The sequence below is a fragment of the Lepeophtheirus salmonis genome, chromosome 2 (genome assembly GCF_016086655.4).
Source record: "Lepeophtheirus salmonis chromosome 2, UVic_Lsal_1.4, whole genome shotgun sequence".
Lineage (NCBI taxonomy): Eukaryota > Metazoa > Arthropoda > Copepoda > Siphonostomatoida > Caligidae > Lepeophtheirus > Lepeophtheirus salmonis.
In genome coordinates, this window is record NC_052132.2 from 11763041 (window position 1) to 11907219 (window position 144179).

At 30.4% G+C, this 144179-nt stretch overlaps 1 protein-coding gene and 1 long non-coding RNA gene across 2 annotated transcripts; both read left to right on the forward strand.

The window, feature by feature from the left end:
* Positions 1–6615: 6615 nt before the first annotated feature.
* Positions 6616–8027, forward strand: LOC139907653 (uncharacterized). Its single transcript, XR_011784378.1, has 4 exons — positions 6616–7221; positions 7273–7412; positions 7475–7622; positions 7824–8027. It is a non-coding gene; the product is annotated as an uncharacterized lncRNA (long non-coding RNA).
* A 29994-nt stretch (positions 8028–38021) lies between these two features.
* Positions 38022–106132, forward strand: LOC121132470 (FMRFamide receptor). The gene is made up of 6 exons (XM_071886603.1): positions 38022–38132; positions 43511–43621; positions 43705–43750; positions 87436–88131; positions 102855–103441; positions 104428–106132. Exons 2-6 carry the CDS (start codon positions 43552–43554, stop codon positions 104472–104474), a joined length of 1446 nt encoding a protein of 481 aa, XP_071742704.1. The 5' UTR covers positions 38022–38132; positions 43511–43551; the 3' UTR covers positions 104475–106132.
* Positions 106133–144179: the final 38047 nt, after the last annotated feature.

Sequence of the window (144179 nt, forward strand, 5' to 3'; positions counted from 1 at the left end):
CTTAACTCCGAGACGTGGTGCCAATACTTGAAGAACAAAGTGTTCCCTTGAGCCAGGGATACTTACGGGGAAAGGTGGTGGTGGCAGCAGGACGGTGCCAGCTGCCATACTAGCAAATTTACCCAAGAGTTCCATCAGATCGAGACTCCAGCCTTCTCCGATTGGAATTATTGACCGCCTCACTCGCCTGATTGTTCGCCACTTGACTTCGCAGTGTTTGGGCGTTTAAAGGGGATACTATCGGGAGTCCAATACAAGTCCAACGACCAGCTGAAGTCTTCCTCCAAGAATGCCTGAGCCAATTTCGACCAGAGCTTCATCCCCAAGTCATGCAGCAAGTTCCGGTACAGGGTGGAATTGGTAGTGGAGAATATGGGCGGACATATTGAATAGACATGTGTCTAAGATTCTCATCATTCATGTTAAATAAATTAATTTTTCGACCACATTAAAAATTACAGAATTATTTATCTATTTGAAAAAAATTCAGAGTGTTCAGTTTTAGAATCGCACACATGTAATTTAATATAAGTATTTTGAAAAGATGGGCAAGTCGGTATCAAAAGCTACTTCCGTACCGGTATAGGTTTCAAAAAATGATACGGACATTCAAATATAGAACCCTCTGAAAAATTGTACAGACATACGGTAAGGACTTCTTCCAAATCTAGTACGTACTGCAAATATTTTTTAGATAAGAAACTTTGTAGCTCAGAATTTTTTTCTGTTGATGGATTTATTCATTTCTGACTGGACCTGGAAAACTTAGAAGCAAAGAGGAAAAAATGTATCTTCTGTTGACATCAGAAAATCTTGTCTTTATGGTGGGAAACTTGGACTTGCTTTTGAAAAAGGAGTAGGAAGGGGAAGAGTAAATTGACTGATTTTTTATTTTTCATTTCTCACTATAATATATTTATTTAATGTTATATTTTATCTAATATTTAATACTAGGATGCACCTGTATTAAATATTTAATTTCAAATATTTTTTAATTTGAAATATAATAATTTGAACGTTCTGCCTTTCTCGATTTTTAATTTTTTTGGTGCATTTTTGATCTACACCCCATACCTTCAATAAACTTTGAAACATAGGAAATCAATATTATCTTCAGAAAAAAAATCAACTTATGAGTGAAAAAAAACAAACAAAGAAAACTTATCCTCCAGACTCCAGGAATCAGGTCTGATCAGAATAAAAAATAGCTGTAGTTATGTAACTCAGAACTATCAACAACATTTATTTTATCTCTAAAATATGTATCTGTCTCTGTTTGGGAAATAAAACCCCTGATTACACATTTTTATTAGTGGACACACAAACATATATATTATGCATTGTTATACATTCATAATTTTATGTATTAAAAGATAAAAATGTAATTTGTATCATTATGATTGTTGTTTGAGGTCTTTTTGAATATTTATTACTTTAATATCTTTGACTCGTAATAAATAACTTCGTATGGTACGGAGGTTTTGTCAGTCTACAGCCTAGTCTAATGATACAGAGAACCAAAAGTTTCCTTAAGCTGACCAGCTCTAATTTTTCGTACTCATAATGATACTAGGAATCTACAGGTATAATAATTATATCATTCAAATTTCTTATCATTTTTGAAATATTTCATCTATTTTGCACTCGTAAATATCAATAAAAATGCTAAATATATCTATAAATATTAGACATTGATTTAGATGTGTATAAAATATTCGTTACTTTATGTTCATTTTATGAATGAAATGAGTTCCTATCAGATTTTGTTGAGTCTGCATGTATTACCAGGTGTAGAAAAAGTGAGGATTACTTCAGTTTTGATTAAATCTTAAAGTTCCGATTATTTTTGAATTGCTTGGAAGCCTTTGATTAATGTACATGATGTATACAAAAATTATGTATATGTTGCGATGGAGGCAAGAAAAGCCATCCTAAGCAATTTAATCTGCATTTAAACGTCAGTAAGGCCAAAGTCTGTCGGGTCAGAAATCATTCGGCAATGAGGACAACCTTAAGGACAAATCCAAGAGTGGAATACCCGCCAAAGTGAAACCTTTAAGCGAGGCCTTTAAGGTCAACCCAACAATGAAAATGTTAGATTACGCCGAGATGAAAGAGGTACATCGTTCTACTATGGGCAAGGCTAGCCAAAAGGCTGGGTAAAGGTCCCTTACAATAATTGAGAGGCCACCCCTGTCCCAACGTCAAAAATAACTCTGTTTTCAGTGATGTAAACAACTCTTGAAGGATTTGGAGCACAACAGCAACCGTGTAATTTTTTTTTGATGAAAATAACTTTACTGTTGTATCCGTCTACAACAATATGATATGAAGTATACTGTAGCAAGGCTGACAACATCATCTGTACAGTCACCAAGACCAAACATCCAGCCTCTCTTAGGGGATTATTAGGAGTTGGAGAAAGAATGTCTCCAATTTGTTTTCATGATGAATACTGGTTAAGTATGCCTGACTAAGATTACCAAGACCATGAATAAGTCCAACAAGACAGCACCAGTGCTCTAGCCCATACTACTAATATTGTACAAAAGTGGATGGTTAGCAAAATGAACTTCTGGTCCAAGAACCTTTGGTACCCTCAGATCCCAGATTATGTGAATGCCGTCTTAAAAAGCAACTGTACAAATAAACACGTTTTCTTAATAAAAAGAAGTTATGTACATAAAAAGAAATCGGTGAAAACTACGCTCTCATTTTTTGCCACGTAAAAAAAAAAATGAATTTCTTATAAATATTGGACTCGTAGATAAAATATAGTATGTAGAAATTTGTTCGGAGATTCGTTTTCCTATAAATTGGACACAAAAAATTGATGTTTAACTAAAATGTCTATTACTTTATGAACAATTTTTTTAATTTTTTTCTTTTATTTTTCATCAAACGTCAACTTTCGATTTTTAAGAATGCTAAAAACTGATGCCTTTGGATATAAAATTCTAAACTCAAAGTATTAAATAGAGTATTTCCAAAACATTTTATTCCATAATTTTTGCAATATTTGCGAAAATGAACCAGTTATCCAGTGTTATTTTTTAGACAATATTATTTTAAAAACTTATTTTTTATCAAGTACGAAAAAAATCTGGGTAGATTCGTGCTTATTTTTACAATTTAAAAAAAATACTATTTCACACTTCTTGTGTTCAAAATTTAAAAATATTTTTTTTTTTTTTTTTGCTAGTAGCAAATTAGTTGATAGGTTCTTAGCGGTTCCATTTGGGGCAATTTTTTCATAAACATCAAAGATGGACTTAGTTATTTATACAGATTTTTTTTTGCATATATGTTGGTATGTTATTGAAGTTTATAACACAATTTTATTTTTAAATTAATAAAAATCCGTGATAAAAGTGCAGGTCCGTTATTATGAAATCGGTAATATTCAAAATAAATTTTCTCTCCTTAGCAGTTGACATTATTATTCAATTACTGAGTATTGAACATCTTTTCCAAAATAGATTCAATCATATTCAAAACCTGATTGAACATTTTGTGTGTGCTTATAAAAACGGAACGTAACCATGATAATTTGATGTGGAGTTGTAATTGTAGTCCTTTTTGGACTTAAAGTAAAATTTGAGATTGACATGGGAGTAGTTCCAGTAAATATCCTTTTCTCCTTCCTCCCTTGAGACAGCCTTCTTTTTTTAACATACAGGACTTTAATGAGTCAAATCATTAATAAGGATCTAAGATGGCTTATCTCAACTTTCGTTACAGTGAGAATGTCACTGATAATGCACGGGTGAAGTGTTATGAAGAATATAACACTTTATTAGAATTTTGCAAGTGAAAAGGGTCTATTGTCGTTTTGGATAAAAATAAATTGGACCTAAATCAAAAACTCAATCGACAAAACGACCAGATCTTTGCCTTCTCATCAAAAGAGGGTCTCCGTATACCTCTGAACTATTCCAATGCAGTCCCTGGGGGTTTGGGCAGGGTTAAAAGTAAATGAGAAATGCATTCCTCTGGTTTATATCTCGGAGGGTCTCCGTGTGAAGACGGGTGATTAATAATAGTAATATGCTTGGAGCCTGGGATCTTTCCATGAATTTGAGGCCAACTCATCGAAAACTAAAAGTGACCTTCCAGCAAGACATACCAGCATCCAAGGCCAAGAGGGGCTTAAAACAAAAAAAAAATATTTTGACATAAGTCTATGTGGCTTCCTTTGAGTCCAGATCTTAAGTTTTTTGACTACTTTGTGAAGAGTTATCTCGATTTGAAAGTAAAAAAAGCCAATATTTGAATTTGAATGATCTCCGTGCTAGAATCGAGACAGAAGCAGCTTAACTTCCTTAAGATGTTGTGTGTGAAGCGTGAGTGACAGTTCAATTGATAAATGAAGGGAATAATTTGAATAAATTTATAAAATATAAATTAAAATTTAACTAATTTTATGAAATATATCCTTAAAGTGTTTTACTCTATGATCAAATTCTCACTGAATTAATATAAAATAAAGAGATTTACAACTTATGGTTAACCTTGTACAGGTGTGCGCGTCTAAAACTGAACACTCTGAAATTTTTAAAAATAGTTAAATAATTCTGTAATTTTAAAAATAGTTAAATAACTCTGTAATTTTAAAAATAGTTAAATAATTCTGTAATTTTAAAAATACTTAAATAATTCTGTAATTTTAAAAATAGTTAAATAATTCTGTAATTTTAAAAATACTTAAATAATTCTGTAATTTTAAAAATAGTTAAATAATTCTGTAATTTTTAAAGTGGTCGACAAATGCATTTATTTAACATGAATGATGAGAATCTTAGACACATGTCTATTCAATATGGCCGCCTATGTTCTCCACTACCAGCTCCAGCCTGGAACGGAACTTGCTGCATGACTTGGCGATGAAGCTCTGGGCGAGGTTGGCTCAGACATTTTTGAGGGCAGACTTCAGGTTATCCTTGGACTTGTATTGGACTCCTGACAGTATCTCCTTTAAACGCCCAAACACTGCAAAGTCAAGCGGCGAACAATCAGGCATGTGAGGCGGCCAATAATTCCAATCGAAGAAGGCTGGAGTCTCGATCTGATGGAACTCTTGGGTAAAGTTGCTAGTGTGGCAGCTGGCACCGTCCTGCTGCCACCACCACCCAACCCATACCTTTAAAAAAATTGAGACACGGGGAGTCAATCTTGTTTGATAAAAAATCACCTAATTTGCGAATAAAAAACTTACCCTCCAGAGCCCAGGAATCTGGTTCCATCATAATAAAATATAGCCTTATGTATGTCACTTAGATTTCTGAACAACTTTTATTTTTAATAATGTCTAAATTCTGTATCTGACTCCGTTTTTGAAATATATGCGTTTTCATTGTTAATACCTACATTACACAAATACAAATATTATATTAATGCTATGTAGGATATACAGTCAAATCTGGATATAAGAATCTAGGACAAAGAAAATTACCCTTATAGTCGACATTCTTCCAGATACCATTTTTTATTACTTACTAAATAATAAACATAGAGTAAAAAATCCACATATAGTCTAATGTTGCTTCTCTTTTTTGGTATTAACTTAATAGGAATTTATGAGAATGAAGAAGTCCCAAGAGGATTTTTACTTTTTTTTGGCTACAAATCATTAAATTGTATCAACACTTTTTTTTACTGTATTTTCTTATAAAATTTATTTCACATTATTTTCAATAAATAAGGATATACATGTATCATGGGTACCTCTCTATATACACTTTTGCTGAAAGATAAGCTGAAAGTGCTTAATAATCTGTCAAGAACAAAAGTTAATCAAAATGAAAAGTGTCAAAATTATTTATTTACATAAGATCCAAAGGTGGTGGTTTTTATATACTTTTGATATAAAAAATAAAATAGTCAACTTTTCATTTGAAAAAGAACATTTTATCTTTATCTTTGTTTGACTGTATAAAGGGGGGGAGAGAGAAATTTTAGACACTTTCATTGGGGAGGCGATGCCACTGAGGTGATATATAGAATATGAACAATACCTATTTACCCAAATATTATTTTAAATTGAATTAAACTGTGTAATTGCATATTAAATCTCATTTATCTGGCAAATGCCCCAAATGATCCTTTGGAAAAATAAAATTGCGGCCAATAGTCTGCTGATCTTTATAAAATCTAGATTTAGGAAGATCCCAAAAATTAAAATGGACCCGGTATAAAATAAAGTATAAATTGTCTGTAATATATATTTAAAATATATTAATTGTAAAGATAATTAAACATTGAAAGGTTTTGATCAAAATGTTTCATATTTTGATGAAAGTTATCGAATTACTCAAAGAAAAAGAGATATTGCTAAAGTGGAGCTGAATTTATGATACTTACTTTTAAAAAACCAATTAGCATGCTAGGTAGATTTGAAAATATAAAAGGACAACTAAATATTGATGAGGGGATTTTACAAAAAATAAATGGTTTGGAACATCTTAGAACATCTCAAAATCCAATGTATGTAATAGTTAAAAATGTCGCTGACAAAGAGTGACGTCTCTAAATGAAGTTATGGTTAAGGGTGATAATTTTGCTAAGAATAGAAAAGCGTGTGAGGAGAAGAGAAGAACTACTTATGGTATCATTGATTAAATAATATACATCTTCTTCTATCAATCATGAACGTTATCATTCCCGCCTTTATTATTCAATATTAATATTAGATGGGGATAGTCGATAGAGAACTGAATAAAATGCAAAAAATAACGTCGCCTTCTGTCTGGATTTCTGAAAATGGAGGCCTAGGAATTTGGAAAATACTTACCGGATGAGAAACAGATGGTTTGTCGGATTTGTCGATATAAATGTGCCTTTAGTGCCCTGTCTAGAATTACACGCCACTCATTATCCTCATCTCATAATAAGAGTATCGATATTCATCTATAAAATCAATTTAACGATGAATACATCAAGTCAGACTTTAACTCTGATCTCACAACGATGCTTATTGCATGTAATATAACCTTATCCATTGCTAATCATCTACGTTCAAAAAGTTTATGGAGAAATACAAGGGTAAACATATCCCTTCCCGAGGAACCATCATTAAATTAATGGAGGATGTTGTTACTGATGTCATTTATAGAAATACATATAAAAATGTTTTGTGTCATCCACACCAAATGAAGATCAAGTTATCAGTAAAAAGTATTTACGAATATCGAAATGGAACTCTGAATTTTGTACTATCTCACAGTAAGTATTCAATTTTTTTAAATCTAACCATAAAATATGATTCTATTTTAGCTAAACATATCAAGAATTATGATACACAACTCAGTAAAGGGCCAAAACAACTGCTTAAATGGTCACAACAATGGGGGTAGTAGCTTTGGATGGTTTGCAACTAGTTTGTCTGAGACTACTTACTTCGCTTTAAGACTTGGGTATGATAATTAGGTTTTCCAATATTACATAGTCAATAAATATTACTTTTTTATCACTTAAGGCTTAGCTATGGTTGATGGGCTCCAAGAAGTGGTGTTCAGAAAACTCATAAAAGGCAAAAACAACTGTTTAAATGGTCACAACAACGAGGGTAGTTACATTGGGTGTTGCATTATAATTAACAATTGTGTATATCCTTCATGATAATAGTATGTTGTTATATAATCCTACCTAAATAACGGGGAAAATCTTTTTAGATGATCTTAATAGGGAATAATATCGCCGGACATTACTACATAATTAGCTTTTGCTCTAAATCTTTACGATTAATTTATTTCTAACATTGTTTTATTAATATATTTATTGTCTAATTTTATGATTTTGACATTTACTTTATTATTAATAATTAGTTAGATCTCATCGGTAGAGATATATCTATCCTGTGCACAATTGTACATAGCAACTTCCACATGAAGAAGATGGGTGATTATCTTTTTGATTAAACTCCACGTCTCGCTTGTGTATTGCAACCTAAAGTTATGACATATTTAACTGAATTCCGATGTTAAAACAAGAAAAAATTATCTGGATCAATCTATTATTTCAATATTCTGTATTTATAATTTATTATTATTGATAGTTATATGATTTTAATTGTTTATTTTTATATATTTAACTTAAATGTTTAATGGTTTATTTTTTAGTATGTAGATTATATTTAATTAAAGCCTTCTTTTTTAAACTTTGAGCTTCAAATATATTTCAAATACTCTACTTTGTCGTTTCATTAACTATTATTTTGAGAATAAGGTTCATAATTAATTACAATTTAATGAAGTATGACGTTTTCAAATCTACTGTAACGGATAAAAAACGTCGAAGTCAATTATACCTAGTATATCTTCATTAAACATTTTGCTAATAAATACATTCGTTATACCCTCAAAAATCATAATAAAGCAGGCATATGATAATCACATCAGTATTTTAAACAATGATACCATATGTCTTTTTTTCCCCTCCTCCTTGCACGCGTTTTTTCTCTACAATATTATCAACTATAGTTATGGTGTAGTTTAGAACTTAACCAGCATAGTAGAATTGATATTATACTCTTTAGCCCCAGAAAAATGGGAAGTAATTCAAGTTTTTGAAAAAATTGAAAAATATAAGTTCTGTAACACTAAAATTTACAATAAAACCAAAAGGAGGATACTTATGACGATAGATTTCAATAAGGCATTTGGCAACATATGCCGTGAGCATATAATAAGCATACTCAAAAGATATAGCTTTTGTGATAACTTCCAAAGAATGTTGGTGGCAGTGAATTTATCTAATCTACATACAGTGTATCACAGATACGCCTTAGTGTAATGACAAGGCCATCCAGTTGCTATCAGCTTTCTTATTCTTGTAATTCATCCATTGATCCAATAAATAAACTTACATTTATTAACATGGGGAATTTTGTGGATAGAATTGAAGTGATTGCAGCATTTATTTTATGGGGCGTGCAGCCACTTTGCGGAAAATTTTATTGCTAAAGGCCACTTTTGATAATTGTCATTTTGCCGAATGACAACTATGCCAAATTAAAACATTTCCAAACGGGCACTTAGCCAAAAAAAAAGTAATATATACATATATATAAATATTCGGTGATTTTATTGTGCAATGCTATGTAATTGTATTCCCATACAGGCTACATCAACTTTAAAAGACAAAATTTTTAACTATTGGCCACGAATTGTGTTGATTAATTAATAATTTATTCATTTTGTTGTACGCATGATTCAACAGTTGACTCCAACTGCTTTAAGAACAAAAATCAAGGCAACTGTCCAATAATTCATCAAACAAATAAATTAGAAAGATAATAAATGGTTATAGAAACATCGAAGAAGTTAATAAATCAATCAATGTTTAATGCAAATGAATTTATATGGAGTCTATTACTGGTCATATGTATCTTGTCAAGCTTTAATTGACACTTCTCTATCCCAATGTTGCCTCTGAACTTAAAATTGTCAATATTTGTTTGTCATTGGAGTAGTCTCATAGATAATTTTAATAGTATTGCAACATAAATCATCATCAAATACATTTAATAGTTTTTTTGGCAACATGTCCTAGAACTACAAAACAAAGAAACCGATAAATTTATATTATAAATACCTAAAGAAACAGATGAAATCTGTTCCTTGGATTAAAATAATTGTTCCTTTTATGTGCCTTTACGAATAAAAACGAAAATCTGATCGAAGATAAAATAAAAAAAACTAGCATCTAGATACCCGTACATAATAAATAACAATTTATCAACTAGGATACATATGCCGACTACCTGTATACTTCCTTGGATGATCAGCTATCTACTAAGGACAACTAACACATAAATATATGGCATAAGCGAGAACTTTTATTTTCCAGAGATAATATAAAATAATAAAGGATGTGCAAACTAAAAAAATGTGTATTATCTGCAAGGTGAAGTGACAGTCCATTCTTTGTTGTTTAAAAATGGTCTATGCTCAGTAGAACTTCGACAGTGCCATCTATGTCAGAAACATCCGTATGTTATTAAATAATATTCTCATTCAGGGAGTTTTATTGTTTTGTCCCAAGACGGTGTGGCGTGACTGTTTGTCACTTTATTTACAAATGTATAAGTGAACAACGGTCATGCCCATGACATGGAAACAAACAACGTTTCCAAAGGAAAATGGTGGTATCGGATTACTTTACAGGGAATTTTTTGGAAGATTACTCTACTATCATCCCTCAAAATAATTTTCTGAGATGATTCAAACCGTTTAGGAATGTTTCTCTAAGGACGAGGTATTGTTGACAGGATTTCAATGCGGTATATCAAGAGTCAAGGCCCTGTCAAATAATTTGTAGGCATTACACAAATTAACAAATTTTGAAGAATGGCATACACAATACTAAAGGAGATTTTCTTCAAGGATGATAAAAACAATGAGCTGGTATTAAATTTAATAAAAATCTAAGGGTACTGAAGGGAGTGTCCGATATATTGCATAAAATTTTTAGAGTTACATTAAAAGAAATTCATTAATGGGTCTCCATTATGAAAACATTAATCTAAACATTATAAAAAAAATAATTATGAGCAAATGAAAAAACTATTAATGCGGTATCAATTTAGAAATACGAGAGATCCCTTATCTGGTGATATTTTGGGATTTTTAAATACACAAGATTTGTGGTATCCATTACATTTAAAATTAAATAATTAAAAAAATTGGAATTTGTCTGAATTATTCAAAATGTGTCATAAAACTTTTTCAATGTTTTTTCCATGATTTTCCAACCACAATCAAACCAAAGGCAAAAGAACGTTAAAAGGCAACCATGGCATAGATGTTTTTTTTTACTTCAAAGGAATGAGCATCGTGTCTATATAGTAACCTTGAATTAACTATAGGCATATATATTAAATGAAACATTTATGGTATTTATACAGCGGATTTAGCTGATCCGCCGGATCTAACCCTCCCATAGACTTGCTATATTTACAAGGTACTTCTAGACCAGTCTTCTTTACTTTATCGATTCGTTTGACATTACTAACTGAATAAGCATTGGCTAACGTAGAAACTAAATTAACAACTTCATTTTGAAACCATCAAACCAAAGTTACTTATGTTTGGTTTTTGATTTTTAATTCTTTTAACGATCCCATCGATTGTTTTTGAAGACTTTTATCTTTCTTGACATTTTTTGGGAGTCCTGACCAGCGAAACATTCTTACATTTCTACAATACCAAATTCTAATAGAGGCTAAATGTTGCAATTTAGGTAATTATGTGAAATAATTGTTTTAACGTCATATTTGAATTTATAATTCAAACATATCCTCTTGGCATCAATCAACAGGGAACAAGAATCATAATTGTCTATGATTCAAAATAATCCAGAGGTAGCCAACGTGTATTTTTGAAGCACTTGCAAATGTATGATGATTTTCCCTTTTTTTTTTTTTTCATTGACTAACAACATGAAACCAATAAACATCTTTGCTATATTTCATACTAATAATTTCCATCGATGTGGAATGATAACAAATACTTATATATTCTGTAACAAACTTATTTACCTAACATTCGATTAAAAAAACTAGACGTAAAAAAAATTAAAATCTTCCTTTTTTATATTACAGAAATAATATTTCATGGAAAATCGATTAATAAATATGAAGAAGTAACTGTAGAAAACTTCATTACGAAAAATATATCACGGTATTATACTATATAATTATTATAATCATTGTACATTAGAACATTTAGTGATGAAGGAAGTTTCTTATTTGGCTCCTGAACAAATATCATTTATATCTAGATAGATATTTGGATTTCCACATTTATATATTTTTTCCCCTCCATTTTTCGTTTGGTCATGGCAAGGACCAATATCACTCCATTTTTTCCAAACATTTTGACATAAAGGTCTTTAAATCCCATAAATATAACTTGACGAAGTGTTTGAGTAGGTGGAGTTATTTTTGGACTAAAAAAACTGAATTATTGGTATGGTAGGATGACTATTAACATTAAATACTCCGACATACAAAATCAAACCATTGAGACCACACTTTAATATAAATAGTAGACTGGATCTTCTACAACGCTATGTTCATCACTTGTCTCACGTCATTATTATGCATGAAATTTTTGTTACGAATAATTACATTTTTATTATCTTTGCAATCTACAAATGTTCCATCTCTATTTTTTGAGGTCATGCGAATAAGTGAACATATGCTAATAATGAAGTTGAATGGAGTTTATATTTTTGCCTCTGTTTGTTTGTTTTAATATTTGTTTACTAGTCACTCGGAATTCACAAAAAGCTGCAGATCGAATTTGATCAGACTTTTTACGAAGATTCATATGGTTGCAGTAAGAGCCTTTTGAATTTACAAGGGAATGTTTCAAGGTAGTATTAAACGTTAAAAATGCATAAAAAAACCTTAACTTTTATAATAAATTAAGCTATATAACTCAATTTGATTTTAGATGGAGGTTTTGCACTCTATCGTGCGCCCATTGTAGCTTATTTTTTGTTTGTTGTTAGTATTACGGAAAAATTTACAGAATGGTTTTGATCAAACCTGCTACGAAGATTAAATATGGTCACAGTAAGAGCCCATTGAATTTTCAGAGGTCAGGGTCAAGGTAGCACAAAACGATAAAAATGCATAATTGACCTTAACTTTAGAACATATTAAGATACATAACTCAATTTGTGTTTTGTTAGGTATTTATTTAGGACTGAAGACTGCAGTCCCATCTAGTTCTGTCTCGGTACGATCACGTTCAGTACTAAAAAATTAAAAAGTTTGGTCCTAGATTACTCCAATCAACTTTGTACTGACAGTCCTAAGGACAGGCAATCTAAAGGACCAGTATTAAGACTGGACTAGACCGAATAAGTATGTAAGGAACAGCACAACACTACCTTTTTATAATAAATCTATTACTTTTTTCAGGAATTGTATAAATCATATTGTTTTAACTCAATTTTACGACTTTTGCAGAGCTTCAAAGATTAATTAAAAAATAAAATCTTATATTTGTAGGATTACTCTAATTGAAAATTAAATCATTATTTATTTAAATGGATGAGCGGTTTGCTAACCTATTTCCTTTATACTTGTCCATTAATCTGTATGACACTTTAAATCTTTTGAATCTATGCCATCAAGTTTAATAGGCTGTATGTAATGGTTCTAAGACAATTTATTCAAGGCCATTTCAAGGCCCAATGTTAAACGTAAGAATGTGACTTGTGATGAATACATTAAATGGAGTATTATCTATATATAATTTTTAAATATATGTATATTATAAATAATTATTACGTATATGTACATCCAAGTATTTTGTATCCGAAAACAACGACAACTGGACCTTGATCAGAATACTAGTCAAATATAGTTTAATCCTAAGAAACTCTAGGGAAAGAGCATTTTAAACACTCATGAAAAAAAAACTCTGCCAAAAATCAAAATGAGTTAGTTGAACCTGACCTCTGAAAATTCAATGTCCTCTTACTACAACCATATTTAATCTTTGTAGCAAGTTTGATCAAAACCAATATGCAACTTTTGCCCTAATTATGGAGAAAAAAAACGAATAAACTGGAAGGTGCACTCGATCGAGGGTAAATCCTCCATCATTGTTCATGTTGGCCACTGCCTTGTAAATGGAAGCCCGCAAGGATTCAAAAATGTTAGATACAAGTTTATTGTACTCTCTGTACAAAACATTCATGCGTAATAGTTCAAAAGGTTTCCGTTTTTGGTGGTTTAGAGGGTACAATTTCTTTACAGAAAATATAACAACTTTAAAAATGTTTTCTGGAATACATCTGGTTCAAAATTACTCGATTTCGACAAAAAAAAAAAAAAAAAAAGGTATTTTAACATCAATTTAAGCTCTCCAGCATCATCATCTATGGGGTTATTTGCGTCCTTGGGCGTGTGTCCAGTACGGAAGCATACAGTAATTACCAGAAAGGTTCGTATTCGGAGGGCATCTCTAATATTTTCTATTCTCATGTTACAGTTTTGTCATCTGAATCTGATGAGCACCCTTTCATATATATAGATATCAGAGTGGAAAGATATTGAATTCTAAACTAGTTTCAGATTTAAAAAGCACAAATGATTCGAAAAAACTTCCTCACATTCATTTAATCTGTGAAAAATCCAGTACTCAATGTACTGAATGAAAATTTCACAAGAAGAATAATTATTCATTATTAAACTTGATGATTTTAAAGGGTTTTTGTGTAATAAATTTAATTATTTATTCGAAGTGTATTTCTTGTAATAATCCAATGAAACTTTATTTTTTTTTTAAATATTCAATAAATAAGAAGGAAGATAATAATTTAATATTAGAGAAGATGTATTCTTCATATAAAAAAATATAGACTTTAAAATTATAACAATTATTCCCGCTGTACATACCAACATGCAGTGAGAATTATTCATAAAATTTCACTGTCTTTATTCTTTGTTTTATATGAAGTAATCATTTTTTGTCAAACAATTTCTTCTTATGAAAATGTTATTTTCATTTCAATGGAAAAATGAGGAAAAAAATATATTTTTTTAAGGATTTTTTTTCAAAAAAAAAGATTCAATTTTTTTTCCAAAAATTCCAAAACAAATCAACCCCCCACCGAAGTATAAACCTTAAGAGATGTCCTTGTTACCAGAAACATATCTTAATAACTTACACATAAAATTTCAAAAAAATCCATTTTTTATTTTAGTCGTGATTACCAAACACCCACAGACATTCACATTTAATATAAAGATTTTTTAATGCTTGTACTATTATGTTGGCTGTAAATTTTTAACAATATTTTTTAACAATTGTTTATGTTTCACATATAATTTTAAAGGATTGACGATTATTAATAAACCTTACTAACAATTAAATTCAAATAAATTGTAAACTTTCTTATTTCGTAAAAACTAAAATAATAGTTATATTTACTTAATTAATTACGTTGTAAAAAGGGTCATTTTTTTTATCGAAGATGTTGAAGAGAGAAAATTGTAAATCCTTATTTGATTTAGAGTAGAATTGAGGATGGACATCCGAGTGTTGCTTGCTAGAAAAAGATTGGGATTTGTGTTTATTTTCTTCATTGCTCTCTCATAGCTGTTTGTAGCTAATATAATAATGTGTTATGCCAACTGAGATTCTCTCCTCTCAATCATTCTTTAAATTGTCTAGGTTACTCCATTTCAAAATGCTCTTTTTAATTTATTTGTAATAATTAATTTAAATTGGCTTGTTAATGTTTAGTTATTTGTTTTTATACGGTTAGCATATCATATATTGTACAATTTTAGTTAGTATACTGAAATGGCACATCTTTTCAATGAAGTTAAGAGAAGTTGCAAAAGGAAAAACTACAAATTCACGAACAAAAAAACTGGTAAAGTAAATCACCCCTCTGAGAGAAAATCCCATCCAAACGTGATACTCCACATAAGACAATATTAAATTAGTAAAAGATTTCAATAAATTTAAGTGTTTAAACTCATATTCTTTTGAGCTTTTATCTAGCATATTTCTTAAATTATTTAAAGGCGTCTTTATTAAACATTTTTCAATCCAAACACATTTCAATCCCGTATGAAATTTCAAGGCACACCTTGTTAAAATGTTTAACACCTTGTTAATGTTTAAAAGCTATAAATGAAAAATAAATAGCAAATGTATTCTCTATTTTAGCAGGACTGTAATGGATAATATGGAGAGCATAATACAATCTGACAAAAATAATAATACCTTTAAAATATAACAACATGCACATTATGGGATATCACAGTGATATCCCATAATGTGCATATAAATAGCTTTATAATTATATTTTAAAGGTACAATATGACACAAACATTTAGTTATTAAGACTTAAGCATCACAAAAGTGGCTGTTTGTTAATAAATAACCGTGTACTGAATGAAGTATTTTCGGGATCTCCACCTTCATTCGACCCAGCAATGTTTCTGTTGGAAGGAAACTTTTTTGTTGCATTCAATACTTAAAAAAATTAAGAATATAATTTTGTGGAAATAAAATTCAAAATATAGTTTAACAAAAAATGTTAAAATTTTTGAAAAAATTTCAGAAATGGAATTGCAAAAATTAAATTAAAAAAAAATATAACTATTCACAAAATTCTACATTTTTTCCAATAAAATATTTATAAGACTATGGTTATTCACAAATAATCTAATTTTAAATAGTATAACTCAAAATTTATAGCTATTGACCGATAATTTTATTTAAAAAAACAAACAAGGTACTTTAAAAAAATTTAAAAGTCTACAAATACTTTCAAAAATTAAATTTTTCGGAAATACATTTCAAAATCTATAGATATTCAGGGAAAATTAAATTTTAGTAATTTTTTTTTGAAGAATTACATTTTTTGTATATTGGGATGGGGGAGGGGGGAATTGAGTACAGGCCCTCCAGCCCACTCCCTGCAGACGCCCTTGAGCTTTATACCCTCCATGAATTCACCCTTTTAACCGAATTAATTCAACGAAAGATGTAAAAGTTGCATAAGCCTTGTGATTAGAGAAAATAACAAGTAAATTATTTATTGAGGTTATCTGTGGCATTGTAAAAAAACGACATTTTGTTGAAATTTTTTTTCAAATAATCCATAAAAAAAAATTTTTTCTAATTTTTTTTTCAAAAATTCACAGCTATCTACAAAAAGATATTTTTTTTGGAAAAAAATGCTAATTGTACATTTTTTGTTCTGCTGTATAATTTGCCCGATTGAAAAAAAAAAATCAACATGGTAATAGGCAAAAATCCCTAATTTGGGGGAGGGACTACAGGTCCTCAAGCCCATCCCCTACAGATGCCCCGATGATAGAAATTAACTCTACGTTTGGCGTGATGTTGCAAAATAAGGTTTTGATTATTATTTTTCTAACGTCCATACGAAAGATATTCCGTATTTTCCCTGCATTTTGTATTAATATTTCATTTTTCTTTGCTTATAGAAATATTTTATTAAGCTTTAACTCTTAAACATCGGATCTTTCATACAACCATTTGATTTAATTGAACACTTAGAACAATTCTGCAATATTGTGTTAAGCACTCATGCTTGAAAATGTGATATTTTCCATGAGTTTTTTCAATTTTGATATTTTCCACTTTTAATTTTTTAATAAATCATTCGCATAAAGTTATTCTGTTTGACTTGTATTCTTGCTATTGATGTATTTGTTGGACCCAAGAGATTATTCATGTCTGTCCCCAGCCGGTTAGTCCATACCGTATGTAAAATTTTTATCAGGCTTCGGCTGCCATACGGAGCTATTTGTGTTATAAGATCTCTTTCAGACGTCTGATAATGAAATCTCTTGAATTTAATTCATTTTCTAACTACATTTAAGATCATTGGATATATTTAGCCAAAATAAAGAGCTTTCCTATAAGAGGTCTTACTTTGATATTAAAAAAATGGACTTTTTTTGAGATACATAATTGGATGTTTATTTCAATGTAAAAAGAAAGGTATGTCATTAAGAAAATGTCAGCCAAATGGACGCCATAGCTACGGTAACAGGACCGTATTATTTTTATAAAAATTTCCATCACCCAATCGCAAAGTGTCTGGTTTATACCCTCAATACCTTCACGAATTCAATATTTGAGCTCTTGAATCGACGTTGGACTGCTGGTGTATACCTTATTTTTCACGTGGCCCAAAAGAAAAAAGTTGCAAGGTGTTAAATCACAAGATCTAGGTGGCCAATTGCGATCATATTTTCGAGAGATAACACGGTACAGAAACTTTTCCCGTAAAAGAACAATGGTTTCGTTGTTGTTGTTTTTTTTTGGTCCGTAGCGCCATCTTGTTAAAAGTACATGGTGTCCAGATCAATACCTTCCAATTACGGCCATAAAAAATCATTAATCATCTCTCGACAGCACAGTCCATTCACTGTTACTGTTACGAAAGGCTCATTTTCGAAACAGTAAGGTACAATGACCAAAAACCACCTCAAACAGTTACACGATGAGGATGGAGAGGTTTTTTAATAATAAATATTGGGTTCTATGAGCCTCAGATGGAACAGATTTGCTTGTTTACGTAGCCATCGAGGTCGAAATGGGCCTCATCCGTCAAGTTGATTTTATGATGAAATTCTGAATCCTTTTCATACATTTCAAAGAGTCAGTCACCAAAGATACACCATTGTTAATGATTGTCCGGCTTGAGTTCTTGTATTAAACAAAATGTATAAGCCTTAACCCTGTATAAGTCTTAATGCAAAATACAGTGTAATGACGTATGTAGAATTCCCCATTCCAAAGAACGACAAGTAATGGACAAAAGTGGTGTATGTTGGGCTACAGTAGCAATATTTTCAGTTGTTCTTGAGCGACGTGCACGGGTTTATTCTTCACATCACTAACTTGTCCCAACAGCTTCAATTTTTTTTACCAAGTTCTGTATGGGGGTCTGACAAGGTGCTTCACGACGACCCAAAAATGTTTTAGTTTTACAAACCGTCTCTCGCAGGTTTTTTCCATTTTTACAGTGAGTTTTCATAATTTCATTGTGTTATTGAAGCGTGTATCGTTCCATTTTTATTAATGACGTAGTTTTACCTGTCAAATGTAAACAAATTAGAGCTTCAAAAGTGACATCTACTGAAATAGCGGGCTATTCAATATAACAGCTCTTATTGGAAAACCCTGTAGTTTGGTATTATCTTTTTCTGTGACCAAAACCTTTCCCACATTATCACAACTGGATCCTTTCGAGGCTTGTGATTCCTTCGGAACTCTATATTATGCGGTTTGATGACCAATTTATCTACTACCATGAAGTCTAAGATTTGTTCAGACTCTTTCTCCAATTGAAATATGTTTAATACCAAATGCATTTTATATATATGTATAACATATTAAGTCATATAACCAGCTCATTTATATTTCATTTCAAAACTCTTCGTTCTATCTTTTATTATTTATTTATTAAATAAGAAGGTAAAAATTTAACAAAAAAATCAATCGTATTTTTATTATCAAATCCTTTGAAGTTGTACCATAAAATTAATTCGTTCGTTTTAGATATAATATAAAGTAATTGTAAAATATATAAGCTTCCATATATAATCCTTCATTTTATTTGGTTTTGTATGATTATACGTATTTTTTATATATTGTAATGAAAATACCTTCTAATATAATTTATCTTTTGAATGCTTCAATATGTTGTATCTATTGTTATTACCTTAACTTTTCATCTAAATAGTTAGTTCACGTCGAAATATGACATTGAATCGTAACTATAATTTAAAAACGTGGTTTTAAAAAAAGTATTTAAAGCCTAATCCGATTCCGGTTGATGGTTTTAATGGTCATTTTGTTGTTTTAAAGGATTAAATAATGATAATGAATGTAGGTTTTTGACCGACTGGCATTCCGAGGTCCTAAATTTTGTTGCATAGCGTAATTTAATATATACAATAGATAAATTTTTGATGGAGCAGCAGGAAAAAACAGGAAAGAGCTGTTTATATAAAAGGTCTAAAAAAGGAAATTACCTGAAAACTATAATGTTTGCTTATGTAATATATCAATGCGAACTTCTGTTTTGCTTTATTTACTTATTTTTGTATGTTTGTATAAGTGTAATGTGAATGAATAAAGACTTTGAAAAAAAAAAATATATCTAATTTTTATGTTTTAAATAATTTTTTTGAATTTAACCATAATAATTAACATGTCTATAGTTTAAATCTTTAATTAGTTTTCTATATTTTTTTAAGTAAAAAAATTTATAAAGTCAAATTTATGGAATTTTACATAGTATTCATTAAAAAATACTTGAAACTTACTGGTTTTTATGCTTTTTGAAGGAATGCATCCATTCGATCTATTTATCTTACAAATTAGCTCTTTCTTATAAGTAAGATACTGTAGTACCCGGCATTCTCCAAAGTAATTATAAAAATATTTTTTTTAATTATAATAAAAAAAAAAAGGGAATTTTGATTGAGTTTTGGCCAATTTATATTTTTTAAGAAATTTTAATATTATAAGCGGGTTATGCTACGTAAATATAGATTACAATAATAACTGCTGAAAAAAATTGAATGGTTTATTAAACTAATTAATAGTTTCGATGTAAGGGGATTAAAACAAGTTTGTAGATGATTTATATTCAAAATAATTGATTTATTGAAAGTTACAAACTCATAAGCGATTAATTCCCCTCTCCTCTGGAATATTATTATAATTACACAACCTAACCTAATTTTTTAAAATAATTAATAAGTAAATTGACCAAAAATCAATCGAAATCGATCTTTTTTTAATTGAAATATAAGATGTATTTTATAACTTCAGGTAGGATATAAATCATATAGAAAAATATTAACTTCGAAGTAAGGTCCTTCATTTTATTCGACCATTTGGTGTTTCCACACATTTTTTATTAATTTTAATCAATAAAAAGTAATGAATAATTCATTTTTCAAATGCTGAAATGTTTGAATTGATTTGTAATTTACTTTGATTGTCATCTATATAGTTCTTTCATGTCGAAATATAGCACTGAATTGTAGTAATATCGTAGTTTTCCTTGCCCAGCTGTCAATAAATTACATGAAATTGAAAATTCTAGCAAGCCCGATTACATAAAGGTCTAGCTTTGTATTTCTATTAACTTTCGTTATACCCTCAGAACTTGATCTTTTTAAAAAAAAGGTTTAAGTCCAAACCTGAATCAAATGAAAGTTAAATGGTCATTTTTGTGTTCTACAACTTAAATAATAATAATAAATGTAGGTTTAAGGCTGCAAACCAAAAGGCTGTTGCATAGCAAAATCATTCAAAGACGACAAAATGGAAGCAGCTGAAAATTATATCGTTCCATAATATCCTAACCATGATTGCCAATGACCTTAAGATCAACGGGACATCCACGTATGACATTAAAATCCCTCTCCATTCGTGATGCATGGCGCACAAAGGGGCCATATATGGTCGTCATGGTGGGACGAATTCAATATTTACGTGTCCTTGTTTGGGGAAATGTCCCCAGAACGTAAGAAGTCTCTCCTGTTTCACTGTGCTGGGACAGAGGTCCAACAATGGTTCAACACCATACAGATTGTTGCTTTGCCTGAGGAGGATGTCTTCACCTCGACGGTAAGGGCAATTCGGGATTCTTTCTCCCCAACGTAAAGTCTGTTGTTTGAACGCTTCCGGCTGTCTGAGATAAAACAGGGAGTCGGGGAGCCTGTGGATGATTACGTGACTCGGTTGTGTGGCCAGGAAAAGTTTGGTCGCTTTGCGTGTGGGAGCTGCTAAGTTTTGTTCGAAGACGAAATTATTCTCGACGTGGTGGTTAAGAACACGTAGTCCCCACTACTCTGCCAAACTGTCTTCGAGAGAAGCAGCACCAAATTGTCTGACATGTTGCCATTAGCCAGAGCATTGGAAACCTCCATCAGCCACTCCAAAGAAATGGGATCGAGTGAAACTGTAATGGCATCAGAGTATAAGGACCAAAAGATATCCGTCGCTCCACAGGGACGTGGTCGACGCAAAAAGCTAATCCAAAGATGGACAGAGAGAACTGCAAGGTTTGTGGAAGAAGCCATGTCTTCCAGAAGTCAAAATGCCCTGCGTTTGGCACGGAGTGTTCCCAGTGTGGGAGATGAGTCATTTTGAGTATGCTGTCCGTCATCTGCGCCGTCTAGTTCTTCGATCTCTTTCCAGTTGAATGATGGCGTAGGGGATAGGTCCTATGCCTTCCTGAGGATAAATGGGAGAAGAGTTAAACTGTTACTGGACCTCGGATCGAACGTTCAGTGTCACTCGCACTCTGTGAGAAGGTTGCGACGGAGATACGAAAGATGGAGAAGAGTGGTACCATTTCCAAGATTGATTCGTCAGAATGGGCCTCTTCAACCGTTTCAGTCCTCAAACCAGATGAAAGTGTTTGGGTTTGTGCCTACTTTCATCAAACCATCTCTCCAGTAGTGAACAAGATGTTGCACCTACTCCCTCATCCTGATGAATTGTTTGCAGACCTTGCTCAGGCCTGGTTCTTCTCCAAATTGGATTTCTCGAAGTGTTATGAACAATATGAATTCGAAGAAAAATCAAAAGAGTTTTTGGTTATAAATACACCATTAGGACTTTATAGATATACCGTCTTACCTTATGGTCTGGCGTTGGCTCCTGCTATTGTGCAGGCAGCTCAAAAGAGGCTATTAAGTGGTATTCGGGGTGTCAAGATTTATATATTTGATGTCCTTATATTCTCCAGAAGTAAGGAGGAACACTTTCGTATTTTAAATGAAGTGTTCAGTCGAATCTCGAATGCTGGAGGTCGTCTGAAGCCCGGCAAGTGTATCCTGATGGGTAAGGAGTTAACTTATTTAGGGTTTCGCATATCCCAAAGTGGCCGATCCCTGGATCCAGAGTTGATTCGACCAGTTATGGACTTTCCTGTTCCTGCATCGTGTCCTGAGGTGAAATCATTCTTGGGACTTATACAATACTATAGTAATTTTATACCACATCTATCAGAGGAAGCTTCTCCCCTCCACGAACTGATGAAGAAGGACAATGTCTTCTCGTGGTCTGAAAAAATACAGGTGAGTTTTCAAAATATCAAGTCTGCTATAGCTAACTCACCCGTTCTCACTCATGATGATCCGTCTCTGCCGTTGGTTTTGTCGACTGATGCCTCACCTATTGGTCTTGGGGCCATTCTAGCACAGTTGGAAAATGGTATGGAGCAGCCGGTGGCGTTAGCTTCAAGAAAGCTATCAAAGAGCGAAGCTTACTACCCGCAAATTGACAAAAAAGGAACGGGAATTATTTATGGATGGAAGAAATTTGAAAGATATTTGATTGGTCGTCATTTCAAGATCAAGACAGACCACAAAACACTCCAATATATTCTCAACCGATGTAAAGACTTGGCAAGTGTCGTCTCCGCCCGACTCGCTAGATTTTCAATGTTGTTGTAGACGTTGGATTATTCAATCGAACATGTGAGAGGCATCGACCATTCCCACGCAGATGCTTTTTCCCGCGTACCAGTCGACAATCCTCCGTGTCTGGATGATCTCACAGAATTATTACAATGTAGAGCTATCTCTAGCTCATGCTCTTCTGAATCGTCTCTCCTGTCCGCGTTACAGGAGGATCAAGAGCTTTGCAGCGCTGTGGAGGCTGCTAGAACGGGTGTATGGGATAGTCCATTAGTATTAAAAAAATCTTTGCCCTTTATCATGCCATAATCCACGTGGACTCTCTCTCATACATTCGCAGGCAAGAAGGGAGTGAAGTTGTCTAGATCCATGCTTCTTTTGAATGTGTCCAATAATATATTGCCTCCTAGCTCAGCCTATTTAATCCTTTGGATAGTTCCATGTAGCCAAAGGGCAAGGGAGCTGCCTGAAACAAGCCTCGCAGATCTTTGAGACCTTTGGAGTCAGCCTTCAAGGTGTCATGGTCATCTTGCCAGAAGACTACATGTTTAAGGTTCGTGTGTCCTTCAGGAAGAGGATGCAGGTTGTCTCGAACCTGAGGGAGGCAATATTGAATATAAAATGTTTTTGTCGACTTCAGTTATTATTTTTCTTGAAATATTTCATTTTTTTCAAAGTGTCTTAAGGAACTAGTTTTTAATAAAGTTTGAATAAGAACCTTCCGTGTAAACTTAAATATCACGTATCCGGTAAATCAAGGTTTATTGGTTTTATATGAATGAAATGCTACTCTCTGACAACAACATCAAAAATTTATATTATTACAAACTTTAGTTCTGCTCGAGATAAAATAATAAAGTGAACAACATCTTAATCCAAGAGTAACGATTTTTTGACTAGTTTAATTTAACATTTATGATAAAAATTATATACATTAAAACATTTATAATAATAAAAATTATATACATTAAAACATTTATAATAATAAAAATCAGCAAAATGTGAAAATAATACAACTAATGTGATAAATGCTGCTGTTTGTATGAAAGAGCTTTTTAGTATCTGGAAGATTATTTGTAGAGTTATAAATTCTAATACATATATTTTAGCGTATTATTTGATTTGTAGTCAACCATTTAAAAAGCAGGGTGGTTAGAAAAAACTTTCTGGTAAGGTAATTAGCTTTTTACGTCTAAAACCATTTATAATCTTATAATTGATTGACATAATTGGAACTCTTAGATTTCAAGCTTTCAATAAAGGTGTGACATGTAGCAGTTGCACTAAAGATTTTGAAGCAACTACCTAATAGTATAATTTTAAAACATAAAAATCACAATATTAATATAGTACACATTAATTGAAAGTTTTCGCAGTCAAAAAGAAAACCAAATAATTTGAGGTTAGTTATGGTGGAAGGTGTGTTAAATACAAGAGGAATTCATCCTCTATTGGTGATGCGGAAGAATAAACTCCAGCAGTACTCATTGAATCCCTTCAAAGTGGCCACATCGACTATTAGGGACAACATCTCTTGGCACACCACCCATACGAATTTAAAAAGGCTGAAAGTGAAACAAAAAGAGTTCAAGACTTCATCAAGTGTCTTTGGGATCCTATCCTTACACAAAAACAGATGTACTTGAAAAACCGTATATCGTCTCACGTCTTTTTCACAGAAAGGCAGTTCAGATGGACAAGGTTGGCCGAGGGGAGAGAAGATTGATGAGAGAGAGAGGAGAGAAAAATTAAGAAACTTTGAGGAACTCTTCTTTTGTTATTGTCGTTTTTTAAATATATTTCCTAGGGTAATATGTAGATGTATGATAGTAAGTACTTTTGAAAAAGATATTTTATGATTGAGGGGTGGGGAATTGTCTAACTAATCTTATGCTATTATATATTTATGTTACACACACAAGCGAGTATTGTTGTGCTTGCCAGCAGTTTTTTCTCTAGTTCTAAATTGTTTTCTTTTAATAATTTAAAAGAAGTTTAAAATGTAGTGATTGATATCATACTAAAAAAAACGTTGTGTACGTCACTTTCATTTAATTATAATTTAAAATTGTTATTACTGGCTGTATTTTATATGTTTGTAGATAAAAAAAAAAGTCGATAATCGATTTGGTTTTAGACTTTCCTGCAATTTTTGAGAGGTTAAGTACCTAGTTCCAGGAATGTGATATCCCAGCCATTAAAAGGCCTAAAAGTATCTTAACTAGAGTCTCAATAATTATTCTTAATATATACGTTACAATTTTTTAAATACAAAAAAGAAATCCTTGTATGGAATAGAGAAGGGCAGTAGCTTTTAACACATCATTAAAAGCTACATGACATATTCTAGGCTCGGATTTAAATAATGGTACCACTTCAAATATTATGTCTCTAGTCTGGGCAACGGTTCAGATGATAATTTGGAGATCTGTTCCCTTTTTTGAAGATGCCCCCAACCTTGAAAAGATATATATTTTTTTCAAAATGAGTGAAACTGTAAGGATTTTTAAATCAAATTCAAGAGTAGTTCTCTATGTTTGATAAATGTGTGCCAAATTCAATGAGAATGAAAATAAATATAAGAAATTGTGGATTTGTTTAAGTTTTTGACTTACTTAGACACTGTGAGAAATCTCTTATGTTAAGAGAGGGGATACCTGTCTATCTCAGTCGTTCTGTTTAGCTATAGAAAGTCTCAGCACAGCCTATGACCTCGTGAGGTCTTTCGACGGTGAAGAAGGGAAAGAAACGTGTCGAATATCTTCTAAATCCAAGAGATTCTTACTTTTGTTGTTCAAGAACACTAACTTGGACACACTAAGCCTCCTAGCTCTAGCAAAACATGGAGTCTCGAACAGATAATGGAGATGTATCATAGTGCTTGACCGAGATTTGCAAGTCATGACTGGTAAAGAGAGAAGGTAAAACTTCATAAACTCCTTCCCATTGAAGGTGGAGAAGAAGAACGAAGGGAGGAACAAGAAGAGGTTTGGAGAAGAGTGGAATCTGCAAAAAAGTCTCAAAAGCAAATTTCTTACGTAGTTATTAAAAACAAGCCGATAAAGCCTACCCTAGGACCTACCTACCTCACCCCCTTCAGAGTTTTGTCAAAGAACAGTCAGATTTTTAAACTGGATTTGGGACATCAGTTTGTATCGGTTGTTTGAAAATAGACTTTGGAATTGAAGACCTCCTACCAAATTTTAAAAATAGTAAAAAATAGTTTTTGGTTACAATCTTTATCTAAAAGTTTTATTTATATGACTCATTTACATTTCAAAAATTTTAACCAATATATTACATTCCCTGAGACTGTCATTCTAGGGTGAATATTGTGGGATCTAATGTATTACCATGACCTATCAGGACTGGATAGGTCATGTTATATGAAGTCAAGCTAGACAAGGCCCTTCATATACATATATATAAAGCTTGATATTGTTTTGTAACGTCTATAAAGACTATTATTACAACCTTTCTCCATTCTCTCTATTAATGAAAGCTCAATGATAGGGAAATTATTCTTAGTATAATATGTTTATAGTTGGTATGTTATGTAATAAGACCTTTGGTTTGCTCTATAATGTTGTAAAGTGTACTTTTCTATCTTGTTAGAAACATTATAGTATTACAATTACTCCATCTGGTCTAGGAATCGTCTTTGAAGTCTATCTACATTAGGGTAGTTTGATTTTGGAATAAGGTCATTGGACAGGCTTACATAGTAGGATATCGATGTCTTAGAAATTACAGTCCACTTTTCTTGTTTCCTTATTTGAGGATAATCAAAAGATATAGACCAGAGTAATCCTTTTAATAATATAAGCTCTAGGAACTTAAAAAAAACTCAATACTCGAAACTTCCATTTTTAAATAACATAAGAATATTAAAAAATGAATAATAAAAAAATGCAGATGTAGTGAGGTAGCCGAATGCAAGAGATTATTAGAATGCTACACTAATTTATAAAGATATTATTGAATTCTGGAGACCAGTTAACCCACGTTTGTCAACATACAATTATTAGTATGTCGTAAATTACTTGATAAAGCTTACATTAAGGGAGCCAAATAAATCAATAGAAGGTCAATGTAAACCGTTCAGGATCATAATTTAGAAGAATAACTGGTCACACTTTTCCACACCTCACATGTACATGCAATCTACCATGTCATGATTTTTATGCAACATGCAAAAAAGTAAATTGCTTTATAAAATCTATTGTCTGTATTTTCCCCCTTAAAATTTTTGTGTTTTAAAGACTCCAAATATCTTTGTGGTTAAAGAACAAAAATAGGAAAAGAGGAAACTTTCAATCAGGAGCTGTAGAAAAAAAAATCATTAAAAGGGTCCAAAGAATTAAGACTAGATTCAAAGGTTACCTAAAGGTTGTTCGGATACATTTGAGGGTACTTCATTAAAAAATACTCCATATGCAGATGATTTTTTTAGTTATTATAAGTTTATTAAAAGTCCAAGTGCAGCGTATAGCCTGTTAAAGTTACCTAGGTATTCAATGGAGCTAATCAGGGAAGATGTCTCCTCCAATCTGGGACAAAGTCGGGTCCATGCTTTTTGACTAGATCTTAACGTTAGTGGTTTAGTGATGATGTTAAATATTTTTTGTTAGCCAAATTAAAAATTGACCGAGAAAAGAGCAATGTAAAAACCAAAAGTGATATCTAAAAAAATAAATATATTAAAAAGTAGAAGGAAAGGTTGACAAATACACTTTATTATAGGATGAGGTTATGACTGGCGGGGTTAAGCTAAAAACTGTAGGAGGCCTGAACACCATTTTACATATATTGTAGAGTCTGGAAGCAAAAATAGAAAGTATTTGACTCACATTTCTATTTTTTTTTTTCAGATCAGAAAATCTATAAAAAAAATTGGCAACACAGTAACTGACAACCAGCTCTTACTGAGAGTTTGATTGATAAAGAAATTAGAGATGCTCTTTAAAAGGGTCAATACTTAAACTGGCGGACCGGCCCACACATTCTCAGTCTATTGAAAGGGGAGTCAAAAGGACAAATGGAGCACCTCATTCTGTGTATGGCTAAATTTGGATATAAGCATATACTCGTCAAACAACTAAGCCGTCAGATGATAAATCATTTTACTTCTAAGGGCAGCAACAAGGGAAGTTATAGAATTTTAAATGTTTTATTAATTATCTTAAAATAATATAAAAATATATTAGTATTGTAAGCTTTTTTACATGAGAACTTTCTAATAACATAAATTTAAGTAAAGTATTAGAAACTTATTATGAGCTTAAAATCTTGTCACAAATTTTCTCAAAAAAGATTTTTTTAATTCAGATGATAGTATAAAAGTTTAAATATATTATTTGTACATTGTTATTTATACTTTCTTCGAGGTTTCAAAAATGGATGGATGCCAATAAACTATTATATATATACCTTGAATAGTGGAAGATTTTTTTTTAGAAGAAGATGATCGTAGGATTCCTTTCTTAATGACTTCGCTGATTTCGTCTCGTACAAAATTTATCTTCTCTCAATCCAACTTGCATAATTTCGTAAAGCAAAGAGGGCCTTTCGTTTCGACATTGTGTTCGACTCCGTGAGCTGGATAAGTTTCAGTGAAACTTTTGTTATCAAAGACAACATTCTATTTGCATTTGATTTCTTGAGTCTTTGATAGCTCTGTAATGGAGCATGGTTAATCTCGGAATAACATCTTATTAAAGATATCAATTCTAAATCTTACATTATATACGCTATTCGCGTGAGGTATTTTTCGTAGTTGCAATCTGAATAGTATTTTATAATTTCTTGGAGATGATGTTATTATTCTTAATTAATTCGTGAAGAGAGAACATCTTAATATAAAGTAATCACTAGGGCATTTGCTTAAGAAATATAGATTTTAAATCGGAATATTTCTTGTGGAGTTATAAGGTGTAAGCCCTCTTAGGACTCAGAGACGAATTGAGGACTAAAGTCAATTCTGGCAATGTCTTTGCTAGGTATGGAACGGAAATAATCCTTATTCCAATAGCTGCTTATTCTTAATCCCATCAAAATTTATGACAGCTGATCTGTTCTCCTTTTAAACGTTCTTCAAATTGACAGTATTAATATGTCACTTTTGGTTTCTTCGTTTAACATACCGGGAGGTCCTATTGTTTACAACTCTGAGCATGCAAGTTTACCTAAAGAAAAATAACAGTCAATTATTTTCAATGTACATTTATACAAAATCGGTGGCAAAAAAAAAAAAGAATAATAATTAATACGTTCTTATTGATTTGGAAAAACTGTTGTCAAACTACATATGTCTTATTTTTGCCTCATTTTCTTAGATATGACTTAGTATATCAATTCTTCTATATGTACAATTGGATATTCACACTCAAGAGAGCAATTAATAAATTAAACCTAACTTTTGAGATAATTATTGAAGGGTTGGAAATCATATAATGGAGTTGAACGCATATAAAACATATTATATAGATACTCAACAAAATGCTACGGGTTCCCTGGGGGTAATACATCTCTTATATTTACATAAGCAGGGATAAGGTATCTTTCTGAAACGTAATTGAAACGTAAAGTGTGTACATATCGCTAATCGTACAGATGTATATTTTTTTTGTTAACATTTATTATAACCATGGTAATGTTTTGTATAAATGAACATCATCATCCTAATAGTTTTGAAGATATAGGTATGTCTCCACATACATAGTTACTAGACTATACATTTTTTTTTGTTGAGGATTCTCATATTTCACAGAACAAAGGAATTACTTAAGTTAATGAATAAAAGATTGAGCATTTGAAAAGAAACAATACATAGCAAATTAATACAAAAAGAAAACAACATAATATTTTTAATTATCCGTTGATTTCATCTAAATTGGTAAGAAAATATTATGAAAATAACGTATACTATGAATTTGGTTTATCAGACAAAAATATACTGCACAATGTATTTAAACATTCAAAGCGTGCTCAATTATATGTATTTTCCCTGTTGCATAGACAAGAACATTATTTATTTATACCTAGTTACAACTTTATTCTAGATTAACTTTCCTTAATTACAGAATGTATATCTTTCTTCTTATATAAAATTATTAACTTTCAAACATCATGGAATTGTTAATTTAATATACTTATACCAGAGATCATATATGCAAAATCTTAGATGTATGCTGGTAAGGAAGTTCTCGTATTTCTAAATCATGCATGCTATTTTTATTATGATAAAATAAATATCCTCTTGATGGAAGCATATCTAGATAACACGAAAATGATTTGCTCTTAATTTAACTATATATCTCTCATACAATATCCCCGACACTCGATTCCTTATCCCTTCTGTATACTTACATTTTGAGATAAAATGCTCCAGGGTCTCATTTTCAATTTTACAGAAAAAAACAAATTGTCTTTTTCCGCTATTTTCCAAATAGGTATCTATATAAGGGGTAGATAATTTTTTATGGTTCTGTAAATGGACCAATGCAAAGAAAAGTCTAGTTTTTTACAATTGATGACATGCAATATTTCCTTAACAAAGAGTTTTTAGCCCATAGATTCCTGTTTGGTGTTTATTGATCTCATATATATTTTTTTTTTAGATTAAAAGAATATGACAATTTACCAAACCCGTTATCCAATTAAAAAAATATCACTCTGTCTAACCCCCTTCATGTACTTTTAAGTTTTTATGCACTTTCTTTATCTCCAATTCCTTGAGCTGTATCGAATTATGTTTTCCTTGAAAATCTCAGATTTACATAATCTTTGGTAAAACAAAGCATCTTAGGTCCCTTAAATAATTCAAGAATAGTCGCATAATATTATTACCAGCCAAAATACTTAAATATTGAAGGAATACATTTTTGTACTCATAACCTCAAATTATGGAAAATTATAAAAGGCATAAAAATAACCAATTTCGGCCCAAAAATACCATTATTTTTCAAATTCAAATGGCCTGTATCACGCCCAAAAATGGGTTGAGAACCTTCAAATATGTGCTAGTCAAGTTTTTTTAATTTCTAGCAGGGACAACCTTTATGTAGTTGAAAAAATGCCAATCTAAAACTAAAACAGTCAACTTTTACAAAACTTTGCCTCAACCAGAACAATAAGTTGAATAAAATTAAGTATGCAAATATATTATTTCAAGAGAAATATAAATAAATTTTCAGATACGATTCAGTAATTACATTTCCTTTAATTTTGTTCTTTTTTGAGAGGTTTAAATAAATTCCATTTAATTTCAGACTCATCAAATTTTTAAATTGTTTCAAAATACCATGTTTATCAAGAGTCTTTTAAAATTATCTCAATTCCCTACCTACTCCAAAATAACTTATTTTAGGGGCTAAAAAATGTATCGGTCATCTTTTATCAGTTTGTTGAAATTATTAATTAACTTCTGTTGAGTCTCTTAATTGTAAATAGTTTCAGACTTTAAAATTGTATCATATTTCATATTGCTGATTATCTTTTGCTAGGAACTCCAGTCACCCGAGAAAAATGAGTTATAAATTCTTTTTCCAAACCATTCTCATAAATCAAACTTGTTTATGCGTTTATATAAAATAACAATAGTCAATATTGAATATTATTAGATTATGTGCATATGTTTTGATAGACAATTTATAATAAGGTGACAAAAAGAATAAAGTTTTTATTTCATGAATAAAATCTTTATACTCCATATAGTTGCCATGCTGCGTACAAATAATTTAAAGACTAATAATAAAAAAAGAAGAAATATCATTCATCAATCACATAGAAATGGGAAATTTTTAAAAGCAGAAAAATTATCGGTAGGTTTATGCAGCTATGATGCCCTGCGAGTAATCCATAGCTTTGTTATCATTATTTGTGTTCCATAAAAAAAGTTATCTTGCAAAAGTTTTCATATTTTTTCATAAACTTATTAAGTTCACTAATCTATATGTTTCCGAATAATAAGGAAACATATAGAAAAAATCAATAATGATCTTTAAATGATTAATATCAACCTGGATCAAACTCGTTTCTCCAAATTTTACAAGATAGAAGAAGTTTAGTTAATGTTGAGTCAAAACATCTATATTGTATTAATATCTTTTTTATTAAATAAATTCTGTATAAATTTAAAATATTCCTTTTAACTCATTTATACTTTTTTCAGAAAACTTTCTACATCAATAAGAGCTAGATAATTTAATGAACTTCTCCTTAAAGTTAGGGATAACTTAATTTTAATTTACTTTATTTCATTTACAAGAAACACGCCTTACTCTTTAACATTACATAGCAATAAATATAATAACAAGGATGGAAGTTGATGTGAACAGATGAGAACGACTAAAATCCCTTTCTAAATAGTCCTATTTGCCAGAATACTAAGTTATATATATATATTTTAATTTTTTTCATGAGAAGTATAAATATATTATCAGATAGGATTCAGTAATTATATTTAGTTTAATTCTGTTCTTTTCTTAAGAAATTTCAATATTTTCCATTTGAAGGCCAGACTTATCAAATTTTTAAACCGTTTCATTTGACCATGTCTCACCAAGAGTCTTTTCAAATTGCCTCAATCCTCTACACACTCCAAAACAAGAGGATAAAGGATTTTTGAGGATAAAGTAGGTATCTGCTGTTTTTTAGAAGTATACTGATGTATATGATAAACATATTTTGATCTAAGAAATATTAATATAGTCGCATTAATGAAATATTGCAGGTGTGTGCATTTAGTATCGAACATGTATACATGATGCAATGTATAAAGTACTCCCTAATGATAACTTTATAAATATTTTTGAGATAAGAAATAACAATGTAGTCGTATTAATGAATTATTGCAGGCGTGTGCATTGTAGCATCCAGCGTGTATACAAGGAAAACTGTTCTTGTTTCTTTTTGTTAAGATTAGAATAATATATAGGGCTGGACCTATGAGCGAGTGATAGGAAAGGGCAGGAGGGAGACATATGGTACTATTGATTAAAGTTAATTTAAAAAAAATAAGCTACCTTTGATGTTATGGTTTTGGAGTACAGAAAAAAACACCAAAAGAGTGAATATAAAAATAAATTGAAATTTTCAAACTCCGGAATACTTGATTTACTTTTTGAAAATCATAGATGAACTTTCATATTTATATATTATAGATCTATTAACACTGAAATCTTTTAAACTTCCTTCTTTCAGGTCACTAATATGATGTGTTATAGAATGAGTAATCAAAACTAATGGCTAACACTTTAGCCGTAGTAATTGATTACTAGAAAATTGATAAGTTATAGTATTTTAACGTATATTTGTGATATTAAGTGTAAGAAGTATGTGTAAAATAAAATGACACAACTTAAAAAACAATAAACTATTACTAAAAATATTAATTAGAAATTTTAATAGAAGCTATACAAGAAAATCAAACAAATTAATTATAAGAAATGGTACGATAAATAAATAAGTTAAATCATTTTTTTTTCCAAAAATTATGTATATAATATATTCACTACGAACATCCACTACCTCCAAAATAGGTTGTTTTAATTTCAGTTAATACATAGTTATAAATATAAAAATATTGCATTGATGGCTTAAGGGAGCCAAGTGAAAGAAATTGTATCCCTTTAGTGGAACTTAAAACTTTTGGGTGCTGGGGTACATTAAACCTAAAAGATTTTAAAATGTTTTTATTTTGTTATGGTGGCTATGAAAATTTTCCTTTCATTTAGCAACACCAGTAAATTCCGAGTTTAGCTCTACACCTCTTTTTGCACAGTCACTAATTACGTCAATGGAATTGATATTTCATTTGGAAGACATATAGGACTACAAGTTTATCTACTCTGTGACTTTTTTGGTCAGGAAATTAGTCTCTAATCCAAGTAACTTAATCTACAAGTGTCGAAGACTGTGTTATGTAAATTGAAAAACGTGGTTTCCCTAAGCCTATATCAATACCATATGTATGTATGTTCTCTAGACCGGCTCAATAAATTTTTTAAAACCTTTTAATGTTTGACCTTTTACCGTTCTCCAAGGTCTACAGAAACTAAATATAACAGTCATTTGGATTTTGGACTGCGGCCTTTGCCTTTGTCTTGAAAGTGGTTCTAAAAAAAAGGAAAAAAAAAAAACCATTATCTTTTTTATTCTTTTGACTAACGCATTGACATGGATTATTTATAGTATTGATATGAGTATCAAATCAAAGCTACAGTTGATTAACTGTGCTATAATTTGTTTAAATATGTTAATAACCTTGTATTTTTTCATGGTTAAACTTTACATGATATATTAGAGATGGTTTTTTCTTAATATTTTTTCTATTTTTTTCTTTTGTATTTTTAGGTATTCTCCTAAATGTTTACAAAAATAGAATAAATACGAAAATATATTTTTTCCTTGATCATAGCTAATAACACTATCCTAAAAAAACAATACCATATAACATACTAGACGTACATTGATTACTAATGGTTTAAATAAGATTTCTTGAAAATAATATATATTTATTTCTGTGGGTTTCCAACCCTTAGAGTAGACAGTTTATCTAACCTTGGTCGTTGGTAATCCTTGTTGAAAAGTCACTCACGAGATTTACGCCTCTTCAGAAACATCATTGATCATTTTTACTGACTTCACAAATTTATTTCTATGCCCATTTTATAGTTTTCATTATTATCACAGGTATCAACTTGTGTAATAAGCTAGACACTTTTCGATCGGGGCATCAGTGGTAGATTTAGCTGTTATCCAGTCCTTTGTATAAAATAAAGCCAAAATAATATTTATTCTCTCTAGTTTATTGATAGTGTCCTTTTCGTATTTTAGTCCGTTTGAAAACATTAACACTTTCATTACATATATATTCTTGGCCATCCAACAGGCCGACGAATTACACCGGGCTTGGCCCAAAGATTACCTCGACTAGTTTTCTTACCGAGAATAATGAGCCATAGCTACTTCTTTGAAGTCTGCCCATGTAAATGTCTTTTCTAGAAAATTGTTTATGTCATTATTTGATTTTTTTCCATGGGGAATAAATCTTTTTTAACATTGGCTAAAATTCTTAGATTGTCCTTTTCTAACATGGAGTAAATTTCCTTTAATTTACAAAACATTGTCTTGTCTACACCATGACTTTTGCCAAAAATAGCCACCCATACTCCTTCGATTGTCACCTCTAATATATGATTTCTGCAAGCGAAAAAAGTTTCCCTTAAGTTTGTCTCCAATCAGTTTTGATGCACCACTGTTGATACCACTACGACTATCTGTTGCATCAAATTCTATACCAACAAGGTTTGTTTTTTATGTTCCATGTTTCCAAGAGGTTTAATGTAACCTTATTGAAGTCCAGTGGAACCTGTTATGAAAGGAACACCGAGCAATTTCAAATGCATTAAGGAATGTGAATGCAAATAATGATATCGGATTCTCGCTCGTGCAAGTTGCTTATTTATTTATGTTTTATAAAAAAGGTGTTCACTAATAGGAGAAAAGAAAATGGAACAAAAATACTAACAAAAAATGAAACGTAATATTTTTCAACTACAAAATAAAAAATATCATTATTTTTTTTTGTAGTAGGCAGTTTATATAATTTTTTTTAGTCAAAATATATTCATTATTTCTCCAATAAATGGCTTTAGTAATGTGTATCTTAGGTTAAGCTGGACTGCGTTAGAAAGGTAAGATTTTGTACCAACATTTTGTTTAGTCAAATCTGTGATTATTTTACTTTAGTTTGTATGAGTCAAAGATTGACATCAGCAGAGAGGAAAGTTGGCATATTTTCCTGTTTTCGTCGAAACAGGGTAAAATGTAAGCCAATCAGCTGAAAATGTGAACAGTGCTTATTGTCCTGATACTCTAACAGGCAATTACATGCAGTTTTGGTTTCCTAAATTCCGTTCTGGTAATTTTTATGCCAATTATGCACCATGCTCAAGAAGACAAAATCTTATAATATGTGTATAAAATAATGGAAACTGTCCAGCCCCACTGTTATTTTTAGCACTTTTTTGATTTTGAAGGAGATACCATGAACGGAAAAAATATAAAAATCTATTAAGTGTAATTGATTTCGTTTTACTACACCTTATATCATTGACGGAATTTTGTAAGTTTGGCGTCACCTTTAATTTATCTTGGAAGTCGAAAAAAAGCCCAATTAACAATCAAAATAATCCTATAAAACTCTAAAATGCATAAATACAATTTGAAACAAAGTTAAGGGAAAAACCTTTGATTGTACAAAAGTCTTAAGCACGATAGAAAAATTATTTACTGTGTTATTTTTATTTTCAAACAGCAATCATTATAATCCAGATTTCAATAAGTCATGAAATACTTCTCATTTTAACTCTATGATAAAGACCTGCATCTGAATAAAGATGACCTAACATATACTTGATCATTTTCAGCTATTACTTTTTTATATTTCATAAAAATAACACAATAAATAATTTTTCTAATAATCACAGGTCCGACTAAATAAAATGTTCGTACGAAATTTTACTCTTCTAACGCCGTTCAGTGTCACCTAAGATACACATTACTAAAGCCATTTATTAGAGAAATAATGGATACATTTTGTCTTTTTTTCTAGAAAAAATTATATAAACTGCCTACTACTAAAAAAATAATAATAGAAGGAATACTTTTTATTTTGTAGTTGAAAAATATTATATTTCATTTTTTGTTAGTATTTATGTTCCATTTTCTTTTAATCTTGTATTAGTGAACTCCTTTTTTATAAAGCGGAAAATGAGTTGGATCAACTACATCATTCAAATGTTGTATCATTTTTTAAGATGCTCTATCTATTGGCTATTTTGCACTCGTAAATATAGATTAAAGTGCTACAATTTTTTTAATAGTGACAACATTACATTTTACTTCTATGATACATCTTTTATAAAATATACATTACTTTATGCATATTTTGGCATTTAATCATGTTTTGACGAGGTTGTATGTATTAAATAAAACCATTGCAGTCCTCTGTCCTTGCATTGATAAATCTAAGAAATTAAATAGTAAAAAAAAAAAAAAAACAGGAACCATTTTAAAGCAGGTTTAGTTAATTTAATTCACTGAACCTCAATTCAAACGGCATTGTTAACATAAATAAATAATTGCAAATATTATAACTATGCTTTTTAAGGGCATACTCATAAGTATGTGCGATAAAATGTAGATTTTGAGAATGATGAACATTTTTATTAAATCTCGGAGTGTGTAATATCCCTACTTACTAAAAGAGGAGTAAATAATTGGTGAACGAGGCCAGTCTTAAAAGTTTCTGAGATCAACATTAGCATGGTAGCAACTGTAACTAAAAGCTAGTCACATCTATTTAGCATCTGTTATTCAACAAATGTTCTTCCTATTTGGATGCAGAGTTGTTATGTAATAGTATTTTAAGTTTCATATTTTTGGCTCAATTAATAAGTGTTGGATTGATAATTTTAACAAAACAAGTCTTTATATGTCTGCTACTATTTTTATCAATTTAAATGTTACAATTTCAAAAACAAATATTTAATGACAGCTCTATTTGTTTCATTTTCACAAAAACAATGATATCAACTCCCTCATACTACTGTTAAATAATAGTCGCGTGTCCAAAATGGCTAAAACTGGGTTGAGTAACTGTCAAGAGATGATCAATTTATGCAACTAGCTTTTATTTACATGTGCTGTCCACTTCATATTGAGGTTGGAAACTTTTCAGACCCCCCTCGTACATAAATGAATTTCGAGGTTCTATTATTATTTATCAAAGATGTAACTTAACACTATGACAATAATTTTTGCCCCCTCCCCAAAATAAATGGAATTATTGTATTTTCAATTAAGTTATATTTACGTTCTATGTTATTTCAAATAAAAAAAAACATATATACTTGAAGCTTTATATGTTTAGTATATGTATTGCCTCTCTTATATTGCATGGATCCATCTATGTATGCATAACAGTAAGAGAAGTACTCGCTAAAAGGCTTTCTCCACAGATTATCTTTCCCTAAAAATTATTTTACGTAGGCTCAGTATTTCTTTAGATGCTCATTCAGGAAGTTTGATTCGAAAAATTTCCCAACATTTCCTCCACTAAGAGTCTGCTTTTCAATTTCTTTGTATTGTTTGAAAGTTTTTTTGGAATCAGGTAAAGGATTTTAATATAAATATATATTTTTTTTTTGTAAAAGTTTGTTAATAAAAGTATATTCACTTTATGTTATTGTTCAATAGTCAGTTTACATTGTTTATTATTAAAAAATATTTTATAGTAACTAATAGATTGAAATATCATTAATGAACTTTAAAATAGACTTGTATATTTTTTAATCCTTTGTGAATGAACTTTTATTTTTTTTAACTTTTTCTGTAACCCAAATTTGACATCATTTTATCGCGAGTCCTTTTTAGTATGTTCTTCAAGTATATTAGGCATTATTTGTATATTTTGTAATTCTTAATCAAGGGTTGGAGAATTTTATTCCTTTATTAACATCTAACAGATTCTTAAGCGTTCCTTTTGTTAAATTTGAGAGACGTAGCCATTGATAATTTGTAAAATTGGCTGAGGTTTTATACATTTATAATATATATAAACTTGTCCAAAATTGTTTCAAAATAATAAATATTTCATCTTAATTTGTAGTTAATATTTTCCCCATATTTTATTTTCTTAATTGTTTTATATTGCCCATAGCCAGAACTAAAGAATAAACTTTTAGTTTTGGGAGGGAATATTTAATAAATGTGTAATGTCAGAATGCATAAAAAATTTTCAAAATTGTAAATGCTTAAGGAGATTATTTGACTAATTATAATTAATAATTAATACTTTAGAGAGAAAGAAATTATCTTTAATTTTAACATGCGTTACGTCCGATGTATTTGATTTGTATTCATAAACAATTTAGTCCTCCAATTTACTAATTTCAATTTAATTTTGGAACTTTTATCAAGCAAGTTTGCATTGATTATTTTTATATTAAAATGTAAGGTAAACTTATAAAAAAACAATCAAAATCACCCTTTTTTTAACAAATATTCTTAAATGCAGCATCGTCTTAAAACTTTTTATTAGGATACTTCAGAATATGTGTTTATTTTTATTTATTTCGTATGATTATATACACTGTATTTGCAAAAGAGAGAAATACTTATTCAATTAAGTTTCTTCTCTCATCCTCTGAGTATGTGTCAAAATCTAAAAAATAACTTTAATAACCCGGAACAACAGGAAAAAGGGGAAAAGACATTAGCTTTTTGCATATAAACAAAAAAAAACAAAAAAAAACAGCAAACCTGGAATAAAAAGAGGCCAGGGATGTCACCTCCATTATCACCATTCATTAAATATAACATAATATAGAGAACTTCGAACCATATTTTAGGGTTGAAGATATCAAACATGAAAGCAAGAAAATTAGCTCAAACTCCATATTTTGCTCGATACAGTACGCAGAAATATTCCCTGGTGGACTGGATAAGTGAACAAAAGAAGCGAAAACAATTAATCATTGAGATTATAACACAACATTCGAACAGAATGAGACCAGCATCACACTAGAGAAGATTAAACTCGTATGTCATTAGAGAAGATTAAACTCGTATGTAATTAGAAAAGATGATGGTGAAATAGTAATAAGAAGCGCAATGCACCTCCAAAGTATATTTTACATAACTAAAGACAGATTTTAAATTAATATATCCCAAGAAATTGAATTTGGCGAAGAAGTACCATTCAGACCTGGATTCATAAAAAAAAGAAGATAAATGCATTACCAAAAGTAATAGGAGGGTAACGAAAAAAAAAATCAGTTCCATCATAGATTCCAAGAACTTATACGAACCAAAATCATTGAAGATTAAATTAATAAATGATGTTAGTGTCCTCCATCTTAAATTTGAAAAAAAATATTTTCAAAAAATTCTTCCCAAAAATAACTAAAATGGGAAAAACTCCAAGGTACACAATACATACAAAAACTTATATGAATAAGAAGATAAATTCATATATTTGAAGAATTGCTAAGACATTTTTTCTAAGAGTGAAAAGTTCAGACCTGGAAATAAGAGCTGCAATTGCAAATTTTCTAATATATGAATAATTAGGTAATAGGCCATTTAAATTGGAATAATACAACTAAATGAAGCAATGCTCAAATTCCTCTAAGTTTGAACTTATTTAAAAGATTTCAAGATTTAAAAAAAAAATGATAACCAAATATAAATAAGGCTGACTTGGACAAGGATACACAAATAATAGTTATATATAGAACTGAATCATACATTACAGAGTAAACAGTGAATAAGACAGATTATGTAGTAATCCTGAAAGATGATATTGCAGTGTTAGTGCAGAATGCAAATAAATAAAAGAAGATATTGATACTTTGGAAGAGGAAGAATCTTGAAATACTTTCTTTAAAAAAATTGAAAACAACAGTAAAATCTATAACAACCGAAGGAGAAAATAAAGAAAAAACGGACGAAATATTGGTATCTCAAAAAATGATACTAACGGTATTATTTATAAAAAATACAATTGAGCAAAGATTATCAGAGTAACAAGTAAAAATAATAATGGAATTAGATTATTTAAAAAGTGTTCCTTACTAGGATAACAGAATGATAAATGGTGTAGATTACTAAATATCCTTTCTAATAGATAATAAATTAAATTCTCAAGAAATTAAATAATCCAATGACGAAAATTTAAGAGAGATATCACTCGACGTTTTTTAATCCCAAATATTGATTTAATGAGTTTATGTACCATCACGAAAGACATATGAATATATTGATGAAAATGAAAATCCAAAAGCAGAAACTTCCAAATTAACACTCAAGTACTTGAATGTTTCAAGATTTGAAAAGTAAGAAAAAAACCATCGTAAATTCACATTCCAACATAGACATATTTGAGGCTAAGATTCTTGAAAAATAACATACTTTATATATCACAACTGGATAACTATTTAAGTAATACAACCTCACACTTTAGAAACTCAAAAACCCAACCCACTTCAAGCAGAATATACTGCAACGGAGAGGGAAAAAAACAAAAAGTTAGTCATAAAAATTAATATTCCTTTATAAGTACATATATATAGTAGTTGGAATTTTAATGTCAAAGCTGCAAAAAATTAAAAAACCCATTAAAAATGAATTTCCGTTGTATTTCCTTAGAACAACACTTTATACATTGAGAAATTTCATAGCCAATGTTTATAAAAGGTGAGTAAAGATAAAATAATAAGAAAGACTCCTTGTTACTTATTGTACGTCCTTTGTGTTTTGTTTCGGTAAAAGAACAAGAAACAAACTAAAAATAACTAAAATAGTGACAATATTCATAAAGGCGTTCTGCCATCCCAGTTGAAATGATCTTTTTCTTTTAAACTTTTTATGCCAGGTGTTACAGGAAAATTAAAAAGTTTTGTATAATCGTAGTGTGTATTGAAAACCAAAGTTCTTTGTTAAAATAATTGAATGACAGCATGAACACAAGACAATTCTTTAGTAGATCTATGGGCTTTCTTCCTTCATTCATTTTACAACCCATAATACTTATTTTCATGGGGATCAAAATATTTCTTCTGATAGCGGCCCCTTTGCCTACTTCAACCCATCCAAAAAGAAAAGTGCACGACTTTTTTTGCAAATTCAAGCCCCCTAAAATATTTGTTCTCAGCTTTCTAAAATCAATTTTTTCACACAATCAGTGAAAATATGTAATTGTGTGCTCTGTTTTCCGCATTTAAAAGAGCATAAATTTTCCTCCGTCAATTTCCCGATAGACTTACTCTTGATATAAGTTTGTAAATTTCTACACACACCATCCTCTAACAATAAGGGGAGGGGGCTCGGGGATGTTTATCGAATAGATACACAAGAACGACAAGAGAGGTAAATATCCTTTCGAATAATAAAAAAAAAACCATCCAAGTAATATTAAAATAAAATTTACCATTTGTGAATCCTTAAACTGCTGTCCAAAAATATTTTATTAATTTGAAATACATTGGCGTGGTTTTCCAACTGCGAGTTGAACATTATGTGTTAGAAATTACACTTATATAAAAATAGAATCGAAAGTTTGTGATAAATGCTTTTTCATCACCCCTTTATGTAATGAATGGGTATTGTGTACTAGTGAAAAATCGTTTTAGAACGTTCTCATCAGAATAGTTGTCTCATTTAAGTAATGAAATTCATTTGTTGTATCAAATTTCTTAAATCACTTGCAACTATAACAAATATTCACTCTTTCAAAAAGTTAATTATGATAAAAAATAAACTAAATTTATGGAAATGAATGCATTTTTTTTTGTAAAGTATCCTTCCATTTTCCTTGATTAGTTATATTTTGAGGGTTCATCGGTTTAAAATAGATTGTGTTTGGTAGTTTATTGAGTTAGAGAAAAATTGTGTCAATGTTTATTGAGTATAGTAATGGTTTTTTAGGATTCTTAAGTTATTTTTTATTGGAAACTTCTAAACTAATCATTCAATTCAATAAAAATCATACATCCCGGACATCAAATTAAATTTTGTGTTTCTGTAGAATTTTTTGATGTGTTGCTCAACTGTGCCACACACAAAAAAAGTCATGGGGTTGAGGTCTGGTGATCCCAGAGCCTGAACACTTTGTCCAACAAATTAAAAAAAAATATATATATATATGACAACCAGGGCAACGTTTTCATAATCACCTGTGGTCTTCTTGTTTCTTTCTGACTATCTAGGAAAAGGACCTGTCCGGAGTTAAGAAATTTGCAATTTCAACATTGCCTTGTGTGGCGTGGATCGTAACAACAAAACTCTACCTTTTCCATGATTTTGCCATAAACACTTTGTTGATCAATGGCATCTTTTTTAACTGACACCTAAAACAGCATTCAACGGTACCTAGGTATGCGCTCACAGTTTGTTGGGAAATAATGCTGACAGCTATATATAAGAGACAGCTGGGTTATTTGCTACAAAATAAGCTTTTTTTACATATTACTCTGCTAATATAAGTGATGTTAAGATTTCATTTTTTTTTTTTTTTCAAAGTTAAGAACAATTTCCAACTTTCGACACTAATTTCTAAACCTTTTAATGTTAGCAATTTTTATAGAAAATTTGAATTAAGAACAGTAGTGATAATCGATAAATATGTTTTTTAAAAAAACTATGTCCCTTGGTATAATTTAATTTAAACAAAAATATTATATATATTTCATATAATCTAGTAAACTATTAAACATTTTCCATACCTATATATGCATTTAAAAAATATATTGATCCGTGGAGAATACATCATTTTTTTAATACAAATAATAGTAGCTGCACTAATCGGCGTTTCCACAAAATTTTCTATATGATTTTAAAATATCTTAAAGTTCTGTTTGAAAAACAGTGTTGTACCATAGAAATATACTACAGCCTTTTATTTTCAACTTTGTTATCTACTGTGAATCCATCCGTGTAAACTTTGAGAACTTTTGAACTAATTTATCCTCCTGTTCTTTCTATTTCCAGTGCAAGATTATGCCGTTTTATCTTTTGAGTTAACTTCATTAATGTTTCAAGGATATTTAAGTTTGACTGCACTCTTTTTGCATCAGCTGAGCCCCTTCTTTGGATTTTTTTGTTGGTTATCCTTTATATTTTTTCCTTTGCTAATTTGGATTGATATTGCGCGTCGTTTTATAGTTAGATGAAAATATGTATAGGTGGGACATATAACAAGTGGTGTAGATGTCATCACTCTACAAAACAGTAATCATGCTCACCTGTTTATTCTTCTCAACTTCTATGTATGAAATTCCTTTATTATTATACGTGGTCACGAAATTCTTCCACTGTAAATTAAAATCGATTCAAAATAGGCCTTACGTATCCATTTAGCAAGTAATAGTCTTAAACACTACTAAAACCTTATCATTTCATGTTCAAGGAATAAAACTTTGTTGCCTTCTTAGCAATGGAATCCAAATGCATTTTCCAAAGCCATCTACTATTGATACCTAAGCCAAGATACTTGTATTGGCTAACCCATACTATAATTGTAATATTTATATATAGTATTTACGAATGAACCTTGTAAGACCTTCTATATAACATTGGTTTTGTTTTACTAGGCATAAGATCAATCTTTCCCACACATCTCATTTCATTTACACGTTATTGTATGATAAAACATAATTATATGCTGAGTAGAAGAGTTCCAAACAAATAGGGATAAAATTTACCTTGCAACATTATTTTGTTGCCTTAAATAATACTTTATATTCAGAACATAACACCCTTTTACTTTTAAAAAAGTATTATTTGTTTTTTTAAACTCATCAATGCCGAAAACTTTTTCTATAGTTTCAAACAGAAGATCAAAAAAATGTCAAAAAATACAAATATGCTATGTTTATTATGAATTACTGCACTTTGAGCCTTATGTACCACTTTTCCGATCTAAGTTTGTGGACTTTCCTTTTCAAAATCCCCTATACGGCATTCAACTTCCGGGACGCAATAAATTACTCTGTTTAGTCATTTTAATTTGGCATATTTAGTGTGATTGGTCTATTGACTTTTAGAACACTGTAGTTAAACTTATGAGGAATCGTTTAAAGTAATACTTGAGTACTACTCCAGATTATTGGTACATAGGAAATCTGAATAAATAACTTTTTTAAATAAATCAGTACTATTTCAATCATTTAAAAAAAAAGATTATATCTTAAGAGTCAACGACTGCTGTAAGAGTGACACAGGACTCCTTATCATTACTCTAAAAGGGATGATAAATCTCATATTTAGATTCGAGTTCATAAAATAACCAACTAAATTGAAGGAGATATATTCTTTAATATTAGAGTATATAATAAATTACGTGCAATTCGAGATTCAATCGTAGTCATAATCAAAAAGGGATCAGTAACCAACATTGGTAAAATAAAAGAAATTATGGAAAAATTTGGAACTCCAGTTTCTCTAGTTCATCTGTTTCTCCATCTATCGCTGTAACTCTTGCAGAACTCAGAGAACTATTGGAATACCTTTCAGACCTATCTCCCCTCTATCTCTCTTTCAATTACTCTAGTAGTACTTACAAGTCAAGTTAGAAATCGAATGTATCTTTCTTAGAGGATGCATCGACTCGTTTAGACATTTAAATTATCGTGATTTTATGGAAAAAAAATGAGTCGTTTTCAATATCCATATTGAATAAATAAATGAATTTATGCAGCAGTAGTCATAACACAAGTTTAAAAATAACTAAAAATCTTAAAAGAGACGCGAAAGACCTATGATATCAGTGTCGAAGATGAATTGAATTATATATTATAAAATAAAGCAAGAGGCTATCTCATCAGAATTTGTAGCAAACTCATGGATGTAAATTAAGGAAAACTTCAAATCAAACAACTCGAAAGCTCTAAATAAATAAAAAAACTTTAAAAGCTTTAGTCTTAATTTTTGCAGTACCAAACACTGATCCTGTACGAATTGCGCAAGGAACACATTCATTTTATACTGCTCTGTTTAAGTGCAACAAATGCATTCTTTTTTCGAAATGTATCTTTTGTACGTAAGGGAGACAAGCCAAGAACAATGTAGTGACAGGTAGAAGAACAAAGGCAAGCCCTATTTCAACTTAACCGCATAATCTCATAACATGAAATAAATAAATATATTGTGTATTAGAAGAAAAAGTTTAAATATCCTGTATCATAGGGTCTCCCTTTTAGATTTTATCAAACCTTCAATAAGCCAATACCCGAAGTCAAAGAAAAAGTCTACGACGAAATTTTTCAAACTGGAGTCGTGCCTCAGTTCATGAATACTGGTATAATGCCCCTTATTCCCAAAAAAGGGAAGGATCCTCCCAACCTCATCAATTACAGACCTATCACTAAATTCATTTAATCGAAAGACACCTCTAATATTTAAGGTCCATTACTCTTACAATGAGAAAGGAAAACTAATTTAAATTAGACGCGATAATAGAAAAGACTCATACGATAAAAAGTATTAGTTCATACTCTTCCAGTTTTTTAAACAATAACCTACCGTGACATTTTGTTTAATTTAATTTATCCCCTCTTAATCATACATCTCTCAATATCCTCTTAATATTGTAAAATTGTATATTTTGTATTTTGTGTCATGGTTCAAATATAACTATACATTGAAAACAAATACTGCAACTTTAGACTTTTTGAAATTTTTGAGCATGTGACGTTTATATATATTATATAAGCGTGCTTTTTTGGTTTCCCTTTTTCTTAGGCTTCTACCTCCTTTTGTAAAACTGTATATATCACAAACAAAGAAAAATGCAACATAATTTAAATCAACAAAATCCATATGATTTTGTCGAAAATGTTTGAGCCCTTTCATACGTCGGAATGATAATAAGATATCACATTTATAATCAGTATTTAGTCAATTCCTTCAAGAGAAGAAAGAAAGAAAAACAAGCTAATCTGCAGGGGTGATTTTTCATTGTTTCTTGATTCCATGATAAGGACTTACACCCGATACGGTAGATACAAGTACTCTTAACTTGATAATCATTGACGCATAATATATATGCTATCAGTATGTAAAAATAAAAAAACAGAAAATGAGGGTGATCACGCGGACAATTGGAATAATGTTAGGGACGAGAACAACATAACTAGAATGACATTATATTATATCAGCTGGAAGCAGCCGTGAGAGGAAGGAAATGAGAACAAATCCACTCCACTTATAGCAAGAACATATATTCTAGAATACTCCGATACCTATCTTCAATTCTACACCGAGTCCAACCAATAAATACACTTAAGTACATATATCCCCGTGCAAACACTCATTGTTTCTTTCCGTCATTCTTGAGCACACAGCCTAGTTATTACTTAAATGTTTTCTATTCAAGAATTAAATAACTATGACAACAGCTTTGAAAAATATAAAATTGCTATTCAGATTACTAACTAGAAAGAACCGCTCCCACTTTTTGGAACATTTAAAATCGATACTAATGTAAATCGTTTCTATTTTTTAGCAATCCAGTTTTTTTTTGGAATGGGAAATTAAAGCATACATTTTCTGTTCCTAAATTCTGTCATTATTATTTAACTCCTGAGTAGTGAACTTATTTTCCTACTACATTCAATTATATACAAAAGCTGATTAAACATTTGGGGTCGCTCATTAAAGACGGAGAATAACCTTGAAAATTTGTTGCAGAGTTATGAATCTAAGTCCTTGAGGGACTCAGAGTAGAATTGAGGATCTTGCCAATGCCCTTCTTCATTTCCTCCTCCTCCCATGTCACAGTTGATTATAGGTAATCTAATGAAACATTATAACTTTCAGTTTTTTTTAACATGCCCAAATACAAAGGATTTCAATCTCTAACTTCTCACTTCTCCTGATAATACTCCTAGGTCAGTGAAAGGGAGATAAAGGAGAGGAAGAGAAGAAATCATTCTGTAGGACTAGTCTCTGTGGAAATTTCCTGATTAATCTATTAATGCAGAAGGAACTTTTAAATAAGTCCGCCACAACAATTGTAGAAACTCTATTTATTTAAACCAATTTTTGCCCAGAATTTTTTTTGATCTTTACTTTTGAGGACTTTTTAATATGATATCAAGTTTAAGGTCTTACATGAGGTTATGAACTTTTTTTAAATTACACTACTTTTTTTTGCCAATTAGAGCCAAAACATTAATGATGCACGTACCTAACTTTAGGCACACCTCCCCATAAATTACTACTTTGATATTACTTATACTTTCTTAATTTGTTTAATTTTTGTCAAATCTATACATACATATCTCATAAAATGAAATAAAAAAATCAATAAAAGGCTATGATGATATGAATTCATACATTTTACGTGTAAAGGTACACTACATTGTGAATAAATGTATATTGTTCGGGTATTATATACTTAAAATTTTCCACTTCTTTTATTCTCATCTTTAATTGTGAAATGATTTTTTTATCAAATCGATTTATTGGTGTATTCAAAGTCATATTACAACTCTTGCCTTGATTTTTTTTTTGGTGGTTGTTCATAAGTTGAAAGATACTGATTTACAATACAAAGTGTGAATTCCAATAAATCTTCATGATATCTACCTAGACAGGCAAATAACCAGAACTTATTGACACTTACATTCAGTAAATTGCATATAATAGGAAAGTACTATTTCTTCCCACGTAATGCTACTCTATAGTGTCAGGTGTTTTCATCCATTCTTTCTACACCCTAATATGATTATTTTATTCTTTAATTACAGATAGAATTCTTATATTATTTCTCTTTTTATCTTTAGCGAAAATCTTTCAGCCTTTTTGATTAGTATAATTCCGTGTTGATTAGATCCAACATGAACAACGCCATTGTCATTCCAACTTACAAGTGAAATATTTTTGTAACTATCAATGAAGTATCCATATTCCCCCGCTTAGACTTTTGAAACTGTTTTATTCATGTGAATGAGCAATTATCAATTCCATTTTTGTCAATGGTTCCGGTACCTTCTTGTCCCTGTTCATTAATTTCTTCTAATGGTTTATAAGTGGTAAATAAGTTATAAAGAAATCAAAACCTAATCCCGATATATTCTTCTTCAAAGTCATCAATGAGTTTTAAAACAACAATATTTCACTCGATAACAACAAACTCTAAGATGCATATTTATTTTTACCTATGTCAAAACGTGGCGTGCGAACCTCTTGTAAGAGGGAAATCCGGAGTAGAAGCGATTCATCGAGATGAACTTTTTCTCCTAGCATGACATGAACTCAAGATCCTTCTTTAAATTGTGCCCTCGAATTCCTGCATTCATGGTGAGGATTACCTTCATCATTCTTCATCTTGGTCACCTTGAAAACTCGGCTCCTGGAGCACTTCACAATTTCAATAATCCTCGCCGCCTCAACCTTAGAATCTAGGATATGCTGCCCTTTGGCTCTTTGATCACTCACGATGACGAAATGTTTATAAGAATTTGTTGATGCACAATGGCTGAACCATAATGTCAGCAAATAATAACTAAACCTTCCTGTAGTAATGAAAAAATTATCATTAATTAACATATCACTTTTCACTGCACATCCCTTTAAAGTAGACCGGTTGGATCTTCAACTTATTTCGAATTTTGATTACAGATTGGGCGGAAAAGTTTTGCATTGAGTTATGAAAATAAGGGTTACCAAATTTCATGGCTCTACGATTTCATTTTCAGTTGGCACATTTTGTTCAAAATTTTTGAAAAAATGATAATTTTCATCTATTTTTGCTATAATTTTTGATAAACGCATTTATCAAATTTTTGCTAAAGATATGATTCTTTGATGTCAGTACATTCCACATATAGAATTTGATAAACTTTTTCTAAAAGGACAGTTTATTCTGCAAAAATGGAAAATTCATTGTAATTTTTTGATGACTCGCGTATAAGGCACATCTGTTTTAATGCATTTCAATGAATAATTTGAATAGTAAGACATTAAAAAGATAATTTCGTTACATTCACTCTGGAAATTTAATAGAATGATAGCATAATATATAATTTTGGTAAAAATCTTTTAAATGAATTGCACCTATTTTGTTTATGAATTTCATATAAATGTAAGTTTTTATTATCATATCTTTAATAACCTAAACAATTGAATTAAGACATAGAACATAGAAACTGCGATATATACTTTTATTTTCATTTCTAAACTGAAGTGCAGTTAATTTTAAAAGTGACAATTTTTACAATGTCAGAAAAAAGGTATCACCTTACAAGGGATAAAACTGATTGTCCTCTGGTAGGTCAGCCGGAAGATTTGTCATCAGATCTGCTTTTAACCATCGGGGATATATTAGGAAGTTATTTGTGGTCTCGAATGCAACTAAAGACAACGCCGTAGAATCTGTCACATAAACTCAGTTTTAAAACACTTATTTTCAAACTTACCAGTATATGGGAATCATTGTCGATACCTATCGTCTCTTAAACAAGAATATTTCAAAAGATTGACAACATCCATGATCAATATAAACGCCTACTTAAAGTGAGCCAGGACATAAGAAATTCGCTAAACTTTAAAAAAAAAGTTTATTCTATTTAAAAATGTATTAAACCAATTATTCAAAATTATCTAATGCAAATGTAATGATTTTGAAAAATGTGAATGTGATAAAACAATAAAAGTACCGATGAAAGAAAGGAGTTCTTTAGTAGATCAACATGGACTATGATTATGTTTATTGGTGGAGTGAATAAAAAGAATTCTTGATCGATTCTAAATAGAACAAAAAAGTTACAAAATATAAGAAAAAGAATATAATTAAGTGAAAAACTCATTGAGCCAATTAATCTTTAGAAACCTCAAGTTGTACAAGTACACGCATATCTGATAATGAAGAAAGTATGCCAAATAGATATGTAAGGAATTATATAAATAATAATTCATAAAACTACCAGCATGAAGCGAAATTTGTGACCGACCAGCAATTTCTAATCGTGCAGCGGCTATGGTTGCTAATGCAGTACTTCAAAATTTTACGAATAATTGATCATCAAAGCAAAACAGACGTAATTGATCGTCAAAAGGTTTAAAGACAAAGATTTCAAAATCTTGAAGCTCAGATGAACTTAAGTTTACATAAAACTATAGGAACATTATATTTTGACGGATGGATAGAGTAAACATTAACTTTGATTGATGGTACTAATACAAAAATATTAAAATTAATTACAGAGGAACACATAAAGATTATAAAATAACCTGGATCAGACTATCTAGAATATATTGCTCCCGTATCTGGATCTGCATTATCTATTATTTCTTCCATTCTTAGTTGTCTAGAAAATGAAGATGTCAATATTAAAGACTTACATGTAGTCAAGTGTGATGAAACTGTGATCAACCCTGTGTTCAAAAATGGGATTATTTCTTTTCTGGAAATAAGTCCTGTAAGGCCTATTCAATAGGTAATTTGCCTTTTAAACAAAAATGAGCTTACGCTTAGGCCCTTCGTTACAACTTTGGATGGTAAAACTTCAAGACCTACAGGTTTAAGTGAAGAAAAAAGAAACAGCGTAGACAAGTTCAAAACTGTACAATACAAACCCATCATTTCCAACTTTTTTAATAACTTCCTTCATATTAATTACTTAAGTAATGACCAAAAATACATATTAGATATTTGCAAATAACTATGTACCAACTGACTGTTCAATAGAAATCCATGGAAAGTTACACATTCTAGATGGATGCTACTGCCAATAAAATTTTAAGGCTTTATGTTTCTACAAAAAATCCATCTAAAAACCTGAAATTTTTTTGTTATTTTTATAATTAATGTATATGGTCCAATGAGGTTCAAAATAAAAAATAAACCATCTGTTATTAACGGATCCAAACACCTATTTAAGTCGATAAAATGACTAAGAAATTTGTGTCCTTAACCCCAAAAATAGTCAAGCCAATTGTAATACAAAATGGCTACTTTTGTCATCTTCAAAACATTAAATTTGAAAAAGCAACTTTATCATCTAGAAAAAAAATGCATGTGTTTGAAACTAATACTCAATATAATTTTTAAAATTATGTATTACTAACTTTATATGTATGTTTTTTTTTTTAAAAGTTTATAAGAATATAATTAGGAATAATAAATAAATCATTTGTTATCTGTTATGGTAAATAATTAAATTTTTAAGGCTATTGAAGATATGATGATAAAAACTCATATTTATATTAAATTTATTTCATGTTACGTGCAAGTGATATATATTTATCAAAATTATATACTTACTATATCCGTCTATTTTAATTTCAAGAGTGAATGTAAAGAAATTAACTTTTTAATGTATTACTTTTTAAATTATTCATTTGAAATGTATTAAAGCAGATGCGCGTTATATGCGAATCATAAAAAAATTGGTTCGCATTTTCCCTTTTTGCGGAATAAAATATATTTTTATCCAAATATACTCAAAACCTCTAACGGAGAACAGAAATGTTATATTTAGTCAATGATATTTGGAAAAATATTGATCTCGTGGTCTTTTTTTTTTCTTTTAGTTTATAATTTTAGCCAAAAGATCAGTTTACGCTGAGACGTACCAAATTCCCGGGAATCAAATCACAAACTATATTGAAAGTTGAAGTAATGGAGTTTTCAAAAATTAAGTTTCTCGTCAGTCCATCAATATCAAAAAAGTTTTATGATTATATTATATAAGATTTATTAAAAATAACTCATCTTTCTTTCATGTTTATTATATACATGTATATTATAAATGTGAAAATCCCACATGTCGGATAAAAAAGAATGAAAAATTAAAGTAATGTTTTTTTCTTAGACATTTTATGTCAATCATTGACGTTAAAATATATTATTAAGAAAACAAAAACAAGAACGAAGAATATTATATTTGGCCACAATCAATAATAGATTGAGTCAGATGTCACTTTTTGTCATTTAAAATTTTTGATGAAATATTTGCATTTGTTGCTATTTTTGAATGTTTAGTCTTTGGATCACTATTTGTAAAATGCTGCTTATTTAGTTTTTTTGTGGCTTAGCTTCTTCTGGTTAGGGATTTATGCCTTAATATTTTTTTATAAATTATAATAAAATATAAATCATTGTGAATAATTTGTTTAATTGAAGTGTTGGCTAAGTAACAGGGATTTTATTCCCACTTCTTCTACAATATAATATGACAGTAGATCAACAACAATCATATTGTAGTTGATAATCTCCACAAATGTTTTATTTTCATGGGCTGTTGTCATGCTTATTTAATTTTTGGAGACAAAAATGGATTTTTAAAGCAATGTGTAGTTCGTATGCTCATAACCGATGGAGAGTAACAATGAGGGTTTGTTTGGGAATTATATGAGTAATTCTTTGTTGGACTTGCACCATAATTAAGGATAAACATCAGAATAACTCAAGCATATCCATATTTTGTCTATTTTCTTCCTATCAGAGCTGCTAGCAGCTGATCTAATATAACACCAAGAAATCCAAGCTGCTTTCCTTGCACACATTTTTTTTACATACCAGCAGGACCTTGCACAGAATATTGCAATTGAGAAAATTGCTTTATGAGAAATTTCTCGGCATAAGCCAACAAAATCACAACACATTGGCCCAAAATATGATTTGTGCAATGCAAGGACCATGAGCAGGTATGTATGCTTTAATAAAGCTGAAAAATAAGCCCTAGACCCATGGGTTAATGAAGACCACAGGAAAGCCATCCAGTACGTTAAAAAATATTTTTTCCACTTTATAAAGGTATGAACCCCCCCAATACTCAAAATCAACCCCAAGGCCATGGGCTTTTTAAAAATACAACAAAGACACCGTAAAGGTGTAAAAATTTAGGACCAACACTTTGCAAAACATGTAGTACCTCTTTAAATACTTGAAAATGAACCCTGGGTCCATCGATTGTTTAAAAATACGACAACGACGCCATGGAAGGTTAAAAATTAGGCCCAACACTTTCCATGCATTTAGTTTCCCTTTAAATACTTCAAAATGAACCACGGGTCCATGATTTTTAGAAGGCTTGGTGTCTTTTCCGTAGCTTTTATCTAACCATGGGCCATTGGTTCATTTTGAAGTATTTGGAGGGAACCTAAATGAGTTGTGAAGCAACAGCAGTGGGTTTAACCTGCTAGTGTCTCCATGCTATTGTACAAAAATATGTTTTGGGACGAAGTATTCTGATTTTGTCAGTAAATGACGGAAAATTTTACATATGGCAATCTTCCACAATAGGAATTTTCTCCAAGGCAATTTTCCCAGTAACCAGCAAACCATATATTTTGCATAGAGATGGGTCTTTTGTAGGAACACGAAGAGAAGGCGATAACAAGACTACTGGTATTATTGAATTAAGACCAGTGTTTATATAAGTATGACTGTTTTATTATTTTGAAGTGAGAAAATACTGAAATTTAAAATCCTCGAAGATGATATTTTTACTACATAAATTGGAGATATTTAAATATAAAATGATTAAGCTCCAACAAAAAAAAACTTAATAAATGCATTGACCTTTACTCAATGATATTTGAAATAAATCTATGTAAATATGTACAAAAAAACCCTAAAATTGGCTAGATTTGGACTTTTTTTGATTAATTAGAGAAGAGAAAAGTAAAATGTGCTGGAATATTCAGAACATTAGGTGTCTTTCACGGCATCATCCTGGAACCTACTGTAAACCCTTGATTTATTCATATCAAATTGACCAAAATTAAGTACATCGAGTAGAAAGTGAAGAAAAATTTAATGAAAAACATATTGTGCATTTAACATCACAATGAAAATACCCTTAAAATAAAACGTATTTAATCAGATGATAAACAGTAGAACATTTTTTTTTATCAATTAAAATATTTTTAGAAATATAAAGCAACGGTAAATAATAAACTGATGAAGAATATATATTAAAATATTCTAACATTATAATTTTGCGTTGTCAACAAGATAAAAAAAAATGTCTTGTAATTATAAAAAAAAAACGTTTAATTGAAAAAGTTTGAAAATAATATGAATCCCAAAAATTAAAAGGAAAAGCAAAGATTGACATAAAAGCAAAACAGTTTATTAAATTCGTTAAATCTTAATGAATAATTTGCTGAATATTCAAATAACTCCTGAAGAAGGTATTATCAAAATAATTAAAGATTTGCATAAAATCAAATTTAATGTTGTAGAGTATACTGAAAAAGGATGGCTATAAAATGTAGATTCAAAGGAAAAAGAAGTATTTTTGTCAATTTTGGAGTATCAAATTTCCCAGTTCACTAATTAAGACTACAAAATAATCAAAAATGTTCCTTTAAAGGTACAAGTTGTTTCAATTGGGACTAAAATTTAAAATATGAGTAAAAGGTATTCTTATAAAATATTTATAATGAAAATATTATTGAGCAAACGTTTGAAGAAATAATCCATTTGTATGCAATATTTTGCAAAGAAATTATGTTGAGAGTATTTACCAGAATTTATAATATGGAATAAGCATAGTTTAAAAAATTTATTGTACATAGAGGTGTTCTAACACACTGTATCAAATGCTTAATATGGGAATTGCCTATCTATTCACGAATGCCTTAAAATATTTACAAAGATATTTAGCGATATATAATATAATCCATAAAGTAAATTAATACTAAGAGTATTATGTTTTATTATACGACATACATAGGTCGGAGGGTTGTAACTAGTAATGAAAATTGTGTGTATTTTGGGCATGTAAAAAAAGATCGAAAATCTACATGCTAACCCTGAAAAATATTTTTTTTATCATTATAGAGAGGCGCTTAGCTGTCACGACGTCTCATTAAGTCAGCTAAAATTAACATTGACAAGAGAGAAGGGGTTAAAGGAACTAAAGAAGGACATTGGCAAGAATGACTACTATGTCGATCGTCAATTCGTCCCTGATTCCAACTAGGACGTACAGTTATAACTTACGTAAAAATTCTCAGGATTACTCTCTGTCTTTTTATAAGCATACAGGAATGTTCAATACGACTTTGAATATAATTGAGACTAGTAGAAAAGAGAGGAGTTAAATTATAATTACTGCATCTGATGAAAAGATAATTTATTCTTCAGATTACCAATTCCGAATAAGCGGCCCAGATATAAAATATATACGATTTACATCACTAGTTATAGTTAGAATTTGATGGTCTTTATATTTTGGACTAAGGTCTCGTCCAGTTCAGTCTCAGTCGTATCCAGCTCTAAAATTTATTAAATTTGGTGTTTGATCACGTCACTAAACTTTATTTATTATTTTCTAATCAGCTCTAGTAATATAGGTAAAACAATTAGTGTTTATTATTAAGATGGCCTGTTTTTTTGGAATTATCCGACTTTGGTCAGTTATGCAAAGTTCAAGAAGTTTAAACTGCACTAATTTATAATTGCAGCATAAATATTGGATCTATTAACATCAATTTCAGGTCTTTAGCATAATGATCTACAGAGACATTTGCTTTGCTTGGCGTGTACCTGGTACTGACGCACACAATAATGGAGGCACGGCGTTTGTATTTGGAAGACGTCTATAGAATTTTCTATTTATCCTTATACAGTTTTTGATTTGATGAACAAACTCTTATAAACATAAAACTCAGATCACGTGACTTCCTGAAAGGTTTTGTATGAAGTAAAAGTTTTTTTATGAAGAAAACCTTTTTTTATTATAAATACGAAATAAAATTTAATAAAATAATAATAATTTTTTTTGGTATTATATTCATAAACATGGCACGTCCCTGTATTTGGTACGAAAATAGACAAAAACTATAGAACTCAATTATAAAAAAGAAAAAAATTAGTACATGTGATAAGAACCTACAAATGCATATTTATAACATGCTTGTATACTTTTGATCTCTTCGAGGAACCCACAGACAATACATTTTGCAAATTATCTACATGAATTTTTTATGAGGTTTTTTTTTCTCCATGATCTAGATAATATCTTATAAATATTTGTTGCTATATTCATAAGAGCAGAACAAAGATGGCGCACTTAATATTCTTAAAGTAGTGCTACCACATTTTTTACTTATATTTTTTCGACGTACCTTTATTTTTTTAAGACGATATAACCCTCGTATATTAAAAAAATAAATCAAGAAAATTTAAGAAAAAATATATCCGAAAAAAAATCTGGTTCCAAGCACCCAATTTGAACAAACTGCATTAATTTAAAATTCTAGCATGACACCAGATTGGTTAACATCAATTTAAGCTCTCTATAGGTATATTGGAGTTATTTGTGTCCTTGGTCGTGTGCTAGGCAGTGAGGTGCGCAATAATGGGGATACGTCGTTCGTTTTTGGATGATATCTAAAGGATTTTTATATTTTTCTTTTACAGTTTGTTTGCTAATTTCTTTCATATCAATAGATTTTAGGGTAACAAGATATTCAGATTGAAACTTTGACCAGACGAATCACAGTTCTATGATTGATTACTTAGATTACAAATAATGTTTTCAATCAGTCTCTGCGTTACTAATTAAACTGTTCTGAATTCATTCTTTTCTTCTACAATTGTTATTAAATGAAAAAATTATTTATTTTCAAGGTTCTATTGCATAGCTAGTGTCTAATCAGATGTTGAGCAATCTTTGGATGATATATAAATAAATTTGGAGATTTATAGATCAAATTGTATTTAAAAAAATTATACTTTTAATGTAAGGAGGTGTTTAAAACTTTCTGTGATAACCGGTATAGAGAATTAAGGCTGATTCTTTATCGAAATCAAACTTCATAATTCCAAAAGATTGTTTCCTATGATTCACCAGACTGCTCGTTCCTGAACATTTTTTGGGTGGTTCTGAGATCGTAGAAGGAACATTATTTTACTGATTTTTATTTAAAATCCTGATATTTTTACCTGAATCAGGGAAATACACTCTTGTAGCTAAGCCTATGATGGACCGTGATTCCCAAAGTCAAAGTGTAGTGTTGTATTGGTCCTTATTTAGGACCAATGACTGCAGTTGAGTCCTCATTCAGTCCAATCCCACTTTTCGGTCCTAAAAAGAAGGTAAAATCGATCATTCGTAACGTCATTGATGGGTTGTTCTTTTCTTTAATTATTATATTACAATTTAGTATAAATTATATCAACAAGTGAAATATAATATATTCTAGTGGTGGGTTTCAGTCTGAAATCCTAGACCCGTCTCAGACCGTTATATTTTTTGTTAACCCGAATTAATTCAGTCCAATAAAAAATATAACGGTTTAGATTGGTCTAAATCGGTTTAGACCGATTTTACAGATAAATTGCTTAAAACATGACATCATATGTATTTTTAAGTACAATAACGTCATACAAAGTTTAAACAGATATAGCTTGGATGATTTTTAATCCAGTAGTCTGTTATACGTTGCCCTTTTTGTTGTTACTCCGACATGTTTACACTAAGAGATAGAAGTGTGTCAGTCCTTATTTATTCAGTCCAGTGCAGTCTTGGGACTTGTACACTGTCTGCCCTTTGGACTGTTAGTACTGAACTTGATTAAGAAAAGAAAACTTAAAGTTGACAGACGTCATCAAGGATCCAATTTTATAAGGTTTTAGGACTCATATGCACAACTGAACTGGACCGGGGAGAGAGTGAACTGGACAGGATTCCAGGCTTCAAGCCTAAATAAAGACTGCCAGTACTTAGAGACAGTGGATACAAACAAAACTTTTTAATTTTTGCTACAGTTGAGGTTTGGTTGCGTAATGAAACCTCGCCATTAAAAATAACGAGGATACAGCCGTGATTAAATGCTACTTCAGTCTCTGGGTCATCAGCTAAAGTTTGTTAAGAAATATTGCCAAATGTTGTATAATGTTTTGAATAAAAAACATTCAAATCTCAAATTCACTTTATGTTACATTCTGAATTATTTGCTATAATGTGATATACCCGCCAGCTAACAAAGAACCATTTTCTTCTTCAATCTGCGTGTGTAGATTTAAGTACAAAAATATTTTTTTTATGAAAATAATATACCTCCGTAATCCTTGATATAAATATGATTTCTCTGATGCTAATTATATGTGCGTTTGTTAGATTCATTAAAACGCTATATTACGATTTTAATTTATAAATTATTATTTATTTTTATAATAATTGCCCATCCCTATATATCTTTTAAAAATAGATAGATGTAAAATGGAGGACTTGAGGGCATCCAAATTTTGGTATAATATATATATATATATTCAAAAAACTCTTTTGTCTCCCCTAACTAAATAAAATTTATATTTATTAGTTTTTCAATGAATAATTAATACTTTTACTTTTTTAAAAGTTTGTTAGAAAGAATAGTGACAAATATCATAAATTTGAGTTATAGAAGGAGAGACATTTAATAAAAAAACGTTTATTTGTTATTGAAAATTGTCATTCGTATATTGAAGGAAGTATTATATCATATGAATTTGGCAATTCCTAAGTAATAAAGCAATTTCAAACTTATTTTCAAAACTATATCCTGTATTTATTTTGAGGTTATAATAATAAACAACTGTAAGGCAATATAAGTTTCTAAATTAATTTAATGTATAGGTAAATTGGATGTTTGAAAAAAAGTTCTGGAAATGTAAATATCAAGTTTGTATGAATTTATTTTTTCCGAAATAAATAAATTAGGTAGAACTATGCCTCATTGCCGTTTGGACTTTTCCATATTGATTGTATCGTTTTTTGGGAGTCTTTAAGGAAATGGTGGAGCTCTTTAAGACAAAAGGGAAGAGATGCAAGATAGAAAGAAATGCTTTTAGCTTATTTTCTCTGCCTTTTCATTTGATTGATTAAGAAAATTAAAGAGGGGGTAGAAAATTAATTGAAGATCTGTTTAACTCAATGTTATGGAAAAGTAATTATACTGTATGCCAATGAACATATTTTTGAAGTCCAGCTCGAGTCCTCAAAGAAAAAAAATACTCTAAAAAATTACCTTAAGTTATATCCAGTGAAATTATTGAAATCATTTTTGATTCCAAGCCAATTTTTTTTATTTCATAATCAAGTTGCAAGTCTTGAAAATACAGAATCTAGTACAAGTACCCACCTTTGGTTTGAGGTGTACAGTATGAAAAAAACATCCTCAAGACATTCAAAAATGAATGGTAAAAATTCAAATTCAATCTGATGTCGAAAATATGAACTTAATGTTTCTGGTTTCTATATTAGTTGAAGAGGATGGAGATATACCATATAATAACTTGATACTTTATTCTAATGTTTCAGAGGTTGCTTTTTGTCTGTATTTATTTTAAACTCCAATATGGAAATAAACGATCGACTTATTTAGGATTTAAATATATCTATGTATACATAATTTTGATTAAAAGAAAAATTATCTATGATATATATGGTAAAGAACAAAAAGCTAACTATTTTATATTTTTATAGATATTTAAATCATATTATAATATGTAGTTTGACATGTAATATCCCAAGTCAAATATATGTACCTAGTAAATATATTTTTTTGAAAAGTAATAAAACATAATGTTCTCTCTAAATAAAGTTTTTTTTAAATATATGAACAGAGTCACGATCATTCGAAAACATCTGTATATATATCAATTACTTCACAAATGATATGCATAAAATAAATAAGACTAGGGAAATACAAGATAACGCTGAATCCAAATTGTCAGTCCCTAATTCTAAGGAGCTGAGCATTTCTTCGTCTGAGCTTTATTTATTCTGAGTTATCGAGATGGACATCCATTCTTTGGAGGAGCCAAATATCATAGATGGCTCCCGATCTAATGAATCCGTTTCTCAACAATGGAAATAAATTGTACGTATATTTATAGAATGATGATGTAATTGACTGCGGCTAAAAACACCCCATAAATACTTCTAGAGATAATGACTAATGTGAAAACCTTGGAACAGAAAATACTTTAATATCAGGATAAAACTGATTTGTTTATCTTTTTAATGAATAATTTAGAGTTATCAAGAGATTTTCTGATCCCAGACTCTATTGCTAATGAGAACTATTACATTAATATTAATTTGGAAGTGACTGAGTCGCAAATATCATAGAAATATAATTTTTTGAGCTCCATTAGATTGGAGGATAGGACATTGGAAAACTACGAGTCTAGGAGCATAAAACAGTTGATATTTCTGTAACGGCTAACATGATCAGTTCCATCAGATAACTCCAAAGAGACTTCTCCCTATCCTTTGGCTCAATTAAAAAACCCAGAGAGATGAACAAACAGTTAATTAAAGATCAGATTTTGAAGAAATCTATTTAATTGATTATATCTCATTCTATTTCTTCCTGAGACAGATTTCGTTAGATGCACAAATATGGGTCACTTAACACTGTCTTCTCCTTGAAATAATGGAGAATCGTCACAATGAAAGATACTTCTATTTAAGGTGATGATATCCACCGGGTGAGATATAAAGTAACCCTTTAACATAAAGTTGAATAGAATTTGAGGAGGCATTTAGATCCAATATCTAAATTGAAAAATGTGAATTTCGAGGAAGAATGAGGGGATATAGATCTATAAATCCGGAGGATTTATATGAAAGATCCATCCAAATCACTGTGTATGAAATGTCTTTCCAAGAATTTCCAGCTCATATCTCACCTCTTAAGTAATTCATATTAAAAAGGTTCTAAATGTTTCGTGAATTGATGGGGGGAGATCAACAGTATCCTTATAGTCTAACTGTGCTAGTGACGGAACAAAGTGACGTAATCATTCAAAAGGCAGAGTTTATCCAACAAAAATTGAAAAAGACAAAGGGAAATTGGGAAAAAGAGAAGAAGCAAAGTTAAACTATGATATCATGGCTCTACTTTGCCTGATGTTCCACCAAAAAATGACTTATTGTATACATATCAGATAAGGTATTCGGGGAAGAAATACTATTTATAGAATTACTTAAACAAGTATTTTGGGGTCACAAAATCATTTTTTACATAATTTAAGCCATAAATTTATTTTTACATTTTTTTGTACTTCTACCACAGTTATAATGAATAATTCATTTAAATTATATGTTGTACACCAAGGATTACTAGAGAAAAAGGAAAGTGCGCCTAAACAGGGAGTATAAAAACTCCCTTATATTTTTTTTTTAAAAGGAGAGTGATAATAAATAAATAATTTACAAAAGATAAACCATATAAATCTTTCACTTTGTATAAGATACTTTTTAATTTAAACAGTTTTATGCACTAATATTGGCTGGCGGCCCACGTTATTTCATATGGGGGATACAGTAAATAATTAAATAAATATTTGTATTATACCTTGGATCCAACAAAGAATTCAGACCAGGACTACAGAGTCGGTCCCATAAAATGCTCGACTCCGACTACAACCAAAATTATTATTTTTTTAATTATACATTTTACAGCCAATATAAGTACTATTGAGTTCTTTGATTATACATATATAATATTAATAGTGATTTAATTTATAGCTTTAGGTAGTTATTAGTAATAAGTAGTAAATAATTATGCTATATACATATAAAGAAAATATTTGGAATTTAAGATATTTAACTAAATGAGCAAGAAATGAAATGGATTAAAATCTATCTATTGCTCATACATTCATATTTTTTGCAAAATAATATAGATATGTACTCGTAACAAAGGAACAACAATACGCACAACATCTCTTTTTTTCATTGAATGCATTGACTATTCACAATTCTAATTAATGAAATAGCATGGCCCTTGTCTATGCTATTTCATAATAATTTAGAGTTTAAAGGGGTTTGGAAATTGTGATTGTGTTGGTAAATGAGACTGTTTTAAATTTGTGAAGTAAAATTATAAATTAATTAACTTCATAAGTTTAATTAATTAATAATACTTAATACCTATTGTATATAACCATTTAGAAAATCACTTTATAAATAGTCAATATAAGCCTTAGATTATAAATAAGTTTTGTTTAGATAAATTATTGCAATTTTAGAAGCTCTCGGTACAAAACTTTCCGACTCCGCAGCCTTAACTAAGACCCTCTATGTACTAAATTTATATATCACATATTAATCATCAAATTACGTGTTTCAGAGAAAAGTGGACTGATGTCACTCTTATCTATTGATGTCTAAATTATGTAAATAAGATTTATTTGCATTTTTGTCCTTTTTTTTTCCATTTTCCCCATGCCCTTTTATGACATCTCTTTTTGAAGCAAAAGCTTTTATGTTTATTACAATCCATTTTTCCTCTTTATATATTAAGTATATCCATTTTTCTTTTCATTACTCATATAATTAGTGCCTGGATTTTGTACCTTGATATTTATTTAGATATTTTGGAATTTATCTGTTATTGTTGTTTCTTATTTTGTTATTGTCTTGTGTTAAAGGAAGTGAATTAGGTTAGATTTCTTGGAATGCCGTTTATCCGGAACTCTTTGAGATTTTAGGTTTACAGAAAGTTATGTTATTTACATATTAAATTACATGTTTTTACAACTTATGCCTTGCAGAATATGCATCAATAATTTTAAACTATATCCAAAAAAGTACACAACTGCTTCAATTACAAAATGTAAAAGTCATTTTATTCTTGTTATACCTAGGGATGTCATTTTTGCAAAGAATAAAGCTAAGTATATCAATTAGAAAAGAAAACTAGGTTGTAGATCGTCACTATATAATAATGATAAATCAGTCTTTTAAATGAAAGAAAAATTTATAACTATAGCTGAAGTAATATTGGAATATCCCAATACATCCACCAAATGTGAATACCAAGCCTCCAAATATGTATGAAATATCAGCCTGTATGTATATGGGATTTTCTTATTGTCTTTATTTTGTTTTTATGTCAAAACACAACATATATGATGAATGCACCTCTGAGGAAAAATAAATTTTATTTTAACTTAAGACATACCTTTTACTGTAGTTTAATACTTGAGAAAGGAAAGTTTTTTAATTTTTTCTTAGTTTTAAATTTTGCTAAAATAAGCCAAAACTTTATGAGCATAATTATATTTTTTTATGTTGTGATAAAGGAGAAGATGATTCACCACGGCGTTATAGAGAGTAAGGGTCGTGCAACCGGATTCGAAATACCTTAGTACGGCATAAATAAAGTTGTATTATCCAAAAAGATTCTAACTGACTTTGGGTATTCAAACTTTTTACAGATTTTAATATATATCTGAGTGAAATTTCGGGTCATAAAATACTTATAGTATTTCTTAATTCCAGCATTTATCTTGATTAGTGCTTGCAGTGACATCTACCTAAACAGTTGCATCCCACACTTTGTTACCTTTATTGTATCATTCAACCTTTCCTACAAAAAGAAACTAAAGGCCGTTGGGCAATAAATCCAACTATGGATTTATTATGCAATTGTTAACTGCTTAAAAGAATATCAATCTAATTCAACTAATCAACATTCAGAACATTGATTAGAAGAAAAGAAGCAGAAAAACAATAGCTCTGAGCAAAATACAATGTAAATTTCTCTGTTAGGGAAGTAACTAGGGGCTAGTTATTCCACAGTGTGTTACCTCACTTACGCAATATTTTTCAGTGTATTTGACTCTCAGCTGTCAATGTTTCTTCTTTGTTCTCTTTAATCAGTGTTCTTAATATTGATTTGTTGGATGCCTCGCTTACACCCTGTTTCTTTTCAGAGTAAAGTTACAATCCACGTCTCTAAAGGCACCATCATTTAATGTTTTATATTCCCCGATTTGTTTCACAAACAAATGGAAGCTGTTTTTACATTATACATACATTGGGTATTCATTAAAAGGATTTAACAGCAGGGTATGTTTTTTGCCTTGTTATATGTATTAAAAAAATGTTAATTTGATGCAAAGGAGAGGGTTATTTCTGATAATATGCTGTTCTTCCCTAGAGTCTAATTAACATAATATCAAATTTGTAAAAAAATTTATTGAGATATACATCATATTAGTTGTAGTACGGGGCATGTAGTTGAAATATGGAGACATGAGAGGAAGTGATTATTGCTCCTATCAGATGACAAGTTATGGGTATTGACACCTCAAAAACAGACACAAGAATTGACATCGCTGCTTTAATTCGCACGGAATACACACCAACAAAGATCTCAAACTTGATTAAGTCAAGCAGTAAAACTATTTAAAACGTCAAGAAGGCCATTAATTACCATATTAGCATGGAGATGAAGCTCGAACCCTGATGACTACCAAAAGCATCGCTAATGAGAATGGGATTTGTTACATCCAATTGACTGGCAATACCGCTCATCTTATCTTTATCATAACAGGGTACAGACTTGACGCTACAGACTACGTCGGTATGTTGAACACGTAGTTGATTCCCAGGATCATCGGGGGAAATTTAATATTTCAATACGAAGGTGAACTGGAACACACAGGAAAGATTACACAGTCCTTTTTAAATACCAACATTCTTGTTTTTGCCGAAAAAAATTTGGCCCATATACTTGATAGATACCAACCCACAGGACTTTTCCTTCAGGTTGCACGTCAAGACCAGGACCTGCCGGGCAAGAGGACCCAATCTCGAATTTCTCAAAGCTTGGAACTATATACAATTACATTATTGCCGTCTGTCAAAGTTTCCGGATGTTATGGTTATGGATAGAAGAAAATATATTATTTTCCATTAGATTACTTCATTAATGTGTATATCCCATTTTACAATTGAGTTTGGTTTACGCTAGAGGGGTTTAAAAGACAAAATTTTGTACTAAGAAAATAGTTTTGTGATTTTTCAAATCAAGTTTATTTGAGCATGCGTATTATAAGATGGACACAAGCAAAGAGAAACTACGGCATATTTTAAAGGTTTTTTCTTTTAAAGGATAAAACGCGAGCCAGTCGGCTAAAAATATAAATAGTATTTATGGTCCTAACATTGTAACATCCAATCACAAGCAATTTTGGTTTTCGTTTTCAGTTCCGGTAATTTTGATGTCAAAGATACACTACGCTCTGGAAGGCCAATTGTGTAAAATGAAGATAAAATAATGGAAATCGTCAAGTACAACCGTCATGTAAGATCTATTTGGATTGTTGAAGAGATAAACATTAATGGAAAAAAATCTATCAAAAATAAAAAAATTTCTCTTTACTATGTTATTACTTATTATATGTAGGTTACTTTTTTTAACACAATATAATTGAATGTAGGTTTAATTGTAGTGTTCAAAAAAAAAAAAAGATTAAAATTAATTTTATGGTACCTTGTACTTGAAAAGTTTTGTATGGGATATATGAGATCAAGAAGAAACTTGTATTTCTCATATCAAAATCAATTATCAAACTAATTTTCTTATTATGATGGCAAACATGTCAACAACGTTTGTTTTTGACAAGTGAAAAAAAATCAGATCGAAAAAAAGAGGAATATTCTTTAAAAACTTTTAAAAGGTTGTTAAATCTTTAAAATTTATCCTTCTCTAAAAAATAACTATTTTAGAAGAATAAAAATGTTTCAAAAGTTTTAAAAGAATTTTACACTTAATTTTTTTTTCCTTTTCAATAGTAGAAAATCACGAAGCACGCCAAAAGACGTCCAACCTTTTTATATTTGATAAATAAACCAACTATAAAAATTGGCCTATATTTTTAGCAAACGTTGTGGATATGTATACTCGCAGAATAGAAAAATATATTTGAGAATCAAATGAAAATAATATTTGGAACGAGAACATTTGTTTGTTTTTTAAATCTGAGTAATACAAATTGAATATATTTTAAACTATTCCATAGTTTTTGCCAATTCTTTAAAATCAATTAAAGTGCTCAAAATATTTATATACAAAAAAGTCACAGATAAAAAAATAAATTCTTTAATTCAGTATAATCTTAACAACAATAGTTTAATGTGTCAACAACTTGTACTTTGTTATTCATATAGTAAAAAAAACAAGTAAAATTTCAGATTTATATGAAGTTTTTAATATTTTGAAGTAATTTTAGGAGTCTATTGAGTACCATCAGTTAATTAAATTCACTAAACTTCGACTACAAATTGCTAAATATATAAATAAATCCTAAACAATGCATTATGTATATAATAAGGTTCTTAATCTTTTATTTCCTTTTACCCACTTTTTAGTGAGCCAACTCTCCATTTTAAACCAGAGCATCGATCTTTAACATATTTTATTTGAACAAATTCAGTTTTTAGTACATAAATATAGGCTTTACTTTTCTTTGTAACATTTTAAGGCCCTTAATTTTTATTTGCACTAATTATATTTTTTTACAAAGAGTTGCCACTTGAAAATAAAGTTTGTTTTTTTTTCCTTTTATTTGGGCAATAAAAAACATACAAAAAATGCAACACTAGGCTCAGACAGGTAAAGATACTTTTTCATTTTTTTTGTCTTGACGAATGTCTCTATTCTTGAGTGCACTTTTGAAATGGTACATTGCAAATCAGATTAATGAAAAACCCCATTCGAACAGGTACGTGGAAGAAAATGCAACCAATCGTATGAGCCCCCAATAGCAATGCAAGGATACCAACCATGTATAGTGACTCAGAACCCCTTCAGAATTTTCTCCGTAAAAACAGCCTTTCCTGTACCAGGTCAAGAAACTAATCTCAGATGTCTTCTGCTTCCTTCGGAAAGTTGTCAACTCAAAAGCTAAAGGGATCCCTCGTAAATTCCCTCATTGGTTTGCCATTTTTTATGTCTGGAAAATAGTGCAGAAACTCATCCAGCAGACTGTTTAGGGTCGTAGTAGCTTCATTGATGTAAACATTGCTGACACCACCAGTAGGCTTGCTGACAAGCACTAACGTTGGAAAAGACGTTGCACTCCGGCCAGTCTCAAACTTGCATCGCTTTTTCTAGCGAATTCAGAAATATAAACTCTTGGCATTCATCGTCACCAAAACATATAAATTAGATTTAATAACCATAAGAATATATACACATATGAGTAATTACTTAATAATGGAAGCTCTGTTACCAATGGGTTACAATAAGGATGAGCTTGCAGGGAGCCGCTGATGACATTTCTAACCCAACAGTGTTGTCACTTTTAAACAAACATGACAGCCAATATTTCATATATTGGTAGTTTTTGTTATTAAACTGTCTGTAAATGGTTGAAAAATTGGTTGAAATTGATGACATTTGGAAGCAGTGGTTCTGTTGTCCGACTGGCCATTCCCTACTTGGAAACTCCGCCATTCTTCACCAGTGGGGAATTCTTAACAGGTGAAAACCACTGATTCAGATAAATTAAGCATTACATGGAAACAGATTTTATGTTTTAGCAGCATCCTAAAAAGTATTGGGAGTAAAATATTGATTCACAGAATTAAAAAGCATTTTTTGTTAATTTCGGGGGAGGTAATATCCGAGGGTAAAAAGGTTGAGTATAGTTTAAATTCTTCAATTGATTATGATACTTTTTATTATTATTATTATTACAATATCAACTAATATACAATAACATCAGTATAAATATTATACATACAATTTATATACCTATCTCTCCTTCCACCGACGTAAGAAAAACGAAGGAGATAAATGAAAAAGAAAAAAAATCGAAGGAAAGTAGATGAGTGAGCGGATATTAAATTCCTGTTGATTGTAGATAGACCATGTAAACATAAGAATAAAAAACTCTCATTTTCAAACCAACAATTAGCGTAAAGTAACAAAACATATATACATAAAAAAATTTTATAATATATATTTTTTCTCATCATCCATCCACCCTTTCCTATACACATTCGTCCGTCCATTCTCCCGATCCATGCTGGGATCCCCTATCTGTGAAGTGTTCTAAAATATGTATCGTTTGTTCCATTGATTTCTCGAGACCGCCTGGGATCCCCTTCCCTCTGCACCGGATCGTGTAGAGTATTGGGTCAATCTAGGACGCTTAGTTTCACCTCGTACTCTGCAATAAGTTGCATCTCTACGGCCTCCCTAATACCCTGAGCACTTGTGGAACTTGTGCTTACTTGTTTCAGTTTCTAATCCACAGAAGGAGCAGCAACTCCTCTTCGTTTTATGTGACCTATTTATAAATTATAAAAAGGTGGGCATTCGATACGGGAACTACTTTTTGCCGGAGTCCATGAATGATTTCATCATATTTATTTTGGGCGCCTATTCACAAATTTTCCCTGAAGATCCGCCAAGATTTTTGATTTGTTCTACATTTATCGTATGAGAACTTGAAGATTTAGTCCTTGACAGAAATTCATTCTTATTATCACGATTTGTAAGGGATTTCAAGATATTAGCGATTTTATTACCCTTAATTTGATTCTGAAATGACCTTTCCAAGATAATTTCATTAATTTCTGATTCATTTACTTTGACGATGTTTTTTCTCCTACTTTAAATACACTTTGCGGTGTCTTCAAAGGATTGATCCAAATAATTTGTAAATGAAATCGACAATAGTTGTTCAAGAATACAAATTCCTATAGCTCATACTTTATTCAAGATATATTTCTGTAGTGTTAAATCTATTCAATTGATATATGTTCTTCATTTTATGGAAATAAATTGTTAGAAGGATTTTCAACTACTGCAATAATGTATGTACATACAAAAAACATTAGACATTTTGTATATTTTTCAAATTCCTGTCACAAAAATTGTTTATAACACTTGACAAAAATCCTTTATTGACTTAAAAAAGAATGTTTCATATTAAAAAAAACTTCTTTTCTTATTTTTCTCAATTCGATATAATTCTTTAAAAGCTTTGACTGTATTAAATACTAGCATATATACCCGGGTTTGCTGGGAATGAATAGGCGTCAATTGACTTTTCTATAAATAATATACAGGGTGGGGATTTTAAATTAAGAAAATTAAGGTTAATTAAAAATAAAAAATGAATATAAAAATATAAAATTAAAAATAAATGTATATTACGATTATTTTTCTAAAATTAATTCTACAATTTGGAAATCTTTTGCTCCTACATGACAGGATCTATAGTGAAGTAAATCACTCAACCCAACCCCTTCCAGCTGCAACCACAGCCTCCAACATAGCCTTGAGCCTGGGACAGGTCCTAATAAGGTACTCCTTGTAGATGTTTGCCACTGCCTCTAGAATGGAAGCACGTAGGGATTCAACAGTCCTAAAACTGTTGGCTTTTCTAGAATAAATCCTATTCCAGCTCCTGCATTTGGACAAACCACACCAATTTGAAAAACCAGCATAACACTAAATTTGTTGACATGAATTTATGCTTTCTAGCATCATTATTTATGGAGTCATTTGCGTCCTTGTACGTACTCCCGGCACGGAGGCACGCAAAGACAGTCACACAGCATTAATATTTGGAATTCAAAGAATTTGTTTGTTCTATTAAACAGATTTGAGTGGCGATAACATAGAAGCAAGCTGGGATATTTTTTTCAATATTGCGACAGTATTATAAACGTATCTATTGATATGAGTATTACAGCTTATATTATTTCAAAAAAGTAATCAAGTCCTTACCAGCCACGGTTTATTAGGTTAACTGAACCGGATAAAAATAAGTTATTTGGTAGCACGGACCATACAAGATACTGAGACATAGTGGCGTAAAAATTATTTTTAAAGAAGAGTGTATCAGTAAATAAAGCTATTATTATATATTTTAGCTATCGTTCATTATTTTTTTTTTCATTTTATATTCTTCAATCCTAGCTAAGAGTGAAGAAAATAAAAAGATAGATATGCCCGTAGGACTGAAGGACCGAATAATCGGTCTTTACAGCCTTTGAATGGCTAAAAAGATCGGACCAATAAAAAAAAACGAAAAGGGGAGGGGGAAAACTGTTTAGGGAATAATTCCTACTTTTGTATTATTTAATATATTATGAACTCAAAATGGCCTTTCATATGTTTTTGATATTTATATCAATCAAGAATTTCGGTTCAATATATTTTTTATACAGAAATATATGATAATATCAAAACCATAAATCAACCCATAACAGTTAGCAATACGAACAATGTAGGTTTTTTCTCAAATTTTCCATTTTCCTTTCATGAATTGAGGTTCCGAGTAAATTGAAAAGCTCAACGAGCGGAATAACATATCCTTTTTTTGAAAAAGGGAAGAATAAAGTTATTTGTTACGCAGCAAGGTTTTTATTTTCTAGAATATTTGTGTTCATATAAAAACACACATTATAGTTTAAGGTTAATATCCTTATATGTAACCCCATTATTCAAAAGAAAAATTACATAAAATGTTATATAGATTAACATCAGTATAAATATTATACATACAATTTATCTATCTCCCTTTCCACCGACGTAAGAAAAACGAAGGAGATAAATGAAAAAGAAAAAAAAAAGAAAGACAAATCAATCAAAACTCCAATAATACAACATAATATAATACAGAATAACATAAAATATCATTTAAAGGATACATCATCCACTTATGTGCTTTTTATATTGACGAATAATTAACTAAAGTGTCTTTTCATGTTGTACAAAAATATATGGGAAGTATTTTATTCAATTCAATGAATAATTCCACGTAGTCCTCATTAGAGGTTGGTATCTGCAAAGAAAATGTAGTGTATCTTGTAGCAGCAGCTATAAGTATAGATCTTATATCATTAAGATTAACAACCCATTATACATTAATGTTCTGTGCTATAAAAAACTTATAATTACTAAGAAATGCATTTATTGCCTTGTGTTCTTGAGTTACTACAGTTCTTCCAGAGGAAACGCCAAACAGAATATATATCCTTTAATTGCCTCTTCTTCATAGTTATTGATAAATATTTGATGAAGCACAATAAACTGCTTAGTTTTTGAAAGAACTGGACATTCAACAAAAGCGTGGATACTATTATTACAAAATTTGTCCACAGTCTTTGCAAAAACTTGAAAACTTTAACAGCTTTGAGGTTATCAAGAATTGAGCCGCAAATTTTCTACCTCCATTTATATTCAAGGAGTGTAAAATTTTATTTTACCGGGATTTATCAAGTTTGAGAACCAATATAAAATGCACGAGTATTTCCTTAGCGTTTTTGAAGAGATAAATTTTGTTGACAAATTGACCACTAAGGAGTTAGTGGTAAATGATATACCAGGTATGCAGCTATGATACTTTTTTTTTAAATTTTAAATTTTGAACGTTTATTGTGAAAAAATGGTATACACTTAATTTTCAAACTATTGGCCTTCGCTACCATACATTTCCCATCTTTCAGGTAATTAATTGATGCCTTTCCAAAAAAATTGTTAGTGTTTGGCTTCAAACCAGCCATCGATCCATTTTTTAGCTTTAGCATGATAATTGAAGAGTAAATCTTTGAGTACGTGGCCATCAATGCAAACAAGTGATAATCGGAAGGTGCCAGATCTGGTGAGTAAGCTGGATGTACAAGAGGTTCCCAGTTGTAAAATTCAACAAGCTGGCGGGTGGCTATAGAACGATGACGTGGTGCGTTTTCACCAAGGAAAATAACCTAGTGCTGCCTGGTTTTATATTTTGTGTGTTTTTGGCGTATAATATGGTTCAAATTGGCCAATTGTTGTTGGTAGCGACTTTTTCTACGAGCTTTTGTTGCGTTTAGCCATCATCGACATCGAGCAATGCCTGCAATTCGGTGTCTTCAAACTTTTTGGGTGCCGGCCGCGCTCTTCATTTCTCATGTCAAAATCACCCTTTGGATTTTTTCAATCCACATGAAGCACTGTGCTTTGCTTAGAGCATGTCCTGGGTAAACTACCACAAACATTTGATGGGTTTGAGAAACGTTGTTCTTCAATTAGTAACTGAAAATCAATGATGTCTGCATATCGTAGTTTGTAATCACAAAATTAGACATTTTTACTAGCAAAAAAAGTGCCTTGTTGAATGAAACTATACAAACAATGAATTAAATATTGTTGACATATGTCGAAATAAGGATTTAGATTTTTGGAACAGTTAATAATGTCTAACTGGCGACACCTAGGGACCAATAGCCGAAAGTCTCATTTCATAGGCCCATACCTAGTACAGCCATTCTTTGTAAAGGGAAAAATAATTTACCTGTATCAAAAATTGGGTTGCGTTTTAGGTCATAGAGAGGAAGGCCATTTTCGTCCGTAGCGGTTTTTTCAAGCTCACTTGGGTATCAAAGATTCTTACAAAAATAGTTTTTTTTTTCATGTTTTGGTGAATGATGTCGATCGCGTTATTTGAATTAAAACAATGAGTATTTTCCAAGAGGATTCTCTGAACGGCTGCCTATTTCTTTATTGAAAGGTCAGTACCGAAAATTAAATAAATAAGAGCCTTAGAAGTGTATAAATAATTTTTCCATACCTTAGCAATTATATTTTTAAATTTTTTGAGATATATATTTATGTAAAACTTTAGCTACTTAGACAAGACCTCCTCCTATGGAGACTGTGGCCTCTTTAGGGCGGGGATGTTAAGTTTATGTAGCAAGCCATTTATCTTTATCCATTAATGACTCCTCACCTACAGAAGAGACAGCAGTAGCAATATATAAAATCTGAGAAATCATTTTGGAATTATATAAATCTGTTCTCTTTTGAAGATTAAATCTCCTTGGATGGAGATATTACTTACGGGCCTTGGAGTTGACTCTTATTCAATTATAAGTAGCCGGTCTATCCCTTTTCCATTCAACGCCCAATATATTAACTACCGCACAACCACTTATCTTCAAATCCGAAGACCGATGCCAGTGACCTATAGAGAGGATATAAGTTTGTTGAGATTCACCCTCATTCCCGAATGCCTAGTGAACTTTTCAAAAACAGAAAGTATAATTTCAACTCTTTTTGCCAATTGTTTACTCGAATGTCCTTCAATCATAAGCGAAATGTCATCCGCGTATAAATCAGCCAAGTTGTATATATTACCAAAACGAACTCGGAAACTCCTATTTCTGCAATCCATGTAATGATTAGATGCTCCATCGCAGTTACAAAGAAAATGGGAAACTGGACACGCTTGTCTGCAGATTTCCCTCACTTTATGGGATCACTCTGGATTCTCTTGTTCACAGGAATCGACGGTGATCCCATTGAAAAAAACTGCATGGATAGGATTGAAGAAACGTCTTGATAACTTTTTTTTATGGACTGTAAGATAAATTTATGACAGATCAAATCAAACGCTTTACTGAATCTAGTGCAATAATTGCTCCAAAAATTTTCCTCAATCCTATTGAGTCAATAGCAGCCTGAATGTTCATTGAAATGTCTGTAATGTGTCTATTTTTAATAAATACTTTTTGTTGACCTATCTACCTATGAAATAAAGGTTCGATTTACTTAGCCAATACTCCAGCCAATACTCCAGCCAATATTCTATACGATTTGTTTAGAATTGTTGTACAGAAAAATTGCTCACCTTCTTTGGTCAAGGAAATACAGTTCTAACACTCCCAACATTATTTTGGTAAAACTCATGGAAATATTTGAGAATAGACTTTGGTTCAGTTAGCACTTCCTTTTCAGTTACTATTTTATTAATTCTTCTAGTAAATAATTCATTTATTCACAACCAACTTTTCAATCTTTTGCTGGGGTTTCTTTCCATCACAACTTTTTTCCTCATTTTTTCTTCACAAAGCTCAGAAATTCATATATAGCATTGAAAAGTCTCCCATTATCCCTTGAATACTATCATAGGACAACCCTGACTCAGGAGATCTTTTTTTATTAGTAGAATCAGACCTTGTTCGAGTGGATATTATGTAGTCTATTATAGTGACAATCTTCATGGTTTTTTTTGCCTTCAAATTATCACCAGTTGGGCTTTCTCCTTGTTCCGAAATGCATTCATCGATGGAGGGCAAAAAAAACATCCTCTTTTGCAGACATTTTTCTCCCATTTGCTGTGGCACAGCTTGGTTCTACATTAGAAGTATTCCCTTCTTTCATTCAAGTTTTATCTTTACTAGCTCGGCCAATATTGAATATTAGTTTCATTTTCATTTTTTATATTTTAAAGAGTCTTTCTATTCCAGTAAGAAGCATCACTTATATTTTTCTCAACACATGCATCAAAACTCTTACTTTTTTCTTCAACTTCAATCGTCTCAATAGTTAAAAATTTCCTCATCTTTTCTGTCTATTTGGTCATTCCATTTCACAGCTTTATTGGGGCACTTCCTTGTAAAGTGCCCAAAACTATAATATTTGGCACAGGTGATCTCCCGACAGGCATGGGATATCATATTTTTAAAAGTCCAGGCACCTCATTTTTAAAGATTGCCTTGATAACCAAATTCCCATTCAAAATAGCTTTAAGCTTTCCTTCTTGAAAGTAGCATTACTTAGCCGGCACAAGAGTCTCCCCATAGTTTTTTTATAACATCTTCCAGAACATAAGTTGTAATATCTTCATTTCGAGAATGTATTTATATATTTTTCTCAAAAATAATGGGATTTCATCTCTACGTTGAGCGTTGAGTCCTCTAATAGAGCCTTAAGTCCTCTAAATTTTCCATCTGCAATTCTGATAAGGAGCTCATCATTTACATGAGCCAAAATAACTCCAATATCCCTCTACATTGAAGTTCCTGAATAATTATATTCTTCAATCTAGGGCATGCACAAATTCCCTTAACAACACTCTGGTTTAGTTTTAAAATCTCACAAACTACGTTCTCAACATCCTTGTTAATAGGCCTTAAGATCAATAATAAGTCTACTTTTAACAGCCATAATGGCTAAGTTTTTCTTTAGGACTTGTAATTAATTTGAGGAAAGAAGATTTCTATCAGATGACAAGATCATATTAATATAGAAAATATTGTAAGGTTTTCTTTACCAATGCTTACTCAACCTTCCAAATACGACCCTTATTCAATGGCAAAAGCTCCTCCAAAAAAAAAAGAGTTGTCGATGACACAATTACTAATGTTTAGATGGTAAGTCGTAACACATTCAAATACTTTATTACTCACTCAAACATATGTATTTTATGTAAAACAATTTTGATTAAGGATGTAGAAATTCACGTGTTCTTACATCAAAATAATAATAATTTTATTTATTAATATTTGAAAGTTTCAATTATTGGGATAGCAAATACCCCTTCCATCGGTCTTGATAAACAGGAATTCCTCTTAAATCTACATGAAGTCCAACAAGGATGTATAGTTACATATAACTCAAAAACAAATCCTCATTATTACTTTATGCCTTTCATGATCACACAATCATTTATACTTCGATGTTATCTCATTAAGAATAAAAGGATAATCATAACTGTTTTTTTAAAACATTGTGAAAGTTGTAACTACAAAAAGTCCATATTCTCTGAAATTCTAGTGCTCAGAGCTTTAAAAAATAAAAGCACTATATAAGTTGCCGACTTACAAAAAACTCGCATGCACTGATAGTATAAATTTTACAACTCCAAGTTATTATTCATTATTGTACATTTAGCACAAAATTATGTAATGTTTGTAAAAGTGAGAAAAAATTATTTTTTTAATTGTTTATAATTTTATTTTTTTTACAAAACTATATACTTGAGATTAAGAAGTAATACTTTGGAAAATATTTTTACCATTTTATTGAAAAATAACCATTTATTATAATAAAAAGTAGATAGGAGGTTACAAAATATGTCAATATTTACTTCATTAGCTTTGTGCAAAGCTTAAGTAGATAAGTATAATATTCTTATTTTTCCCTGTGTAGAAGAATTATAAATCTAGTCTCAAATATTGGATGTGGAAGATGCATTGTTATTGTTTTATTTATACGTGTATTATATTTTCCAAATAAATAAAACTTCAGTTTCATCATTCAACTTACTAAACGTCCAATCTAATATCACAATTAATCTTCAACTCCTTTTTCCGACTTTCTCCTAGCAATCTTATCTTCCCATTATGACTTTTTCAATGCTTAACCTCTAACTTTGATGCAATTGGTTCTAGGACGCATTGCCAAAAAGCTTATTGAAAAATGCCATTTGGTTGAACGAAGACTTTGTCAAAAAAAAAAATAATAATAAAAATTGATTATTATTCATGTTCAAATAGTTATCTATTAGACTAATAGAGACTATGTCGGTATATAGAAAAGTTTCTCAGGACTTGGCCAGATACATAGGACCTTCAACATGTTCAAATTAAAGGATTGAATTATTTCCATTGTCCATTGAATCTCAATCATTGATTGATTTATTGACTTATTCTCTTCTTTCGATATTTTTCTCTTTCTAATGAATTATGGGACAGTTGTTATGGTTTTTGTTCTAATAATGGTTTGGACCAACTATTGAAGCATCCTTATAACAAAAGAAATCAACCATTAATTAAACAATGCTGAATCATTGCAATTCGTATAAAATAAATAAATATTTTATCTTTAAATGTTGGTGTAACATGTATTGGAATAACAACTACTTACTATTAGATCATGAATTAACATCAAATATATATATATTTTTTTGGGACATAGTAGTCATTCGGCAAAATGACATTTGAATGGGATTTTTGGCAATAAGATTTTCGGCAAAGTTCCTCAGTTGCAACTCTGAGATACAACATACAAAAAAGAGTTTTTGTATTTTTTTGTGATTATGTACAAATTTATATCCACATTTTATAATGATTCATTGATGTATATTTCAATAGAAATTGTTGTTGTTTTTATTCAATGTGGATCATAAATCAGAGAAGTGACTGATCATATACAAAGAGTTTTATTCTCATGTGTTTGTTATGTTTAAACCCATAAAGAGTGCATAAGTTATATTAGAAACTGAAGAATATTAATTATAAAAATTCGTACAAGAACTTTGGAAAGAAAACAATGGTACATTCCATTACATCAAAAGCAAGTTTTATTAATGATAAAAAAAATCATTTTAATCATATTACTCGAAAAATAATAATCATTAATATGAATTACCATTGAAAAATAAAATAAAAAGGCTTATTTCTAAAATTAAAATGATAAAATGTGCATAGACCAAATGTAAATAAATATCATTAATTTTCAAATAATATGATGCATTTTATTTAAGCTATAAAGACATGCGTCTAACGTCCATTAAATGAGGTTTTAATTTTTGAATAAATTTATTTCGATGAAGTCGAAATGAATTCTAAATATAAGTTCCTGCTCTGAAATAGTATTTATAATTACATATGAAGAAAAAAACTGCAAACATATTATGTATCTATAAATAGACTGATCGAGGGTGCTGTTGTTTGTGAAAAGTTGCAGGACGGATATATTTAATCTCTTAAATGGTTTTCTTTTTATATTCTCTCAAACTTTAATTATTTACGGTCTGAAACCTCTAATTAACAACTAAAACGTTTTTTTGTTTTTTCTAATGGTTTTTTCCTAAACTAATCATTCGATTTTAGTAAAAAGTAATCTCAGTTGAAAGTTGAACAAAAAAAAAATTATTTTCGATATAATTGAGATAGAAAAGGGTCGATATGACAGTTTCCTTCGGAAGATTCCGGATTTCTTTCAGAATCCGCTCGGACTTTGTGTTGTAGTCGGTGGATGTGTTGCTCAACTGTGTCCTACACAAAGACAACCATGGGGTTGAGGTCTTGTGAGCTTTGAGGCCAAACACTGGGCCCCAAAAAGTAAAAAAATAAAATGACTCTCAAATTCAGTTAATAAAATTTAAATTGTCAGTTATCTATATAATCCATATTCACTAAAAGCTACCTTTACTACATTATTCAAAAGTTAAACATTCTTATTCCCCTCCCAAACAGATCGATTTCCTCAATATCGAACATAAATTTGTATGAAGAGGGACTCTTTCAAATACTTTCTTCTTTATTTTATTTCTGACGGATTTTACCATTTTATTCAACTCCTTACATAAGTTTTCATTTCCTCTTCTTCCCCTCCTAGATATATAATTAATTTAATCGAGATATAACAGTCAAGTTCGAAATTATATAAATAATAAATAATAGGTTAAACATACCACAAGTTGGTGATTAGAATTACAGGAATTTTTTATTCGAGCCTTTTTGGCTTAGTATTTTTTTGTGGTTGTATTTTTTTTTCGCCCCAACTACCATGGACTTAAAGCTCTAATCTCTATCTGAATACTTGACCAAGTTAACTCCCGTAATGACAAATAGCTACATTTCATAAAATCAAAAAGTTTACAAATATAAACTAACACTTATGTTTCGATAGAAGATTAATAAAAAGACAAAAAAAAACACAACACATTAAGACTATAAAATCAAAAAATATGTCCCTGCTCATAATGGGATGCCCTCGCTACCCTGAAATAGTCACTACTAACGAAATACTAACGGTTTGTTACTCTACAAAAGTGCTGCAGCACAACTCGTAGAATTTGATTAAATAAATCGAAGAAAACTAATATGCCCCACTCTCTCGTACCTAAAAACGTTATCAGTCAAATTTTAAGAATTTGTTCAACATCATTAGTCATGCATTTAGCATAAATATGCTTCAAATATTAACCACTTCAAAAAGGCTTTGATTCCTGAATATAAATGTTAATAAACTCCCTTTCTATAATTATATGACAAATACGAAAGGCATTCAAATAACTACAAAAACCCATGAAAATATATTAGTAATACTTTTAATAGAACAACAGCTATTTTTTAATTCAATGATACATGTAAAAAATATAAAAGTTAAATTCATATTTTTATAAAAGAATTCTTAATTTAATTCACAACTTTTAATTAATTTATAATTCTTTTATGTTGGTCTTATCTGACGGAATACATTTTTTTATAAGGAAATTTAACTTATGTCGTATTTTGACAAAGGAAAAAAATATAATACATTTGCATTTTGAGTTTACTTAGATTTTTGAGAGAAGACAATGCCAAATATTTTTCTTTTTAAATAATATTATTTTAATTTAAAAAAAAAGTTATACATAATAAAGGCCATAACAGAAAAAAAGCTATTGCTAGGTCAACATTTACTATTGGGACTTTGATAAAAGGATTTAATTTATCCTTAAGGGTAGAATCTAGAGTTGAACTCAGTTTTCTCTTGTATACCTAAATTTCAAAGGTACCAGGTAAATATTAATTAAGGATTAGTGCCCTTGGGAGTATTTTTTCCCTACTAAGTAACACCATCAGAAAATTAAAGAATATATTAATAGAACTATTTGAATGCGTCGAATGATTGCAAAATAATTTGTTCAGTTTCCGTATATGGTTTAAAGCTCTAGATATTTAATTTTAAAGGCTGGAAAATAAGATAAAACGTTGATTTTTTGAAGGCCCTTATAATTTATTCATGGATAGTAAGGAGAAATAACCTATTTCGATATTTTACTCACATAATGAGAGCTCGAAAAGTATCTTTATTGAGTTTATTATTTTTTTCTCAACTTGGAATTGATTTATTTTATTTTTTCAAGTTAATAATAGATTTTATCGTACTTTTATCCAATCTAATTAGATTTAAAGCGTCTACTTCTCTACTGAAAAGAATCATGGTTACTCAATCACTCATTACTGCTTACTGAAGCTTTAAATACAAGCTGCTATACATTTTATTATTTTCTATTTTCCTTGCGTAGAATTTAAACAAGAAGTTTGGAAAGGACATTCAATTGCCTCAATACAAGGCTTAAATCCTTTGCAGACCTTGACTATTTAGTTCGACTCTGGCTTGGTCCACTCCTTCTTGATGGAAGCCTATAGAGACTGAAAACTCCTGTAAGTAGTTGTACACACCCTCTCCTCCAGAAACACTTAGGTAGAACTGTCGAAGGGGTTTGCGTCTGGATAGGAGAACTGCCATATGTTAAGGAACGAAAAGTCCGTAAAGTTGTCTCTCGGAAAGGCCTGGGCCTTAGTAGGCTCAGTGACATGGAGCTCCGTCTTGAGATGAACTCAAAGTTGCCCCCGACTCTTCTCTGGTCAAAGGTAGCACTTTCTTATCCGGAAGTTCGATGGATGCATTTGAGCCGCTTCTTCCTCTCCACGAAAATGGGAGGACTGACTTTGCCTCTGCTGGTCATCGGATTTTTGTTTCGAAAACATGTCTCACTGAAGTTGAGACATTGTCTAGATGTTCATATATGATGTTGCAGCTGTTTTGCTATTCACAGTCTCATTAGCGCTGACAATTTTTTTTATCAGAAAAGAGCAAACTGTACCTAAATTTTTGTTGGCCTTAAGTAAATTTAAAATCGTGGTTGCTCTTTGAAACTGCCTCAGCTTGCTCTATTCAGGAATAAGCTGTTTTATTGTCCTCCTCCTTATAACTTTCTCTCATTAATAAAAATATGTGAAATAAAAAAATTCTCTTTCGTTTTTACAATGTTTTGACTATTAGAAACATACCCCAAGAGAAAAAAATAATTTCTATATTTTAAAAAAATAATTAAGAAATGTTGCCCTTAAGCAACATTATCTAATTAAAACCCATCATTGATTCTAAGTTAAAATACTTTTATTTTCACATTCTATATATTAAAAAATGAAATTTCAAATCATGAAACACAATTTTTATTTTTATTCTTGTTATAAATAAGTTATTTACAATTTCCGAGGCAGTGTTTTACATAAGTTATTGAAACTGAAAGGATTAAAACCATCGTGAAACATGTAAACTCTGGTATTTCTTATGCTGAAATGCATTAATATTTATCCCTAAACAGATATTAACATGATAATTGTTCCAGGTTATCTTTTTTTTTTTTTTGGAAATATAAACTATTTTCTGAAGTGTTGCTCTTAAGCAACGTTATGAGACAAAGGGTTAATTGCTAACACATGTCATTCCGGTTGGAAAATAATAAAATGTCTTGATGAGAGTAACCCTGTACAGTATGAGGAAGCAAGATGGAATTATCATTTTGATTTCTTGAATCTTAATAGTTTAATTTGTTACGCCTCATTTTTATGTTATCAGGGTGTTAATTAGTTCAAAACGGACAATTTTGATCCCACCATCATTTTTCTATCTACACATCAGTTCAAGATAAAGTCAAAGAGGGAGTATGTGTCAGTTCTTCCAGACGCCAAACTATCAATTTAAGATATTTGTTATATCATTCCCTGTTCAAGGAAGATTAAGATTTCTTATGATACACTATTTTTAAAAAATCCCTTTTTTTTGTACAAGAACAGCATATGCTCAACATAAATATAGAAGAATTTGATCCATTGATTTCAAATATGGCCTTCTAAAAAGTTTTGCTCAGACCAATTTGAAAATTTTTGCCAAATTGAGACGTGGTCCCCTCATTATTAGATCTGAATCCTTTGGATTCTTATTATTGGGTGTCCTTGAGAGGAAGAATTACCATTTATGCAATTCAATTGTGAATACATTGAAGCACATAATATTCCGGGAATGGGCGAAAAATGACCAAGAACAATTATGTGGGGCGCGTTGGAGTTTTCCCCTTCGTCTTGAGAAATTTTTAGAAACTTTGGGCTCAAATTATTAAGTTTTAACTTAATTATGTATATACTTTAAACTTTATTTTTAAATTTTATTATAATATTTTCATTGGTTAATTAATTATACATAATTATTTTAAGTTAACTGTGCATCTGCTTAGACACCTATTCAAAAATTGGTTTCTTAGTAAATACATACATAGCATGAACTGTATCTTTATTAGGTTTTTTTATCTAAAAATCACATAAACAAAAACCATTGAGATCATTTCAGCAGATAGAATCAAGAAGGATCAAAGAGAAAGAAATCATTACTAGATCCTGAAATGTAACAGTTTTGATAAATGATCAAGGTCTTTTGTGTTAGAATCAAATTTGTATATTTAATACAAAACATTGAACAACATTAAATTTTCATATATTTATGCTAGGCAATTTATTATTTAATTAATGAATATACACCAGCCCAAGATTAAATAAATATTTGTTCAACTGTTGTTATACAACATTTGTATATAGAGGAATATTTTTTATGTGAATAATAATGAATTGAAATAATTGTGCTTATAAAAATATTTGTGAAATGAGAAATCTTTTCTTTATGTTAACAGAGCCTTACAGATAAATCCGGACAAAACAAGCTTTTTCTCAAATACAAATAAATATACATTTTTCTCCGAATCGTTTCTGATCTAATCAAGGAGGATGTTTTTCTCCTTTGAGCCTTCCAGTTATTTTGCACATCAAAGACTGTGCTATTGGCATACCCAATGAGCATGCCGATGTTTGTACTAGAGCAAGGGAGGGTGCATTAATTCCAATGTTCGATATTTTTTATATTAAAACACCCGCCACGAACGTATATTTATTGTTTCATCTTTATAATATGTTTAGTTTGTTATTGAGAAGCATAACAGTAAGAAGTATTTTGAATGTTTGGCGATTTTTGGCTTTGGTTTTGATATCAGAACAATATACTCATCATTTTTTAACCGTTATGCCCCTTTTGAGCAAATCCGAACACTTTGTAAGGATTTTGAAACACTTAATTTCCTTTTTTAAACAAAATTTGATGCAAATTCTTTGGATCCATGCCATTCAGAAGCAAAAAACAGTCGAATACGCGAAATACATTTAACCGTTATACCTCTCACTAACAAACTAAATATATTAAATAGCTGAAACAATAAATATATTTTTGTGGTGAGTGTACTAATTTAAATAAATATATGATCCTTCATTTTTAAAAGCAAATAAAATGTTTTAATATAAAGGAAGAAAATGAGTCTTTTCTCTTTGAATAGCTGAATATTGAATGAATTTAGTCTCGGAAAAGTCCATTTTTAACAATTGAAATTCATCTTTATTATATTTAGGTTAACTAACTGTTGTAATGTAGTCATTTCTTTCCATTTGAAAATATTCAAAATGTTTATTATTTGAACTATCAATGTTTAATGTCCAATCGTGTAAAGGATTTTGTAAGATGACCTCCCTAAACAAGGATTTTAAAGTTTCTGCATGATCTAAACATATATGGCAAACGTCACTCTGTCCTCCTATAATTCCTAATTGTAAACATGAGGTGTTCCAATACTTAATAATTTAATTTTTACAATAATATATTTCATATCCAAAATCTGCACGACTTATATATTTACTAAAATGCCTTGAATATCCAAATAAGAAGGTAACCTTTCAGGAATAAAAACGTCATGCTTATTCATGAGTTTTTAATAAATATCTTGATATCTTCCTGTTGCACATTAATAGATCTAAAGTAAGGGTTGCTGGATGGATTATCAATAGATCTATGTATCCTCTAAGTATGCAATTTTTCAGATAATGAGTATTTAAACAATTAAGAGTTTTTTGGACATTCTTACCTAAAAAAGAAAAATTGATTTGGCACAGATGCTTCCCTTTACTATAAAGCTCCATCTTGTAGTCTTTTTCATCCATTGAAAAAAAAATATCCAAGAAACTACATTTCCAGAGAATCTTGGAAATTTTCGCCACTTCCAAGGACTAATTACCCTACGAAAGGAAACTTATTGTGGATAAAATCATTCAGAACATGGTCCTTTCTTTTTTTCACAGGCCTCTTGAGTCCGTAATTTAAAATTGCATCCCAAGATCGAATATTGACGTTGTAAGCTGAAAAAATGTTGTTGTCATAATTAATAGCATTTGGAAACTAATTAATAATGGCGTCTACCCGTATAATATGATATAATCCAGTAATAAAAAAACATTCCAAGATATATTTTTGGTCCTCACCGAGTAAAGCTAGATTGGATCAACTCTTTTTATTTCAATGACAATTTTTTTTTAATAAATATTAACAAATATCTGAGGCTATGATATATCAATTATATTCAAAAGGTCATAACGGAGCCATTTAGAGTCACATTAATTAATGGAAGACTCTTAATTATAGCTAATATTCTTGAGTATACCGTTCCATCACTCAAATTTGAAAATAAATCCCAAAAAAGAACAAATATGTCTATAAACTATTTGGTCCTGAATATGTATTAAGTAAATAAATATAAGGGGAATTTCTCAATAGATTGATTTCTACTCAAGTGTCATTTCCTCTAGACTCGCCACATATATACTTTTTTGAAAGACGCTCATGATGATCTAGATCATAGGTCGTCAATCCCCTGCCAGTGTGCCATACCAGCCCGTGATTGAATTTTGACCTGCTCGCCATCTTATCATGGATAATCATCTAAATATAGGCATACTTATCCAAAATAACAGTTAAGAGCCTTCAGAAATTTCCTTCTTTACACCTAGAGAGTGCAGATAAAATAATTCAAAAATAGATTAAGTGGTAGGGTTCCATTTATCTTAATCCTCTTATATATTTTCTTTTATATCTCTTCCTTCAAGGTGGTGAGTAAGAGAAACAAAAAGGGTAAAACAGTAGAACCTTTTATGCGGGTATTATTTTGTTCCCTCGAGTCTTGCCTGTGCGATCATAAGATCTGATAACCGTAGGACCAAATTAGACAAGTTGGACAAATAAGGGATTAACCTACCATTAGAGTACGTTTACTTGAAAATAACGTTTATTTTTCACGAATTATAATTATCATTATTAAGTAACACTAGTATACAAAGCAAATGATATTCATGATCAAACGATGCCAATTGAGATATTTGCAACTATAATGATAATTTCATCATTATTGATTTTTATCGCACTGCTCTATTTGCATTGACATTTATTTTTATTGATTATAATTATTTCTCCATTTTCATTAATGTATTTTTTTTAATGTTTTTTCATTGTTTGTTATTTCTTCATTCTTATTACTATACCTTTGTTGCTTTCAACTTTCAATTTTATTTATTAGTATAACGACCTTATATATTTACAAATGTTCAATGGCTTTCTAAAGGGACAATGCTGGAACGAGTATATGCATTGAAAGAAGATATATCTATGTTTTTAGCTAGCAAGGAACAAAATATTTATCACTGTCAAGATCCACTGTCGGTTGGCAAATTATCTTTTTTTGTAGTTATTTTTTTTCTTCTTTAGAGTAGACATGAAGTACTTTCAAGATTGATTAATGTATTTTTATTGGAATAATTAAATTCAAAAAAATATTGCACACCTCAACCCGTCAGAATATATGTATTTATATTTTTTTTTGACATAATTTTTTTATATATTAGATTAGTCGGAGAGAATGTGTACAAAATTTTAGACATATAGTTCATATTCATAATTTTAAAAATATGTGTACAAATTTTTGCAACATGCGAGAATACATTGTTAGTGTTGCATACAATAATTTCAAATATGAATAATTACATTCATTACTGTTCTGAAGAAATGACGAAAAATTATGAAGATATAAAACGGTACAGCGGTATTCTTATTATTAAATTACAGTACAATTAATATTGAAGACTCTTATTCTCTCCTGGACGACACACACATTAAATAAATTTTATCTTATTGTAATAATTCATATAATTCTATTGAAATGACAGGAGATAAAGATATGAACAAACCCTCATCATCATTGAAACGTTTTCTTAACATCTGTAAATTCTAATTTTTGAGAAAGTTTGAACTGCCTTGATCAATCAAACAGTGAAATATAAAATATACCCAAATAAATAAAACATCAAAGAGGGAAATATGTCCACACTTTGGAGGCATACCAAGAAAAATATATATTGGATTAACTGTAGTGTATAAATTCTCATATTCTGGCTCGAAATCCTACGGACTGGCCAAAAACACAGACCTTTTTAGCCTGAATTAGCCTGAACCCTGATATTTTCTAGCCCTGTCCGCCCCTAGTCTTTACAGCACTCACTAAAAAACAGTGATCCCTGTCTGCACGCTCAATGCTACATACAAAACAAATGCACTAGTTAATTTTTTTTATATAACAGTGCCAATATTTTATTCAGTTAATGTAAATGCATATGAATTATGATATATGTCCAAAAAAGCGCAATAACAAAAGAAAATATATGGAAACATTTCGCCTTGTGTACATAACCGATGCTACATGGACACGCCTGCAATATTTTATTACTAAAACTACATTGTTGTTTTTTGATCAAAAATATGTACATACATCAAGGAGCACTAAATATACTGATCCTTGTATACACGATCGATGCCAGATGAACACACCTACTACATTTCTTAATAACCCTACATTGTCATTTCTTGGATTTTAATATGTTTATGCTATATATAAAGGAACACTATATGCAGTGCACACTGTATACACTCTCGATGCAACATGCTAAACGACGTTGAGTTATATATTAACTAAATTGTTAGATCAAAAATGCCTTTAAATGGTTCTAATATTCTTATATTATTTTATATTCCCTAAATGGCTAATAAGTTGAATCAATATTACTTTTTAAAAACTTTTCCACGACAATAAGCAAGACTTATAGCAAAAAAAAAAGTAAAAAAGTCAGTATATTTCAGTTAAATTGGATCAACTCAATGAATACTCAAATTGTATCTCATGGCCACATAATTAGATCCCCCAATTCTTTTATTGGAGCATCTTTTTATATTGAAGGAAACAAGAATTGATCTTTTTATAAATACCAAGGGGTGAAACTTTGTTTTATTAATAAAGGTATGTAGGCAGGGAATCAATATTTTATACTTAAGGTCTACTTGCTATATTATACTGGCTTCTCATTCATTGTTTATTGTGAAATAATGGATGAAAGTTGTGGTAAGTTAACATATCCCCCACCCCACCCCCCAAAAAAAAAAAATCGAGATAAGAAAAATTTCCAATTAATTTACTGATTGAAAATATGTATCAGCAAATAAATAGTTAATTACTTTTTTAAGGGTGTCACTGTGGATTTATATTATCTAATTTATTTATATTTTAAAATCTATAAATATAATTAAAATGGGATAACTTTGTTCAACGACACTCAGAGCCGTTGTAAGCATTTAAATTTACAATGTGACAAAAGTGATGTTTTCCATTTAATTAACTTTTTTAATCATTACAGAGCAATGAATGATACGTGTCCTCCAGAGCAGCACCATGAATACTTCTTCTGGTGGAAGGAAGGCCTTGCAACTCTCATCGTTGGAATCACTGGCCTTATTGCCAATAGCATTGCAATCCCTATCCTTCTCTCCAAGAAGCTCATCTCGATTTTCAATCGACTCCTTGTCTCTCTCGCCATATTTGATAATATATTTCTATTTTGTACTTTGAGTGAAACAATTCGTCGGAATTTCCACAACTCGGATCTTCAAACCATTTCTTTCATTTACATATTCTATCCCCTTCAAAACATTTCAGCTGTTTGCTCCATATACACCACCATTGGTCTTGCAGCTGAAAGATGGCTTGCTGTTTCCAGACCTGTGGAGTATCACTTATCAGTGAATGCTAATGGAGCACGACCATGGAAAAGAGTAACGGCCTATGTTGCTCCCATTCTCATTTTTTCAATTGCGTACAATATACCAAAGTTCTTTGAGGTGAAGCCACGAGTAAATGTGATATATAATCAAACTGAGTATGATCCAATTGCAAAAACACATGTTGTATATAATGTAACGCAGATGGATTTTGATCTGACTGGAATTCGGATGAACGAGGACTATGTCTTCTATTATGTCAATGTTTCAAGGCTGATCATTACTGGGATTATACCTCTTTTTTCTCTCTCATATTTAAACATGAGCATTTACAGGTATGCACCCTTTAATCATTTACTTTTTTCTTTATAATTTTTGTATCTGTTTTTGAACATACATGATAAATATATTAATGAATGTTTAGCACATTTATTATGCTCAACTTTCATACATCCTAATTTGATCTTTCAAATACTCATAGGAAATATATAATCAATTAACTATATATAGATGAAAATATAAATTATTGAATAGTGGGGTCACATGCAAGGGCTCAAAGTTTGCGTAGAAAATATATATGTAATTTTTAAAAGTCCCGTTTCTGGGTTAGAACGACTTTTTGGTTTTTTAAAAATTCCCTTCGAAAGATTTATATTATTAATTCAGTTAGAAAGGTGAGTTTATGGAGTTTACTTAGTTGATTATAATGGCGACGCTAACCTCCTTTTGGTGGGCTTTGGCCTGCTCAATGGTCCACAATAGTTAATTATATATTTGAATATTATCTGTTTTTGGTGTTATCAGATATGGAATCCAAGATGGTAGAACAAATCAGTCTGATATTTAGTAGTAGACATATAGATTTACCAAACATATTTCTTTTTCAATTTTCTTGGGCCTCCGATGTCATTAAATGCCGATTTTGACCGAAATAAAACATCCTTTTCCTTCTATTTTTCTTTTTCTCCCTCCTTCTCTCTGTATCTTAACTCTTTTCTATTCTCCTTCTGTATTCTTTTTAATCCCTCTCTTTGTATCGTTTATTCTACCTTTATTCTTAGTTTATATTCCCCTCCATTCAGCCCTGCAATACGGTCACCTTCTCCTAGTATATATACTTTCTACTAAAAGTATTCATATCAATATTGAATCTAGTATGAAAGGAAGTTCAATACTCATGATTAATATAATAATGACAATAATGGAGGAAAAAACATTAATTCTTCAGATGAGCAATTCCAAAAAAACGGGACAACTAAAATACACAACATCAGAATGATAATACCAATGAATTTTCTGAACTCTGTGTGATATATTTAGATGCCCTCAGCGTCCTGGTGTAGTGCACAAGGCATAAAATTGCTGTTTTCAGTCAAAATTATTCTTTAACAATACTTATCTTTTTACTTGGAACCATTTTTACCAAATATCAAAGTGCGACGTTACATCTCTTTCTCAATTTTGTATGTTTTACATACAGTTCCTGGTGTAATAAATTAACAACAGCCGTACATACTCCTTGGAATGATTTGTGTCTATATAAGAAATCCCAGGAATATAAGGTAATCCATCCAACCGTGTCTAAGAGTTCCTTATCTGAGCTGTCTATAACTAATAGTGCAAGTGGTACTAATAGTACTCACTCATCAGTGATTTAACTGCATCGAGTGAGTGATACAATACCGCTAGGAGGGTCTTCGTAATGAAATATGAATTCGGTGACAGACACAACATACATACATATCGTTTTAGTCCAGATTTTGGGAAACCACGTTTTTCAAATTGACATAATATACTCTACGACACTTTCAAATTTAGTATCATGCCTCATCTTTAAAGTACCGTGCTCAGAGATTAATTTCTGACTAAAAAGTCACATAATGGATAAATTTGTCCTCTTTTATATCCTCCAAATCAAAGAACAGTTCCATTTATGACTGCAGAAAAAGGCGTAAAACTAAGCTCGGATTTTAATGGTGTTGCTAAATTAGACGAACATTTTCGAAATGTTTTACTTGTAGTAGAAACAGAAATGGTTATGCAAGAGAAAGCAAATGTAATAGTGAGTAAAGATGAGTATCTATGAAGATTATCACTTTGTAGAATATATATCCCACTTTGATTTGTTTATTTTTGACTTTGGCCATCAAAAAACGAAATTGTAGTTTTTTATCATTAACCTCCAAAATAAATAAATCTATTTGATGTCTTATGTATTTTTCAAGAAATATATTTCTTATGATTTAAATTACTTTCGTCTCATTTATTTAATTTATGGACATAAATATTGTAATATTCCCATTTTTTTACCATTGATGTGGTGATGTCGTAAATTTTTACATAATAATTTTTTAATGAGGTAAAACACTTTGCTATAATGGCATAACAAAATAATTTTTTTTAAAACATGGGGGATTTGATGCCCCCCACCCCCTCTCATTACCCAGAATTTTTAAAGCCCACTGTAGTGATGCTATTTCTTTCACTTGGCTCTCTTGAAATGTTAAAGCAATACTTCGAGATTAGTATCATGGATTTCTACTAACTAAAATTATAGCAATATATTGCCAGAGAAGTTTAAGTTAACAATAATAATATGAAACACATACTTCTTCAAAAAAGCAAAAATGAATGTTTAGCGTTGCTTTCCATAGTAATATAAGCATATTCTATAATATTCTCATTTCAAAATGCTTAATGTGGGCCCGGAAGAATACTTATTAAAATATAAAAATATTTCATACGATGTGTTTTCATTATAGGTAGAACATTTTTATCACGCCGCCATTTGGAGGGGGGTGTCTCATGCACCTGATTGTGAATAACTGTTCATTTTTGATTAGTTTTCTTGGGAAAAATTTAATAAATTGAAAAAATAGTTTTTGCATTTTTTTTCAGAAATAATCCAAAAGTTAATGCTCCCCCCCGAAAAAAAAAAATCTTGTAGACGCCCTTGTCACTTATCCTAAAAATACTTTGTGAATTGCTATTTAAAAAGTGCTACATCACTAAAATAAAAGAAAAAGGTTGAGAACCCGTGCTGTAGGTGAGCGGAATAACAGTTGAAATAAGTGAAAAATGTTTGTTGTGTAGTACATAGTATTAAAGAAAAAAGTATGTATGTAATCTAGTGGGGAAAGGTAGTTTCCTTAAAGACTTTTTTTAACTATCAATTTCTAATATATGCCACTCAATTCAGATATGCTTGCATCTCTTTCATATGCAAAATATGAATCTTGGACACACTTTTCAATCATAATATAGTGTGTATATATTAAATTTAAACTGCTTTATGTCTGCATACTTTATTATATTTCTTGTAAAGGGTTTTTCAATAGGGACGATCACATTTTACTTAATAAGTTTCGAAAATGACGTCATATTTGTTATTGTTTCTTTAAAAGTTGTGCTCAAAAATAATTGTAGTTTTATCATGGAGAAGTACCCACTCGAGCAACGCTTGCAAATTAGTATAAGCGGTATCAGATCAAGTTGACACAAAAACTGAAGCCGCTTGACCACTTCAAACGTCGGGAATTCGTCAAATGGGCTGAAAGAAAATTTGAAAATGATCCTGATTTTCAACGTAAAATCATCTTCAGCGATGATACACATTTTTGGCTCAATGGCTTTGTGAACAAGCAAAATATGCGCATTTGGGGCGGAAAAAAAACCCACATGTGATTCATGAGGCGCCATTACATCCCCAAAAAATTATTATTTGGTGTGGATTGCATGCTGGCGGTGTCATTGGGCCGTACTTTTTTTTCTACGATGACAATCGCCACGTTACTGTGAATGGAAATCGTTACCGCGCCATGATAACCGATTTTTTTTTTGGCCTGAATTGGAAGATATGGACTTGGACGATATGTGGTTTCAACAAGACACTTTACACACAGCAAATGTTACAATCGATCTATTGAAGAGTAAGTTTGGTGAGCGTCTTATCTCCAGAAATGGACCAGTCAATTACCCGCTTCGCTCGTGCCATTTAACGCCTCTAGACTATTTTCTTTGGTGTCACGTGAAAGCCCTGGTCTACACCAATAATCCGTTGACGTTAGAAGAGCTCAGAACAAATATTTAACGCGAAATTGCTGCAGTTTCAGACAATTTATACGGAAAAGTAGTCGAAAATTGGCTTCAACGATTGACTTTGTAAAACGTGCACATGGTGGTCATTCCAACGACATCGAATTTTATTCATAAATTAACTTGAATGTATTTTAACGGCAAATAAAGAAATCGTCGATATCTCAAAATGTTTTCGTTTTTTTTTTTTAAATGGGAGCGCTGTTAATGAAAAACTCTTTATATGCATAACTTTATTAAAAGTTATGGATCAAATATTTACTTATATAGAATATTAACCCTGTCTCTCATGAATTAAAATTTGGTGATTTTTTTTATTTCTACTACTTTTGCAATGTTTTGAGTATTAGAAACATACCCAAAGAAAATAAAATTAAGAGAATTATTTTTTTTTAAATTAACACAATATGTATAAAATTCAAGTCCGAAATGCATTTATTACTAATTAAGAATGCTAACCAAAATCTAATTCCATAAAATACAGCTTTTATTGATATTCTACTAGTAAATAATTTACTTACAATTTCCTAGACATAATTACATATAGGTTATTGAAACTGAAACGATTGGAACAATCGTGAAATAGGTAAACTCCGGTTTTTCCGATGCTAAAATGCATGAATATTTATCCCTTATAACATAATTGTTGCTCGTTATCCTTTTTAGGATATTTTTTTATTATGAAGTGGTCCTCCCAGTATACGTTATGAGAGAAAGGGTTAATGATCATCTGGAGCCTCATAGACTTAAGGACAGGGGTGTCCGCAGGGGTGGGCTAGTGGGGCGCTCGCCCCCACTCCAAATATCCAAATTTCATTTGATCACCTACAATCTGCAATGACTAAGGAGGAGGAGAAAAGAAAATAAGACTTTGTCAAGAATGACTCCGATGTTGATCACCAATTTTACTCTGGGTCCAACAAGGACTTACAATTATAACTCCATAAGAAATCTTCATGGTTACTCGCCATCTTTCATGAGCACACAAAAATATTCAATCAGATTTTGAAAGTAATTGAATAAAGTAGGAAAATAAGTTCACTACTCAGGAATTAAATATAATTATCAACTGTTAAGGAAAATATATTTTATTCTTCAGATTACCAATTCCAAAAAAAGCAAATAAAAAAAAAAAAACGGCCCAGCTATTAAATACACATGATTTACATCCATACAAAATAATTTATTAAATGTGACATAAAATTTGTACCATTGAGTACGTGTAAGTAATATCTTATTGATACGATTGAAAGTTCGTTGGGTCGAAATAGAATATACAAAGTTATTTGTTCCTGTATATTAACCCATTCATACTGATTGGGAATATATATGCCCACTGCAGAAAAACTGTTATTACTACACAACCAATAAATATTTCAATGTTATAAAAGATTAGTAAGTTCCATATAAGTTTTGAAAAAGTTGGACACAAGGTACAAATATATGTAGTCAGTAACTTATAAGTAGTAGACAGATAAAATAGGTCAAGTGTGGTGTGGAGAAATATGGCGCAATCCTACAGAACTTAAGGGGTGTTTTTTTTTAATAAAAAAAAAACAAATGTATTCTAAAATCTTTTAGCATAATTTAATGCATGAAGAACTGTTCCATATTTTTGGACAATTTTATTTCATATTTTATATATATTTCATTATTTATAAACATAAAAATGAAGGATGGGAACAAAATTCCCCACTCGGCGTTGCTATGACCCTGCAAGTTAACAGACGTGTTTTCTTTTACATCATAATTACTCATTCTTGTGAACTCGTTATAGATGTTGTACCAATTTATTGTTTTGAGTAATATATATGATGAATAATAAGTGTCAATAATTGTGGGTGTCTCTTAGTTTATTAAATTTTTTTAGATTGTCTTTGGAAGAAATGCAATCCTTGGGAAAATTGAATTGGTAATATATCTATCAATTAATCAATGATTTTGAATGTGAAGTATTTATAAACTTGCTTTAATCCACTTACATCCAAATTTTTAATCCTATTTGTATATATTATTATTGAAAAACGTTCGAAAAGTTTAATTTTTTTACGTAATATTATCGTAATTGAAATTCAACGCTACTTAACTATCTGATTAAATAAAAATTTCTTAATAAGTATTCAAACAAAATAGACTAAAAATCGAATGTGAGGTCTATTCTACAACTTCAGCTTGGATATAAAGCACGGGAAGAAAAATTAAAAAAAGATATTCGCTTCTAAGTAAGGTACTTCATTTTACTGGATTTTTTTTTGTAGTTATTTACATTTTTATCAATTGTATTCAAGATAAACTAAAAAATTTTTGTTGTTTCAAATGCTGATTGTTTGTATAAATTTATTGGTATCCATCTATATAGGTCTTTCATGTCAATATAGGGCACTGAATCGCAGTTATACCCTAAAAACTTGATTTAAAAAACAAAGGCTTTAAAGGGCAAACCTACATTCTTTGATAGTTTTAATGATCACATTCGTATTTTATGGCTTTATTAATGATAATAAATGTGGGGTTCAGTCTAAAAGCGCTCCAAGACCTTCATTTTGTTGCATAGTGTTATCATTACAGATGATGGTATAATAAACAATAACGATGTATTAACCTCATTTATTAAGGGGAAATATCCTTGAGGGAAAATGATTTTCAGGCGAAATGACCTATGGGAATATGGTTAAGGGTAAATGCCTAAGGTTAAATAGTTTCCGTCGAAATTACTAGACATCAATATGTCTTACATATTATATAAATGCATCCCTTCATTTAAGAGTTCTGGTATGATTTGAGATGCTCAAGAACATTATATGTGATCTTGAACCTTAATTTAATTTTATATGACTTCATTTAATCTAATATCACGAATCAAATTTCTAATTATTTTATTCTGACAATGAACGTTTACTACTTAAAGTGCCATTTACAGATTATCCAAAGGATTGATCAGAATTATTTGTCGAAAAATAAAAAAGTAATTCATATTATCACATTAACACAAATAATTCTAGCTTGTTTTGTTTTTGACAGGACACGTATGGATGTTCATTGAAAGGGAGAGGGGTGGAAAGAGGCAGTAGGCCGTTACACTCAAAGTACATCAGAGTATTTATCTCTATTTTTAAATATAGAAAAAATTATTAAAATTCTGCTATGAACAATATAATAAAACTTTTGCAACGATAAGTTTCTTTTTGTAATAGCCCTGATATTTGAACCTATTTATAAAGTATACAATGTGTCTCTCTTATTAAAAAATGACAAGAAGGCAATTGATGAATATATATAAAAATGATATCATGGATTTTTATATCAATAAATTAATAATCTTGACAAAACTTGTAATAATTTGCATATAAGTCATTTTTTAAGCGCTATAAGCCTAGAAATAAAACAAAAATACAACAAGTAACCCACTTTATCTCTTAAGGTAGGTTACAAGTTATTACATATACCTAAAGAGTACTAGAGGAGCGTTTCTCAAAGTGGGTACATTTTAATAAAATGAATCTATATAATTTACCATAAAGTTCTGTCTGAAGGACACATTCAGTCCATAGCTCATTTAGGATGACTGCAGTATGCATCATATTGTTATATCATATAACTGTGAAATATAATTGGTTTTGCACTCAGAACAAGGAACGAGCTACATAATTATGGATCCTTAAACCAAGAAGAGCCTCACGAGAACTGGGAATGATTTACTTAAAAATAAAGTATCTGCCTACTTCATACAAGCCTTCGTTCTCCAGATCTGAGTTTGCAGCAAAGGTACACAGCTTAGATACTAGTAAGGTTCAAAAGAGGACATACAACGACAGTTACTTCAAATTTGGTTTAATCAGTATGGGATACCCTTTTCCTTAGTGAGAGAGACATTCAGCATGAAATTTTCAAACCAAGAGATGGATAGGAAAAAACTCAAGCGTATTATTATTTTCTGCTCCGTATTTTTTTTATTCCTATTTCGTTTAAAAAAATTTCATTTTGGGTATGCAGTGTAATTTGTAATTATTAGAGTTGAGTAGTTTGCACAAAAATAATACCTTTCAAAATTAGAAAAGGAAGAACAATTCTTGCAAGTGTTTTTCTTATTTTTTGTTCATTATTTGATCAGTCGTCGTGGTATTAAATTTTCCCTCTGAAGTATAAATTATTGTCTATCTTTGGTGTAAGTTGCTTGAAAAATGCATAATAAAATTAATATTTATGAATATTAATATTCCTACAATATTTATTCTGCACTAATGCTTTTTACAATGTAGAATGTTCGCTTTTTTATGGCAGTAATTCATTTTCTCCCATCAAATCATATAATAAGCAGCTGCAATGCTCTAAATTTTTTTCATTAAAAACTACTCCACTCTAGTAATTGTACATACTGAATTATAGGTTCTGAATTTAAATAACTATATATTGATATTAAGTTATTACATTTTGTTATTTTCTAATAATAAAAGACTAATTAGACTTGATTTGAACAAAATGGCCAGGATTGTTCTATAATCAATAATCCCTTACAAAAAGAACAAATTTTTTTTCTCTTGGATAACAAGGTTTATCTATAATTAAATTTAATTGTACGATTAAAATGAAAGTTAAGGAAATCAAAAACATATATATATAATTCATTTATCACGTAAAAATAAAAACAAAAACTTAAAACAAACAACACTTAATTGTAGTGTTTGTTTATAAAAGGACTATCCGTTTTGAAATACAGAAGTGAAGTTTCACAACAGATAAAACACCGGAGATATAATATTTCAAGGAAGTATATGTAGCAAATAAGATATTATGAGCCTTTGTAATAGTTGCATTAATCTTCTCCATTTTTCCAGAGTAAAAGGCTAAGAAATGATCTTTCTTCACGTTATGAAAATAAATATTTCCTCCAAAACTTTGAGATCTCACTTGATATTAGACAATGAGTCTTTCAATTAAAGAGAAAATGATCGCTCGTCTCGTCCTTGGTTCCACAAAGCCACATTTGTGTTTATTTCCGTAAAATTTTTTTGCCCTTACATCTAGAGTACCGGAAAGTATTCCATACCTAAGCTATTATTCTGATGAACATGTTTAGTATTATTTTGGAATAGTCAAGCTCTTCTTTCAAGGGAAATTTATTGCCCTTCTCTCCAGGTATATAAGAAAAGGGTCTTATATCTGAATATGACTGGATTTTCAAACATCTGACCTACTCAGTGAGAACAATCGAAAACGTAGTGGAAATGCAAGGCTTAGAACTGGTACATAACTCCTAAAAGGTAATTTATATTGTTCAAAGGTCATTTTGTTTATTAGCTCATCTGAATTTGCTGTTTCGTCCGCAAAATCGACACCACTCTTCCAAACTTCACACAGAGAGAACTTCTGATAGGAATATCCTCTTCTCAAAAGAGCAAAAGATATCAACGACTCCACTTGATAGTCTTTAGATCCTTTCTAAGTAAGTAGTCAACTTTTCCAGAACCCTTCTAAGAACTCTATAGGGTGTATTTGTGTACCTGTTATTAAAAAACATGAAAAATGAGCAATCAGAAATTTTCCTCTGTCCAAAGTTGTCCTATTCTTATATATTTTTTCTTATTTAATTTTTTAAAAAGTATTCTTCATCATAATAATATTGTGACAATTTTTTCACCATAGGTAGTTACTCGTAAAAAAAGGATCACTTTGGAAATTATATAAGTGTTCCAAGCCTAGGCTTTGTCCTAGGTGTAAAGACTGAAAGGTGAAAAAATCCACAAACTCGCTCAATCTTTCTGGTGAAAAAACAAAACAAGAAGATTTATTTAATCATTTTATTCAAATTAATGATTATTTTATAGGCCAAATACAATAGTACTTGTATTTACATAAGTGTCCTGAAGCCCTATAATCTAGTACTTATTTTTAAGTATTCATAAAACGCAAGAACTGATACTTAATTTTAAAAGAAGTACTTACAAATACTGAAATAATTTAGTACTTCAAAGAACTTTATACCTGAAATTATAAAAAATATTTATCTTATTCCGTCTAATATGTTTAAAAAATATATATACTTTCATCTACTGTCTATGTATTTGTAAGTAATAAATGATTATATAGTCTTTGATGTAGGTTAGAAAATTTATAATTCCTACTGGTTTGTTCAAAGATAAAAGCGGCTTCAATTTGAGAATGTAACAAGATGAAGTTCTCAGTTTAAGATTATTAGATTTATCCTTTCATTTTGAACGATAAATTGTCTTATTTACAAGGAATTCCACTGTCCTTTTCGTGTACAACGGCATATTTAGTAATAAAAAATGGAAGTTTTAGCCGCAGGCTAAAATGCTGTTGCTCTATAGAGTGATTTCAAATTACGTTACAATTTTTATGTTGTCCAATTTGTGGGGATAAAATAAACATGTTTTTTAACAAACTTTTTTGATTAATATTAAGAATAATAGTAAACTATTGGATGTGAAAATGGGATCAACTAATAGAATGACTTAAACCTTACAGTCTATGAAATTTTTATTGCTCAATTGCCCAGTTTTATGATAAAGCTTACCCTAAAATGTATTAAAAATACAAACTTTATTACATTTTTATACAATCCTATTTCCGTGTTGTAGATACAAATTAACTCTTACAATGGGAATAATAAGATATTTTCTTCTATTTATCATACTTTTCTCATCACTAATAAATAAAAAAATGTTTACAAATATAGTTCCAATATCAGAGTTTGGAATCAAATTAAATTTTATGCAGGTGTTGAATCTTTTTTTATTCTATTCATAAAGCCATTTGAAGGAGTTTTCTACGATTTATTGGAATTTTAGTAATTTAATCAAGTTAAATTTTATAGTAGTAAAAATGTTAATTTTGAGCCACTATAATGACATCTCCTACAATTATGATGCAAATAATGACGTCAGTGAAAATGCTCTATAGGGATGGAGATAAAATACATTGAGTGATGTCTCCTTCGTGATTGACCAAAAAATGTAATTTGCAGTAGTAATAAACATGTTGTGAACAACATGGAGGCCGTTTCGAATATTTTTATGTTCGATCTTTACTTTATTTTACATTTGTTAATATTTTTCTTTATGAAACTTTTCATTTATTATACAAGTACATGTAGGCTAACTTTGTACAAAATCTGGAGTGTTTGATGAATAAATAACTATATTTTTGATTTTCTTTTGGGCGTGAAACATTTTTACATACTAAAAATCATTTGCTTTTACTCAGCGTAAGCACTGTATGTATTTTATCTCTATGGGTATAGCCTGGCTGGTATTATACATTTTGTAGGTTTATCTTTATTTATGTGAGTCCAAGAAAGAGGGCCGGTTGTCTCGTGTTGCAACTTTGTTTGGTCTCCTCTAGTTATAATTAATTATGATATTCATATAATATGTTATATACATGATTTACATTAGAGGTTATCACCTGAAAAATAAAATGAGTCATTACTGTCTTAAAAGTCTCAAAAAAGCCACATGAAAGTAAAAGTTCTTGCATTAAAATAAACTTGCCTAGGACACCTACCTAATTCTCCCTTTTTACCCCGGAAAGTATTTAAATGAAGTAAAAAAAATCTTATTTGGTAAACTTTTTTTTGTCATCAATATAAAAGCTGTACCTATAAAAAAATGACTTTGAGTATTATGTAATATATTCCTAGAGGTAAATCATTTTTATACAACGATAAACGCTGTGTCACTGTGTTTTGTAAGAAAAAAGATAAAAATCAATTATGAAAAGAAGAAAATTCAGCAAAAAAAGTAATTTATTATTCGATATCAGTTTGTGTATTATAGTGTATATTATATTATTAATGTCAAATATGTATTTGTATGATAAATTTACTCCATATATTTGGAACAAAGACATCACAGCTTAACATTTTTTATAATTATATATTTTTAAATTGTAGCATATTTAATTTATATAACAATTTCAAATCGAATCTTTGTTCAGGAATACTTAATTATAAATGTGACGTACGCGATTTTTTGCAAAATATTATGTAAAGAGAAAGGACAATGTTTACAAGAAGTTCCGCATATTGCTTTACATCCATTAATGATCTCATCTTTAAAAGATGTATATAAATGTTTTTAAAATGTAACACAAGACTGAAAGGAACCTTGTTCTGGTAAATTAGGAGGCCTATATAGCTACTGCTGATTTTGTTTTCTCAGCTTAGAAGCCATTTAGCATTCCTGGAATAAACTAATACAGTCTCGTTGGTAAAATTAAAAAAATGGACGATTAAGTTAACAGAGTTTTTAAAAATATGTCAAAAACTTATATTCCTTTGGTCAATCAGTTCCTTGAATGTGATTAGAAAAATAGGATGAAGGTTGATTTTTTCACCAAGAAAAATAATTGAGGAAAAATGTTAAACTGAGGATAAAGAATGGATACGGCTCATGGACCAGAAGGAGATGTTAATGATTTAATTGCTCAATCCTTACTAGATTTTTCAAAGGTAGAAGAATTTCCTATGCCTCGAAATGCCGATGAGAGCTTCTATTGCTCTGTTAGAATATGAAGAATCTGTTTGGAAATCAATTAATCTATACAGATTTCAGTTGTCAAATACATATGTAGCCGCTCTATGTAATTTTCTTTTAGAAGATATACAATTTTTGTGCCTTGAATTAACCTTGATAAGCAAAAAGTTTGAAGGAAAGACAGAGATACAGGGAAATTTATGACAAATCCTACAAAAAAGGAATAACTTGAAAATTTAAATGTATTGATTTTGACAGCAAGATGACCTTTTTCAAAATGTTTAAAAGTATTGAATATTCATAGAGAAACAATGACTGCTTCAGATAAAAAAATATTTGACCATGAAAAAGAAAATCATCTCAGAATTACTAAATAAAATTGTTTTAATTTGTATTGGCATAAAATATAAGGAATTGTTACATTTATAATTAGAAATTAAATTGAAAGTAATACACTTTATAATTTTTATAAAAATCTAAAAACGATATACAAACAAATTTACGTCAGTCTTTCTTCCCTCTATTTAAGAACACCAACATGAATAAATTCATTTTGTTTAACCAAGAAGTGGAAAAGCGGATGATCCGGCGATATATATACATTCTGTGCATATAGATCATAACATCTTAAAAATCTATAGTTGTTTTCCTATTTGATGGTTCTAACACTTATTTAGGAATTTTGTTCCCCTGATCCTCCCTAATGTACAGTATACATATGTTTTTCTCAATTATATTGTATGTAGTAAATATTCTATAATTATCATATTCTGTTTTTTTTTTAATGAGAACAAATAATTTTTTCTATAACTGTTGTGTAAATCCGGACAGCTTGGCAAATTATATATGAAGTAATGAATAAGTTGTGCAGGGTTACTATATACATTATACATATATCATATATAATGATTAAAAAGCCTATCCAGGCTATTTTATAAACATAAACATTTATTATTTGTTCAGCTTCTTCCCGTTTTGTTGATCTGTCACATCAATCCATTTTGCGTTTATGTCGATCAATCAAATTAAATAGTTTATCAAACCAGTCATATCAGTCTGGTTCTAAAAAAATTGTCAGTCCTAGGACCCGTCCTTATCGGTCTTTAATGCCAACAACAATGGCTGAAATGATTTAGTCTCTAACTACCTTCTTTCAGCTATTCAACCTAACCTCTTTCATAACAACAAGAAGTTTAAATTTAGATGTATTTGGTAGGACGTATAATAAGCAGTTCTAGCTATCATTCAACAATTTTCATTGTTTTATATATTCTTCCATTCTAGCCTGGACTGAAGAAAATAAAAGGATAGCTAGGGCCGTAAGACTAATATTAATCGGTCCTTATGACCGATTACTCTGATAAAAGATGGGACTGATAAAAAAATAAAGGCCGAAGAGGGGAAACAAAAGATACTGATTCTTGGATGGATCAATCACTAGTAGCATATAATTGAATAATGTATTAATAGTTATGTTTAAAAAAAAAATGATTACCAAAGCAATGGGTATAGCTTTGATTCTGTCTTTACAAGACTTGAATTGCTCTTAGAATCAAAGATTCTATACTTGACTTGGAAAGCTGAGACTCAAGAGTTTAGACTATATTTTAAGAAATTTTCTCACAATTTTTTTTCCCACTGTATTCAAAATGATTTTTTATGGGCAAACCAAGTTCATTGTGAGCCACAATATGTAGCAAAATAAAAACTTTGTCATACTTAAGATATGTTCTTTAAAAATTCAGATTTATTATTACAAATTTATATTTACAAATTTATACTTGACACAGGAAAAGCCTTAACGCTTAAATCAACAAATAAACTCTTATGGACTTGGAATGAACACGAAAAAATAATTTGTTCTTAAAACTGGGCTTGAAAATATTAATCAAAGTCTTAGACGTGTGAAAAAAAAAAAACTGGAGACTCGACGTGAGATTTGATACGAAAGACTATGAACTAACAGTGTATTATTGACTTTCTCCTACTTGTGATCGGTACTAAAGTTTGCATGTCATTTTAACTGGAGTAAATATTTCCCATAAATGTGTTATAGTACAATCATAAATTGTTTATATTATACTTCAGGGGTATCTACAAGGGTTGGGCTAGAGAGGCTGTAGTAGACCCCCTCCCCTTTGTCAAAAAAATGAAGGATTTTTTTTTATATTTTTTGTGAATACTAGCTCTTAGTTTTTGATTTTTTTCCAAAAGATTTAATTTTTGTGAATAGCTCTGGATTTTTGCAACCCCCCACCCCAAAAAAAAAAAAAAAAAAAATAATCATATATATATATTCTTCTGCAGACGTCCTTTACCTAGAATGATTTGATTTTAAAATGATTTAATCTACATATATGTCTACTAGTCTGTTTGAGACAAACATTGTATTTTATTAACATTAAGAAAATTATTGTTTGTAGTAGTATATCTAATCCTTTCTAATTTCATACATTTATATATTTCAGATTAATTAAAAAAAGAGGAGATACTAGTCTTCGTGGACCCTTGAGCCGGACTCGCGATTCAAACATTGCTTCAAATTCCCAAAAGCTGGTGGAGGAAAATCGTGCTGCAATAGTACTTTTCTTTATTGTAGTGATGTTCCTTATTTGCAGTCTCCCTCGTGTCATTTTAAATTTATATGAAGTCCTCAAACTCAATATGCTTCGAGCAGTTGTTTCAAATAAATGCTATACTTTACCTCTTTGGGTTGATCTTCTCTCATCAGTGTCGATTGCACTCCTAGTTATAAATTCATCCATTAATTTTTTCGTTTATTGCTTTGTCAATAGAACATTTCGAAATGAGTTTTTTGCACATATGAATAGAATGTGGACCTTCATTACGCATCGTAGAGATAGGATCTTTGCAGGGTGTATATATGGATCATCAGAGCGTATTCAAATGGAAGGCTGTGTCAATATACGTAATAATAACGGACATGTTATTAATAATAGTAATAACTTTGAATTGGATCTTGAGATTCAAGATGGAAGTATAATGAATACGATGACAATGGAGCAGACAACAGAGACGATCAAGAAACAAAGTGGTAATATTTGTTTTTTTTTCTTCTCTTTGAATGTAGTGTGTTTAAAATGACTATTTTACAACAATTCGCAGTTCCAGGTAATTTTGGGTGAATATTATCGCCGGCGATAATTTTACAGCCTATATTTTTTTACCGCTGCAGATTTTCCAATATGACATATTTACCACCTTTTTATATTTTCGTATCATACGTTCGAACATAAAGGTTTATTGTATAAAAATGAGAAGAAGAAAAAAAGGAAATTCATATCATACTGATTGACTTATCATTAATCAGCAATTGATGAAGGAATTTTATAGTGATCTAATTTTGAATTGTAAACATTCAATCGATCTATTTATGGGACTTAAAATATTATCTCAAAATGGAAGAGTTGCTTAAAATAACACGTGATGTTGATATAAAATTAAACGACAATTATTACGACAAATATAATAGCTTTATAGTTATACAAAGTTAATACAAGTTAAACAACAGACATTCTCATCAGTAATCATGTTTTTCACTACAAAAGGTTGCGTGATTGGAGTTGATGCTCCTCCAAATAGTACTGACAATTCTTTTTTTATTATTATTTATAAATTATTTTCTCTCTTTCTATTTCTCCTTGCAAAAGAATTAATCTATTCGAGATACAACTGTAAAGTTCGAATTGATTATATAAAAACATAAAAAGGAGGCTTATATGTCTTGCAGCAAAATCTCTTTGAGGCAAAATTACATTTGATCATACGGTTTACAATAATAATAGCTAACTCCAAGTAAGACTTCTGATCAAAATCCTCACATAAGAGGAATAAAACAATTGTGCTAGGACATTAAAAAAGCATGCTTAAGCTATATCGATTGTATAAATTGATATTTTATCGACTGACTATGTAGATACAAAGTGTATAAGCAGTTTCATACCTGCATCTTATTTTATACAATATATACATACATTATCGAAGATATAAAATTCATATTTTTATTTTTCATTTTTATAGATACAATCATGGATGAAGGTACGGGTGTACTAACTACTAACGTTTAATCGAATAAAGATCACTTTACATATATAAATATATATACACTTGTTCTCAAAATTATGCATACACTTGTTGATTTTTGTAATTAACTTAGCCCTAACTTTGTCTTATCAAAAGCAAGGATCTTGCTTCAGATAACCTCTAGCAAAAGACCAGGCTAGCGTCTACATGTATTGCCCTGAGTAGGTGTGTCTTCCATGGGCTACGTCCATGGAGCTATACTCGCTCGATGGTAGTCCATGATACCTTTGTCCCCAGGGGGGTCTTGTTGACCTCTTGGCATAATTTAAGGTAAGTTGGGAGGATATCTTACGTTCCAGCCACGCCTGCTGATGTTTTTAATTATGTTAAAACTCATGTGCTAGTTAATTAGGATCTGGACGGTCGCCACAGGGTTATCATACTGCATTAAAATGACCTTGTAACCTTTTCCTTCTCTGTACTCTCTGGCATTCACAAGTTCTTATCTTGTTTAACAAAAATTTGTCACTAGACGAATATTAAACTATTTATAATCATCAGGAAAGACGCCATATTTATCTTTTTAAGATATCTTTTAAGATATCTTGAAAGAACTTTAACATAAAGATTAACACGTTTGACACATTTTCATTGACATTATTGTCACGGCTATGAATAATTTGGAACATTGCATTTTTTGGTTATCAATCACTACAGTACCCATTAAATCTTAAACTTCATTGAATTCTATATTGATGTCATTCTGTCACTTATTGGTACATATAAATATTTAAAAACAAATTGACAAAAATGTATTTGTTTCATCACGAAAAAGAAAAGTCACAAAAATTAATAGGGTTATGAAATTTTTTGAGAACAAATATATATATATATATATATCTGCATACTAAGGATGGGGTTCGTGTATTTTAATATTGAATAGCTTGAGGGTCGCTAGCTCGTTTTTTTTAAACATATATACATAGAAATATACCATACAAACTCCAATTATTGTTTAATCTTACGTGAAAACTTATTCGAGCAATTGTGATCGATTGCGTCGAGATCCCCCTCCTTCTACTCCAATAATATTTGTATTCTTCTTCACTTTTCTAAGTTATTTATTTATTGTTAGAATATTGCGATAATTGAATTTCAACTTTTCGCCGTCACTCTCTCAAATTTGGATATAGAAAGAAAAAGTAAATATATCCAACTTTCCATGATTTTGTCAATATTCTAATTTCCTAAAGAAAGTAAAGTAAAAAGTAGTCATTTCTAAAAAAGGTTATTTAAAAAATATGACTTAAAAAAAATTATGTCAAAATAGTCCAATTTTCATGTAAGAGAAATCCTAATAACAACCCTGATTACCCGTATTTTTATTGTTGTACCAAATATCTGCATGTTTATTATTGTAAAATTTTATTTTTGAATGTACCATGTTAAAACATTTATGAAAGATACAAATTCTATTTTAGATCCTTATTTCATTTAAAACTAAGAATTCAAGTACTATATTTATATGTATGAATGATATTTTTAATGGATTTTATTCAATAAGATTTATGTCTATGTCAATTCCTTTCAATTCAAAAATTATATACAATCGAGTATATTTATGTGTGTGTGTGGTTTAGTATTTGTACTTGTATTCAATAAGTATGTATTAAAATAAATGATGGATACATCACGTCGATAACTTTACTGTATCTCGCAACCTTTATTGGAAAAAGAAACAGGGAAAACAGAAAATTAGTCAGTAGGTAGCGTTTAGCCAATTTTTTATTTCATTGCTTAGCCAATCAACATTCAGAACAGACGTTACTTTTATTGCATTACACAGCCTCTCCTCAAAACGAAACAGAAAAAGTCCCAAACTCAGTTGTTAGTTTGCCAAATAAGTTAGTCATACAAACTGCTTTATATTTCAGAAGTACTCTCATATTATTGCTACACAATTTTTAAAATGAATTATAAATATATATTTCATAATACATCAATCCTACATAGTATTTTATTCGATACTGAATGATATTATTGGTTAATTGTATTGAAAAATAAGCATAGATATACGTTTGTATTTGTAAATTATAGACAAAATGTATTTCTAAAATTAATAAGATGGCCGATATATATACAGGATGCGACTTCCATTTAATAACCAACACAATTTTTTTTTAAAACAATGCAAAATGAAAGCATAATTTCTCAAAATAAATTAGTATTCAATTATAATCGGCTTTGGCGTAAATAAGAGCCTCGACACGACCTCGAAAATGGGAGCAGATCTTGATGATAATCTCTTTTTGCAGATTCCCGAATGCCTCCCCGATCCTTGCTATCAGCTCGTATTATATTCCATTTTTTATTACAGGAGGATCTGTTGGTGTGTTGCCCAGTCAATGAAGTCATGAAGTTGAGGTCAGAGTAGCTTAGATGCCAAACAATGGCTCCAACAAAGTTACAAAAAAAAATATGACTGTCTAACCTCATCATGTGAGCAGCATGCTTTGCTATTGATTCATAATCACGTCCAGACTTTTCCAGTTCCTTCCAGACTCTCCTAACAAAAGACCTGTCCCAGTTTAAAAGTTTGCAATTTCAACATTGTCTCGTCGTGCACAGATCCCAAAAAGCACTTTCCCACAATTGTGACCTAAATACTTTTATAAATTGATGCCATTTATTTTAAAACTGGTGCCAAACAATTCTGGCTAGCCACCAAAATCACAAACAACGTCCTGCCTACGGATGTGCAGTTGTCAAAAGTGCTTATAGTTCGTTTTTAAACAGCCAGCGCACGCTGTATATAAATAACGAGGTATCAACAAGAAATTGGATTCCTGTCCTTTAGAAAACGGTAAATGATTATATAATAATTAATAACGTATTAATTTGTTTAGTTATCAAAAATAATAAATTATGAGATACCTATGGTGTATCAATTGAGATGAGGGAATCGACAGCTGACAACAAAACACACAGTGTGGTTTTATGTTAGTGAGGTAATGCTGTGAAGACTGAGACGGAGAAAATATGCAGGAACATCCACAGCTGATAGCATGTACATTTGTGTGTCAGTGAAGTAATGCTGTGAACTATGAATATAATTGAAGAAGTACACAAGTTGGTTATTTTCCTTGAACAAAACTTTATTAGTTTCCTTCTATGAGACATACTAACACTGTATAAACAAGAAGAGCTCTAAGAGGTCCTTCATAATTATATTGAAACGAAATAAACTTGTGACAAATTATTGTTCATTCACAATATTTTGTAATAAGAATAAACTGTGCATACTTCAATCAAAATTAAATCAGTAGAAACTAAATAAAAACAAGATTAACAAATTAAAGAAAGTCAATTTAAATTAATTTTATTCATGATTAAATCATGTTTTAAATACAAAGAGCTCAAATTCTTTGTGTTGCCCTGGAAACTATTAAAAGAGTTTCAACAGGTAGTACGAATAAATATTTTTACATGGACTGAAAATAAAAGTTTATTGAACCAAAAACTTATTTGAATTAGATTGATATCAAGTCAAACAAAATATTATAATTCGTCGATTAAGACTAGGAAAAAAATAATAACGGTTGAAAAATATCAAACTTTATATAAAAAAATCATATGGATCAGAAAAAACATTGTTTTACATTTTTGAAAAAAGCATTGTATTTTTTTGCATCTATATGTTTAAATTCATAGAATACACGATTAAAATGATTAAACCTGTTATCTTCCCGCTCCCGCTATCTAAACTCGTTGGAATACTTTGTGTCTTGGAGAAAAAGTTCAATAAACGTACAAATAACACTGTTGACTCATTGCAGGCTTCCATTTTTGAAGCAGTGGCCAGAATGAACAAGGAGTTCCTCATTAATGGTAGTCCCAGGCTCAGGGCCAGATTAGAAGCTGTGGTTAAAGCGGGAGGTGTTTCGTTTGAGTGATTTACTACACTATGTACCCCGTCATATAAGAGCAAATGATTTGTAAATAGCTGAATTAGTTTTGGGAAAATAATTAATATATACATTATATTTTGATTTTCCGGATTTAAAGTCCACACCCTCTATATTTGCATCAAAAGTTTCTACATATGTGCAATATTCAGAAGTTTCTTGGCTCTTGGCTTTTTAAACTTTTGAATGAAACTGCAAATTTTTCAAAATTTACTAACGTTTCGAAGATAATGGAAATACAATGTTATACCATAGTGCATGTACAACTGATGTTTAACTTCCACCACGCCTTTAATATTGACGTCATAGTAAATGGGAGGTTACGTGTTGTGTCAAAATCTGCCTGTCTTGCCGAGCAGTCGGTAAAATACATCAGATTCATAATTCTACCGAGCCTGATTACATAATGGTCTAACCTTGTATTTTTATTAACCTTGCTAACGTTCATATTATTTTAAACAAAAGTGTTTGAATGTAGAAAGACGAGGTTCACTAAATCATTGTTGGTTTTGTTGATCAAGTAATATGCAAGGCAAGAAATAAGAAATAGTAAAATTGATTGTTTATTAAAAGGATTGAATATTAAAAAAACTACTGAACCAGTAAAGTATTTGCAAAACATTTACATCTTTACACTTACACCCAAAGTTAGTATTCCAACAGTGTGTTATGCTTTTTGTATCCCTTTATCCCAAACTTATGTTTACATAATGTTTATTTAATGTAATAGATAAAAACACTATAAAGATAAATAAGACAAGCTAAACAAAACAAATGAATTTAATATGTTTTGGGGTTTTCACTTCCTCAAAGGGATTATGCCCTGCACCTTTAAAGAAATTAGTGGAAGTACATGGTATTGCAAAGAATTATTAGGCGTTGTTGAAATGACAAAGAATCCCAAAAAAATATAGAAGATAGCAACCTGAAAACCCCTCCATTGTTCATGAGCACACTTCCACGTCGTTACTCAATCCATTGATGCTCTCTCCCCACAACTGAAACAATAAAAGAAACAAAAAATAATGCAAATGTTATGACTGCAGGGAGTACTGTAGCCTCTAAATTGCTATCTGACTGAACCTTAGCAACACACGTTCGATGCTACGTGCAACCCGCCTGTGAGATTTCATCAATATGACTACATTGGTTTTTTTCTTTGATAAGAAATGTCTTATTTTGATTCAAACATATATATTGATCCACTTTGCTATATTAATGTAGACTTCCTTTCCGAATCCACATTTTATGGACTCTCTCAATAAAGTATTCTCAAGTTAACCCCATAATCAATTCATTAGCCATGAGCTATAAAGTTAAAACGTATTCCACCAATTTTATACATTTCATTGCCCCATTCTTCATACTTTGAATAATAATCAATTTTGGGTTTATTTCCATCTCGTCTGGACCTATAAAACTTCCATGATTTACCCTCTAATTCCAATGTATACAAAACCCTTGACGAAGTTTTCATGCACTCATAAAAACCCGTACAATTCAACGATCCTAGGTAAATTTGTCGTGAAAATTTTCGCTGTCGGTAATTTTGCCACGTACGTATTTAGTCTTTTCTTTTCTATTGATGGAGTTTTGTTCATTTCTTCAAGCATCACATCCGATCCTAACTATGCGTAGGAGGATACTAGTCAATTAGTCATTTGGAAATATACTTATGATCCTGGATCTATGACTCATTTGTAATTTTAAAAAATTTCTTCGCATTCACTACACGGAAGGTAAAGTTCGAACCTATAATATAAAACATGATAAGGTGGTGAATATTTCATGCAACAAAGTCTCCAAGCGGTGAAATTACCAGAGGCAAAAATGTAAGCAGCAAAATTACCGGCTAAATAAAATATTCACGGGAAAATTTCTAACCATGCGATTTAACATGTATTTTTCCCACACCAAATGAGTATACTTTGTTCACCCCCTTCCTAGAAAAATTAAAGTAATCATAGTATTAACTCCATCTGACCTAGAAACCTTCTTTCAAGTGCATATACCTTAAGCATATTTTCTTATTTCAACCTACGCACATTGAGTTAAAGAGATTAATTTATCCCAAGAACGTTGTCTATTGAGCTACATCATGCCATAAACAGTCTTTTTTCGGATTTTTTGCTCTTCCAATGGATGAGTAATCACAGTCTTACTTACGAAAACCGAACATAATCTAACTTCTGTGCCTTTCATCAAATTTGGGAGTGTTTTGAAACTTCGGAATTTCATATATGAATTTCTCAGATCTTTATTTTCCTACTGCTTTTTATTTTTATATTCTTCTTACACTTCACCAAACCCTCAGTATGTCCATTACTTTGTGGATAATGACTGAAAAAGGTGTCCACGTTACTGTTGATCTATTGAAAAATGTCTTACATTCCCTAAAACTAAACGGAGGCTATTGATCTATTCTTCTTTTCTATGTAAATAAATGTTTAAGAACATATTTTTATAAAATATTTTTTCCCCCAAATATGGAATACTTCGATGTAGGGATATCCAGAAAGCCGATCTTCATATAGCAAGTAATATTTTTATCTATACCTAAACTGGTTTTCAGAATGGCTCTCAAATGGCATCCTTGGTAACGGGTTCATCATCATCGCTTCTTCTGTTAAGCTAAATAATCTTTATATACCTTTTCTACTTGCTCTAATTATTTATACAATGTCTGACTTCAATCGAGTTCAATAAATTGTCTGTCTAGCACTACTTTGTGTTTTATCTATAACTTGATGTGAACTGTGCAAGTCCTGAAAAACATATGCTTTTAGGAATTATCAGAATATTACCATATAATACGAGACCATTTTCAGTTCTTAACACATTTAATATTGAAGCATATGATTCTACGGAATTGTTTGTACAATACCCTACATTTGTATTAACTAAATATATATATGTTTAATCTTTCATTCACAGTCTTAAATATCTTAAATAAAGGGATCATAAAGTTTTTTCTTATCTTCTGAATGTGAGGCTATGATAACAGAAACTCTAATTTTGTGTCCTGTATGATATCCAACATATTTAAATATTTTTTCCTAATAATTTCTTAGCCAATGAAAAGTTCTTTGTATTGTAGAGTAAATTAGTATATAAGTAACGACACGTCTTTACTATTCAACTTCCTTTTATTAACTGCAAAATGGCGGTATTTTCCTTCCTACTTAAACATAAAACAAATTACAATACCCTGTAACTTCTCAATGGGATAACAAATGACGTCACCACATAGCTCGCCCATTAAGTTGCAGGGCATACAAAATAATCACAATAATAACAACAACACACTTATCACTATTGATAATAAAATCATCATCTTCATTTGTCGGTTCTTTGTCCAAAATTTTATGCTGAATGCTTTTTTCAACTGAATCTCTCTCCGTTATCTTTGCTGGTTCCAGCTTTTCAATAGAGACGGTATCTTTCTTCCTATTTTTAAATTCCACCACATAAAAATGACTTGTCCTAGATAACACTTTGGCAAGACCAATATATGGCGCATTTAGAGGTCTCCTGACTCGATCAACTCTAATCCATAGATATTCAGCTTCTTTAAGGGAATGAATGTTTTCTTAGATGCATTACAAGAGGTCTCACACATAATTTGAAAATCAACATAATTAATCCTTTCGTCAATTCAGTTAATTGATCGTAAATGATAAATAAAATGATCAGAATTTCACAACAATTTCTCCTCAAATCCTTAAGAACTGCATCACTGTCTGGCACATTAATTTAATGTCTTTGTCGAGCTCAATCTCCCTAACATGACTAGAATCATTGAGATATTCTATTTATCAGCCCAGACCTTCTTTTCAGATACTTGAGCCCTTGCGATAACAGATCGGTTGGATTCATTTTAACACTATACTTGATACTGGACGAGAAAGACAATCGGCGACCACATTATCATTTCCTTTGATGTATTGAATGTCTTGCACTTATTCAGTAATTACACTCAGATGCCTGTGTTGTCGATCCGATATCGTTTCTTTAGAGCTTCGGAAAGCTTCCGCCAACGGACGTTGGTCCGTGAAAATGTGACTGCTTGACACTCAATGTGTTTAAAATGGAAAACACTCAAGTATGCTGCAACCAATTCACGATCATAGGTGAAATACTTCCTTTGAGACTCACTATGTTTATCTTTAATAGAATCCTACCGGAACAGGTTAACCGTTAATATGTTAACAAAGAGCAATTCCTACGGCTTATTACATTGTATCAGTAACCAAATGAAATAAACTAAAGTTGCAATTCGAATTAAAGGATTGTGGGGAAATTATGCAAGTGATAAGGAGGAGTTAGCAAGCTTACAATCCTTAACCTCACCCAGTTCAAACACCAATGATGAAGAAATGGTTTTTGAGAAGCTCCTTGACCGTAAGGAATATGTAGAATAGTGCTGGATTATGTCTCTAGATTACTCTGTATCACCTGATTTAACTATCCTGTCTTCTACTTCAGTATTAACATACTTCAAGAATGATTTTTCAAAGCTGTGGAAGATGTATAAAAGATTGACGCAAGATCTAAGCTAAATGTCAAAATCGTAAATTTTCAGTGATTTTTCAGGCTGCTGCTAAAATTGTTGTAGAACTACCATCTGCGCAAATAAATATGAAAAGACTTATTTGTATCAACGTATTGTCAGACCAAATTGAAGAGCTTCTATGAATGAAGACTTGACGAAAATTATATTGTTTTTGAGGACAAATTATTTTTATTTTAGGTAATTAGAACTAATTTATTTTTCTTCAAATATATTTCAATTTTTTTTTCATCGTATTCTTTTGATGTAAATAATGGATGTATTTTTAAATAAATCGATATTGAGGTATCATTTTTACGCTTCTCCCAGCTATAGATATAATAAAGTCATATAACTTTGATTCATTGCATTTGTGCTCCTCATGCTAAATGTCATATATTTCAAACATGTTTTTTATACTTGGGAAAAATTTTTACCACATAAAACTAATAACTACCGATCGCTGCAAATTGAATACATTAAAATGACTCAATAGTACTTATATAGGCTATAAAATATATTGTTGTGTGTTAGGGTCGGATTCGGACATTTTATGTACCGACTCTGCAACCCTGGTTGAAACACTTACAAATATTAAAAAAACCATAACGCCTAAATGATATAAAACTATTCTCTACTCATTATTTAAAATACATCACGTTGTTTGACGTAAAATTTTATATTAATCGTCACGCAACCTTTGATATTAATTCAATTGTCATAAATTTATATATTGTATTCAACATCTTCAGCTTTTGAATCTGATCCATAAGTATATGATTTTCCATTTTCAAATTTGCCCATCTTCTGTGTTTTCTTTATTATTTAATTTTTTTACGCAGATTTTCTGTATGTTCTTTTGAATATTTAAATTCTGTGTGACTTGATATTACATTACCTTTCGAACCAATAAGCATCAATTCACGAAGTTCTAGAGGTACTAATTTGACATACAAGTTTAAAACATTCTTAGATCGAGCTCGATTAGAAAAAAACTCAAAAGTTTCCAAAAGCATAATTTTAAAAAGTTAAGCCAGAATTGGCTTTCACGTCACATTGTCAACTCTCGATCAGCTTATATATCAATGCAAATTTTTGTTAAAACAAAAAAACTTATTATATATCTTGCAATGTTAATTTTGTTAAAGCAATGAATTAATTGATGTTACATTGTTAATTATACAGTAGTATTGATCTAACATTCTTAATGCCCTATTGGATCAAAAAAAAAAAAAAAAAAAAAAATCACGTAGCCAACTGAATTTGAGCCAATATTGTTCACATTACATAGAACTGAGTACGCTCAGTTCAATATAATACAAATTGCTTTAAACAAGGTTGAAAATGAAGTACTATTGTTACAATTAAATATTTAATGCATAAATAAAACTTGCTGATTTTTGTACAGTTTTTCACTTATCGAAATATAGTTTTAGAATATATATAATAGTGTTTTAGATATTTGAGCTAAATTTCAATTTTATACTTTGTATATGATCAATTGTAAATGATATGATTAATTTCTTGTGTGTATTTAAGTCTTTCTAGGGCTCCCAGAGTAGATTCCATAATTGTTACTAGAATCTTCTAACAGCAATGAGATATAATTATACCCTATTTTTGAAAAATTGAATCTTTTCTCCCGATCTATAAAATTTCCATTTTTAAAGGTAAATAGTATTATTCTATCATCATTCTACTATACCATACTACTCTTTTCAGCTACGAAAATACGTTTTGATGCTTTGTAGGATGATTTGTTATTGGAAAAAATCTCGATACGACTTTCAAATGTAAATCCGCCATTCAGAAAAAGAAATATTTCTGTAAAACTTTACAAAGCAAAGATGAAATCTACAAAAATAAAAAGACCAGGAAGTACATAATTGCCGATTTAAAGAATGTAAATATCCCATGTCCAAAGGAAATTATATTTGTTTATCCAACAATAATTTTTTGTAGCCTCCCTAAAAAATATATTAAAAATATCATTTGAATTTTACTTTTTGTGAAGAAAGTTGTATCAAATTTTTTAGTCTCAACAATTTTTGAAAACACTACCCTTTTTATCGAAAAGAAGGAAGCGACGATGAGCCAAATACATGATGACATACAGATAATAATGAAAAAAGGTTCTTTTTTATTTTGCCATTTGACATTGGACTTTGCCAAGGATCTGGCAATTTCAGAGGAAGAAATAAGGCAAAAGTTTGAAATTGAAAAAAATCCTTTCAAATAGTTTATTTTCATATAAACTTGAACATTTTAATGATTTCAGGTTGTTTTTTGTTTAGAATTATATATATATTTAACATGTTTAATACATGATAGGCAATGCCAAGAAATTTAGGTATTGAAATAGGAAATAAATTATAAACTCGAATGTTTATTTACGTATGCATTTATTACGCTAATTTTCTGTTTGTATTCATTTATTTAAATAAATACCTTACTGACGAAAAAAATAAATATATGTAGAGTATTGCATTGTTCTGGTAAATGTGTTCCAAATACATTTTTTTATATGAAAAAAACTTTCTCGAAATCGTTTTGAGTTGACTAATTATCAACTCAATAAAGATTTCTCCTTTTGAGGCTTAATGTTATGGGCAATCGTGACAAAAATCAAGGTTTTTGAATGCTAATGGCCCACGTTATGTTTTTTAAAGGGAAAATGAAGAATATACAATCTAAAAAAAATTTGGGCATGTTTTTCATACAGAGACATTGCTACATTAGTTTATATATAAGCCATAAAAACAGCAAATTTTAGATGCCCTTGTGCATTGAAAAAATATATTATTGACTATAGTTAATTTATTGAGGCCAAAACAGATAGACAGACATAACTTTACAAATTTATAAATATTAAAATGCATTTAAAAATTTGGATAAAAAAAATTGGGATCATGTTTCCGTTTTTTTTTTACACAAATATATATCAAATGTAAATGTATGTATGTGAGAATGTTTTTAATCACATACGAATAGTACAGGAATTTTGCTGAAATTTTTTACATGTAGGTTCTTACAACTCCAGAATCGGTTGTGGTAACATTTTTTTGGGGGTTTCTGGGCAATGCAGCCTTTCAAACGCATTTTTAGCACTTTTCCTGTACAACTTGAGAGCCAGAGTGTATTTTGGTTATTAGACGCGTTCTATGATGCTCAGGAAAAGGGTGGTTGAAGAATTTAACCTGATTCTGGACCCAGCAGCTCACAATTCGTGAGCATGAGCGTATTCTTGCATATTATAAGGGGACGCTGGTGCTAAGATTATTTTGGTTATTAAAAGGGGTATTTAATGCACCAGGAAGCAGTGGTGGAATAATTGAACCGAATTTAACCTACCTCAGGGACCAGTGTCTCACATACACTACCCGTGCGTGGGAGTTTATTCTAGCATATTATAAGGCGTTATTGGTGCTAAGAAATGCTGCAGCGGTACAGTGTACACTGCCTCGAGGCCCAGTATTTCACCTACACAACTTGAGGGCCGGAGTGTATTTTGGTATAAGATCATGGAAGAAGTAGCAGATAAATTTTACTTACCTCAGACCAAGTTGCTCACCTGTGCAACATGTGGGCTTGGGTGTTTTAAAGAAAATTAGAATGTTTTTTTGGTGCCTAGAAACGCAGTGGAGGTAGATTTAAGATTGTTTTTGGGACCAGTACTTCTCGTGTATAAGGTGAGGGCCGGGGTTTATTAAGGGGTATGGGGAGGGTTCTATGATAATCAGGAAGGGTCGTTAGAGAAATTTAACTTTCTTCGGCTCCAGTAGTTCACATGCAATACCCATGGGCTGGGTGTATAGTAGCAAATAAGAAAGATACTCTGTCACATAGAAATGTGACAGCGGTACAGTTTAAGCTATATTTTGGCCCTGTACTTCTCCTTTATAACTCTGAGAGCTGGGGTGTATTTTGGGATATTAGGATGATTTTTTGACGCTCAGAAAGGGCAGCGGAGAAATTTAACTTGACTCAGCCCAAGCAGTCCACCTCCACCACACGTGAGTTGGGGTGTATTATAGCAAATAAGAAGGATTCCTTGGTGACTGCAACAGACACCAAACTTGCAGTCTTGCAGCCACTTTTCTGAGACCTCCGATTTTGTCTATGCCCATTAGAGAATAATAATGACCTTTTTTTAGGGATTGTTGCAGCCAGAAATTATAATGACAATTTTTCTAATATTTAAGAACAACTCCAATAGGTTTGTAAGGTATTGCGTAGGACATTACATCAAAATTAATTAAGAACTCTTCTGTTTACTATAAACAAAAATAAATACCTTAAAATTTTAAGAATTATCCTTATATTGGTTTTTATTAGTATGACTGTGGGGATACTAATAATTTTGCATTTTATGTGTAGGCGCACTTCTTTCACCTAGAATAAAGCAATCACTTCATCATCCTGTGAAAGAAGTGCGCCTACACATATAATGCTAATTTATTAGTATACTTTCAATTTTTTTTTTTTTAATTTGATGAAAGTACTACGTAACATTTTCAAAATCAATAGTATAATTCCAAAAACTTTCTTAGTATTAATGGTATTTATTTAAAGAGCTTGTTGATTGGACTTCGTTTTGATAGCCGAGTTAATATATCATCCAAAAAGAAAATATCATTAATAATAATGAAATAAAAATAAGGAAAAACAAGACCAAAATTCAAAAAAAAAAAAAAAAAAAAAAAAAGACTTTGCTACAAACAAGAGAAACAATGTTATTCAAATGCTGAAACTCCCAAAAGTATTTTTAGAGAACGATCCAAAATTATTGCCGTGTAAATATTATTACAAGAAATCCTTTCAAATTACTTATTCTTTTAATGTTACCAATTGAAGCAGAGCAAGGTTTGTCACTCATTAAATAATATAATGGATCCTTCACAACTGACAAATTGCAGCTACAATTGTTAATACAAGACATTGAAGAGGATTAAACGATTCACCCACGCCCAAAAAGAAATATGTACCTAAGGTAACTTAATATTTTAGACATATTACTCAAAAAAAAAAAACATATATTAATATCTATTTATCAAATTTATATTGTATAATAAAGCTTCACAAAGTATGTCAAAGTGATTGTTTTGAGATAATATAAGTTACCTTACTTTAAAAAAAGTTATTAATTAATAAAATATGTATTGCATAAAACCACACAAAAAAATATCCATGACAATTGAGTAAAAAAATTTTTTTATAATTAATCAATTTTTCAAAACGTTGAGCTACCTCTAAACTTAACTCAATTCGACATACAATTTACTAATTTTACTTTTTTAATACAAAATAACTAATCATCATCATAATATTTTAGTAATTCCACAAAATGAAAATATTACATGAAAAATTGAGAAAAAAAAAAGGAAAATATAATAACATTGAGCACAATTCTCGTATGTGTATTATTTTTCACTTAAACTAATTTGCAATGTATTTCACATTATATATATTTTTATATCCTAACAATAAGAATACTTTTTCAAGTCCACTAAGTTATCTTAAAAAATTATAAAACATACAAAGCTGTACTATGAACTGTTTTCAAGATAATTGAGGTAGAAGTCACTTTTTTGAAAAAAATTGTAAATTTTTAAAACTTTGAGGGCGTTGAGCTATCCCTAAAGTTTTTTCAATTTTGATACTACATTTTCAATTGTTTTTTAATCAAAAGGTATATATGTTGAATAGGTGACCTGTACAATTTTAATAATATAAAAATAATAACCACCCTACTACAACCTCACTACACAAACAAATCAGCCGTGGAAAATAAATACTATAATTTCCTTTCCTTGACCATTGAAAATTTAGAAGATATGTTCTTCCTATGTTCGTACGTACAGTGTGGAGGAGATAGTTCAGACACAATTGACATTCAGAGTCACAAAGTGGGATAGACTGTGTCAAATCACACAAAAATATTTTGGCAAGGACTTAAAAAAGAGATATATCTGGAGGGATACAACAGATGGCCGAGAAATCAATATCAATTAGTCAGAGCTTTGATGCGAATGCGATACTAGTTAAGTATAAAAAAGAATTAAAAGGACACTACTTCTGCCAAATGAAAGAAGAAAGCAACTGATAATAATGCAACAGTAGAAATTTAAAATGTGTGTATTTATCCTTTTTAATAAAAACTTTTACTAGTTGAAGAGTTAAGTTATTGTTGAATTATCTATGACATTATCGTTGGATGATTGAAGTACTGCTTTTTCTTTCTAATATTTATTTTATGTAAATAAATTTAAGTTTAAAAAAAATAATAACATTAATTATTCTCTTCAAAAAATAATAATATATCAACCCAAAAAAAAAAAACCTTTCTCATATAAAAACAAATTATTATTTACCTCAAAAACTCTTCACAAGTGACTGCTTATGGAGTTTATAATCTCGTAGTCCAAATTGTATTTAAAATTAAATCGTACAAAATCATAGCCATAATCACTAAAATAGATTTTATAAAACGATAGAAAGTATTTAATAAAAAGTAACCCCATTAGCCTGAATATTCTTTCTTCAATTAATTAGACCAGCACGGAGAATAATTAAGCCATCTCAATGAAAAAGAAATTAATTCCACCCTACTCAGTTGGCATTATAATACTTGTAAATAAAGTCGATAATTCTTATATTATCCTGAACGCCCACGATGACATTTTTCTCTCTCTAGTTCCAACAGACTCAAAGTGTATTCCATAGACTCTTGATTGCAACAATACATTCAATTCGATAAAGATACCAAAACAACCCCACATTGCTTCAATAACATAATTTGTATAAAAAATAAATTAAAATACTGCAACCGATGTAAAAAGCGTACAATGAGAAACAATAAAAAAATATATAATTACATCTTAATTCAAATCACTCACACAAGCGGATAGTCAAATGCTCCACCAAATTAGTTTATCAAACAAATAGTTCACCGTATGAATAGAAAACAAATTAATCCATATACACAAAACAGTTTTAAACTTCCTTCGATCAACCCAAAACGCTAAAAGCTTTCAACTAATAACATGTGCATTCATAAAACAAAGTTTATCCGTCTGACTATATGAATGTCTGTATAAGAAAGAGTAATAGGGTGCACTGAAAATAGTGTTCCCTGCTGTATATCACAAATATATTTAGATCGAATGAATTGCAGGATTGAAATGTAGCATCAAATACGCAGCACAGTTTCTCTTTGTTTTTGTTATTGATCCCTTATGCATGTATTTCATAATTAATATGTTTTTTCATGATATGTCCAGGTTTGAATAAAAATATAAGCTGGTATGGAAAATTAATTAACTTTAGCATGCATTTTTTTTAAGCATACAGAGATCATTTTGTCCTTTTTAGTAGGCGTTCTAGAGACTACAATACTTATCAGTCATCCTATCATATTAAAATTTTGTACTCAATCTCTTACTATTATTATTTTAGCCTTGAGGAAAAAACCCGTCATTTAAATAGAAAACGGTTATGAAGAAACGTATGAGTATGCGTATGAAAAACAAGGAGTAACACTCACTCCGCATCCCTAGTTTCAGGTTATTGCTCTGTTCTACGTCGCCGTATTTCTTGGCAATTGCAGATAGACGTTAAATTTAAAAAGTGTCATAACCAACTAATGTACCGATTGACAATACTATGACTCCTTATTTTGGAAGTCACCCATCAAATCCATTCATAAGAGCCATCAGATGGGGATACAAGACTTGGATTGCTGATGTGCCAAAGTGCCTTTAATATATCCTTATCCTAAAGAAACCAAAGAACATACAGCAAAAGCTGCAATAAATATGGCAAACGAGGAATAATTATTTTTTCTTTATGCTTTTGGAAAAAATTAAAAAAAAAAAGAAATTCCTTATATTTTGACAACTTTTTCAGTTTTTTATAAGCTTTTAGAAAAAATCAAAAAAAAAAAGGTAACAATAGTATTAGAACAATAAGAAAGAATAAAGAGGATAAGTGCCCAATCAAAGTGTCATAGCGTTTAAAAAGGAAAATATATAACTATTCCAAAGTCGAAAACAATTCTGACAGCAAGGTCAAAGTTTGACTTTCCTGTCAAAACCTATGCTCTTTACATCTTGTATGATTTGTATCACAAATCATCGGCTACACATTTCCTGATCAGACTTTCAGGACAGTTGAAAATACTGACTAGAGTCCTGTGGGTTAAAGGAAGGAGGAATAAATTATAAACTTTTTCTTTAACACCACATAAAAATATTTTCTTTTTTTTAAAAACATTTATTGATTAATATTATATATTTGACTTTGTTTTTAGGTTTTTTTGAATTTTGTAATTATTCTTCAGGGCGACGCCACAATAGCTCCCCCATAGATAAGCAGAGCATTAGAAAATTAAAACTAATGATAATCTGCGTTTTTACAAAATTTGATTCGTCTTCCGCTTCGAGAGGTTATTTATAATCCGGTTTTTTCAGAAAGAGTCGTCTTGTTCGGACTAGAAATACTTTTGAAATGCTTTCAATGTTTGCAGGTGATCGTTGCAGAATACAAGTTTCTTTAATAATCGCGGGTTTAAGACGCTCAATATAAATAGCGTCCTTTTTACCCGATGGTAATTCCACATAATATGTACTTAAATTCCGAGATAATACTTTCGCTGGACACATATAAGTTGCTTCAGGAGAATGTTTTACCCAATCCAAGCAATAAAGTACGGAAATATACAAAGGTTTAGAAGAGTTGTTGGTTCCTGCTGAAAGAGAGAGAAAAAGTCTATGCTTCTGAAATGTTCAGCAAGGACATTTGAAATACATTGGTTCGTTGATGACTGATTATCAATTATAGTTCTAAGAATCATAATTTCTGTGCCAGTTACGACTGTAAATGGAGGCATTGAATTTGCACCTGGTTTCATTATAATGCCTTGCAAAATTAAGGGAAGAGATAGAAACCAGTTTGCTTGACGAGCTCGTATAGGTGTTTTGAATATACGGCACACTCTTTCAATCATACCATAAGTTTGAGGTGGTACGCAAATGTTGAAAAAAGTTCAGCTTCAAAGTTCTGCTTCAAATTGTGTACCACGTTCGGTAACAACGAATAATGAAACTTCAACCCGTGATATCCATAAATTTACGAAGGTATGAGCTATAGATTCGGCAGTAATCGTTGTAATAGGTTGAGCTTCAACCCAGCAAGTTGATCGATCTATACATGTGAGGATATATCGAAAGGGTTCAGACGAACTTTGACCAGAATATCCACGGGCGGAAGAGAGTAAAATTGCTAGTTCACCTACAACATTAATTTTTAGTTCCATTTGCAGAGGCAAATTTCACAGCTGAAGGATTTAAACTAGAACTGATCATAATGCAAATAAGTAAAAGAGATACTGAAGCTCCTGTATCGATAAGAATATCATAACAGATAGAGGCTCCAACGATTTCTGGGACCACTTTCAGAAGCGGCAGGTGTTCGGTAGTCGTATTACCCTGCCCTTTTAGTTTTTTGAATTTTTTGAGTAGAGCGAATAGGTGAAGTGGATCTCGACGAATGTTACAACCGGATTTTGTCTTTTTTAGGGAATCAACAAAAAGGTTAGTAAGAACGAGCATTGGGGCCATAAAAAATATGCTCACGGCAAACTTGAAGAAAAGGAATTAGAGTTTCTTGATTGTCAGTAATTCAATCAAAGATTTTCTTGGAAATTAATTTAGGAGAAATGGATCCCACCGCTGCCAACAATTGTGGGTTAAAGGCAGGAGGAATAATTTATAGACTTTTGCTTTAACACCACATAAAAAAATATTACTTTTTATCTTAATTTTTATTTTAACATTTGTTAATTAATATTATATACTTGACTTTGCTTTTACGTTTTTTTAAATTATATAATTATTCTTCCAGGCGAGGCTACAGTCCGTTTCAACTTGCTTGGCTCATGAATAATGAGTTCGATCTCATCTTGTGATCAGTACGCTTTGATATTGATTCATAATTACCTCCAAACTCCTCCAATTCCTTCCTTACTCTCCAGACAAAATACATCTCAAAGTTTAATAAGTTTGCAAGCACTAAGTTGTCTCGTCTCGCAAGAATCGCAAGAATGACACTCTACCTTTTCCACAATTGTAGAATTATATCATTCATCGATATCATTTATTTAACTAACGTCAAACACATCTGGCTAACTCTCAAAACAACAGCCAATCTGTGTATGAGCAAGGTTCTCGAAGTTCATTATTAAACAATGGGGTCATGCTGTATAAATAAAATAAAACACTATTTCCTACAGAAATCTCACACAACATCAACATTGAGGCAAAACAAACTTATCCAGAAAAATAAATCAGATGCACAGATTTATTATTATATCTCAAAAATACAAACAAGAACAAAATACACAATAAACGAAAACTATAATTATGAATATACAAAACCAAATTGAGAACACGTGGAAAAAACCCAAAAAACAGAACAAACAATCCACACAATAGACATTGTTAAAACACATTGTGCGACAAAGAATCGGGCAAAGAAACTGCGGAAAAAATATCATCTTCAAAACTTAAACCACCATAAACTCAGTCAACTTTAAAAAATCATGATCCAAACAGTATCTACACAAAAATACCTCCTTTTCTTCATCCACCCAGGAACAAAAAACTCACTATTCCAGATATACACAGATTGCATTTTTTTAATAGTCCTTGCAAAAACTGTGGGTTTCTCTTTTATAGTGTGCAAAATTCATTTGTTGAATACCCTTGTGTGGTAAGAGTTCATGGATATAACAAAGCACAACATTGGAAAAATTTCAGCTACCTTTTTATTTAGCGTTTCATCCAGATAACCATCCCAGGAAAGTCGAGCGATACATTTTGCTCTATTAAGTCACAAGCAATAATTGCTTCAAAGCTTGCCAATAGATAAAAAATTGCAGTCAAGATCTGAGGGCAATATTATTTTCTGCCTCTACGAAATATGCTCTAAAAATCAAAAACTGGTTCTGTAGCACCTGGAAGTATGTTCTTCCTAAGAAAGGTATCATAACATGGTATGAAAAGTAACAGCCTTAATAAATAAATAACACTGGTTTTTCTTATCAAGAAGCATTGTAAAGTTAAAGCTTTTTATCCATTGTTTTGGAAATAACATAGTGTATGACAATAAGTAGCGTCACACTTAACACAATAACTCACTAACTAATTACCCGATAGTTATGATATTTTGACAGCTCTCTTTGGAAGGTTAGTACTAATTAAAAATAAGGGTTAAAAAAAGTATCATCAATGTGTGAAACTCGGGATTTTTAAACCCATATGTTATATATGATTCCCTTCATCCACTGTATGATTTTTTTTCTCAAAAGATTAACGTCATAAATAGAAAAGTTATACACAATTGATACATTATGCTATCCTTGTTGTGTTTACATTACCTCCATCAAAAAAGTTCCTGCTTTTGTTTGTTTATCTGTTGGTCAACAGGATTAAGGCAAAAGTTGAAGCAACATTGATTTTGATTTAGCTGGATGCAAAAATTATACATGATCACAGGTAAATGCTATTACATTTATATAGGTCAAAGTTAGATAGTACAAAACGTTCCAAATACATGATATGCTTTAACATTGCAAGTATTATAGAACAATTTAGGAAATATAAAAATTGGCAGAGGTTGCGCTCTAACGTGTGCCGATTCTAGCTGGATAACTGTTATGATACTTACATTGCTGTTAGGTCTGGGTTAAGTGTGTCCATTTTTAAGCAAACACAACTCAACTATCAACAAGGTCTAGTAAATTAATTAAGGGTAAGAGGTTTTTGAGTTATTCAATCCTCAGAACAAAATATAAAGACATATTAAGCTCTCTCTAGATAATGCTCCTATATTTATCAATCTCAATGAAAAATAAAGAGTTTAAAGACTACACCTATAAATAAAAAAATAATCTAAACAAACAACCACACAATTAAAACAATCTCTGCAAAATATGTGTAGAATTAACAAAATTATCAACAAATACAACAACAAGAAAAACACACGGATCAGAATCTGCAAATATTTTTTATTACAAAATATAAGCTCGAGAAAAATAGTTCAGCAATATTCTTCACCTTAAACATATTTTCTACTTACCACAAGGTAACATTGCCGTTTTATTCTTGTTGACTGGAAGGCCAGACTTTATTTCAAATTTCTTGAAGCAAACCGAAAAGAATTTCGAATTTTCTAATGAATACCAAATCTGCATATTTCCTATGGAGAATCTTATTGAGTAATTCAATTCCCACAATGAAAAGCAAAGGAAAATCTGGCTCACTATAGCCAACTACTCTTCAATCCAATTAATTTACTTTAGAGATATTGTTGAAGCTCCATTAAAAAGCCTTAATCGGATCATCAATTTTCTTCGGCAAATTTTTTCAATAGTATTCTAAAAAGTGTCTGGCAGAGTAAAATACTTTGACAAAATCAATAACTATTACTGCATCATACATATGACATTCACTTACCAATCTTAGTGCTGCCTGTATGTTTCATGAAACATCAGTGATTTTTATGCTACAAAGAAAACCTTTTTGCTCTGGATACCACTTCATGTTAAAATTGTCTCAATTTACTTGCCGGAAACTCCTGCAATAACTATATATGCTTAATTATGCAATTTTATGGGCCTCCAATTAATGAAGTCCATTCTATTATTTTTTTTATTTTATTTTTCATAAGAACAATTCTTCCATTGGTCAACGCTTTTGAAAGACGTACGTGTTTTTCCATAGATTGCCCAAAAGTCTGCAAATTTTTATCTATTTGCAAGCTTTGAAGCATTGACTTGAATAACTAAATGTGGTTTTGAAACTTTTGATTGGAAGAAATCCTGTTATTTCACTCTTAGGGATTATGCTTAAAGCACAGTTACAATTATTTAAACCCTTTAATTTCCCTTCTTGGGTTTTACGATTGAAAATAGATCCATGATTCTATAATAATACTTTAACTTCTTCCTTTTCAACATCGTTTATAGTGTCCTTTATGACCATGCATTTATACATTTAAAATTTTATTATAATATAACACAATATACTGGAAAAATAATTTGTTAAATCGTGTAGACAAACAAAAATTAAAAAAAGACTATTATAAATATACGACAATGACAATTTAAAAATAACATTAATTGGACGATGAAATAAATTTTACGGACACGCGTCAAAAATGGTTGAAGTACAGACCAGGGACATCCTGTATTCTTACAAACAAGTCCCAGGAAGATCTTAAGGAGATAAATTATTATTTTTGCCAAAAAAATTGGAGATATCTTTTCGTTTATTCTACCAATGTTTAAATATTACCCCAATCCTTAGAAAGATGGAGGAAGAAGTCTGAAGAAACTTTCCTGAGAAATGGATTCCCTTGGATCGGCTAAATTATAATTTCCTCACGATATAAGGATACGTGGAAGATTGAGTGACTCATCTCAAAAATACAATGTATAATATATGCCAGGAAGCACAAGAACCAATAGCTCCTTTCGTGTCTCCATGATTAAGTCTTTAATGCAATAATAATCCATAATTCCTTCTCCATCGATGGGAAAAACTAATACACAATGTTTTAGAATGTTTATTAATAATTATTCGTCAGAACTACCTCAAGATCCTCTCTTCGTGATTGATTAATTTATTAGGTCTCTGGATTTGCCAATATTTCTTTGTTTGCTTTTTTATCCTTTTGTCGTTGACATAATATTAATTTTACATCTTCTTTTTATCTCTTTTTTTAAAATCAGAACATGACATAAAATTTCCATTGTTTTATAAATATATTGTTTAAAATGAATAAAAATATATAACCTTTAAAAAAAATCTCGTCCCCATACATTTTAAATAAAGATTGTCATTCCCACAAAATATGATCGGTTGTTTCTTTTGAACAGGAGAAGCAAATTCCCCGTTCTTCATTAAAATATTTGGCAGCAACCTCGAGAGTCCTGGATGGTACTTTGTATTTAAACCATCTTTTGCTCGACCTAAAAACCTATTTGTGATTGCCTTAAGGCATACCTGGCAACGTTTTTTAATAATGTGTTGCTCTAAATATGGGTTGACTGTTATTAGGTTGGTGTATAAATACGTTTCCTCAAGTAGTAAGTACTTGTATAACATGATTTCAGTCTAAAAGGGACGAGAGAACGTTTTTATGAATTGTTTATTTCAAAAATAGTTGAATAAAAGCAAAACCATTTTATTCATAAGACAATCTGTCAAGTTAACATCCACAGCAATATCTGAGTTTATGGTACACACAACATTTTTGTTAGTACAACATCTAGTTGATATCTCCCATTGTAAAGATAGTTAACTTTTTTTAACTATTTCAGTAGCACCATGGCAAAAAAAAAATAGAAACACTTTTAGTCTAATGATAATACTAAAAACACATCGGAATGTCATAAATGTAACTTAACTGAAATTCCACGTGGTTTAGATTTAAAAGTCATTTCAATGAATTTTCCATAGTCATCATGTTCCCATAACTTTTTAATTTAATTTATCCAAATTAAGAGATTTACAAAGAAAAACGAAATCCATCAAATCCAGACCCCAAATTCATTGGGTTATGGACTCTAAGGTGGTTTTGTTTTATTTTTTGTCTTATTAATATCAATTAGGAATTCTATAGACATAATATTTCCTTAGCAATACTGTTGTCAAAAGGTGTAACACGGGAGAGGTGTGTCACTTTAGGACTAATATAAATATTTAATGCACTGATACTATCCTCTACATTTAAATTGAAAGAAGAGAAGTAAGAAGTTCTTTCACGAATTATCGTACAAATCTCTTTTCCATTCATTTTGCAACTTCCTTCTCCGATCCAACATGCCAAGAGATGTTACTTTTAATTCAATTTAAAATGAGGTTTAATCTTTCCAATTTACCCGTTATAAGGACTATTAATTTCAGTTTTCTCTTCATTCAACAACAGACAAGGTCATTTAGAGAATGAAGATAAGACCCCAAACGTATTTTTGATTGATTTTATTGTATTTACGGACTTACAAAAATATATCTGTTAAGTCGTCTTCATAACATATACATTTGAAATTTAACTGTGGCAGCTGAAAGTCATTTATTCTAATTTCTTTGATATATTTCTTGTATTAACCCATCAAAACATTTAATAAAATGTATGGGGAGCAAAAGATCTCCATGACAAACGCCCCTGTTTTTCGAAAAATATGTGAATTCTTTTTTGCATTTAATCATTGTAAGTGTACGCACTTAGTTAACTGCAGCCATAAGAATTATAAAATCACCAAATCCTTTTTGGTATATTGTTTTTATTATGTACTCATAATACAGAGTATCAAAGGCCTTGGGAAAATCCGCTGCTATCACTGTTAGACTCGACAAGAGTCTAGTGTGTAAAAGGGATACTATCCATGATCTTGTTTTTTACAAAAGTTTTAAGCTTCTTACTGTTCCTCTATATTTCCTAATAATTTCCTGCTGAAAAAGTCATCTTCAACATGAACAAAGGGAACACCAATGGTCGAATCTTTGCGTAGAAATATATAAATAATTTTTCTTAGCCAGGGCAACATGAATTACTTGAAGCATAGAATGATCCAGCTTAAGAGTCCCAAAGATTAGGTTTTCTAATTATTCATATGTATGACGTTTCCCGAAGGATCACTATCAATTGTCTTAAGGTATATCATAATTGCTGCTAGATATTTTTTTAAAGCATTTAGATAATTATATTGAGGGTGAGCCCCACTTGAAAATTAGTTCATTTTCAGCTATTAATTTCAAAATAAATTAGCTGGCAAACTAACAGGGAAGCAATATACTTTTTCCTGTAACTAATGGGAAAACAAAAACAAATAAAATAGTTTAATCGCTTCTCTTGATATCTTTCTTATAATTTATTATCGAAACGCACACACACACACTACGGTATTGTTGTTCAAATACTTATTATTATTTATCCTGTTTAATATTTGTACACTAGAAGGGAAAGAAACTAACAACAGCAAATAACGTATAATATCTCAGGTGTAGAGCCGATGAAGAGCCAAATAAAAATCTCCATTCTGGAATATACGTATTTCTGTTTTTAAAAACAAAACAAAAAAATAAACAATCGATCTCATTAAAACCCTTAAAGAACGCTGAATCTTATGATATGACAAAACTCCGGGAGTGTGACTTATTTGCAGAATAAACTATCATTACTTAACTAAGAAATATGTAAATAAGGTCCACTCTCCATCAAAGTTTACATAGATTTCTAATTTTCCAATATTGTCTTAAGTGTTGACATTCATCACATTGTGAAATAGTATATTTAATCATTTCTATATTTACAGAAGCCTAAATTAACACCTAATTTATATTCTACATTGTGTAGATCCTTTTTGTATCTGTTTGTATTATCAGATAGAGCACCCCCTCTATCTGAAGGACCACAAATCTAACCTTAGCTCATAATACAATATATTAGCCGTAACTATATTTCCTTTCATGATTAACTTTGTTGTTATACATACATCTACTCTTACAGCATCTTTAAGATAAATAAAGTCAGTTAAGAGTCAATACATTTCGAGTATATTTTCATCATTAAATAAAATGTGGACATTTAATTAACTCTCGTTTTTTCATTATTATAAGGAAGTTTTGCAATTTTCTTAAATCCCTCGTGAGTCTTTCGTGCAAAAAAAACAAACCTTGATAAACATTTCACTAATTCTTCCTCATGAGTGAACAAGAAGCAAAAAGGCAGCGGATCTCTGATCTCATTGACGCAGGAATTTGTGTGTACAATATTACGGACATTCTGAATTGCTCCAGGAGCCTCGTTTTCAAGATTGCCAAAATAAAAAATAATCGAAACGACTAGCAGTATTTAAGATGTTAAATACTGAATGTATTGATTATCATCAACTCTAAATAATTGCAAAACTACAGAGAAGTTGTGACTGTGCCCATTACAAAAACTAATCACACAGTTTCCCAAAGATATGTATTGATACGGGTTGAAAAATGTTTCATCATATTATGCATAAAATATGAAAAGAAGTTGTTTTAAGAGCTTTTTGGAAAACGTCATTGCTCTAAATAATAAAGAAAAAACATTTTTTTAAAAAATTAAAAATTGTCTAATCATGGAATCCTTGACAAATGGACTAATGAGATACAGTTTAGTTTGTTCCCCCTCCCCTTCCACTGAAGGATGGAGCAACAAATGAAGTTGACTCATATTTTCCTTTTTTTTCAACCATTCACTCCTTTTATATTATCCTCATGTAGGATGCACGAGCATTCCATGTGTCAATAATTCCATGATGCAATCAACCCATGTTGTAGATGTGATATTATTGAGTGCATGGAACAACATGGAATTATAATGAATGTATCTGAATCAGCATAACTTGACAATAAAATTTAAAAAATCAAAACAACGGTACAAGAATGATAACATATAGAACTAGAATGATCACTCAGTAGAGCACGAATCCTTAGCCTAAAATCAAATTGAGTTATTGTTCTGAATTTGTTCTAAAGTTATGGTCGATTATGTATTTTTTTTGTTTTTTGTTACCTTGACCATTCCACCGGTATCATATATAATCATAGTACTACTTTTAATGAAAATTGATATGTAACTTTTGGCATAATCTTGGTGACATATCACCTGATCATTTTCCTTGTAAACGTTTAAGTTTTTTTTTTATCATAGAAAAAAATTACACAGTTAGTATTGTGCTTCAGATAATTCCAGAGTAGTTGACATCACTGGATTAGTCTCTCAATTCTTCTAAGCGGCCTTCATGCAGTCTTTGAAATGGCCTTGCCCACAGCAGACAAATGTACCTTCTTCTTCTTCTTGGCGTTTTGTGACATTTTCATCGTTAGGTGGACCTTAAATTCCTCCATGATGCCTTCAGGCTTAATTTTGGTGGGTCTTCCACTCTTTGCTTTGTCCTTAAGTTTGACACCATCAGATAAACAATTTCTGACCCAACAGACTGTGCCCTTGCTGACGTTTAAGACATTCATGATGTCCGAGGTGGTCCTCCCGGCTCAGATTAAATTACCTATGATGGCTCTTCTTGCCTCCATTACGACATATACAGATTTTTTGTTTGCAAGATGTAAATCAATCAAAGACTAGGAATCTAAGCTGTTAAAAAATAATCAGAACTTTAATATTTAATCAACAATAGATATTCAAAACATTATGCTTAGTATGTGGCATTACTTTCTCAACAGCTAACACTTAAGAAACGTTTGTTTTATTGTTCTCATTAAAGCCAAAAAAAAACCTGCCTAATATCAAATTTGTTCCAATTTTATGCTCGTTGATTTTTTTCTACATTGATCCTGACCTCTCAAAATATAATGACGTCTTACTGTGACTATATAATCTACAAACCAATCTATATGAAAATCGAATTTTAATTTTTGTCATAAATTATGTAGACTAATAAACAAACAAAGGCAAAAACGTTACCCCTTTATCAATTTCGTTGGCAAGGTAATTACTTAATGGGAGACTGGTCTGGAATATTGAACAATATCAAGAGATTGCAAAATATTAGTCAAACTATTTTTTCTATATAAGAAATTAGAGATAGCCTCTGGTTTATTGATAAAAAAATCTAACCAACTCAAAATAATATTAAGTTGACTTTATCTGAGTCAACAAAGATCAGAGACACAGACGTAGATCAGTAAGTCGATTAGAAAAGGAAAAGTTATTTATTGATTATTTAAAAAAATTTGTTTTCAATGCTACGGGAGATACCTTATACACAATTAAAATTAATGAATATAGATCAATCTGAATTGCTGAAAAAGAACCATAAAAAAGGGGAACTTTAAGTTCAGTTGACCACTTGGGATTCAAATACTTTTTCAGAGGCCAAAAGTATATTCTTTCTTAATTACCCTTCTTCGTTTTATCACTTTCTTGATTCGAAATCTCATCAAAATTACTCATTTATATCTGTCAGCAGGGTAATTTCAATTAGTCCATGCTATTGGACATAATTATTGATTAAAATAAAGCTACACCCTGTAGTAGATGAAGAAATAAAAATTAAATATGATGAAGCTGGAAAATCAACTTATCAGACAATTTAGAATGAGTATGATATTCCACATCGTTGATTTTCAAATCGTCAAACATATGTACACTAATAGAACTCAATGTCATTTCCTGTTATGCCTTAGATAGAGCAAAAGTTTCTGAGCCTTTCTCAGTGAAATAATTAAATCTTTAGACCATACCATGTACAGGCTATTGCAGAAAAACGTAGACTACCAAATTAATTTTTATTTTCTCATTTCTACTCAAAGATTTAGTGATTATTTTTAGATATTTTTTTCCAACGTCCTTTTTACATCAACAAACTCTATCAATCATTTCATCATAATGTGCAAGCAACAAGTAAAAAGGCAGTACATCTCAGATCTCCTAGATACTAGAGTTGAAGGGTTGAAGATTATGAACATTGTTAAGTCTTCAAAGAGCCTGGCGTTTAAGTTGGCAAAGATAAAAAAATATAGAGAAAACTTCTTGAGGATGTCTTAAGTGTAGGTCATAGTTTATAGGAAGATATGTATTTTTTTTATGTTTGGAGAACAATATAAAGAAGAATCCCACAAAGTCGACTTTTTTGTGGCTCTGAGGACCATCCAGAGGGCTTTAAAGCACATCTTCGGATTAACTTCTTTTTAAAAGGACCCCATTCCATCATTTCACAGAGGGTATGAAAGCCAGGAGGCTCAACAAGTGCAAGGAAATCCACACATGGATCAAGGCAATCGGTCAATAGTGAAAAAAAATTCTGACAAGAAGATTTTCACAGTTGATTAATTCCACAACCGCCTGGACGCCCACTGGCTTGCAGAAAAAAGGTCCAAGGGACTTAACACATCTAATATCCGTCCCAAATAATGATCATTGGCGTTTAAGCCTCTGATGGAAAGAAGATGCCTCCATTCTTCTTCAGGGTGGACAGAAAAGCAATTAGGAGGCCTATTATAAGGCGTTTAGGTACACCATCTTGCCATGGCTGAAGAACAACTACCCGGAGAGGAACTACATGTGAACTTAGGATGGTACCCCCTCTCACACGTCTGTCAAATGCCAAGATGCACAGATAAAATGGCTCGATTGTGGTCCAAAAAGATATGGCCCCCTTCCTTAACAGATTACTCACTGAACTTTTCTATATGGGCACTTTGGAGAGGGAAACCAACAGAACCTCACACCAACATGCGGACTCACTTAACCTCTCCTTAGTGCCTGCTTGGGACAAATTTTCAGAGGAGTTTGTCATCATGTCTTGCATGACCATCAGGCAACGTGAATAGGCTGTGATTGATAATGAAGGTGGCCATATTGAGTGAAAAAAGTTTGCAAAAACTTGTCTACATGTTTTGTCATGATAATTTCTTTATCTATTATTGAAAATATAAAATAATTGATGTATTTCTTTATTCATCTCTCGAATCCACGTTTTGTTACCTTATCGTGGAGTTGGTATTCTAAAGAATGTATTTTCTTCTCTTTACCTGTCGTCATTATTATTTAATGCCTAAGTAGTGAACTTCTTGTCCCAGCACATTCACTAATAATCAAACCTTCATATGAATAATAAACATGATTTTTAGTTGCCTTTTTTTTTTTTTTTTTTTCAAATGCCCAAAAAACACATTATTTTCATTTCTAATAAAACTTATAAAAATTTAAGGGATATCTGAATGGTTAGAAACAGAAAATTACTATAACCTTACATAAATAGAAATATACAATGATTATCCAATCCTAAGTGGAAACTTATTTGAGTAATTGTGATCGATTGAGTCGAGATCACTCTTTTACAGTAATAATATATTATTTGTTTTGCTACTCTTTGCAAAGTTCTTTCCTTACTATTAAAAGGTTCCAAGGACTGAATTTCAATTATTAACCGTTATTTTATTTTATAAATTATTTTATTGTAAAATGATGATTCAAGCAAGGGGGTGAAAAATTGATAATCAAAAAGCAAAAGCATATGTTAATGGAGTATGAAAAAATTAATTACAGTTTTTAGAGAACAGCCATTTATTTATAAAAACGGGGTTCGGTCATTTTATAATGTAAATAGTTATAAACTAAAATGTGGTCCTTAAATATATTTTTATACTAGTACTACAAATTGATAAGTAATATTGAAAAAAAACTAAACTAAGAGTATATAAATTATTAGTCTTTGAATCCCTCATCTAACTTGATAAAACTTTGAATATTTGTCTTGATATCTTAAATTCATATCGGTATTTGTAGGATTTTAATTGATATTAATGAGTGAAAAATGGATGAAATTGCTTAAAAAAAGGAAACAAAATTAAATGACGTTATTATTATAATCATTTTACTATTTATCATGTAATTAAATGCATTTTATTATTTTGTTTTACATATAACTTCGTTATATTAAAAAAAATGTTTACATAGGGAAGATTTAAGTGAACTTATTCTATTATGAAGGGGTATGTTTTACTTCTATGTCTAGTTATAAAATTTTTGTAATTATGAACACCTATGAGGAATTGATTAGATTTTCAAGGAAAATGTCACATTTTTAATTGTACTTACAAATAATTTTTTTTTCAAAAAATATACAGAAATAATTAAAATATCTTTTGAATCTGGAAACATGTACCTACAAACAACATTTGATGATTTTTCTCATTTATTTTAATAATTTATTGTTTTTACAAATAAACAAAGTAATAAGTTATTCTATACATATGCTCCGTTTCCACAATGACAGAAATACAATTCCTTGTTGATCCATCGTCGTAATTATCAATATATATTGCCCATTTTAAAATTTCAGCTATTTTTTTGTCTATCATAAACAAATACAAATGTACAGATACACTATTTATAAATATTATTAGGCAATATCGACATAAAATATTATGAAATACAGTGCGCGAGGTAAAACCTTGATTTGACTTCAGATCAATCTGTATTATTTCAGGGTGAATATTTTAAAATACAAAGTTGTATTACTCAAAGTATGAATTTGGTTTAATATACAATAAAACAATAACTTTCCAAAATCAACAGCTGTTAGTATAGAAGTGAAAAGGCAAAGGATATCTAACTTCATAGTGAGTGTCGAGGTTTTAAAGTTTTCCCGAGTCTTCTTTACAAGTTAAAAAGCATAGTGGCTTCAGATCCGAACCTTGAGAGTTCCTCTAGCAACGGTAGACGCCAAAAAATGGGGATCACAGTTAACATAGACATAGGTGACCAATAAAATAAATTTAGGTTTGTCTTCATTTTTAGTCAGTTGTTGAAATGGAGAAACACGATCATTCATCAAATAGTTTTTTGCTCATTTTAAATTTTCAATATTATTTGAATGCAAATAACTACAGTATTAATTATGTCTCAAATTGCCCTATTGGTAACTTATCCCTCGACTATTCTCTGTCTTAAAACTCTAATATCAGAGAATACTATTCCAATGAACATAATAAAACAATTAAATTAACCATAAACATTAAATCTGCATAATTTAAAAAGGGATTAAGAATTTAAGCTGATGCTTTAGTTTCAGAAGAAAATTAATCTACGTCAAAAAATAAAACTAAAATTGTAAATTCAGAATGTGTGTCACATCTTAGTACTCACCAGTCCTGAGAACTCTAACTTTATTCTGGATTTGGCAACACAACGTAAGCTGTTATTTAATGTTAATGTTGTCATTAATTTAAAAAGGTTTTTTATTTTATTTTTTTAATATTTTAAAATTTAATTTAGTTAATCAAGATTCTAAATAATAATGTGTTAGATTGCATTAACTTGTTTATAAATGTAACGGCATACAAAGAACTCATAAATGCTTATTGTGAATTGATATCAAGATCTGTAAAAGTGGGTTCTTTCAAATGCTTAAGCACTCATTTTGCACGCATGATTTCACCCTTACTATAATTATTATTGGACTACACTTACTTTTTTTCTAAATTAAAAAGTTACCACATACAGATAGTAATGCCTGCTAATTTGTTCTTAAGCACTTCAGTGAACACACCTTAACTCGACAACTAATGAACTTTTTTAATATACATATAGGCATTATATATGTATATTATTATAATTTTATATTTTCAGCAAAATAGGCGAACATAATCATTATTTTTTGAATAAATAAATAGGATATGCCTATAAATAATAAAAACACACACACAAAAAAAACTATATAGAATAAAATGATTTTACAAAGTCATACATTTCCACTGGGAGAGGAAACATTCTAAACTTGTATACATAAGAAAAAATTAGGTTATTAAAATGGTAATTTCATTCAAATTCTGTCTGATCAAACTAAAAGTAAAATGACTTGTCCTTTCTTTAATTTTCTCCTTGAAAATTTATTTCATCAATAAAGATATAGCCAGGGACGAAAATCGTGTAAAGAATAGGGAAGTTAAAAATAAGAAACAGAAAATTAATATGTTAAGACTGACAAATTAAGGAATGTTTTAGAGGAGAGCAGCTTAGCTGTTTTAACATTTGATTTGATCAGCTAGAAACAGCTGTGGTGTGGAGGAGGAGTGGTAGAAGGAAGTTACAAGGATATATTTAAGAATGACTTTGATGCCGATCCTAAATTTTACTCTGAGTCCAACAACTCTATAACTCTGCAACAAATCCAGAAGGTTATTTCCGTTATTTATGAGCACACACAACTGTAAAATTAGGGTAAACTATATGGTTTAAGTGTATCTATTAATTAATTATCTTACACTGTATTTATAAAGGATAAATGAATGATTGAATTTTCATTTATGAGTAAAAAGATCAAGCTATAGATCATTGGTGTCTTGTCCTAAAATGGTGACGCTCTACATGGATCAATGATCATATCATAATATCATCCAATCATAAAACCGGTAGTGTTTTTTTGCATTGGTTTTTCACGTACATTTCAAAAAATGTAATTTTCAAAAGGATAGAATGACTCTAAGCTACATCAATTTAACTTTGAAAACTAGAGAAAAAGCAGCTTTTTCTATATTTTCCAGTACCGGTTTTCTTTATGTACTTTATTGATATTCATATTAAGGGAATGGGTATGTATTGCCATTGATGAGAAGAGTTCAAATATGAAGAAATTTTAATCATAACTTAAGATTAAGTTAAGTAAATTTACGATAGGATGATGCTATATTTAGTGTAGATATCAGAAAAAATAAAAATTGAGTCCAATTGGTAATTGAAGTTCACTTTTAAATATTTTATTATTCCATAGCCAAAATTTATTTGTACATAATTTACATCGACTTTATATTAATTATCACACTTACTAACAGAGTCATTAATTAATTTAATAAAACGTTATGTAAATCATTGACAAACATAAGATTAGAAAAGTGTAGGAGATGTTGATGAAAGAAATGAGATACTAGCTTGAGAAGAGGTGTAGAGAGGGTAGCCGCTCTCTTGTAGTCTCTTTGATGGAATAATCGACTTGGCAAATGTGGAGACGAAGGAAGACAGTCATTTATGGGTTGGATCAAGCAAGAACACTATAGTGTTTTATTGAGCCTGGGAGTAATTGCTTGTTCCACCTTATAAAAGAGAAAGCAAACAAGGAATAATCACACGCTACACAAATTCCAAAGATTATATTTATAAAGTTAAAGGAGGGACATTTTGATAATATAGTCATGGTGATCGGAGGGGACTCAACAAATGTTAACACTGGAGTAAATAATTGAGTTATACGAAAACTTGAAATGGAGTTTGGGAGAAAACTAGTCTGGTTGGTGGGTAGTCAGCATACTAATTAATTTCCATTACGCCGTGTAATTCTTGAGCTTGATGGCCCAAATCTCTCAAATATACATTATTTGGACCAATAGGAAAGCTGCTAGACTACGATACAACCTTGGATATGAATTCAAACTTTCCCCGAATCTCTATTGGTCCACCATTAGTCAAACTTAGTGATGAGGTTATTTAATACTTGTCTACAGATTAACACTATAGTTATATGATAGCGTGTGCTATCAGGGAAGGAGTTTTTCCTGGAATGACGGTTTTCTTGGAGATCGGACCTGTTTACCACAGCCGCCGGCTAACTACTGCTAACATACTTTTAAGACTCATAGTTAAGTTTATAATTCGTGTGTATTATTGTGTGAAGTAATAGTGGATTGAATTACGAAGGCACGTCATATTTCAACTTAATAGTCTCAAGTCCCTCAAAAAAAATGAGTGCGTGAACTCGTGATGCCAACAGTGAAAAGATCTGCTCGGTATGTTTTCCGATCTGACAAACTCTAGTTTGCTTTGATGACTAGAAAGAGATAATGATAGGGTTAGAACGAATCCTGACGATTAAAATCCGGAAGAGAATGAACCAACCGGAAAACCGGGTAGCCTAGCTGTCAGCATCAGAAAAACACATCCTATAAATAAGGAGGCTTCTAGCATCATTGACCTGATCAATTGATCAGAAGGAGTGCTAAATCCACCTCTTAACTACTCCTAAACAACTTTCCAGTTGAAGAACTCGATCCAAACACTAATGAAAAAGTTGAAATGTAATGTAACAAAGTTGTGTAATGGCTAACAATACCATTTTTGGACTAGAGGCTCACTTGCACAACCCGGTGGACGAGGAGTATTATAGGATACTCAGGACAGTGGTGTCGATGGGTTTTTATCCTCCTTGTGGGCATGCGGTTAACTAGCGTAACCCATGGAATGGGGTATAATATAATATATTCAAAGGGATATTTCATACTCACAATAGTGGTGACAATATGTTTTGATCCACCTGCAAATCTTGTTGTTCAAGGTATATTTTGCAAAATAAAATTTTAGTCTCTTATGACAATTTCTTATCTAAAAATTTACTAGATCAGGGATGTCTAGCGTTTACAATTGATTGAAATGAGAATGAGTAGTGTGCCACACCTACAAATTTGGCAGAACACAATGTAACCCGTGATCTACAGGTTGGAGATCCCTGCACTATATGGTCAAATTTCTTGTAATGAAATGCTATCATAATCAAATTCTTAATGATCAAATTGCTTGCAATGAATTGTTTAATAATCAAATTGGTCATAATCATATACATGCTAATGTAAGTAAAGTTAAAGTGATCATTACCCACTCTATTGGAAATTTTATAGATTACCCGGGCATTTTGTATATTGCCCGTACCATATATACTAATTTTAAGGACTTTAAAAGTCCAGTATTAATCAATTCAAAGAATTATTAGTTTTTTTCAAAATAAAAATAATTTGAGCGTAAAAAGAACTATAAATTATAATTTTATTTAATAATATAATTTTATATATCTAAAGTATATTAAGGTTCAAGTATTATTCAATTGAGGAACAATCCCGAATAAAAACTTAGAAGATATATTATTTTTATTGCTACCAATCTCCATATTGATCAATTTTAATATTCTGGTGATTGCAAACGGAAATTTATAACGCCAAAAACTTCAGTTTAGTCAAATAATTTTTTTAAGGATATGGAAGGGAACAATGACGTTATCCAATAAAGTTGAAGATATTTTGAATAATTAACAGAACAGTGATGATTAAACTATTTGAATAAGGTCCAAACAACCATTAAATTATTGAATAAAGAGAATCCAACTACTCACAATTGTAAAAACAATTGAAAATATATATATGTCAAAATATTACTTATGCTTTGTAAAAAACTTAATGTCTGGAAATGATTGTGAAAAACAAAAACTACATCAAACTGAAGAAATTAGCCCCAGAAATAACTACAATGAATGTACTAGAAAGGTTAAGTACCACCAGGTATTTGATTGTCGTCAAATGGAGTTTGAACTTATTATAAATGTGAGATTTAAAGTAAAGAGAATACAGTGATCCCAAAAATCCTAAACATAATAGTAGTATAATTATTAATTTATACATTAGAGCCATTACAAACTATTAAATCAAGCTTTGTTAATACTTAATTTTGAAAGAGAATAGATAACAAAGGTTAAAAAAATTATATAATTTCTAAGTATAAATTTATTATTACCTTTAAGATTTATAGTATCATTTATTGTAAATCTCTAATATCTACATACAAACGCACAATTCCATTTTTATAATAATCAAGTCACTGACTTGACCGGCATGAGAAATGTTCATTATTGGGCACGTTTATGTCTTTCACCATACTGAAAACACACTGGACGTTGCAGTTTACTATAAGAGTGTATTTATTGTTAAAGAAGTAATTATTGCTACTAACTGATTCTGGTGCCTGTTACCCAGTTTTATGGTCCCCTTGGTCTTCTAAATCACGTGCAGACTTTTAATTTGGAACAGTTAAAGTGTTATGTCATGAAATAGATTATCCAAAATGGTTACAAGTGTAAGTAGTGGCATTCTCCCTTCTGATATTGTGTTTTGATATTGGGTATTGATCGGAGATGTGTGGTCATTACATAGAAACATTAAACCTGTATGTATATAATATTGGAATGTACCATAGAATATATTTCTATTATTTTCAATAGAATCGTCTATCAGTAGAAACTTCGTAAGTTGGTAACTCAAAAGGTCTTTCATTGGTTCTCAAACGGTTTGGAATTCCAAATATCAACATGTGACTTTTTAACGCACCGATCACATTTTTTGTATTTGGAGCCTTTTGAAATCGGATCACGGAGGACCATCCGCCGTATCAATCTACAATAACTTCGTAATATTTCCCTACATATTCGTGGATACCTTTCGACGTCACCTCCTTTGGGTTCTTTACAAATTTTTTGACTCATGCCATTCTGATAACTGGGCCAAAAGTAAAGTGTTCTTGATCTTTTCTTCAGTCTTGACATCCACAAATGGCTTCATGAAGACCTTCAAGAGCTTTGAGATTGATTTTTTCTGCATTATCATTCTACAATTACCCATTAATACTAATCTTCCACTAGCCTATATCTCAACAGATAAAGAGTTCCACATTTTCATGCAGAGATGGGGTTGATGGTTTAGTCATATCTTCCTTATATACTTTCCTTCAAATAATGACTGACATGCTATTATATAATCTTCTTCTGCTGCGTCAAACATTTCATCAAAGGCTTTTTCTTATTTCAATATTTATAAAAAATGGCTTTGGATATTTTGGTTCTCTCAATTTCTTCTTCCACAGGTGTCTCAATTCGAGCTCTGCTCAATGTATTTGCAAAAAATGAGTTTTCTCTTTCGTCCATTTGATTTTGAATGTATTTGGGGCTAATTTTTCCATAAATATCTCTATACGTGAGTTATTGATTGCTCCCATATCGGTTCTATTAATAATACCAATCAACACCTTGTGAGCCGCCTTGATGTTCAATTATCTTCCTAAATTATAGATATTGTATTTTTCGATGTCCCAAAGATAGGAAGTAGTTCCAACTTATGACCTGCGTATCTTGATTCAATCCCGCTAATATATTTTGACCCTTGCAGCACCATCCTTCGTCTCCTTGCATAAGTGTTTATCTTGATCGTTGTAGTCTTTATACATCGATAAATTTTGTTACTTGCTTCTTATGTATATTTTTGGAACTTAATAATCACTGTAATTTACTCATAGGAAGTACAATATTTTTTTTAACTCAAGTAATTTTTTGGCAAACTAAAACAACCTCGAAGCTCTGAAGTATTATTGGGTTCAGGATATTTTTTATTGCTTCAATCTTACACGGATCGGCTATAACATTTTTTTTCCTACTATGAGAACTGCAAATTTGACTTTTTTCTCTCATTTTTAGCTCATTTGAATTCAACCTCATACCATTTTTTTCATCTTTATATCTTTGTCCATATCTTTTATCCTTGACTTCTTCGTATATCCTTATATTTGCCAATTCGTTTCAAGGATCATATTAGAGTTCTATCTTACAATAAATATCATTTATAATTTTTTTTACATTTTAAACAAATTAGGCATCTAAAAATATATCTTATTGGCATTTAGGAAAATAATTAAAAACATCTGTGGTAAAGAAGACCATATTACATTTTTTCTTTTAAAAATAAAAAGGTAAAATAATTTATCCCTTTAAAAATCCAATATTTGCAACAGTAAATTTCATATTGCAATTTCGATTTATCTATTTAAAATAAACAAATTAAGACTAGAACGGCGGATGCTAATAACATCCCTTCAACGACGGTGAATATCAGTTAATGATACCCATTATTTTTTTAATATTTGTTATTATTAGTGGTTGCTCAAATTGAAAGTAATGTGTTACTAGGAACTTCTCTGTACATGATAAAAGCATGTATACCAGCAAAATCCAAAATATTACATAAATATAAATATAAAGGGTCTCGGCGAAAACAAATTTTGATTTGATAAGTTCTTACCATTTGATTTAGAATATCAACTCCATAGATAGTTTCATTATAATACAGAATTGACTGTGGTAACCTTTTTTTTCCATCTGAAGCTTGCACATATATTTTAGTGAACAAACCTCAAAATTAAATAATATTTTTGATAAAAAGTCAATCTTTTGCCACTTTTTAAAAAATATAGTGTGCTTTTGGTTGTCTTTTGTTCAGGTGGTATTTCTGTGCGAGAACGATGCATAGTTACTAAAATACTCTAACCAAACTTTTATGTCAAATTTTTCAGGCTTCTTAGCCATATATATTGATAGACTGGATATTTACCTTTTGTTGTGAATAGTTACACATCCATGTTAATATTTTTTCATGGGCAGTAGCCTAACTTATAATTTTCGACAAATTGATCCCATAGCGTTGAAAAAAAGGCGAACTTGTCGTATAGGAGTATTTGTGATCATGAGGAACCTAAATCGAAGTTGATAAATCTCATTAATTCATTATATCAGTCGCAAGACATAGTGTTCCAAGAGAGATTGATCCTCAATTTTTTTGCCCAAATGACTTCAGTCAGCTGACTTTTGGCTCAGACTCCTTTCTCATACGTTATAGACATTAATGGAAGCATTTCCAGTTTGCTGGTTGTCCATTCATCAATTTAAAGTTTGGAACGAGTCTCAACTAATGTAAATTTTAAAATGTGATAAATAATATAATTATCCATCAATAGTTCAAATGCTGATAATGTTTTTTGAACCCTGGACTTCTTTCAAAAAATTTATGATCTAAAAAGAGCTCAACTCTTTTAATTTCCTATTTTTTGCACTAAATTGTATTATTCTTGCCGAGTCGTCATTGGATTGTATACTAGCATTTTTTTTATGTTAAATATAACAGTTACTCATAAAAAAATACATATAATGTCTACCAATACTTATAGAGGTTTTCAACAAAATTACATAACGAGAGGCTTACAAAAAACTTCCAAATAGTAATCATGATCAGATGTGTGTGATTGTGGTGGTTGGAAATTTTCTTCCTTCTGAATTGAAGTACGATATTGAAGCCAGGTAATGTCTTATTTCTTCAATGGACAAACTTTTCTTGGACAATAAATGGCAGAATCAGAATGGTTAGTTCAAGAAAATATATGTCATATTTATACAAGGAAAGCATAAGATTACTAGACACTTTCTAGAGTGGTTCCTTAATGTCTGAATTTACTTAAGATTGTTCATGCACGATTAAAAATAGATTTTTTCAAATGATTGTATATCAAATATGATACCCACATATGCGTAGGTAGTGTTCAATTTATCAACTAAAAGATTACTAATTTTTCTTTTTAGGTTAATAAAATGATTTATGAAAATTCAAGAACTTCTAAACAAATACCCTTCAGAAGTTTCTAATAATATCTCATTGAATCCCAATAGGTATCAAAATTGATTACCCTCGTTGTTCTATTGTTAAAAATGTATCTTTTTGAATTTTGATATGTTTCTACACTTTTTCTATTCTTTTTGGCAGCTCAAAAATCATTTTTTTAGAAATCTAAATATGTCTTGTGGAGTGTTATATCAGTCCTTATTTATTTAATCCATTCAAGTATAATGACTTGTTTTTCTTCTTTTTTTTGTACCGAGGTAGAACTTAGTTAATATTCCAGTCTGGTTTAATACAAGAAAACGTCAATATAAATATTTAAATTCGAATACATTATTCATAATCGTAAGTAAAAATAAAACAGAATTTAATTCTCACTAATTATCAAAATAAGATTTGGGGATTTTATACTACATCAGTGAA

What these genes read in the sequence shown, in the direction of transcription:
- LOC121132470 (XM_071886603.1), top strand. Translation starts at nt 43,552, where the DNA reads ATGTTTCAAGGATATTTAAGTTTGACTGCACTCTTTTTGCATCAGCTG. An exon ending in CCCCTTCTTTGGATTTTTTT is followed by an intron (nt 43,622 to 43,704) that starts GTTGGTTATCCT and finishes AAATATGTATAG; the next exon opens with GTGGGACATATAACAAGTGG. An exon ending in TTAAACATGAGCATTTACAG is followed by an intron (nt 88,132 to 102,854) that starts GTATGCACCCTT and finishes TATATATTTCAG; the next exon opens with ATTAATTAAAAAAAGAGGAG.